Below are 144,179 nucleotides of genomic sequence, written 5' to 3' on the forward strand. Positions count from 1 at the left end.
CAGATACAATGCTGCGGTATCGATTCTGACATTGAAAGAAGATGCCTACGATTTCTTCTGTATTCTGTACCCTCAGATTCTACTATGTAAGATCTCAGCTTGGCAAATACACCTCTTACTTGATCAGTTCAATCAAATCCTTTTGCTGTTTGCATCCTCACAATCTCTTCTTCTTTCAATGGATGAAGAAAGCTGCTCATTTTATCATAGATGGACTTCCGGAATGAATCATCATTATCATCAGCCCCCTTTTTTCCTATTTTCCTACATGGAGTTGGGGTATCATGTTAACTGTTGCCAACTCTCTCAATTCAGTGCCACACTCCTGCCTTCTTCAACACACATGCCTGATTGTCACAGATCTTCTTTCACCCAATCCATCCACCTCTTTGCTGGATGTCCTTTCTTCCTCTTACCTTCTTCCTGTCTGTCCCAAATCTTCCTCACCAGATTGTCTTCTGCTTTTCTACACATGTGCCCAAACCATCATGATCTGTTCTCTTTGATCTTTTCTGCAATTGGAGCTACTTTGGCTTCTGCTCTTATGTCCTCAGTTCATCACCTGTCCTGCAGTGTGCATCCTAGCACCTTTCTCAGGCACTTCATTTCCATCACCTCTAGCTTCTTCAGTTGTTCTGCCTTTATTGCCCAGATTTCTGTATCATACAGTAGTACCTGTTGCACCACTGTCTTGTACACCTTTCTTTTCAGTTTTTTTGTCATTCTTCTGTCATGGACTTTACCTGATACTCTATGCCAGTTGGCTGCAGCCCCTCTGATTCTAGCTTTGACCTCTTCATTCAGACTACCCTTCTCCTCAACTACCCCTCACAGATACTTGAAGCTGTTTACCTGTTCCACTATCTTCCCTTATATCTCTATTCTCAGCTTCTTCTGATTTCTACAATTTGCTGTAATTACCACCATCTTATCTGTGCTTAGTTTCATCCCATGTACCTTCAAATTTGCATTCTATTCTCCTATCCTTTGCTGAAGTTCTAGCTCAGAGTCTGCCTGCACTGCCACATCATCTGCATACAGCAGCTTTGTTGATCCCTCCCCTCCAACCTGTTTGCTAATGTAGTCCATCACCAGTATGAACAGCAGTGGGCTCAAAGCTGAAGCCTGATGTACACCCACTCCCACTGAAACCCCTCTGTGAGGCTGAACACTGTGTGTACTTGAGTCATTGGGTCCTTGTACATAGCCTGCACTAATTCTACCAGTGATTCTGGGACTTCAAACCACCATAGTACTGCCCAGATCAGCTTTCTTGGGACCTCATCATATGCTTTCTCCAAGTCTAGGAATGCCCGGTTGGACTCTCTCCTCATCTCTAGCTTCCTCTGAAGTATCTGTCTCAATGCAAAGATCGGGTCACTGTGCTGCATCCTGATCTGAATCCAAACTGCTCATCTCCCATCTTGTAGTCTACTACTCTGCGTATCAATTTATCAATCACCCTCTCCAGAACGTTCATGCAATCTGATAGGAGTTTGATGCCTCTGTACTGCCCACAGTTGTGGATGTCCCCTTTGTTTTTGTACACTGGCATGAGTATGCTTATTTTCCAGTCATTTGGGATACACCTTTCTCTCCACACTGCTATTAGTACCCTCAGGAGCCATTTCTCCCCTATCTCACCCAGCATCCTTATCATATCTGCTGTGACCTCATCTGAACCTGCTGCTTTCCCTGCCTTCATCTTCCTTAGTGCTGTTCTTACTTCTTCTTGGGTGGGCTCCTCTTCTTCTCTCATCATAGGCTGTTTCTGGGGCAGTACAGCTTCTGTAGGGTTTTCTTCATTCAGAAGCTGCTGGAAATACTTCTTCCATCTGCCTTTGATGCCCTCTGGACTGGTGATCAGGTTGTTGCTGGCATCCCTTATGAAGGGTGTCTGACTATCTTCTTTATCTTTCTGTCTTTACCTTGCAACCGGATATAGTTTCTTTGTGCCCCTTACTGAGTCACTTTCCAGAAGTTGGTACAGTGCCTCTGATACCCTATTCTTTGCTATTGCAACTTATTTCTTAGATTCTTTGTTAGCCAACCAGTAGTCCTTCCTAGCCTGGTCAGTCTTTTCTGTCTCCCACTTCTTCCTGCACTCCTTTTTTTTTTGATGACTTCCTGGACTTTGGCATTCCACCACCAGCTTTCCTTATGTTCCTTATTTCCATACCTGGCTTGGCCACATAACTTTTCTGTAGTCCTAATACGTGCTGTTTTCAGGCACTGACATTCTTCTTCAATTCCACCTATTTCCTCTTCTTCTTGGGGTGCTAGAGTCCTGAGTAATTCATTGAACTGTTGTACTTTCTCTCCAGTCAACTTCCAGGTCTTCAGCCTGGTGTCCGTTGACCTTAAAGCCTTCTCTGACCACTGCTTGCAGCTGATTGTGGCAACTAATGGTTTATGCTGTGGGCTGACTGTTTCACTGGGGATGACTTTGCAATCATGGATTTTACCCCAATCCTTTTTCCTTACTAGGAGGAAGTCTACCAGAGTTGCATGTTGACTACTCTTGTATGTGATCTTGTGACTGTCTCTCTTTCTGAACCATGAGTTGTCTATTATCAAGCCATTTGCCAGACAAAAGTCTAGAATGGCTTCACCTTCATTATTCCTGTTGCCCTACCCATGTGGACACAGGCAGTCCTCATATCCTGTTCTGTCTGTCCCAATATGTGCATTCAAGTCACCCATTATCGACACCAATTAATGTTCTCCTGCTTTATCTAGTAGGTCCTGCAACTGTTGTCTGAATGCATTCTTTTCCTCACTATCACAACCCTGCTGTGGGGCATAGGCTGAGATTATGAATACTGCCCTATCATTACACTGAAGTCTGACTGCCATGAGTGTGTCATTATTTCTGATGATATCCCTTACTGCCTTCTGAAGCCTCTCTCTCTCACCACAATTCCTACATCATTTCTAGCCTGCCCTCCACCTGAGTAGAAGACTCTGTATCCCAAGCCAAGTGGCTTTGCTGCATTGCCCTTCCATCTCATCTCATGGATACATAGGATGTCCAGTCTCCTCCGCATCATCATGTCATCCACTACCAAGCTACATTCTGTCAGTGAACCTACATTAAGCATAGCAATTCTCAGTTCATGTTTGGCAGGTTGGTAGGTTTTACATCCAGCTTTCGCTCAACAGAGCTATCCCACGTAACCCAGGCTGGGCAACTAGACACTGGCCAGTCAGTAGCTTATTGACCCAGGGCTGCTGTGCTTTATGGTGGGCACACACTGGCCAGTAGGGGCACATATACCCCTCTCACCATTAGCAAGGGTCCCTGGCGTGGGTCAGAGTAGGCCGGGTCCTCAACCCACTTATCACCGGTAACTACCCATGCCCATTTTTGGCAACATTAATCAACATAACTGAATCACCCAGTGCCATATTTTACACTGTTGAGTGGCTAACTCTGGCATGGTGTGCAGTCTGTGATCCATCTTCTTCTATCTTGAGGATACTCTGCACCACAGTAGATGCCCAAAGCAGTTGGTCTGTACAACTCTGTGCATGGGAGGTGAACCTTAACCACTAAGCCATCTGGTCATTGTTAGCCATTCTGGAATGCATGTTTTTAAATAGTTGGGCTTTGATTGCTCTTCTGTTTTTAGAATTAAGCACCAACAAACTGGAACTGATAGGCAAGGTTGTTCTGTTTTGCTAGACAGAAGTCTTTGAGCAGGTGAGCCAAGTAAATTGCCATGAGGTATATTTCTGAGATTAAGCAAATTCAAGAAGACATCAGTATTGTCATGCTTTGACCTGTCTAGTAATTGATTTGCATTTTGTACTGCACATTCAGCTAGGCCATTTGAATGTGGCCACTCAGGACTGCTAGTAACATGGATAAAGTCCCACTCTTTTGCAAATGTCTGAAATAGCTAATTGGTAAACTGGGAACCATTGTCAGAAATAACTTTGTGCAGACTACCATGGACTGAGAAATGATATTTCAACTTAGTAATGATAGTACTGGATGATGTCCGCATGTATGACTTGGCAAAATTTTACACCGGATGCCCTTCCTGATGCAACCCTCCCCATTTATCCGGGCTTGGGACCGGCACAAAGAAATGCACTGGCTTGTGCATTGCTCTAGAGAGAAAAGGAATGAAGGTCAGCAGGACTAAGAAAGAATATATGTGTGTGAATGAGCGAGAGGATAGAGGAATGGTGAGGATGCAGGGAGTAGAGGTGGCTAAGGTGGATGAGTTTAAATACTTGGCCACAACAGTTCAGAGTAATGGTGAGTGTGGAAGAGAGGTGAAGATGAGAGTACAGGCAGGATGGAGTGGGTGGAGAAGAGTGTCAGGAGTGATTTGTGACAGACAAGTACCAGTAAGAGTGAAAGGGAAGGTCTACAAGAGGGTAGTGAGACCAGATATGTTATATGGATTGGAGACAGTGGCATTGACAAAAAGGCAGGAGTCAGAGCTGGACATGGCAGAGTTAAAGATGTTAAGATTTACACTGGGTGTGACGAGGGTGGACAGGATTAGGAATAAGTATATTAGAGGGTCAGCCTAGGTTGGAAGGTTTTGAGACAAAGCCAGAGAGGCAAGATTACATTGGTTTGGACATGTGCTGAGGAGGGATGCAGAGTATATTGGGAAAAAGATGCTAACGATGAAGCTGCCAGGTAACAGGAAAAGAGGAAGGCCTAAGATAAGGTTTATGGATGTGGTGAGAGAGGACATGCAGGTGGTTGGCATGACAGAGCAAGATGCAGAGGACAGGAAGAAATGGAAACAAATGATCCGCTGTGGCGACTCCTAATGGGAGCAGCCAAAAGAAGAAGAAGAATGACAGTACTGGATGATAGATTAGGTAGCAGATCAATCTCGCACCAATTTGAATAAGAGCCTACCAATGCTAAGCAATGTTGACCATTCCACTCGAATATGTCAGTGGCTACTGTTGATCAAGGTAGTTCAGGAATCTGATTTAGCTCTTTTTGCAAATGCGGTTTAGTACTATTGTATACTGAACAAGATGAAAGTACTTTATTGATATTTTTTGATAGAGAAAGCCAAAATGCTAGTCATTTCACCCTTCTTTTGGTAGCCTCAAAACCTGGGTGGCCACAATGTAAAATCTGGATATACTCATGTTGCAAGGAAGTAGGAGAACCTTTGAAAATGATACCATCTTCCACCAACATGTCATCTCTGTAAGGAAAAAGGTTGCACTTCTGTTGGCACACAAGATTGCTCTGATGGCCATCCAACATTGATGAAGTGGTTGAGCTTTTGCAAAATTGGATCAGTCTTTGTATGATCTCTTAGCTCATCAAGTTGTGTGGTAGAAAAATTATGCACTTCCATGACATCAAATTCAAAATTCTCTGCATCAAGCTTTTCTGTGGTATTTCTGGGCAATCTGGATAAGGTATCAGCCAGATAAAGAAGTTTGCCTTTTGCATAGACTATTTTGAAGTTGTACTTTTGTAATCTGAGCATCATCCTTTGTAGTATTGCTGGAGCTGTATGTATAGGCTTCTTTAAAATAGTGACTAGAAGTTGATGATCAGTTCCAATCTGGATAGCTCAGCCATAAATATAATCATGGAGCTTCGAACATGTGAACACAATTGCCAAAAGTTCCTTCTCAGTCTGAGCATATTGCATCTCAGTTTGGGTAAGAGTTTTAGATGCATAGGCTACTGGTTTGCCCTACTGAAGAATGACTGCACCAAGACCAAACTTTGAAGCATCACAGGAAAGAATCACTGGTTTGTTCATATCATAGTATCTTAATGCTGGTGGACTGGCAATTTTCTGTTTCAGGTCATCAAATGCTATCTGGTGGTATTCCAACCATGTCCAGGTAGCATTTTTGCATGTCAACTCTCATAAGGGCACTGATAATTCATTGAAGTTTGGTTTAAACTTGCCCAGATAGTTAACCAGACCAAGAAAATGCTGTAAGGCTTGAGCATTGTCTGGAGCTGGCATCTCAAGAATGGCTGTTTGTTTGGAAGGATCTGGTCATAACTATGAAATGGTAAATAAATGGCCAGCATAAGTAACTTCTGGTAGCCTGAATTTACATTTCAGAGGACTGAGCTTTTGATTCACTTCATGTGCTCTTTCCAGAACTTTCCTGAGGTTTCTGTCATGCTCTGCTTCACCATTGACTGCAACTAGTAAATCACCTACTATTATAGCACACAGGCAGCCTGAAAAAAAATTGCTCCATTAAATGTTGAAAGACTTCACTGGCAGAATTTATTCCAAAAGGTATTTTGAGAAATCTGTATCTACCAGATGGTGTACTGAATGTAGTCAGGAGTGAAAATTTGAGATCAAGCATTACTTGCCAAAATAAACTCTTCACATCTGAGACAGAAATAAATGTGGCATTTGGCATGAGGGTAGCAACTTCCTCAACTGCATAGGATGGTGGACTCTCTCTAATGCTTTGTTTAAGTCTCTTAGGTCAATAAATATTCTGATTTCATCTGAGCTTTTCTTATGAGCAACTACTATGGAAGACACCCATTCAGTTGGTTCTGTAACTGGACAAATCACACCTTGCTGTACCATTTTATCTAAATGGACTTTGATTCTTTTCTGCATATCTATCAGAACTCTTTTCATTGGACTAACCACTGGACTGACCTCTGGGTCTACTTTCATGGAGTACACAACTGGAAGTTTACCTAGCTTGTCTTCAAAAATAACAGCATACTCTGTGAAAGTAACATCGGTGAAACTGTAACTAAGACATGCTTTCATGATAGATTTCTTTGGTATAAGAAAACAGTTTCATTTTTAAACTGTCTCTGAGATCTAATAATGATTGTACAGGTCTCTGGCCACATAAAATTGCAAGCTGTAACTGTTCCCAGCTGAACAGCATGAATGTACTACTGAGCCTTCGGTTTGAATCTCTTCACCTCCATAAGCAACAAGCTTCACACAATTGGCCAAATTAAGTTGTTCACCAGCTCTTACTCTAGCAAATGTTTATGCTGGCATAACACTGTACTTTGAAACAGTGTCCACTTTGAGCTCTGTGAGCTTACCATTAATCAGAACAGTACAATACACTTCGTTTTTTGCCAACAAATCTACTGGATTAATCTTTTCACCAACCACTGATACACCATCAACAGAGAAAGTAGAATTGCAGCTTTCAATATGATCAACTTGCTTTTTAGAGTAACTTTTCTTAATACATGAAGAGTCTTGCTTGATTTACAAAGCTTTTGAAAGTGGTTCCACTTTTTTACACTTGTGGCATTGCTGACCAAATGCTAAGCACTTTTCCCTTTTAAACTCATGATTGGCAACACAATTACAACAGTTAACAATGAGACTTGACTTGGGTTTTGCTGACTCACTCTTATGCTGCACTGAGCATGTCCGTTTTACTCAGCTAGTCTTAGAACTTGCTGGAAAGGTATGGGCTCTCCCTGGAAATCCTGCAGGGGCTGCAACTGCCATGTGCTTAGGCCTGTTTCTGTTAGCCATGTGCTGCATGCTGTCTATGTTTGCTCCAGAGGCTGCCGAAACCATGCTCTTGTCACTTGCAAGCATATTTGTGTGCCTTCCTGTAAGCTCATCTATTTGACAAATCTCTATGGCTTTCCTGAACATTAAATTACTGTCTTGAAGCAAAATCTTTCTCACTACAGCATGATTAACACCACCCACAAGCCTGTCCTTTATCAGCTCATCTTTCAAATCACCAAATCTGCACATTTTAGCCTTGTTTCTCAAGTCAGTGATATAAGCTGCAAAAGTTTCTTCTGGCTTTTGGTCTCTTGTAATAAAATAAGTGCCTCATTAATGTAACATTTGTCTGGAGGTTACACATTTTTCTAAATTTACATATCAAGCACTCAGGGACCTCCCTCAATTCAGCTTGTACAACAATATAACGGTCTTCTCCTCCTGCATATACTGTTGGTGCATACACAAATGAATGCTCTTTTTCAATGGCTTCTGACCCCGCTAGATTAAGTAGAATAAATAATCTCATACATGCATCTTTATCAGAAAAGAGCTGCTTGTATGAAAATATCGTATTCCTGCTTAAATACTCTCCAATTCTCTGCAATATTATGATCAAACACAAGTGGACTGGGTCTGCGAAATGCCTCTGCCATGCCAACACACAGTAATAAAGACCCTTGGAATTATGTATGAACATACACACATATACATCAGAAATTTATGCCAGAAACAGTACAATAGACTCTTCAAAATAACTGCACTTTGCAAAATAAGTCTCCGTAGCACAAGAACACTTTGAAATCACTGTACTTTGTGAAACCACTCATCAGTGTAAGAAACACTTTTGAAATGACTGCACTTTGCAAATGAATTGTACACAGCACATGAAACTTCTTGAATTGACTGTACTCTGCGAAATAACTCTGTACAGGGTAAGAAACACTTCAAAATTACTGCACTTTGCAAATAAATTGTACTTTGCAAGCAGTAAACTCTCTGAAATAATTATACTCTAATAAAGCACACACTGCAAACACTTTGCACACTCTGAGATAATTTGAACAACACTAGTTATACTTTGAAAAGTTTTAGTCAATGCAAAATAAGCTCTTATCAAAAAACATGGTTGCTAACTAAAAAAATGCATTCACTTTGCTTTTCATATTTATTGTACTCGTTATCCTCGTTTGACTTTTATCATGCTCATTATACTTTTCTTGTGCTCGTTTTGCTTTTAACATGCTTGTTATGCAAATCAGAAGTAATTCTGGATGCTCTCATAAGTATTTTGAATAATTTTATCAAATATCATGGTTTTGAACATTTCGTTTAATCAATAATGTGTTTTGTGCTTTTTGTTTGATTAATAATAAGTTTTGTGGTTTGTGACTGCTTCATATTTTTTTCTTTACAAAGTAAATCATTTATGCAAGTTTTAATTACCTGAAATTTGTTTCTGACCTTTTTTCAATCATTTGAGCCTTTCTGACACGCTGTCCTTCAAACATGCTGCCTCTGGTACCATGTCCTTTAGATATCCTGCTTCTGACACCATGTCACTCATCCGGTCAGGATAAAACAGACAAACAGTTGTGGGTTCAGTTCATGCAGCTTTATTACATATAAACACATCAGAACTGAGGCTTCATAACTTAAACTTAAATAAACTTATAAACAGACTGACTACTGCACTCATACATGTTAACATTCTGGTTGTTCACTCAAAATGGCACTACTGCCTGAATGTGCTTTCTGTTTATACACATGTGCCTTCACTTTGAAATGCTTCCTAAAGTTACAACACACACACACTGTTCTACAGACAGGTAAACTCAAGTTCTTTGTGGCAGTCAACATCTCCAGCATGTATCTGGGTTTTAGCTTCTTTCTCTTTGTTATAGTACAGGAATACTGCAATAACTAATCTTCACCTACACTTTACTTATTCTCCACAGCTCCTGCTAGAATGTTTCCCACTATTTTGCAGAAACTGCTGTGATAAACTGCTTTAACATAAAACTATGCCATGTTTCCAAACAAAGGACATCAAAAACCCACCTTTCAGGCCGATTGTTGCGGCTACAGGGTACAAAACATACCCCTAGCTAAATTTTTGGAACTGAAGTTAAAAATTGTATGGACTGAAAAGGTGGAGATCCTCAAGGACTCTTGGGATTTCCTAAGGAGTGTCACAGACAATCTGTACCAAGATGATTTAATTTTTGCCACTTTGGACATACAGGACTTATTCAATGTTATACCCCACAAGCTAGGGCTAGATTGGTTTGAAGAGGCCCTGCGTAGTAGGGGGGATTTTGACGAGGATGCACTAACAGCCAGTTTGAACCTGATGGAGATGGTGCTTAAATACAACTTGTTTTTTTTTGAAGGTGAATTATTCAACCAGTCTAGTGGGATAGCCATGGGGGCATGTTGTGCCCCCACGTATGTGAATTTGGTTCTATCCACTTGGGAGGAAAGGTTTGTGTTTCACTCAGACTATGTCCAACATTGGAACTATTACAGATGTTATTTGGATGACATCTGTATTTTTTGGACCTGGACTGAGGAATTACTTTATGGGTTTATCAATTATTTAAATGCTACCATTGAATTTCTAAGGTTCACCCATAACATTTCTAGTGAAAAATTAGAGTATCTGCATGTGTTGTTTGAACAAATTCCTGAGGCAAGAAAATTTAAGTCTAATGTGTTCAGGAAAAGTACATTCTCTAACTCCTATTTAATTTTTACTAGTGCCCACCCTTTCAAGCAGAAAAAGTGGATTTTGAAGGGTCAACTAATTAGAGGTTGTAGAATGACCACCTCGGGCAGTGATTATGTGACAGAGAGCTTAAGGGTAAAAGACAAGTGTTTAGAGAGGAAATACCCTATTGAGCTGATAGAAGAAATTATGGATGAGGTCCAGCAGGAAAGAAGGAGAAGGTTTGCACCCATATCGGGTGTCCCTGAACACATTAGTACTGACAGGGACCCACACACTAATACAGAGACTAATTGGAGAAGTAACTTGGTTCTGAACTTTAACAGAGATGCACCCACAATTAAGAACATTATCACCAGTAGTTGAACAGGTTCAGGAACTATTCAGATTTAGACAAATTATTTAAGGACCCCCTTAGAATCACCTACAGGAAGGGTAGAAACATTAAGGAGTTGTAGGGTCGTAAAAAGAAATCTAAGAGACAAAGACAGGAAACTTTTAAGTGTGGCTCTTGCTCCCAATGTTCACACATCATACAGGGGGATTTAGTTTTTCTAAAACAGAGAAATGTAGAACTTAGGACTAATGCCTATTCAAACTGTGACACTATAGGGGTGATTTATATCTCTATTTTTAAAGAATGTGGAGCTTTCTACATTGGAAAGACCACAAGGAAGTTTAAAAGGCGTATTTACGAACATCTCAATGATATAAGGAAAAATGACAAAAACAATGCCCTGTATAAACACAGTTTAACTTGTAGCATGGCATATTTTGTTTTCTATGTGTTAGAAAACATAAACGTTGACCCTAGGGGCGGTCCTTGAGAAACAAGAATAGAATTCCCAGAGCTGTTCTAGCAGTTAAAATTGGAAGCGAACAAGCTTCCAGGTCTTAATGAACACATTTCTTTGGCTCCAGTGCTTAAGCTCCGATCTGCCAAACTTTGAATTTATTATGGGGGGGGGGGGTTTGGTTGTTTTTTAAACAGTTTTTTAAATAACTTTTTAAAAGGTTTTATGAGGTTTTGTGTGTTCACACACTTTATACATGTTACGTTTTATATTTAATTAGTTAAGACTATGGTTCTAATACTTCATACTGATTTTACAAAATGTTTATTTCTGCATGAATTTTTTTTTGGCATACAATGTTGGGACTAGCGAATGTTGTATTTGATTGACTAATTAATTTGCATTTAATTAAGTCATTAAACCAACTGGGATGGGTTTAAATAGAGCTAACTCTTCTGGTTTGGTATTATCTGATGAAGTCCTGTGTGGTAAGGACGAAAACGCGGTGACTTAGTTAAGCATTAATATTTTTTCTGCATTTATGTATTTGAATAAACTGGGCTACTTGCACGACATGGAGTGATTTTTGTACACCAGCCTTCCAGGTGCCTTGGTCTGCTTAGTTGGAAGTTTGGTACATTTTTGCAAGACACCTTTTTCCTCCTTGTGCTGTTTTCATTGCTAAAGGGGAAGTTTGTTATCTTAGATTGCGGTACAGTGCGGACAGGGGAATTTGCCCTTTCTCTACTGTAGTACCATCTTGAAGTTAGTATATATAATAAGTATTAAATATGAAGAAATGCAAATATGGATTTAAATACTTGGAACACTTTTCTGCACATGTTGTAATTTAATAGCACTGTATTTAACTAAAAGTAAGCTTTCCACTCTTTAAGAAAAATTTTTGGACAGTGGTTGAGATGAAAGCTTGGTGGCTCATAAACAAAGCTTTCAAGTCTTAGTTTTCATCTTTGTTCTCGCACAGAATTGTGAAACATTATATAGACCAAGAAACCTTGGTATGTTTGGAAAATAAGCCTCTGAGGAAGTGCAAAAATATAAACAACAAAACCAAGAGATTTTTAAAAAGTATAAAAAAGAAATATGGACATGGGAAAGAAAGAAAGATTTGATATTGTGCAATATTTATGCAAACTCAAAAGCCAAATTAATCAATACAAAAAAGGAAGCCCCAAAGATATTTGAAGAGAAATATAGGCAAAGACATCCAGATATGGGAAATTTCACAAAAAAGAAAATAATATTGCAAAGAGGGAATGTAGAAATTAGATTAGTAAAGTAGAAATTAAAAAATAGAGGTTGAAATTATGGAATGCCTGCAAAGAGAAGGAGTAGGTGTAGAAGGTCTAACACAGGTTATATCACAGCATGATGGAACAAGTCCCCAAAGTAAGGATAAACAGAAAGATCAGGAGATATCTGAAGGAGAAATATGAACATGGGAAAGAAAAAGAGGTTTAATATGGTGTAATATTTATGCAAAGGTGAAAGCAAAACTAATCAATACAAAAAAAGCAGCACCAAAGATATCTGAAGAGAAATACCGGCAAAGAAATCCAGACATGGAAAACTTTACAATATAATAATAAGAATTCAAACAGGAAAAGTAGAAAAGGAGATTAGTAATGAAGAAGTTAAGGAAATAGAAACTGAGGTTATTGAGTACCTACGAAGTGAAGGATTTAGTGTAGAAAATCAAATTCAGAAAGCACCACAGCAGGATAGAACAACAGACATCCAAATTAAGGAGAAACAAGTGGAATGGGAAGCAACTGGTCAGTTGCCATATGAATATATTTTTGAGACTTCCACAGATAACCAGTATAAATGTTCACTTGAAGCTGGACAGCAAGGAAAGGACAGGAAACTGTGGCAACTCCAGAGCAGACACTGTTGAGGAGTAATATGTCAGAGAGTCCCCATATGACACAGCAATGGATGACACAGGATGAAATTGAAGAGAATGTGCCACAGGAAGATGCTATAGCACTTTCTACAAAATGCCCATAGAAAATGGAGCACAAAAAATGTGCCCTCAGTTTAGAAGAAAATGCACTAAAAGAAGAGTTGCTTGATTTAATAGAGACAGATAGACATATTAAGATCAATGAAAAAATAGACTGAAGAAGGTCAATAAAACCAAAAAAAATCAGAAGTCTGAGAAAACAAATGAACACACTAATTAGGACTGTCCATAGAGATCAATGCAATATAATAGATGTAAACAGGATATATTACTGTTCAGCTAAATTAATAACAGATAAAATTCTACCACAAGAACATAAGGTAGTAAGGGAAAGGAAGGCTTGAAATTGAATATCATCATGGAAGTATTGAAGAGAGAAAACTATAAAGCAGCTAAGACAAAAAATGTCACTGTTAGAGGAGTATAGAAGAGGGAACAGATCAACAAAAATACTCAGAAAAATAGGTGTGACAAAAGCAATGTGCAATATTATAACGGATCAGGAGCTATCATGCACGATCGCAAATAATAAACTAAAAATATCAGCACAGGCAGAAAAACTTAGAAGATACACAGATAAATAGAAAGCAAAATTACAAAATAAGCAATTTATTGATGACCCCAAAAAGTTTTATAGACAATTGGGAAACAAGGTGAAAGGAATTGAAAGACCATCCAAAAAGAACTAGATACATTTTGGAGAAGTATTTATGGATATCCTGTAGAACATAACAAAGATGCTAAATGGATAGAAGAAGTAAAATAAAATATAAGAAGTTCAAAAGTACAGGATATGAAATGGGCTTAAGTAACAGCCAAAAAGAAAAGCCTCTAATTGGAAAACACCAGGCCCAGATGCCGTACTTAACTTCTGGTTAAAAGTATTAGCATCTTTGCATTAAGATTTAGCAATGAGTAAGAACTATTTATATGCACACCCTAAACAGACACCAACATAGGTAACAACAGGAAAAATAATGCTCCTACTTAAAAGTGAACCTGCACGCTACCCTCAAAAAGTATAGACCAATAACTTGCCTTCAACTGCTCGGAATTGATGCCGACAGAGTTTATAGTCACTTAGAAGAAAACTCAATCATGGCAATAGAACAAAAGGGCAATAAAAAACGTCATATGAAACAAAGGATCATCTGTTGCTAAATAAAGTAATAATGGAGAACTGTAAAAAGGGGAAGAATCTAAATATGGCATGGATTGCATGCAAAAAAACCCATTTGATAGTATCTCACATTCATGGATAAAAGAGTGCTTAAAAATATCTCACATTCATGGATAAAAGAGTGCTTAAAAATGTATAAGAAACATCCTACACTGATTGACTACATTACAGTCACCATGAAACAGTGGCAAACCACTTTGCAGTTAAGCCATGATAAAGGAAAATCATTATTTTAAGGATGAAAATCCAAAAGGGGATATTTCGTGGTGGCTCCCTGTCACCTCTGCTATTCTGCCTTGCCCTTAACCCATTAAACTGTCTACTTAACAGATTAGGCCATAGCTATAATTTGGCTCCAGGAAAACAACAAAGTGTAAAGACTTCTCATCTTCTCTTTGTCAATGATTTAAAACTGTATAGCTCATAAGATGAGGAATTGAAAGCACAACTGTAAGCAGTCAAAACTTTTTCAAATCATATAAGAATGTCATTTGGTCTTGATAAGTTTGCAAAAGCAACCTTTAAAGCAGGAAAACTGCAGCACCAAGAAAACGTTAGTCTGGGACAAGAATGGGATATAAAAGAACTAGAGCAAGAGGGAGTGTATAAATATTTGGGAACTGATGAAGGATCGACAATAAAACATGAACAAATGTGAATAAAACATAACAAGGAATATATTAGAAGACTTAAATTAATCCTGAAAACAGCGTTGACATCTAGGAACAAAATTCAAGCTATAAACCCGTTTGATCTTCCTGTCCTAACTAACAGTTTTGGAGTGATGGACTGGCTTTAAAATGTGTTGGATAGGTTAGATAGGAAAACAAGAAAGATGCTTCATGCACACCGAATGATTTATAAAAATCAGTGCATACCAAGATTCTCTTCCAATTTATATCAATAAATTAGTAGGGACTCTGCTATGCAGCTCTTATCAAAGCTCTTACCTGTCTTCATTAAAGTGTGTCAGTGCTCATGTGAATGCACATTGCTGCAGACATGCTACATGCAGTCTACTGAGCTTGTTTGGTCATGTGACCTGTATAACTCAATACTGGTCATTGTGTCCTGCAGGATTTTTGCCAGTGATGTCTCTGATAAGATCATAACTGCCACATAAAGTCTCTTGTAATACATTAATCAGCTTCAGGCTGCATTGTATTGCTTTTATCAAATAAAGTATAATACATCCAATACACTGAATTAGGAAAAACAAAACACATTTATTTATACATTAAGCATTTTCATCTCAAAAGAGAGACTTCATCAAAATACAAACACACCAATTATCCACATTTAAATATAAATTAAGACCAATGACATCACAAAACCTGCAATCATGTTAAAGAAACAAGGTCCTACTAAAATCCGAATATAAACCTTTAGAATATATCCATAATATACATTGATGCCATAAGGTTATTTAATTAATTCTTAATATGCATAAATACTGAAATTTAAAAACACTAGTATTGTCTAAAAAATGTTTTTTTTAAATTACATTCTATAACCTATTGGCTCTTTCTAATAACATAAGGGCTATTGACACACTGTCACTCAAGCCTGGTGGTAGCATAGCAGCTAATCTTAACTGCCACTGAATCTCCTTCTTTTTTAAAATATTTTTCCAGTTGCTCCCTCTTGGATTAATCTTTACAATATCTAGAATCCCAAACACATTTATCAAAATCTACACAAGTTGCTGCATGTTTATAAAGGGCATTGGTTAATTTTTTGTTTCTCATATCATTTAGATGTTCATATATCCTATTTTTCAACATACATTTGTTTTTTCCCATGTAGAAGTGCCCACTTGTTTTACACAATGCCAAGTATACCACTCTCATGGTACTACAATTTCCCTTTTTAAAAAATACTCTGCTCTTAATGTTGTTATTTAAAACCAAACTATTCTGGTTATTAATATATGAACAATAGGAACACATACCACAAGCCTGTATACCTTGCTTAACCACCATTTTGTTTTCTATCCTTTTTTCCAACAATTGTTTCATGTTAAGCCCCACTTTATTTACAAACCTAGGTCTTTCCCCCACTTTTTTAAAAATCTCCTGATTGGTCCTAAATATATTCCAATTTTTTCCAGTGCTTTTTTAACCTTATATGTGTTCACAGTATACCGCAAAGTACAAGCCTTACTAAATTTATTCTGTGTATGGTTAATCTGTATATTCTCACCATCTCGTACCAAATTTGAACTGGCCCCTAAAAGTGGTTTGTATTTGCTCCCCCATTTGTCATACACCTCTTTAAGGATCTGATTTAACAAGTCCTCCGGGTAACCCCTCTCTTGAAACATGTTGGAGATGTTAATAAATTCCTTGGCTAAATCTTCTTTACATGAAGTCATACGAGCTATTCTAATGGCCTATCCCTTCACAATGCTCTTCTTTTGCCCTAAAGCAGTATGCTCACCCGTATATGCCAATTTAGTACTTTTAGGGTGGGAGAGTCTACATGTTATTGGAAGCCCTTTTTGGGGGCATATTAATTTATACCTCAGATATTTGGATGATATTTTTATTCTCTGGAATGGTTTGAAACAGGAAATTCCACGATTTATACAGTACTTAAATTACAGCACTGAATTTCTTGAGTTTACATATCAATATGATAAGAAGGGGATTAACTATCTGGACACATTTATCACCAAGGAAGGGCAAAGCTTTAAGTCCCAAGTATATAGGAAGAATATTTTTTGTAATGCCTATTTACATTTTAAAAGTAATCATCCTTTAGGGCAAAAGAAGAGCATTATGAAGGGGCAGGCCATTAGAGTAGCTCGTATGACTTCATCTAAAGAAGATTTAGCCAAGGAATTTATTAACATCTCCAACATGTTTCAAGAGAGGAGTTACCCGGAGGACTTGTTAAATCAGATCCTTAAAGAGGCGTATGACAAATGGGGGAGCAAATACAAACCACTTTTAGGGGCCAGTTCAAATTTGGTACGAGATGGTGAGAATATACAGATTAACCATACACAGAATAATTTTAATAAGGCTTGTATTTTGCAATATAATGTGAACACATATAAGGTTAAAAAAGCACTGGAAAAAAATTGGAATATATTTAGGACCAATCAGGAGATTTTTAAAAAAGTGGGGAAAGACCTAGGTTTGTAAATAAAGTGGGGCTTAACATGAAACAATTGTTGGAAAAAAGGATAGAAAACAAAATGGTGGTTAAGCAAGGTACACAGGCTTGTTCATATATTAATAAGAAGAATAGTTTGGTTTTAAATAACAACATTAAGAGCAGAGTATTTTTTAAAAAGGGAAATTGTAGTGCCATGGGAGTGGTATACTTGGCATTGTGTGAAACAAGTGGGCACTTCTACGTGGGAAAAACCAAATGTATGTTGAAAAATAGGATATATGAACATTTAAATGATATGAGAAACAAAAAATTAACCAATGCCCTTTATAAACATGCAGCAACTTGTGTAGAGTTTGATAAATTTGTGTTTGGGATTCTAGATATTGTAAAGATTAATCCAAGAGGGGGGTGACTGGAAAAATATTTTAAAAAAGAAGGAGATTCAGTGGCAGTTAAGATTAGCTGCTATGCTACCACCAGGCTTGAGTGTCAGTGTGTCAATAGCCCCTATGTTATTAGAAAGAGCCAATAGGTTATAAAATGTAATTAAAAAAAACATTTTTTAGACAATACTAGTGTTTTTAAATTTCAGTATTTATGTATATTAAGAATTAATTAAATAGCCTTATGGCATCAATGTATATTATGGATATATTCTAAAGGTTTATATTCGGATTTTAGTAGGACCTTGTTTCTTTAACATGATTGCAGGTTTTGTGATGTCATTGGTCTTAATTTATATTTAAATGTGGATAACTGGTGTATTTGTATTCTGAAGTCTCTCTTTTGAGATGAAAGCGCTTAATGTATGAATAAACGTGTTTTGTTTTTCCTACTTCAGTGTAGCGGATGTATTATACTTTATTTGGTTTTAGTATTTCTACGGATTTATTTTTATTTTTATTTGTATTGCTTTTATGTTGCTGTGTAAGTGCTTTTCTGAATCCCAGGAACATATTCATACATATTTCTATTAAACATGAAGCAGTACAGTATGTACAATATATGCAATACTTACAATGTTTTTACAATAAGTAATTTAAGACAACTGAAATGAATTATTATTGCTTTGATGTTGGAGTTTATCTCTAAGATATGAAAAATATCCAAGAATGATTATCAAGGGTTGTTAAGACAGGATTACTTATTGTCTTCCTTTGTAAATTTCAGCTGCCCAGATTTTTGCAGAGTGTCTTGATTTTTGCCTGGTATTTTCCATGTGTTCCTCATAAAATGTGTGTTTTTCTGGCAAATCAATAAAGATTGAATTCACTACATAGGAACAGACAGTTGAGTTTCAGACTTCATATCCTTCAGAGAATGCATATTAACATACAATCTTTTAATCTGAAGTTGTTGTTTTAATTTCCTCTTCAACCTGTAGGTACTCGGATCTGGGAGGGATCTGACTCAGCCAGATTTCTAGCATCTCATCCCAGCTCCAAGCTCTTCCCCTACTGATAATGCCCCTGTCTGCCTCCTCCCTTCAGATCTCATTTTCAGCGCTAGCATAAGCATCGTAACCCTCTGCCCTGAACTTCTTTTAGGGTAAATGACTGAATTTTTTGTGAGTCTCTACTTTCCTTTTACTTAGATTTCTATCCTTTCTATCTTTGTTACCTTCCCCAACCCTTGTGCTGTTTGTGCCGGTAAAAAAAAAAAAATAATAACCCTTCTTTCTATCTTCTATCAGGAGTGTGCATGTGTGTGTGTGTGTGTGTGTGTGTGTGTGTGTGTGTGTGTGTGTGTGTGTGTGTGTGTGTGTGTGTGTGGGTTCTGGTTGGGATTATGTCTGAGAACCCTAAACTAGGTTTTTGTAAGTGCACAGAGTATGGTCATAAGCCCTCCCCAGCTGATGGCCACACTCTATGTGTGGTATGATTAGGGGTTTCCCATCTAAAAATGGTCCATCTGCACGGGCTTCAACCTCTGTGCATTGATGGACAGGAGGACCAAGCTAATCTTAAAAGGCCTTCTTCCCCATCCTACCACTGGGTTCCAGGCCTCCTCAACCCCGACTTCTTCTGCTACTTCTGTCTCTGCCCTGGCCTCTGGGACTCAACCTCCCACCAAGAGGTCCAGGGATGAGGACAAGCATAAATACATGGACAGGCCAAGGAAGTGGTCCCCTCATCGCTCATCCTCCACTGGATGCTGCCTTTCAGAGCAGAGCCTTCTGATCTGAGTCTTGGTGACTGGAGGTTCGGCTCTGACTCCCCTGTTGGTCCAAAGAGTGGCGAATCTTTCTGTAGTCCCCTCTCATATGGGTCATTCTCTATCTGCCTTTGACGTGGTGGAGGGGGCTCTCTTGATACCATCGAAACCCTTGATGGTCTCATCTTTGGAGTCTGCCCTGGATCCCTCTGTTTCTGGTATGGACTCTGCCATCCTGCTACCTCAGGGACAACCTACTGCATCTTCAACCCGGGGAGCAGCCAGACGTTTTTGAGTACTCCCCAGAAACTCCCCCAGAGGAGGTGCACCGAAAACATACATACAAAAGGAGGCACATTGACTCCCCACTGGAGTCCCTCATGGACGACACCAATTGGAGAAAGGGGAGGGTTCTCCCAGTCACCCCCCCCCCAGGATGTCTGCTTTGGAGAAATCATGGAGATCCTTCATCAGTGAGGGGGGGTGGTCTGCCCAGAAACCCAACTCAGATGAATCGGTGGTCCTGGAGACATTTGGAGCAGGACCTTCTACATCCTGGGTGTCCCCTCCCATGCATCCCCTGGTGGATCTAATTATATATCAGGCATGGAAGGAACCAGACATGGTGGAGCCAATCCCCAAACCCCCCAACAAGGTATTGAGTGCTCCCTCAGATAGGACCCACTGAACCAAGGGATCCCTGTAGATGCCATGGTAGTGTTAGTAGCAAATAAGAAGGCGCTTGCACAGGAAAGCTCCATGGTCCATCCACCAGACCGAGAGTCCAGGATGATGGATTGCTTTGAAAAGTGGGTGTACGCTTCAGCCATGTTTTCAGTACATGCACTGAATTATATGGCACATGTAATTATACTCCAGCAAGACCTTGTCAAGGAGATTGTTGGATCTACCCCAGGGTCCATGATGGCAGAGGTTTTCTCTTCTTGCATGGCCACCCTCATGTCAATTGCTAATACCTCTATGCAGCTTCTCTCTCATGCTACTAAGGGCACTGCTAAAGCTTCCGGGATAGTCGTTGCCATCAGGTATCACTCCTGGCTCTGACACTGTGCATTCTTGGAACCCTTTATGGCATCCTTTACTAACACTACATACAATGCTTCCACCCTCTTTGGAAAGTCAGTACGTGACACTCTTGTCCAAAGTGAGAAGGACTGGAAGACTTTTCCACCCCCCAATGAACCTTTTTGAGGAATCAGGGGTGCAAAGAAAATGCAGTTCCAAAAGTCTCAGAGCTACTTCCAGGATGCTTGGAACTTGCCTTCTCTTAGAGGCAGAGGGGATATTTGATAGATGCTGCCCCTGAGGCAGAGGGGGTCTGAGGAATCATGAGTCTCAAGACCCTTTCTCAGACAGACCCAAGCAGCAGCCCTGAAGGGTTGCCCGACATCTCAGCTCTGGAGGCAGTTGGGAGACTCCTCTCACTACACCCAATAGCCTGGGAGTCTATCACGGATGATCATTGGGTGTTGCAAATCATCTCCAGAGGCTATTCTATCCCTTTTAATCAATACTTGTTCTACCCAAACACCTCCCAGATGTTCCCCCTATGCAAAGGAAGGAAGCAGTACTAGAAATTGCAAAGCTGCTAGAAAAGAGAGTCATCCAACCCGTCCCCCCAGACCAGACTAGATTATGCATTTATTCCAGATTCTTTTTGGTGTCAAAGAAGATAGGGGGACTTAAGACCCATTCCGGATCTCTCCATCTTAAATCTGTCAGTTGACAAGACAAAATTCTACTTTTCAATCTATACTGCCCTTTCTGCAGGAGACCGATTGGATGTGCTTGGTCAACATTCAGGATGCATACTACCACATCAAAATGGACAGATGCTCTCGGAGGTTTCTTCACTTCCAGCTGCGGGCCAGTCATTACCAGTTCAGAGTGCCCCACTTTGGTCTCACCACAGCCTCCAGAGTGTTCACCAAAGTGATGGCAGGGGTAGCGGCTCACCTGAGACCATAGGGATTCCAGGTCTTCACCTACCTGAACAACTGGCTCCTTGCTGCCCCATCCAGGCATCAACTCTGCCAAGTGAGGAATTCCTTGCTTCACTTAGCCCACCAGTTGGGCATAGCCATCAATCTCAAAAATTGTTACTGGTTCTGGTTCAAGTGCTAGATTTCTTTGGAGCTTGGTTGGACATGATTCAAATCAAGGTCTTTCTAACCTCAGACAGAATCCAGTCTCTGAAACCACATGTCCACTGTATCCTTCAAGCTCAATCACCGACGGCGGAATTGATATTATGGGCATTAGGGTCCATGGCAGCCATGATTACTCTCTTACCCATGGTCTGGTTACACATGCGGGTGCTTCAATGGACCCTTGTGGTTCAATGGTCCATGTTAGATCTTCCATTCTCTCATGCTATTCGAGTATCTCAGGTGTGCAGGGACTCTCTTCTGTCATGTATTTATTCCCTAGATCTTCTTTGGGGTCACCCCTTTCTTCTGCTTCTCCCTTTGGCCACAGTGATGATGGACGCCTCCCTGTTCGGGTGGGGGGGCTAAGTTTGGGAAGGAAAGTCCAAGGTATGTGGTCCCCCTATGAGACTCAATTGCATATCAATGTCATGGAGATGAGGGCAGTGCTCCTAGCATTGCAAACTCTCCATGCCTATCTTCCTCTAGGGACAATTGCTATCCAGACAATATGTTGGTTGTCTTGTACATCAACAAGTAGAGAGGAACCAGGTCTTATACCCTGTGTCATGAAGCCATAAGAGTGTGGAAGTGCGTGCTCTCCACCAGTCATTTTCTGGTGGCAACACAAATTCTGGGGAGTTCCAACATTCTAGCCAACAGGCTCAGCAGGTCTATTCTGATGCCTTACAAGTGGTCTCTGAATCCTTCAGTAGTGAAACAGATCTTTCTCAAGTGGGGTCAGCCTTGCTGCAATCTCTTTGCCTCGCCTTCCAACGTGAAGTGCACTGAGTTTTTCACTTCTATCCCCCCTCAGGGGGAAGCTCCCAGAGATGCTCTGGTTCATGCTTGGCACTCCAGTCTTCTGTATGCTTATCCTCCTCTGCCTCCAATACCAAAATTCCTTCAGAAAGCTCACAGGCTGGGGAGCTCTGTCATTCTCATTGCCCCATTCTGGCCTCGCTAAGTATGGTTCCCCTCTCTGTGGTCTCATGTTGTGTGTCCTCCCTGGACATTAGATCCAATCTGGATCTCATCTCTCATCCTTCAGGGATTCCCCATCCAAACCTGGCCAGTCTGAAGCTCACTGCTTGGCTGCTCCACTTCCCATGATAGTCAGGACTCCCAGGTTATCCTCACCGGTCAAAAGGATTTTGGTTGTGGCTCAAAAATCTTCTACCAGGAAGGTTTATTCCAGTAAATGGAAACATTTTTCTATTTGGGCTTCTCAGCATGACTTAGGCCCCTTCACTGCTCTGGTTCAGGTGGTTTTAGAATTTTTAGCAAGTATTTTTCAGCAAGGTGCCAGTTCTTCCACAGTAAGGTCCAACTGGCAGCTATATCTAATTTTCATGTAGGCAACAATATGACTTCTCTAACTTTTTCTAAACTTTGTAAAGCCTTTTTGAAGGGCACCATTTTACTTTAGCCACTGGTTAAGGACTCAACGCCTCCTTGAGATGTCACACTAGTTTTGCAAGCTTTGGTCTCACCCTCCCTTTGAGCCTGCAGCCTCAGTGGACTTACAGCTTCTTTCCTGGAAGATGGCTTTCTTGGTCACTATTACATCTTCCAAAAGGGTTTCAGATCTTCAAGCTCTGTCGATCAAGCCTCCTTATTTGGTATTTCATAAGGACAGGGTGTCCTTGCGTAATAATCCATCCTTTCTTCCTAAAGTAGCTTTAGAAGCCAATATTAATCAAGTGATTAATCGCCCAGCTTTCTTTCCAAATTTTCAAAATAAGGGAGAATACAAATTCCATTTGTTGGATATGCACAGACAGTTAAATTTTTACCTGCATAGGACTAAGTCCTTTTGTAAGTCTGACCAACTTTTTATTACCTATTCTATGCCCTTTGTAGGGAAACAAATGTTGAAGGTCACTATTCCCCATTGGATTTCCCAGTGTATTACTCTGGCATATTTGACTAAAGATCTACCCCCCCCCCCAGGTCATGTAAAGGTGCATTCCACTAGATCTATGGCTACTTCAGCTTCCTTTTGATCCAGAGTGTCCTTAGATGACATTTGCTCTGTGGCTACTTGAGCTTCTTCACATATTTTCATATCGCATTACAAGTTGGACATTCTATCCAGGAACAGGGCATCCTTTGGCTCTGTCGTGCTCTGGAATATCCTTCCATGAAGGCCTCCCAGGTGTTTAGTAGCTGGGGACTCTGTCCCATAGGTTGAAGAGCAAATGAAGACAACAACTTCAGATAAAGAAGTTATGTAGTCAACATAACATTCCATCTGAGTTGTTGCTCTTCATTTGTCTTTAACCATCCCTTCCTCCTTCCCCCTGCCTTACGTAGGCTGTGTGGTGGTCTGGCCAGAAGAGGAATGGTCACCATATGGGTATGGCTTTGTTCTCCTCTGCTTGCTTAGGGAGATCCTTGTCATGGGATAAGATTTTGGATCAGATTTGGATGCTATGGTGGGCATCAGGCTTGATCTGAAGGGAGGAGGGAGACAGGGGCATTATGGGTAGGAGAGGAGCTTGGAGCTCAGATCAGATGCTGGAAATGCGGCTGAGTCAGATCTGTACTGCATCCAAGTACCCACAGGTTGAAGACAAATGAAGAGCAACAACTCAGATGGAACATTATGTTGAGTATGTAACTTCTTTTCCTAGCAATGATCTAAGTTTAAAAGAGCAATATTTAAAATTTCTCCCTAATTTAGGCCCTTTATCTCCTCATTATATTGGATTTGTCCAGATTTGTTGTGTAAAAAGATAGGGAAGTTGGCATAATGGTTTAGATATCTGCCTTAAAGATACAAGGTGCAGAGTTTGATTCTCACATGGGTTAATTATCTAGGCTTAAAATGGACCACAAGGGCAGTTAACCTAGCACTATCTAACAGTGGCCCCAACTTTAATATCTGCTGTTGCGATAAATATTCTTGAACAGAACAGGAATATGTTTTTCAGTGAGGGTCAGAGTAACAGTAAATCATAAAACATGGGTAGACACCAAAGCTGTATTATCATACCTAAGAGAGGAGGACTGTTTCAGGATGCCCCTGAGCACAGCAATGCCAAAACTCTCCCTGCCATGGGATGTATGAATGAATTCTAATATTTCTTGAAGTTATAGGCAGTAAACAATATTGCAGCTTCTAAAACACCTTATGCTGACACATCTTTACTATATACTACTGATGTGAATGCTGCCCTTGTGGGATGATTATTGGGTACATGTATTTTGAGTGAATGCCATTTGTCCAACTGATAGCTTGGAGTTGCTTTTTCTCTACTGGTGTACAATTGTCAAGTTAGTGTATACATTGGTGTGGAGGGGAGTACAGGGGGCCTATTCCTTGCAAAGGACAGCTTTAGCTTCTGTTGACTGAAAGTGACTTTCAGTGATATTCTTTCATTGATTTGTCCATTGGACATTAAAAATTCAATAAATAATTGTAATAATTATTAATCCTGAGCATTGACTATGTGATGAAGAATTTTATTTTAGTTGTCATGGCAAAATGCAATGAATATACCCAAAAACATGAAAGACTTTATTAATTAACTGACTTCCTTAATCTTTTAAAAGAAACAAATGAAGCTTTCTAAAATCATTAGTTCCTCTTGCATAGCATCTCAGTAGTCTTAACGCCCAGCAGATACAAGTCATTTCACAATTTTGAGAGCTTGCAAAGAACATCAACAACTGAAAGGATTAAGTCACAGCAATTATAGAAACTACTTTTTGGCATGGAATATGTTAAGGAGAAGACAGAGCATATCAGATATCTTAATACGCAGAATTATTATAAAGCGAATCCGTTAAATTTCAGGAAAGGTAATATAAAATGTGTAAATTGTTTAGCATGTAACTACATGCACCAAGATAGTTTATGACTAGCAAATCAGCAGGGGTTATTTATGCTCTTCAGTGTAAATGTATATATATATATATATATATATATATATATATATATATATATACATATATATGTGTGTGTGTGTGTGTGTGTGTGTGTGTGTGTAGGGGAAACTAAAAGAGAGGTAAAGAAGATGGTTTTGGAACATCTAGATGATAAAAGAAATGGTAGGACAGTACTTCAGTGGCTCATCATTTTACTTTAAAACATCATGAATTAAATGATATTTAATTTATGGTACTTTTGCAAAGTCCACCAGATTTTATGGTAGATTTAAAAATTGGATTACAACAGAAGGAAGTGTACTTATTTTAAAATATCAACCATATATTCTGAAGGGGTTAAATGCTGACATTACTTGCCCTTTAAGTTAATTTTGGAATTAGTTAAGTTAATTATGGAATGATATTAGTGCTTAATTGACTACCTATTTAAAGGCTGTGTAAGCTGATTTACTTTGTCCCCCTGGAAGGCAGAAGAGCTGAGGTGTCAAGAACTTTTAAGTTTGTTAAAGTAACAAATATGAAAGCCTTCAAAAACACAAATACATAATGTGTATGCAGACTCTCAACAATGAGTATTCACATTATGTGTGAGTAAAGCATTGGATCAGATTTATGTGCCATTTCTGTTAAAGTCTTGGAAAATTTTATTCATGCATTAAAGTTTTATATGACTCAATTTATATGTCTATTGTAATCAATCATAAAATCTCACCACCCATAACAATTTTCAAGGGTATTAGGAAGAGGTGCCTTTTGTCAGCCTATCTGTCATGTTATAACCAAATCCTTTTTTCAGCATTCTTCAGAATACCTCCTTGTCAGAAATTATATTTTAAATACTTCTATTAACAATCAGTCTTCATCTTTTGCAGATGATATTATTTTGTATTTTCAGAATTCTAAATAAATCTGTCAGTTACTTCAGGTTGTGGAAGAATATGGTCAAGATACAAACTATAAGTTAAATTCCAATAAAGCAACTCCTTTTCCCTGTCTGTATTGCACAGAGGGATAAATGCCTGACAATGTCCAAGACAACCCATGTTCAATTTAACAGTACAGGAGCTGGAGGGACCAGATCAGGGAGGATGGGAGCAAGTGGCTGATTCCAGCTTGCCCATCCTTGTTGAAAGAAGCAGCCATGTTTGCAGTTGCAGCATGAAAAGTCTAGTGATTCCCTTACTATATGCAGTGTGCTTCTTGGTCTGGAAACTGCACATCCATGGCAGCATTCATACACCTCCCTTAGGCACCTGTAGTAGAGCTTGCATGTAGGGATGGCTAGACCAGAATGGAAAAACTGCTCCCTGGCAGCAGTATAACACTGCACTAGAGTCTCCTGTCTCCTCACTGGCCATAGATGTAAGTCAGATGGAACCTGGATGAGGCTAAGGCAGATCTGATAGACATAGTGAATGAGGAGAGTTGGCTGCTTATAATCAGCAGCAGGAAGCCCAGGAATAAAAAGAAAATCATATCTTTTCCCCCTGAGTACTCAAAATGATATACTTAATTTACTGCTTGTGAATGTTGTTACTATATCAATTAATTAACTCAAATAACTTGGAGTTAAATTTAATGAAAAGGAAAAAGTTCTAGTTTAATTTATTAGTGACATTTATCATCATTAAGAAAATTTTCCTAGAGCATTCTGTTTTTGCAGTAGCTCTATATCTTTTATATCCAAGTGAATATATTAAATAACTAAATATGATTATCTGCATTTTTACCAGAACAAGAAGAAACCCATAATAAGTTTAACAATCTTTCAGACCAAAAAACAAAGGAGAATTCCTAACTTCAATATTTTTCTATCTGCACAGTTTCCAGTCTGCTAAAGTTGATATATACACACACACACACACACACACACACACACACATATATATATATATATATATATATATATATATATATATATATATATGTGGTCATTTTATCACTACTCATAACAATAACCCTCTCTGGATTTTGGCAGTGAGATCATTTGTCACAAACCATGGAATTACTCCTAAGACACATCCCTTTCTTGATAAAACATTCAGTGCCTTTACTAACTCCCTTTCATTTATGAAACTCTTTTTTCCATAAATGTTTTATTGCATTTAAATCAGTATGTAATCGCAGTATGCATTTAAGAAACTCTTAATTGCTGATGCTCAAAGATTTATAACCACAGCTGGGTTTCTCAAGGAATGTATGAAGATTAAATCCTTGGAAAACAATCCAAATGTCATTATAAATAATAAACTTCTCAGGTCTATATTGTTTTCTATGTTGAAACATAAAATTATGTCTCACATGATAATGAAGATTACATTAACATCATCTTCATAATTAATATATCTCTAGAATCTTAAAACAAGTTCCACTCCACAGATGAATCTAATCACAGTTGTTGTTTTAAAACCCCCAATTTCTGGATATTGATAATAGTAAATATTGTTATTCACATCATTATAATGTCTACAAAACTTATTGCAATTTTTTTATTTCTTAATTCAGTACTAAATGCATTAGACATTTCAGTAATATATTCTTTTAATTACTGGACATGCTTATTAAAAGAGATAAATGTAGTCCATAATTGGGAAAAAAATCTGGATGTGTGTATATACAATTTTACCTTTTTAATTAATCTGGAAACAATTTCTGCTTCTGCATTATGCCTGCCTGAATCCCCACATGTTTAATATAATTTACAAAAATGCCATGGTGGTGCAGCGGTAGCTTTGTCGCCTCACCGCAAGAGGTTCTCCTGTTCGATTCTTGGCTGGAGTGTCTTCTTTGTGGAGTCTGCATATCCTCCCTGTGGTTGAGTGGCATTCAAAAGACATGTGTGAATGGGTGTGCCTTTGTTGAAGACTGGGTGTCGGGCTGGCACCTTGGCACCATAAAAATCAACTGCCAAGCATTAGCCGAATGGAGTTCCACTGTGGCAACCCCCTAACTGGGAAAAGCCAAAAAAAAACAACATTCACCCAGCTGTACCGTTTCTAGGAAAAATGCAACTGTTGATACTATACATATATTTTGGACATGTAAATTTATTCAAGCACTTTGCTAATTCTTGTCCAGCAGACTGGTAAAATCAAAAATGCATACCATATGTGACTGGTATAACAATCTGTTAACAGATAACAAAGTTTAATATCTTTAGCATCTGCTTGGGTTAAATGCTTCCATTCCAAACATTGGACCATAATAAATAATACTTTTTTTTAAAAAAAATGGTTGTCACTTATGAAAGTCTCACTTTATTCCTGGGGCTTTTCATCTAATTGTCTTCAACTTGCCAACAAGTTTCCTTACCTCTGGTCTCAACTAAATATCATCTGTAGTTCTAATCACTAAGTGACAAATGGATGTTAATAACTAGTCATGATAATTGCAGGCATGTATGCATTGCCATATTCTTAAGATAAAGACTTCTTTTGAAAAAAGAAAAATTAAACAGAAAACTTTTCTTGAGGTCAGCCTAACAAATTCTACCTAATTAATACACACACACACACACACACATATATATATATATATATATATATATATATATATATATATATATATGAATTTTCTCTAAGTTAGTCTCTGTATATTTCTATATTTTTATATTTCTAACATTCATTTTTTGATGTGCATAAATCATTTCTATCTCAGTGTTTGGTCCATATGTTTTCTCTGTGTTGATAAAATTGTTAAGAGCAGTATCCCGACTGGTGTGAGTACAGCCCTCCTCTATATGGTGGTGGGGGGTAAAACTAAAGATCAGATATACTCACAGTGACTCCTCTAAACCGGAGCCATAATCGGAGTATAGCTATGGCAAGCAACTGGTTTAAAAAGCTTGGCTGGAACAACAATTCTGAAAAGATGAAAAATGTGCCTTTATTAACCATAACACAGAAAAAAAATCTTCTCTATTGGAGAGTCCCTCTGTGACTTAAAGCCATTTTCTTGGTCTGGTCTGGCCAGTGGTTCAGCTGATCTCTGCAGTGATGGATGTTTAGATTCCTGAGGTTCACTATCCTTTCTGTAGGTGTGGGAGTCCGCCTGTATCAAACCCTTATTTAACTGGTTAAGGGAAAAGAATCAGTTAAAGTGGAGTCAAAATAAACAGGAGCCCGAAGTTACACTTTTTCAAAGATCTTTATTATCTTCTTCCCAGGAATGCTCTCCAAGTGCTGCTAAGACAAGTACCATCCAAGCTTTTTAAACCAGTTGTTTGCCATAGCTACACTCCCAATACAGCTCCTGTTTAGAGGAGTTACTGTGAGTATTTCTGATCTTGTGTTGTTAAAATTAGAAAATGTTATTGAATAAAATGTACTTGGTAGAAAAAAATCAGTCTGAAGTCCCCATTGCATATTTGTTGAAAAAGATGACGTGCATCAAGATGTTCATATAGAGCTGGAAGAATGCTGCAGTCTTAAAAAAATAAAGTATATTTAAGTTAGGAAAGGAAAGTCATCAACAGATAAAAAGAAAATTCAAATGTCTAATACGTATCCCTATCATGGATATTCTACAGTAAAATGAATCCCTTCATTTTCTAAACCATGTTTCCTAGTGAGAGTCATAACAAACTGATCAAAGCATCCCAATGCAGATGGTGCAATAGTGCAATGGTTGTGTTGTTGCCTCACAGCAGGAGGTTCTCTGGTTTGATTCTTGATAGGGTGCCTTCTGTGTGGAGTCTGCTTGTCCTCTCTGCATTCATGTTGATTTCCTTTTGGTGCTCCGGTTTCCTCTCACATTACAAAGAGATGCATCTGGAGCTTTTCTCCACAGGCATCCATTGAAAATTGGCTTCATTCCAAGTCAGACCTTCGCAGTAAACAAATGATAAATAAATTTTACCTATCACCTGTTAAAGTCCCCACTTCCTCCTGCAGAATTGTCATGTGCTTCCACCAGGCTTTGTAATAATGTTTTTAGCATGCCCTGTCTCTTCCCTGCAACTTCTTTCAGGTGGGCCATGTCGGGTATACCTCCCAGGGAAGATTCCTGAGGACATCCACAGTAGGCATTCAAATCACTTCATATGAGTCATTTTTACCCAAAGTAAAGTGGATCAGCTCCAAGATCCTCCCAATTTTTTTAGCTTCTCACTCTCTTTGCAGCAACCAGTAAAGGAACTGCATATTCACTTCAGCTAAATGAACTGTATCCTTTTTACTAATATCCAAAGCTCATGTAACCTTCATCCTGTGTAATCAACTAATCAGCTTTCATTTCACCACCATAGTCCACTACAATATCTACACCAGTACTTTCACAAGAGTTCACATGCATTGGTCAGTTTCCTGATCACCTCTGTTCTTATTTGTGAACTAAACCCTAAGATACTTAATCTCTCGCAGATGGGGTAGATGCTCCCCTCTTACCTACAGAAAGTAATGACTCTTATTTCAGGAAAGAATGATAACTTCTTATTTGGAGGAGCACATTTTCATCCCAGTTGCTTCACACACAGCAGCAAGATACCCCAGTTTGTGCTGGAGATCCCAGCCACTTGACTCCACAATGACAACACTGCCTGCAAATATAAAAAGGGAGCCTTCATATCTCCAACTCACTTCTTTCCAGACCTCAACTCTGTACTGATATTCTATCTATGAAAATAATGAACAGGAGGACAGACAAGATTAATCATTAGTACAGTTCCTTGCCCACCCTAAATCTAATAAATTTTATGAGGAGATTGTGGACACAATTGTGTCTCTCCAAGTACAGATACCAAATGACACAAAGTAGAGGACCTTGTAACCCACAGAGCTGTAACACCTCCTGTAAGACATTCAGTGACACAGTGCTGCATACTTTTTTAAGTCTATAAAACAGACAACTTAGGCCTATAAAATACATGTACACTGTACTGGTGAACTCCCAAGACCTCTCCAATACACACACAAGAGCAAAACTTCGATCCATTTCTCCATGGTCAAAAGAGAAGGCTCCTCAATTAGTGCATCTTCTATCAGATCCCACGAAGAGTGATATGCCCCTTCTATACATGGAACATACCTTCCTGTCCCCTTGGTAGGTCATAGGAGTTATAAGGCAACTTAGCCATGAGGCCATTTTCACCTTACCAGTAACCACCCTTAGTGCTTATCTCCCTTTTCGAAGATGCACAGGTCAGTCATGCCTGGGGTAAAACTGTGAATACCCTCCCAGTTATCCAACTCCCTTTTAAAGACAGGCAATGTGTTACACTGCATAACTTGGGGAAGACGTTTGTTCCAGAGAAGGGATACAGTAGGTGCTGTGTGATAACTTTTTCCCTTCACCTCATCTTATTTTATTTTGGGAGTAAATTTAGATCACTGTCCCTAGTGTTAGTAAGACTGTTTCATTTTTAGATTTTTTTTGAGTTATAAGAATTCTTGGAATACTGGATCTGTTATGCCATATAGACAAGGTGCAGATAACCCCAAAAGAGTCTATATGATACTGAATATAGAAATATTATCTGCAGTCTCTCTTGTTAGCTTAGGTCTTTTAAGTGTTTGATATTTTTAGTTAAGAACCTCTGGAGATATACTTAATAAGGTTCAAAAGGGGACATAACTATGGGTACATAATGAGGAGTACGGGGAGATGCAGAAATATTTTGATCTAGGGAAAATGCATTTTGCTATGAGCAATGCAAGTTAAAATATTTTCTAACCACATCTGCAATATGATGGTCAAACAAGAGGGAGCCATTCACTGAAATACCCAGGTCTCACACTACCTTCCTATTTTGAAGTGGCATTTTTTTTGTACTATAAGCTGGAAGTAGGGGTTGCTTACCAAACAAAACACTGTGGTACTTTTTTAGTTTTATTTTATTTTTTATTTATTTTAAGCCCATTTTTGTGCACCAGCTATTAACAAATGTAAGCTGCTGTTAGAGTGTCTGTATATCAGAAGGGGACAAAGTGATCGTTCCCAGCTTTCAATTATCAATGAACTTTGTTAACCAGAGATCCTCATTTGATATATGGAGCTCTGAAAAGTATATATAAATAGCAGATGCCCCAACACAGATGCCTCGTGGACTTCACTGGTCACCTTCTTGGTGTTGGGGACTGCACCCCCTATTCTTATTGTGTGCATCTTATCCCTAATCCATTTGGCTATCCACCTAACCATGTATTTGTATGTGGTATGGTATTAAATGCCTTGGAGAGGTCTCATAATACGTTTGATATCATAGTTAATAAGGTAAATTATTATGTCTTCCTTGACATTGCATATAAGACTCATTGAACAAACATGTTGTTAATTCCTGAGGTAGTGATGGGGCCAACTCTGTGCAGTGGCATCACAACAGCTGTGCACAGCACTTGTAGGGCAAAGTCCATTGCTAGGTTCAGATTAAAGAGATTGAGGCATGGGTCCTCCTATGATAGTTTAGTGATACTAGTAGTCAAGTTGCTATGTTGACATGCCCCATGAATGAGGTTCTTCATCTTGGAGAGTATTTTCAGTACAGGTTCTTTTTTGATGAGTGGTGGTTGATTCCATCTGGGATAAGCAGGCTTGAAATAAATGTTTCTGGGGTGAAGTTAGCACCTGGGATAATCAGGTTTGAAATAAATCCTTCTGGGGTAAGGTTTGCACTTCAGTTATTTGCCAGTATGTTGGCAATGCCTACTGGACTGGAGTACATAGCATGGTTATGAATAAGCTCTAAGCAATGTTGATTGTTGTTTCTTATTTTCCTGAAATAATTAAAGAAGGATTTGTAGTTGTCTTTGGCTTTTGTAGTTAGCCTTGGTTCATGTGATGCCTATATTTTTCTAATGTAGTTTTTTACTTTCATAACTAGTATTTTGATATTCTCTTAATTGGGGTTGGGGGTCTTTCTTCTGGCATATAGATTACGGAGTTTCTTCCTTTTCTTATATAATTTATTTATGCTTTTGGGCCACTACACTGGTTTGCTTTTAAACTTCCCCATTCATTTGGATCTAGTTGGGACTGCCAAGTTAATATTCTTGTCCAGGTGGGAGAAGAGCTTGTAAGCATAACTCTATCCTGTATTAACACTTTGGGTTATACTTGAATTTGCAGACTTCATCATAAAATTGTAGATGATTTATACATTTGAAGTTCTTGAATTCTATATTTACTTCTGATTGTTTGGAGATTTTGATGGAGAAGCTTACTGTTTTGTGATTTGACTTGACCAGTGAGAAGGAATCCTTGGGCGTGGTACATAAACATACTAACTTTGGTAAGACAAGGCAAGTATGTTTTGTCCTCTAACAGGTTTCTTAGCAATGTGGTCCAAGCAGTTCTTATTTATATAATCTAAGACTTTTTGTGCATATCAACATTGGAGGTATAAGTCCCCCAGTTTATCATTCAGTAGTTAGAGTCACCAAGGATAATAGCATCCATACTTCTAGGGATTTCATCAAAAATATTTAAGAATTTGATATGATTTCCTTTGAACACAGAGAGGGTCCTATAGCATAAAAACAGGAAAGCAAAAACTGAGTCCAAAGGGCAACAACACAGCTGTACTGATATTCAAACCACGTTTAATACGATGTAAGCGCTTTCATTTTTAATCTTTAAAAACTTCTTCAGACATCATTTTAAAGAAGAAAAACAAAAGTGCTTACATCATATTAAATGTGATTTGAATATCAGTACGGCTGTGTTGTCCTTTGGACTCGGCTTTTGCTTTCTGTTTTTTATTTAGTTTTTATTTTGTGTTTTTTAGGGTCCTATAGCATGCTGTGATTTCATTGAAGACCTCATGTTGGGCTATTTAGTAGAATTTGACTCTCTAAAAACTCTACTTGTGGATCTCTAGGTTCTATCAAGAGGTAATGTGGTCTGAAACAACTATGGATATACCACCACAGTTTCCATCTGATCTGAATGAGTGGTCAGCACAAAACCCAGGTACCAAGGGAGTGCTCTCTAGGCTCTTAAACCAGGTAACAACACATACAGGGGTGTGCTCCAAATGCAGGAGGGCCTCAAGGTCCAGCAGGTTATTGTTTAGACTTCTAGAATTAAATAGATACACCTTGATGTGGTCCGGTGGTTGGTTTATTCTGAAAGTTAGGTTTGGAAGTCCATTAGCTGGACCCTTCCTAAAATAGGCAAAATGTGGTCAGCAAAAGCTTTCAACAGTATCCAGAAGCCTTAGAATGAAAGGTGCAAACCAACCTTGGTGAAGCAAGCTTGTTTGTCAAGCTTCTCATCCCATGCTGACACACACTGGATCCTCCTAAAATGACACCAGGTATTTAACCAGTTGTTAAAGCCAATCATCTTTTCTTTATACTTTAGCAGCATTCTTGGTGGTGAAAAGATTCCTCTCAGTACTAGGGTCTTCCATGCTTTTGCGAAATGATTAAAGAGCTCTGTCATCTCTCTGGATATCCCTCGTGATTTTGTGCACAAGGCCATTTACTCCAACATGGACCACCACCATGTTATATTTAACTGGCTTAAGGGTCCATAGGGTCCTTGAAATATCAGCAATACTGGCTCCTGAAAGATAATTCATTGTCACCCTAATTTTGTTGATTCTCATGACTGTGTAATTAGTTGTAATCAGTGTGCCCAACTATGGGGTCACAGATCACTAATATATTTCTGTTTGTGTTTGTTGATTGCTGCCAGCTGTGTTTTCACAAATCAGTGTGCTTGTTTTACCTGGGCCTTGCTCGTACTAGACTGCTGAGGCTTAGACAGAGATTTTTTAGCTGCCTCAACATATGATAATTATTAAGTGGTTATGTGTTCATGGGTGCATATGCTCACACGCTCATATGTGTATACTTGGCTAATGACCACCAGGGCCTTTATAAGCCTAGGCATGCAGTCCAACCCAATTGTCTCCCTATGTATCATGGGAGAGGTTATCATAGGAAGTTTCTAGAGGTTATTTGGAGGGTATGTTAGTTTGGGCATTAATGTCTGCCATTGTCTTTCAAAGACATGGGTGTCAGACCCAAGTTGAATTTTTGATTTCCCATCCATTGGTCAAAATTACCCTTAAATAGGGTTAGGGATGGACTCTGTTTCACATGGATGAGGAGCCTGTTCCAGAGCTTAGGGATGCTCTGAAACACATATCTGCCTCACCAATATGTCTTATTTATGTCACAAGCAAAAGTTAAATCTATGGATCTAGTGATTCTGGTGCTATTAATTTTACAGATGTGTAAAAGGTCCATCTGGCATAGATTGCCTCTGAGTAACTTGTAGGAGACAGAGTACAAAAGTAGAGCTTTAAGGTGATCTGTATAGGACAATGTGTTTATATCTAGGATTCTCCTTCTAAGGCTCTTTTGTGGGCATTCCAGCTCTTGCATGTGTCTGGTCAGGTACATGCTGAAGGGGGAATTATACTTATGATGGGTCTGATAAGGACTGAATAAAGTGGGACTATGACTTCCTTGGACCTGGATACCATGCCCTTACTTATAAGTTGGGCGACATTTTCTTACTACCTTGGCCACATTTTGGTCAATGTCTAGATTACTATCTACATTTGTTCCCAGATCCTTGATTACCAGGTCGACTCTTAGAGGTGTCTTATTGATAGAGTAGTTAGTCTGGGTGGCAGTATTCCCAAAAGGCACTATAATGCATTTCTTGGCATTGAGTTTTAGTCCATGACTTTGGCATCAGTCATTTGTCTATGTTAGACCCTTCTGTAAGATGTTTGTGTCATGGGGGAATCTATGCTAGCCCCCAATTCGCAGTCATCTGTAAACTTGGATAGTGAAACGCCCTTGACATTCGCCTTTACCTCCAATAAATAGATGTCAAATAACAGTAGTCCCAACACATAGACCTGAGGTACCTTGCTGGTGACCATTCTTTTAATGAACATGTTATCACCAGTCCTGACTTCCTAGGTCCTGCCTGTGAGCCAGCTGACAATCCAACAAATTATGTAAGGGTTTAAGTCCAGTTCAATGAGCTTGTCAACTATAACTGAGTTGGATATTGTATCAAATGCCATAGCTAGGTCCATGTAGGTGGTATGCACTATTTTCCCTTCATCCATTGCCTTGATGACCTTCTCAAAGAAGCCCATCAGGTTTTGTAGTCATGACTTTCCCTTGACAAAGACAAACTGGGTTATTTACATGATAATTTATTCCACTCCTTTGCATATTAGACTAGTAAGGCTAACAGGTCTGTAGTTTCTCTGGTCGCTTGATAGTCCAGCCTTGTGAAGTGAGATAACCCTTGCAGTCTTCCATTGTCATGGTACAAAGCCTGCTTTGAGGCTATAGTTGAAAAGTAACTCAAATGGTCCTGATTGGTCATGTTTTAAGTGCTGTTTAGGAGGCATCCTAGGATATTCCCAGGGTCTTTTAAGGCTGTGTTTTTGGCCTTAGCAAGCGCTGCCAGGACCTGCTCTCTGCTAATAGTTGGGAGGGTTATGCTAGTAGGTATTTCATGGGGGAAGACAAGGGGGGTAGTAAGGGGTGAAGTCTGAGCTGACTTTGTCAACTAGGAAATTCACTGTGTTGGTCTGCTTTTTAATTTCTCCAAGTCTTTTGGGTTTCTCTTACCATGATGGGAATGGACCCCATTCTGAAGTCAAAGTATGATTCAAGTTCATAAAATGAGTATTGTTTCAGTCTTTGACATTAGCCAGAAGTGCTCTTTGCAGCACCCACAGTGTGCCCAGTAATGATTCCTTCATATGGAGTGACATGTATCAGTAACTCATCTAAGTACAATTGTAAATTATTTTTTATAAGACCTGTTGCTCCTATTACTATTGTAACTGTCTACATATCACTTTTCCACATTGCCCTCATTTCTGCCTGCAAAGGCTGGTATTTTATGACTTATTGTCTCTCTGTACATAAGACACTGTAGTCAGTAGGTGTAGCAATTTCAGTAAGCAATGCTACTTTTGTTTTCTTTTCATGGACTACTTTATCTGTTTTTCTTGCATCTATTTTTTTAACTGTTGGTAATGGGTGATCCCATGTGATACAAACTGCATCATTTTCTATAATGCTTTGTGGCTCAAGTTTCCAGTGTTTTTCAGCTACTTTAATATTATAATGTTTACATAATTCCCAATGCAACAGTCTTGCCACATTATTATGCCTTTCAGTAAACAGTCCTTCTGCTATTAGTATGTCTCAACCAGCAACAAGGTGTGTGACTGTTTCCAGTTCAGTTTTACAAAACCTTCATTTGTCTGTTTCTTCCACATGTTCAATGGACTTTATAAACCAATGCATACACAGTCCACTATCTTGAGCCACCAATATTAACCTTTCATCTTTTGGTTTAAATTCACCTCTCCTTAACCTTTCCTGCATTCGTTCCTGATCAACATGAGGTTTTTCCAGAAGTTTTCTATACTTGCAACTATGTTTTTGCATTTTCCACATTTCTTACCTTCTCATCTGCTCCTTCACCTTATATTCTTTCTTTTGTTTTTTGGCACATTCAGTTGCTGACTGCCTTTTATCTACTTCTGGTTTGATTTCCATTACCACTTGACCCCGATATGTTTCTGCTAGGTTAAGCAGAGAAGTCACCTTAGATTTATTCTCCTAATGTTTCAAAACTTTTACAATGTTCGGGTCTTGTAAGGTCAGCAGATATGTATGCACTTTTTGTTTATTTTTAATTATTTGACATTTGTTTACCGGGAAAGTCCAAAGTGGGTCATAGAGAACCCATTTTCAGTGGAGGCCTGGGGAGAAATGTTCCATAAGACAGCAGTTTATGTGAGTAATATTAGACAAATGATTAGAGAAGTAGTGCAGACATAAGTGCTCACATAAAATTAATTAAATATTCAACATAACAGTAGCATGGATATTACAAATGGTTACAGACATAGTATATATAGTTGCAGTGTGTTTTTTTAGTTAGTCTGTGCTATTCACAGTGTTATGTATAGGTATGGGGTAGTCATCAGGAAGGTGTAAAGTAGAAGAGAAGGTTGTTTTAGAGAGAAAGGTGGGGGTGTAGGAGTAGGAAAAGGGAAAAAGACAGGATAGAATAAGAGGTAATAGGGTGTTAAAGTTAGGAGTAGCAGACGTGGGAGGTGGAGGTGTGATGAGGTGGTTTGATATATCAGCTTGGGGTTGAGCAAGAGCATATCCAGGATTTAGAGAGGTATTCCTAGAATTCCGGATCTATAAATGTAATCAGTTTAGAGGAGGCCCATACCTACTTCAGAACGGGGAATATATAGTCTTGGTATGCACTGATTTTTATAAATCATTTGATGAGCATGAAGCATCCTTCTTGTTTTCCTGTCAAACTGATCCAACACATTTTGGGGCTAGTCAGTCACTCCAAAACTGTAAGTTCGGACAGGAAGAGCAATTTGGTTTATAGCCTGGACTTTGTTCCTAGATGTCAGTGCTGTTTTCAGTATTAATTTTAGTCTTCTAAAATATTCCTTACTAAGTTTTATTCACATTTGTTCATGTTTTATTGTTGATCCTATACCAGTTCCCAAATATTTATATACTCGTTGTTGCACAAGTTCTTTTATATCACATTCCTGTCCAAAACTGATGTTTTCTTGCTGCTGCAGCTTTCCTTCTTTAAAGGTTACTTTTGCACATTTATCAAGACCAAATTGCATTCTTAAATCCTCTGAAAACATTTTGACAGCGTGCAGTTGTACTTTCAGTTCCTCATCTGATGAACTATACCATTTTAAATTGCCCACAAAAAGAAGATGAGAAGTCTTTATACTTTGTTGCTTTCTGGAGCCAAATTGTAGCCATGACCTAAACTGTTAAGCTTAATGGGTTAAGAGCAAGACAAAAGAGCAGCAGTGACAGAGAGTCACCCTGGAATATCCCCCTTTCAATTTTTTATTCCTGGAATAATAATTTGTCCTTTATCATGGCTTAACTGCAAAGTGGTTTGCCACTGTTTCATGGTCACTGTAATGTAATTGATCAGTGCAGGGTGTATCTTATACATTTTAAAACACATTTTATCCATGAGCCTGGGATACTGTCAAATACTTTTTAGTCTATACACACCATACTTAGATTCTTCCCCTTTTTACAGTTCTCCATTATGACTTAGATTCTTCCCCTTTTTACAGTTTTCCATTATGACTTTATTTAACAACAGATGGTCCTTTGTTCCATATGACTTTCTTTTGTTACCTTTTTGTTCTATTGTCATGATTGAGTTTTCTTCTAAATGAATATAAAATCTCTTGGCATCAATTTCAGTGTATAGTTTATATGTCGTCAGAAGGCAGGTTCTTGGTCTATAGTTTTTAGGATAGCTTGCAGGTTCACACTTACGTAGGAACACTTCCTGTTGTTAACCAGACTGGTGTCTGTTTGGGGTGCACATATAAATAGTTCTTACTCATGGCTACATCTTCATGTAAAGACGTTAATAGTTTTAGCCAGAAGTTAGATACTGCATCTGGGCCTGGGGTTTTCCAATATGGGGCTTTTATTGGTTATCTCTGCTCAGTGAGGTTGGCACCATTGACCACCAGTTCAGCTCACCGATGTGTGCTGCCTTTGAGGTTTCTGACATAGCTGACATAGCTGTAGAAGGCCTTGTGGTTGTCTTTAGCCTGTGATGCTATCCTGACTTTGTAATTGTCCTTGTCTTTGTTGGACTTAATTAGTCATCTTAGTTTAACATTTAGTTTAATTGGAGAGCTTCAATCAATATGGGAGCTATTCTTCCTGATTTTAGCCATGACTTTTTTTCCTTTTGTTATATACCCTATTAAAGTACGGTGATTGATGATCACACAATATATTTGGTTGTAAGAGTGAAGGCTTCAAATTTGGATAGGTATTTGCATCTGTTACAAATAGACTCTTAACAAGTTAAGAAAAAGATCATTATCTGTGAGCATCAGGCACTATGGCACTCAACCTTCGTCATTACCTAGAGGAAAACAGTTTTGGTACTTACTTTTCCCACTTGCTTAGAGAAAAACAGCTCTTTTACTCACTTTCCTCACTTATCTAGAGGAAAATAGTTTTTTATTCAGGCATGTCCAAGGGTCAGCTCCCAGTGTTCTCTCCTGTCTATCTGATGAACCTGGGCATCTTGGGGCAATGTAGAAATTGCCTCATGTACACAGACAACCCTCTCCTCCTACCACACAACACTACAACCTGTGAGAGATGCACTTATCTAGCCAAACTGGAGGTAAAGCTCTCTCCAACCAAGACTGAACTTGACAGTCATGAGGAGAAGGTAAACATTTGCACCACACCACACTCATCACATAGTCTCACTAAATCTACACCACCAAAATCCACACATAGTAACACAAAAACATCCGCAGAGGCTCTCAATAATAATCTGTCTAAGCAACAGAGACCTCCAAAGCAGAAACGCAAGCAACCTCCATCCCCCAACACAATCCAAATGACACATAGCCCACAGACTCAGTGTGCCACTCAACCACAGCCAATAAGGCAAAACAACGTACCCAACACACTAGTCATAGGTGACTCTATAGTTAGGCACACTGATGTCCCACTCACCAGGCTAAACAAGGAGAAGGTTACTGTCAGCTGCCTGTCGGGTGCCAGGATCCGCCACATAACCCACACACTCAGGTCACTCCACAACAAGTACAAATATGACTCTGTCATTGTCCATGTTGGTGTGAATGACCTGAGGCATACCTCCCTGGACTACATGAAAAGAGACATGGAAGAGCTCTCCGATCTTGTAGCCCAGGCAGGTATGACCCTAGCCCTGAGTAGCATTCTGCCATCGCCCAGGATGATACCGCAGTACAAGGACAAAATGATTGACTTCAACAATTGGCTAAGCTTCTGGTGTCATTCTAAGGGGATCCAGTATCTGTCTGCTTGAGATGACATGGTCGACAGACCATGATGCTTTGCCACAGATGGCCTGCACCTGTCGCCCCTTGGATTCCAGATACTGGCTAAGGCTCTTGCTGCCCCTATAGTGCCTTTTTAGGCAAGGTTCAAATGACAAATTCACCACTGTAAAAGGAACAGGCAAGCAAAAACTGAGGGTAATGCTACTCAATGCAAGAAGTCTAAATCTCAAAATGCACTCACTCGAGGCACTCCTTAAAATGGAGAACATCGATATCTGTGCAGTGACTGAAACCTGGTTCAAGGCTCCAGAAAGCACCCCTGCACTACCAGGCTATAACTCATTCCACACTTTTTAGCCATGTAACCTGGACCAAAACACCAAAGGCGGAGGTGTGTCCATATTCATTAAGGATATCCACACCTCCAGGCTAGTTGCTCAGCATAATGCATCCGAGGTTATCCAAGTGCAACTAACTCTGGGCAAAACTGCAATCCAAATTGTAGCTTGCTAAAGATCCCCCACCATGCCCCAGGATTCCCACTCCTCTTTTCTTGATGTACTGGAAAATATTAGGGTTCAACCAAACACCCTAATAATGGGCAACTTCAACTACCCCACCATTAACTGGGAAAACTACTCGTGTACCAACTCCTTAGCTCAACGCTTTCTGGAATTCATAAACTCCAATGTCCTGGATCAACTTATCCACATCCCCACAGGGGTAAAAATATCCTAGACCTAGTCATTACCAACATGAGTGACCAGTGTTCCACACTTGAAGTCAACTCCTTGTTGGTCCGATCCGACCATAAGCTAATCACCCTTGATATCCACATCCCGCCCCCCACCCCCCATTATGGAAACCATGGTAAAAAATGTCTCCAAAGCCACCTTCATGCATCTTAAGACAGAAGTGGTGAACTTCATGACACCCATGCAGACTGACAATACAGTTACAACTGCTGAATCCTACACAAATGTGCTCTATAAGCACTTATATGAGTGCATGGATCGTGCTATCCCAAACAGAAACAAGACGCTATCCTCCAAAAACAGGAAGCAAATCTGGTGGTCCCCTGCCATAAACAAACTGTACAACAGAAGGAAGAAACTGTTGCAAAAGTGAGTAAAATTCCATGAGTGGAGGAGCTCCCTGGTCAGCCTCAGTAAGAAGCTGAGATCCCTTATAAGATCCTCCAAAGCTAGCTATGAAAACAAAATCGCCATTGATTCTAAGGACAACCTCAAAGCATTCTATAGCCATGTCATGAATCTCGATGGCAACACCCAGATTTGCTCTGAGTTACAGTACAACAGCATGAAAATTACAGAACCAACTGATATTGCCAACATCCTGGCAGATAGGTTCAGTGCTAACTTTACCCCACCCCCCACACCCTAAAAGGCCCATATCTATACAGGAAGAATGCAGAGTCCCTGTAATCACAACAACACAGGTAAAAGCTGCACTCTCTAAAGCCAAAAACACAGCATCCATAGGACCGGACAACATCCTAGTCTGCGATTTACATGAACTTCAAAACAAACTGGCTCCCCACTTAAGCACCATGTTCAATAATAGCCGTGTATCAGGCTTTGTGCCCACTGAATGGTGCACAGCAACAGTCATCCCACTCCACAAAGGGGGAGCCACCACTGATCCCAGGAAATATCGACCAATTAGCCTGACGAGCCTGGTCTGCAAGGCCATGGAACGTATCATCATGGAACTCATAAACAAAGACATTGTTAACCTCCAAACTCTGGATCCCACCCAGTTTGGGTGCCTCCTGAACCTGATCAACATCTTTGAGGCAGTCACCAAAGCCGTAGATGAGGGTAAGGTGGTTCACACAGCCTATCTTGACCTCACCAAGGCTTTCGACACCATCCCCCATTCTGAAATTATAGCTAAACTCACTAAACTATATATAAATCCCTACGTCACAAGATGGCTTGCCAACTGGCTCACTGACAGAACCACACTGTAAAAGTTGCAGACTGCAAATCTGACTTCAAAGCAGTGACAAGTGGAGTACCACAGGGTTCTGTCCTGGGACATCTCCTGTTTGGTATCTACTTCTCTGAAGTACAGGCTAACACAGAAAGCCTCTGGCTAACAAAGTTCGCAGATGACTGCAAACTAGGAGCCATAGTCAAGTCCCCAAATGATGTGGACATCCTACAGAAGGGCCTCTCTGAGACAGATGCCTGGTATGAGAGTCATGGCCTCAAGCTCAATGCCAAAAAGTGCAGTGTCATCCCCTTTGGTAAAAACTCAGTACCCATGAACTACCACATAGGCAGCAATCTACTTAACACCGAATGTGTGATAAGAGACCTTGGGACACAGGTGGACAGTAGTCTCTCCTTTGATAGTCACATCGCCACAGTAGTTAGGAAGTCCTTCTATGTGGCACACCTCATCATAAAGGGTTCTCATCCAGGAAAAAAGAGGTCATTGTTCCCCTCTAATTGACACTCATTAGACCCATTATAGAGTACAACACCCCTTTTGGAATGTACCTCACAAGATATCTTTAGCAGCTGGGAAGGCCACAGAAGTATCTCACAAAGAGGATTACTGGCCTCAAACAAATGTCCTACACTGACCGTCTCAAAAAACTCCAGCTTTACTTCATAGCATATCGCCTACTCCGAGGTGATCTCTGCCTAACATATAAAGCTATGTCAAACCCAGAGCTGTTGGACATGCTACACCTAAAGAAATCCCAATCCCTCTGAGCTACACACTCTAGGGACCTAAACCTTGTCACCACAATAAACAAGACATGCTGGAGGGATAGATTCCTGTCCCAGAGTCTTCCCATACTCTGGAACAGGCTACCCATCTATGTTAAGCAAAGTTCTTCACTAACACTCTTCAAGAAAAATCTTAATGAGTGGATGAGAAATAGGAAATGCACCCCGGGGATCACTTCTGTGTCTCTGCTTGACAGTGGTACAGGAAAATAACTTTCTTGGGGGTGTAAGCCAGGGAATCTTGTTGGCTAGGCTTACGTAGGCCCTTGGGCCGATAGCCTAGTACCTACCTATGAACCTATGAACCTATGAACAACTCAACAATAGCCAGTGTTCTGATCAGATCTGGAGCATTTCTATTCATTCTTGCAGCCTTCCAGCTCAGAATAATTTAATTGTCACAGGGACCTTATTTACAGAGATGGGAATGATCCTTCCTTTTGCTTCTGGTACTGTCAATTCAAAGAAGGGCTTGTACACAGCTACAGGAGCTCCTGAAAGTTTCCTCTGTACCTCTTAACAATGTCCACATTTCAGGTCAGAATTTTTAAATCATTTCTGAGAACAAAATGAACAATGTTTCTGAATTACTGGCTGGTTTTCCTAATCTCTTTAAGAGCATCCAAACATGATTCATATGGACTCACCTATTCCTCTCAAAAGCCCAGCATTTACTTTTGTGACTTCCACAGTTTATGTCCTTCTGGCCCACTAGTATTTGTCTGTCTAATCTGGAGAACTCCTGCTAACACAATACTAAAATGACTCTTTCCTCACAGGTGGTATCTACCTGCAGTTGCCTGAATTTACACCATGACATGCACTGACTGCATTTCTGCCAAGCTCCTTGACAGCTCGACAACTAAGATAATGGACAAAGTCCTTGCAAATCAGAGGCAGTATTTGAAATCATTTCATACAAAACACCTTCTAGGCTTCCACAAGTACACTTTCACTCATTTTTTCCATTCCCCAGGTCAGTCTAGCTGCTGCTCTGGCCATCTGACCCAACCTTCTTCCAAGTGGTCAAGTACCAACTGGTTCACAACTCAGTGCCTAAATCTATATTTTTGTTTACATCTGTATCTATAGCAACATTGTATCTCTGTAATATATCAAAAGACGCGTGTATATGTGTGTGTGTGTGTGTGTGTGTGTGTGTGTGTGTGTGTGTGTGTGCGCGCACGTGTGTGTGTGTGTGTGTGTGTGTGTGTGTGTGTGTGTGTGTGTGTGTGTGTGTGTGTGTGTGTGTGTGTGTACGCGCATGCGTGTGTGTCTGAGTCTAGATTTCAGGTCAGACTCGAACTGCAGACAATATCTGTTGACAGACATGACAAATTTACAGAGAAAAAGCCATTGCTGAGGTATTCCTCATTTCCATATTCAGAGGTGGCTCCATGGCTCAGTGGTCTGCCAGCTGATAAGTCATGGTTCATATATGGATACATCATTTTTCCCAGCAGAGTTCTAAAGAAATATGGGAGAGAAAGCTAAAGGGTATTGTGTGTCTGATATAGTCATTCTTAGCTGATGGGACTTCATAACACTATCACCTCCTCCAATGATTTAAAGTGTTGCTAGCTTTGTTATTGTACTCCACAATAAATAAATAAATAAATACGCAAATAAAATAAAACACCAGAGATTATTATGAAGTAATTTGGAAAGCAGGTTTCTTTATGTTTATTTATTTGTTGTAAGAAACTTCCAACTGCTACAAGTCTGTTTTCAGTTAAGACCCAGGGAGAAAAAGCTTTAGCATACAACATATATAAAAACGATACAGACAGAATAACAGATTATCAAAGAAATATAACTTAACCATATCAACAGCATAGAAACAGACTATAAAATAGGAGAACTGACTATCATGTCAACAAAAGCATATCATAAAACATTCATGTATTTTGGTATGAAAGTGTGCACTTATGGATGTAATTTATGAAAAGTACAGTAGCAACAGGCAGAAAGTACATTAGTGGAAGGCAGTAGTAACTATCAATTAATTCAGGATAGGATTCATAATAATGATGTATGGAAAGGTGGAAGAAAAAAACTGCAAGCAGGAGAGGATGTTAAAGATGCAAGACCAAAAAAGGAAGCATGATTAGAACATGAGGTATGTCCTACCTAATCTAGTGGTGAGGGAGAAGGAAATACCAGGTGTGTCCAAGGCTGCCAGTCTACAAAGGATGAGTGCAGCTGTCAGCATGTAGAACAGAAAGGACATTACAAAACTGAGCCTCACCAAACCATGCTAGAATTTGAAATACTGACAGACAGAAATGTATAATCTGGATGTTCTCAAAGAAATAATGAAATCATCACTTATTCAGTAATATGGACGGAGGAATATGTTAAATATACCAACCAGACTACCCTTTAGATGGAAATGAGAGATGTGAAAGAGAGACCGGTTCACTGTGAGACTTTCTATTTTCTCCCAGACAGTGTAACGGTCCCCTGTCCACAGCCTCTTCTACATTGTTAAAATGGCATCTGTCAGTAAACCTCTTCACTTCTACACTGCAGCAACTCCCAAGAAATGCATGCTGGGCCTGCTGGAAAAATCAGTGATCTATGATACAGTGGGTTGCTATGCTTACTGCTAATATCTGATACTTCTGTCAGATAACAATAGCAGACGTCTGTTAATGATCTTATTATTCATTTAAAACTGTCATCACAAGTCAGTGCCTTATAAAATATTGTGCTGTAAAAGAAGTGAGGTAATTGTTTAGATCTACAGAATAAAATAGTTTTTAAGCAACTTAGGCACACATTGAAATCACTTTTGATTCAGATAATCATCTATCACTTTTTCTTCAGTCCTGGAGCAATGTTTTATAATAGTTAACCAATGTGAGGAAAACTAAAAAAACAGAAGAAACAGAAGTGTTACACTTATTAAATATTTTTCATATACAAACAATTTCCAAGCACTTTATTGAGTAATATTGCATTACATGTCACATGCTGCAGTCTATATATCTGAGCAGACATGGCACTCTCATACATTAATCAGAGTCCGACATACAAACATTGATAATATTGTACGACCATGTTGTAAAAGTGAAAGAACAGCAGCAAAGACTGGAGCAATATAGGGGTAAACTCAGCCTGAAGTATATGATAAATTCAACAAAGCAAAGGAATCAGGCTGAGAGACGTATCAAGCAATTAATTTAACAAACAACTGACTTCAGCAACTGACTTAGGCGTAGGGGTGGTAATATTAACAATGCATTGGAAACCAGGGAATATGAATGGATATTAAGGCTATGTGCTGACAGATTCCCAGGCATTAATGCTGCAGTTAGTATAAAACCAATTTTAATTAAAAAGCAAATGCAATATACAGTAAACTCTCAGTTAACCAGAACTCAAGCAACCAGCAAAAAAAAAAAAAAAAAATCGAAGAAATACAATACAGTTTTCATGTGTTGCGCTTTCTGTCCCCCCATAGAAACATACCTTATGTTTTCTGAGTTTTAGAGATTTAAAAAAGAAGATAGGAATAAATCTCCTCTCTCCCCAACCTGAGAACAAGTCAAACCAAACAAATAGCATAGAGTACAGTTTTAGTCAGGCCTGTTTTTAATAGCAACTCTCAAGCAACCAGAAACCACAATTATCCGGCATCTACCAATCCCCATGGATGCCAGTTAACCAAGAGTTTACTGTAGGCAGTGCATATATTTAGTTTTAGATTTTCATAAATGCCATTTTTATGAATGTATTTTAAATTGTGAATTTTATTATTCTTTTGTGTGGTTAAACTAAGTAACATTATTGGTGGGTTGTGTCATATGATTTCTCTGTTTTAAGTTTTTAATTGTAATTGATCGCATTAATTATTGATTATGCACTGAAGAAGGGCTATGCCCAAAAGCTTTGCATGCTGAAGTCAGTTGTTTATTAAATGAATTGCTTGAGACGTCTCTCAGCCTGAGTCTTTTGCTTTGTAAATGTGAAAGAACTTAGCTGATGTCAAGAGAATATTACAAAAACAATTTAAAAAATAACAGAACTCCGGAAATTCAAGCTTCATTCTTCACTACATTCCAGGCATTTTAATACTTCAGATGGTTGCCACAATTAATTATACATGATTCAACAATTACAGTGGTTCCTCAAAAATCAGAGATCATTCCTAGAACAATAGCTTCATTAACTGTCCCTCTGCACACATCACAATCAGTTGCCTCTCATGACTTTACTCTGCCTACTAAAGGCCTGTTAAGACATTTCATGATACAATGCACTTGTAGGCAAACAGATCTGAAGAAGGCATGAAGGAAACAACGGCAGAAATCACATACACAAATATTCAAAATAGGCCACACATATGTAATAAATATGTTTTAAATAATTCTGCATTCCTTGAAACAACGTTCTTTAAAAAATAATACTACATCTTTGAGTGTTTTGTTTTTAATTACTTGGAGATGTAAACTAAATCTAAAATTATTTCAAATTCTGATGCCCAAATGCTTTTGGATTTGTGCATTGATCTATACTCTAAGTCAAGATTAAGGGTACATATGTTTATGTGTGAAATATATGTAAACAATGCATATATGTTATTGAATTAACAACAATGAAGATATTTGTTTATAAAAAGACTGGAAGTAGATGAGGCTGTTTATTCAGTCTACCAGGTATCCTTACAAAGAGAGATACTATATTGCAGAAGTGCACCATAAACCACTATAGAATGATAAAGAGTTCCGTGTAAATGTACCACTACATTATAAACAGAACACTTAAGAAATAATAATGTATACATTGTTTCTCAGATCTGCTGTGGAATGACTTCCGTGCTTATATTTATGAAACTTGGAAGAGGGTATTGTAAGAGCAACTGTGAAAATATTTTAAAAAGTGGCTATAAAATGATGAACAGATAGAAAATATTCCTTCTGCTGTTGTTCCTTATGTGTTTTTTCTTCATGCAATAGTAAATGATCTAAGGCAAGAATGCCAAGTAAAACATTTGCTGCAACTGAAGTGTCTAAGACTTAAACTCCAACATCTTCAAGTAGCTTCTCTGGTCCAAAAATAGCATGCCTATGTATAACCTTGACTATACCATCCATAGCAGCCATGATTTTTACTAATTCAGAGTTTCAGGGGGTTAGAAGGAAGTTTGCCTGTGAATCATAACCACCTTGCCAATATCCACCCTTATAGTGCACCTCCTTCTTGCAAAAGGCCAAAGCAAATCAGGCCCAGGATGACTTTTCCAGTACCTATCTGTTTACCAAGGCTGTCCTTAAAAGAGGCAAAGGTATGATTGTATCTTATATGTAAAGGAAGATTCTGCCAGGGATGGAAGAAGAATCACATAATCCTGTCCCTGAAATCTGCCCTATTTATTTGTTGATGAAAATTCAAGTCCTTAGTTCAAATGTTTTCTGTAGGTATAGGAGATCAAAGAGGATTGGGCCCTTAGTAGCACAGAAAGTGAATATAAATCACCTTGTGATTCAGTGAGGGACACAGAATATAGGGACAGAGCTTCAAGCCTGACTTGGTAGCTGAAGGTCATTATCCTGGTGATCTTTTTAGCTATAAACCATCAGGGTTTTCTAGCTGTGTGATACATTTGGAAAGAAATATACCAAAAGGGCCATTATATTTTATAATTGGTATAATCAGGGAAAAGTATAGCGGAATGTCAACTTCTTTTGACATTTTAGTATCTGAAGACCTACAGACTCATGACTTCAGATAGTGACTTCTCCTTTTCTTTAAAATCTGATAAGTTATTTGAATTTGCCATCATATGTAGCAAGACAGAATTCTGAAAGGGTACCACACCTACATAAGTTAAACAATTATGAGCTCTCAGTACTAACATACTGGGGGTATAAGCACCTTATAAAACTTGTCCAACAACATCTGTGCTCTAATAAAAGGACCAGAAGATTTTATTTTAAAAATGATGTACTAGCAAAAACAGCAAGAAAAAGCAACTTATTAAGGTTTTAGCAGAAAATCAGTTTAATGATTATCATTGGCAAAGTGAAACGTCAAGTTATGCTCATTTTCATAAAGTAGGATGGTTTCATAAATTCATAGATTAGTACTAGGCTAACTGTCCTTGCAAGCCATTTTAAGCCTAGCCAATTATCCCATGTGAGATTCAAACCCTGTACTTTGTGTTTGTAAGGCAAACACCTTAACCATTAGGCCATCCTCCCAACCCCATCTCTTTTGGCGTTCTGAACAGCTTTTGTAAGTATTAATATAGATGTTGACTGTTCAAACCTGAACTCTGACCTACACTGGCCTCCATAAGCTACTGACACAGGCAACAAAAATTCAGCACAGATTACAAAGGTATATCTCCTGTTAGTATTTTGCAATCTATCTCAGTAAGAGGAGAGACCACCAAAGACATGTCTCTTGACTGAAAAAGAGGACCTTGAAAATATGCAGATTTTATGGTTGTTTCTCCAAACAGACCTGGTGCTCAGGCTCTGGTATTTCTTACAATAATTTAGGGATGAAAATGACTTGTGGACTCTAGTCAGTACTGAAGAAGGTGTCTATTTGAGTGTACAATTGAAGATATTGGAGAAATCTCAGAATCAATGAGTGATGATACCTTCTTATTGATTTGCTCTCTCCCTTCCTGAATTAACTTTAACTTCACAGACTTTGCAGGTTCATTTAGATAAGTATTTATCTCTTTAACAAAGATCTTTGTCTTTTCTTAGAAATAACGGTAACGTTTTTTGCTGATGAAGTTTAGTTGCCTGCTTGAACTTCTCACAATCTTCACCACTGTCAGCATTGTCATCTGTGCTAAGCTAGATGGTGCAATGAGTGCAGAAGTCTTCAGCTACTTTTCTATTGCATTCATATTTGCTTACACATTCTGCCACTGATGGAAACTGGAAGACAGCTAGACACTTTTCCATCAACAAACATGTAGTAGAGCGACTTCCTGTAAATCTAATAAATTTTACAGTTAAAGATCTCCACACATGCCTGGGAAATCTGAAACATTTGAAATGGCAAGAACTGAAAGAAGCATGCACCAATGTGGGATAAACAAGAGAGCCATGCTATATCAGTGCATTCTAGTGTGAAGTCCACCATTGGTACCTATAAGGAAGGAAGACTCATTCAGAATTTCCGGTTAAGAGGCGATCCATATAAGGTGTACATAACCCAAATGAAATGCTTTATATTTTCAGTGACTGTCCTCAAAGAAAAACATTCTTACTTTGACTTATCAAAAAAATAAGATTCAATTAAACTGTACCTTACTTAATTTTGCTTTAAAGCAAAAAAGCATATTTTATGTGGCTTAATGCTGCCTTTTTACAGCAGGAATCTACTTAAATGACTGAAAATTAAACAGAAATCTAGAGTAAGATTTAATGAGAATAGCATTATATCAGTGAACTGTAGAAGTTCAGAGCTGTGACAGGCTGAAATAAAATATGCATGCAGAATTTTGAGATACTGAGCATTCTTTCCTTTGTTAAGGAGACCTGATACTGTGCACATTTGGCACACTTTTTATTAGAAAAAAACACTTTTTATTAGGGTAGAATTCATTGAGAACTTGCATTTGGCACAGGTTCAAAAATTTCAAAGATTCAAACATTCAAAGTAAAATTTATGGTTATTTAGGACCACACACGTGTAATTTGTGTAGCCTAAACACAATTTTCATGCATCAGCTCCTTCTTGAGATTACAAACAGAAAGTAAAAGATCACATACAAGTAAGAGAATGAACACAACTAACATATACAATCCTACCCCCAGTACCCATACAAAAGAGCAGAAAAATGTCAACACTATAGGTATACCCTCCCCTAATTTATAACTGCCCCATTTAAATCAAAGACACATTGAAGATTGCGCTCAGAATGTGTCATTGAAAAATAGCGATGTAATGCAGATACATAAAGAGTGATTCATAGACTGGATCCATGGCAAACAGTGTGTGGCAGAATTCCACCAGCATAATCCTGATGCATATAATTAGTCCAGAGGAAAATGTCTTGGTATATGGCATATAAATGAGTTACATCACAGTAATGATGCATAAGAGCAATTCGAGCTCAGTATTGTTATTATGAATGTATAAATGGAAGCACCAATATGATGCTGATGTATAGGACAGAGTCAGAAATAGGCTTCCTGGTACACTGTATAATGTTCATATATATATATATATATATATATATATATATATATATATATATATATATATATATAGATATATATATATATATATATATATATATATATATATATATATATATGTATATACATATATATATATATATATATATATATATATATATGGCATTCAGAGACAAGGATGAATATATAGCACTGATTTCTTTTACACAATAGCACAGCACTTCACAAACCACACATGCACAAAATTGTAAAGGATGTGATTGAGAAAGAAAGGCTGGGGGAACATGGATGCATATCAGAATTTTGAGGAATGTAACTTCAAGTCTTGAAATTTTAAAAATGCGATGCCTCATTTGCTTCATCAAAGAAGATGGGACTTAAAGGTTGCATATTCAAAAGTAGGGAGTGGTGGGGTAAGACCATCACATGACAGACGTGCCATCTGCCCACAAAAAGTACATTAGGAATTATCATTTTTGACGTGTATTCATTCTTCATAATTTTACTAGAGATCCCTGGAAACCTACATGATTCAGAGATTTCTAAATACAAAGATGTGTTAAATGAGGTAAAGATGGTTAAACAGTGGCTTACTACTCCAAAAAAAGCTGGTGAAACTGCTACTTTAGTTTGCTGATTATAGTGAAATACAAGACGAACAGGTAAGATGTACAAGAAAAAGGGAGATTTTAACAAAGCAGCAAAAATGAATATGCCCCATATGTAATTAGCTTAGCATCTTAGCCAAGCTGTTACATGCTTTAGTGTATATGGCCATTATAAGGTACAAAACACCTTTATTGAAGACCCACTACCTCAGGGGGAGCACTGAACCAAATGAGCCTGTCAATACCTAAATAAATGTCATCATGCTTTGATGTAAATTGTCTGGGGGTTGGCATTGTGAATAACCAATGGCACATTTCAGGAACCAATTTTAAATGTTACTGAGGAAGTCCTAAAGCTGCTACGCACTTTTAAATTATGGTACTTGTGACATGGTGTGTTTGATGAGGGCAGAACTTCAGTGTGAACAGTGGCTGCTCTTATCAAAACACTCTGCTAAGATGACATTCAAAAAGTCTGCCCCATCTGATTTCAAAGCTGTCCTGTCAATCTGATTGTCATTTACCTTATATGTAAACTATAGGCCCTTGATTCAAAAGTAGAAGACATGATATTAATCTGTCAATGAGGAGAAAGCATTTCTGAAAAACAAACAACAACATTCTTCAGAAGCTCCTCAGTCTCCAGTAAAGACAGTCTGTTAATAGTTAAAATTCTATTCTGTTAACCAGGAGTATTCAGTCTGATTTATTATATTCTAGTCTGCAAGTCATGAGTCTGCTAACTATATACTACAGAAAGACTGTATAACAAAAAGAGTCTTAAAACTAAATCATAAGTTTTTTAAGCAATGTGTCACTTAGTATTACTGCAGGCAAGATTTCTACTACAAATTGCCAGGTGTTAAATATCTATATATTTTCAGCAACAAATTCTTATCATATATTGAAAAGTGTATCAGGCAAGCACAATTAGTTACAAGGAGTGGCAGCACCGTATTGTAAAATTCACGGGAAAAACAAATCTGAAGCTTCCTCAATGAAGTTATAGTTAGTATAATTAAAGTACAAAATTATAGTGCAAAAACTGACATTATGTTCTGACACATCAAATATATAAAAGAACTGAGGACAAAGAAAAGCAAGTGGGAGTCCAGGATTTGAAAGCTAAATACAAGTAATAAATATTCTTGAGGACTCAAAACCAAAAGCTGGAGGTAAAAGTTGAAGAGTTTGTTTTCATATTAGACCAAATGTGAATAAAAGAAGTTAGAACAAGCACATATTACAGAAAAAGATAACTACCTCACTGAATGGGTATCATCAGTAGTAACAACACCAGAAAAAAGATAATTGCCTGGTCTCTCTCTCTCTCTATAAATATATGTATATATATATATATATATATATATATATATATATATATATATAAATAGAGAGAGAGAGAGATAAATATAGACAGCTGGGATAGTGGGATAGATATACCCAGAATATACAGCTATAGATAGATAGATGGGAAAGATATACCTAGAACGGCACTATCATAATGTTTACAGGTCAGCATGGAGAGAGTCCAGAATGTACTTGGGGTGCGTTTTTTTTGTATTAGGGCTGGAACTGTGTGTGAGTTTTGCCATGTTAGGATAAATGTAAGGGTTAGATAAGAGATAAGCTTTAGTACTGTGAATGTTTGTTGCTGCATGTGTCTGTCTGTGTCTAAACCTGTCTTGTGTAGTGGTAGCGCTAAAGGTAGAGCTTTTTCTAAGGTGCAGGGTTAGTGTTTGACTTAGGGTTAGAATGCATTAATAAAGTGGTGCAAGGCAACATGCCCACCCCTACCCACTATACTGTTTGATAGTCTCTAACCATGCACCTTACCCTAGAAAAAAACATTTCTGTAATACTTTCACTATTCAGTCAAACCACGTCTTACGGTGTTGCCGTATTTTTTGTGTGTGTGTGTGTGTGTGTGTGTGTGTGTGTGTGTGTGTGTGTGTGTGTGTGTGTGTGTGTGTATGTGTGTGTGTGTGTGTGTGTGTATTTTTAGTGTAAATTGCTCAAAGAAGTAGAGCATTTGACTGTTTTCTGCTAATAACTTGTAGTTTTATTTTTTTTCTATATGTCAGTGTCTGTATTTTGATTTGTCTACATTTTGAAGTGTTACTACTTTTGTGTCAGTATTGTGAATGTCTACATTTTTAACTACAGTCTGTCTCTCACACACACACACACACACACACACACACACACACACACACACACACACACACACATACACACACAAACACTCACACACACTCACATATAATGTGTATGTGTATGGATTCCATTCAGAATGTCATCATACAGTAGCACTGACTTGCACAATCCCGAGACAACAACATCAGTCACTTACAGGACATAATGTACAGAACATCAAGAAGTACAATACTGAGAACACGTCATAGCAGGTAAGACACTAGTGCAGCTACATTGCACTGAAAACAAACTTACCAGAATAACATCAATTTCACCGGGGCAAGCCATCCCCCTGCACCCGTACATCTGCTGCTTGAGATTTATTTATTTATTTGCAGTTTGTTTGCCAGGATAGTTCATTGGGCCACAAGGAGCCTGCTTTCAATGGAATCCTGGGGAGAAAAGTTCCAGAAAAATATAAATATGTAGTACGCATTCCACATATACATTACAGATTATCTCATAAGAATAATAAGTAAATATGATAAGAAAAGGTTGACAATGATAGAATACATCAGTATAGTTCATTAAACAGGAATAAAAAACACTTTTTTTTTTTTTTTTTTTTTACAAAAGTAGCAGCATATGGTAGCTGTTAAGTAGTTGGTCAAATAGTTCAATAGAGCTGTAGAACTATAGGAGGCAGTGATGGTGTATTTAGTTCTAGGAGAGTAGGAAGTGGTATTAGAAGGATTAGGTAGGATAGGAACAGGAGCACTTCCATTGTAAAGTTAGGTGTGAGTTCAGCAAGGTTTTAAATGATGAAAGACTGCTGGTGATGCGGATAGGAGATGGTAGAGAATTCCAGAGGCGTGCAAGACAGAAGGACATTGGGTGATTCCCAGCTGGACGTGTGGGTTTGTGCAATTTAATTAATTTTTGTGAATTGGATCTTAAAAGTCATTCTGGTTCATGCATTTCAAAGGTAGTGGCTAGGGAGGGACAGAGAGAGGGGTTGTAAATGAGTTTGTGTGCTTGGATGAGTTTGATATAAGTGAGGAAGTTAGGTAGCTCAAGCCAGTTTAGTTGGTGAAGAGAATTACAATGGTGAGAAATGGCTCTTTGACCTGCTGCAAATTTTGATATCTTGTTATAACAGGAGGAGAGTTTTGTTTTGAGGGAGGATTGCAGGTTGGTGAAGATAGATACACCATATAGGAGAGATGGGATGAGATAAGTATTGGTTAATATGAGGCCGGTGAAAGGAGAGATATAACAAGTATGGTGGTATAGCGTACCAAGTTTTTTGTGGGGTGTTTGATATTTACTTGTAAATGTTTGTCAAATTTTAGTTGATCATCTATAAATAGTCCTAGTAGTTTAGTGCCAGAGACTATTTCTAGGGGAGTATTGTTTTTGCTGGTGATTATGAATGAGTGTTTATCTAGGGACAAGGTTTTGGAGGCGGTGAATAACATAAGTTTAGTTTTGGTTGCATTAAGAGCCAGATGGTTGTCTAGCACCCACTGCACAGTATAGGAGAAGGCACTTTGGGTAATCTTATTTAGAGTGAGGATAGAAGGGGAGGAGCAGATGGTAGAATCCTCGGCATATTGGATGAGGCTGGAGTTTGGAATGGCTTGGTAGAAGTCATTAATGAATATATTGAATGGTTAGGGGCCTAAAATGGAACATTGGGAGACACCTGTGGGAGTATTAAGGAAAGGTGAAGTGGCTTTATTCCATTTGACTGCTTGTTGTCTGGTTGTGAGGTAGCTGGAGAACCACTTGGTACAGGAAGAGCATAGGTTTAGTTTGGAGAGTTTATTAAGAAGCAGGTTGTGGGAAATAGTGTCAAATGCTTTAAAGAGGTCGAGGAGAAGGGTGGACATGAAATGGCTGGAATCATGGGCTTTGTTAATTGTTTCAAGGAAGGAGAGGAGGGCAGTGGAGGTGCAATGACTGGATCTAAATCCATGCTGTGTGGGGGTAAGAAGCTGGCTGTTGATGAGATAAGGTAAGAGTTGTTGGTGGATACATTTTTCAAGAAGCTTAGAAATAGGGGATAAGATAGCAATAGGGCAGAAGTTTGGAATGTCATTATTATTGCCTCCTTTATGTAGAGGAATAATAAAGGCTTTCTTCCAGGGCTGGGGGACCTGGCTTTCTGAGATAGACCAATTAATTAGTATGCTGATAGGGAGAGCAATGGTGTCTGTGGCAACTTTTTGGAAGTAGGAGGGAATTTCATCAGGGGCATTGGAACCAGGTTTTAGTTTTAGGAGATGTTTGCATAGAAGAAGAAGATTGCACAATCGCTTTGAAAAGTGCATACTCCCCTACCCTGGGAAAGCTGTCCTCTCAAATGCATTTGTTGTCTATAATTGTTATTCAGCAGGAATAGTGTGTTACCTGCTGTAAGACACACTCAGTATTGTAGGTCTCAATGTTATACAGATTTGCTCACTTGTTAGATCAACATTGTGGTCTCAACACTGAGCAAGTTGACATTATAGTACATCAGTATTCTGAAGGGCATCCATATGTATACATATATACAGATATATATATATATATATATATATATATATATATATATATATATATATATATATATATATATGGTTCTACCTCATTTAGACGACACGCTGGAACATTGACATGGAAATCGCGAGCCCCAGAAGATCGACAGTCCAGAAGACCGACGCGATGGGCCCCAGAAGATCGACAGTTCAGAAGACCGACCCGACGGATGAAAGCACCGACGTCGAGGATGCCGACATGGGAAAAGGCTGTGTAAGTATGCGATAGTGATGGACGTTAGGGTGCAAGTAAGGTAAGTGTGGATATTGACGGTCTGTGGGGATAGGGGTGGGTTAAGTGAGTTAGGGTTAGGGAGCGGGTCAGGTAAGTGTGCGGTAGTGATTGTGTTTGGGTTAGGGGTGGGATAAGTGAGTTAGGGTTAGGGAGCGGGTCAGGTAAGTGTGCGGTAGTGATTGTGTTTGGGTTAGGGGTGGGATAAGTGAGTTAGGGTTAGGGAGCGGGTCAGGTAAGTGTGCAGTAGTGACGGACCTTAGGGTTAGGGTTTGGGTTAGGGTTGTAGGTAGTTGTGTATGTGAGGTTTAGTGTGGGTTTGTAGGGATTTTGGTGTGCTTGTGTTGTGTATGTGGTTTTTGGATGGGGAATGTGTTTTGTTTGTTGATTGTTGTGATTGTGGTGTGTGCAGTGTATGAGGTTTCGTGTTTGTGTACCGTCGGTTATTTCGTTGTTGGGCATGTGGGGTTTCGTGTTTTTGTACTGTCGGTTATGTGGTTTCGGTGATTGCGTTGTCGGTGTTTTGGGGTTTGGTTTATATTAGGTAGAACCATATATATATATATATATATATATATATATATATATATATATATATATATATATATACATATAGAGAGAGAGAGACATACAATAGTTTGCTTCATACAAGACATAAATGGAGTCATAATATTTAGTAAGGCAAGTAAGTAGTATTTAGTAATCACCAGCAAGTACTTAACATGAACAGCAGAAATTTAACTAGCTTTACAACCATCCAGTTTTTAAAAGATAGATTTATATTTGGAATAATTTTACCAGAAGAATTGTTCTAGGGCATAAGGCAGATATTATATTCTTGCAAGAAACAGAATGATTAGAGAGAGAAGGATATACAAATTATGGCTTCAAAGATTATATGAGTTTAATAAATTCCTCTTAAGAAAAAGATGAGAGGAAGCAAACTATTATGGCAAAGGTTATTATGCTTAAACATTTATTTTTTTATATATTGAAACCATGGGAACATTTGCCATGCCAACTACTGAGTATTAAAATGGATTTATTATGCCAGAAAGGATATACTTGATAGCAAGACTTGAAGTTAAGTTTGCAAAATATGTAATAATGTAATGGGTGTCTTAATTCTGAGCAGTGATTTTAATTTAATCTTATGTAAGAAAAAATATCCTAGTGATAGAAGAGATCTTAGACTATCAGCTTCTGCTAAGGCTGAAGAACTGAATATCATTAATGAAACTAAAAGATTTAGCTAATTTTGTAGAATAAGATTATTTACTTTTTAATATTCTTTTGGGAGTCAAACATCAGCTGGTAAACTCTATATTTCTTATGATTAGCTTGTTAAACTGATATGGTTCATATTATTCATTGTCCTTTGATCATAACATTCTTAAAAAACTGTCTGTGAATTACAAAATAAGGGTAATAGCAACTAAAAGAATCCATTCATACTTGGTGAGCCTTAAAAATAAAGAGTGATTCAGTAAAGAATTATATAATTATCATAAAGTTAATTACAACAGAGAAGTAAATAAAATTATATTTTGGGACTGTCATAAATCATATTTATTTGGTAGCTTTCATTGTTATTACAGTAGAAAAATAAAGAAATGGAGCAGCAATTCAGTTAAAATACAATTATACATAACTCTGGATAAATTAAAAGTCTAAAATGGAGAGTATATCTTTTTACATGCTATCCATGTTCTGAATAACCACTATAAATTAATTCTAAACCACAAAAGAGCAATAACCTTGGAAAAATGAAACTAGAGTCACATGCATTATATCCAAATGGCCTACATAGATAAGCAAATGGATCTAAAATATTGACAAGAACAAATCAAATAAATTTTATTAAGATATTTTTTTCTCTACCACCTAATATGCATCTTACAACTATGTACAATTTTACAATTTGTGTTGATACGTAAATAATTTATCTGGCTTTCTCTTCCACCTAATGTGCATCCTATAACTATGTATAATTTTATGATTTATCTTTAATTTGATTATATATGTTCAACTACTTTCTGTCTTTTATTATAACTTCTGGAGCTTTTCTCCCTGGGCCTCTACTAAAAGATGGGTTTCTGACCCAGATGGACTTTCCTGATCACCAGATGTCAGTCAATAAATAAATAAATATTAGGAAGTAACAGAAATGTGACTGATACAGAAGATATGATGGTGGCATTTAAAAACATTATGAAAAAATTTAAGATAAGGGAGCTTTATGTGAAAAAGGATTAACATAATTTATGAATATGAGCATAACAAATAAACCTTCAAAAGAGAATATCAACAATATTTTAAACCTTACATGTAATCTAGAATGAAACACATTAAACAATAAAGGCAAATAATGCACCAGGTATGAATGTATTTAAGCCTTTAAGCATATTAGTTTTCCAAAATCAATATTATTAAAGGAAATAATAATTACTTAAATTTTATCCCATATATGTAAAATTGTTTTATCATATATATCAGTTATTTGAAATGCTTTGGTAGATGTTTTAAATCAAAGTAATGCCTAAACCTAACTGATATAGATAAATGTAGAATATTATGTTCAACCAGAAGTAAACAATCATCACTACTTTGGAAAATCTTTACTTAGAAATGAATGCACAGAGACTTCCATAATCCGCCCAGCACCTAGAAAATCTGTAAAAAAATATAATATTCACTGTTGTGCAATTGGTAATAAATTTTCTGTTATTCCAATGTACTAAAAGAATGTTTGACAAATTTCCAATTGTTTGCATAAGCATTGTGGTCAGACAAATTCCAGTTACCTAAACATTTAATATTGCTTAATGCTCCAATTCTTTTCTGTTTTAATAAAGGCCAGTTGCCTCTTCTTTCATATCTCTTAGCAGTTGTCTATACAACAATAACTAAGAAACGAAAAAACGTACTGTAATTTGTGAGTTCTTAAATTTAACCACTGTTTTAAATGATATTGGTACTACTAAGACAAGCATGATTTGCTTTTCCAGTAACTTGGCATAAATTATCTTTCCTACTGTAGAAATATTAAGCTAATACTCAATGAGTATATTAGCTGTTTTAGTAATAGGAGTTAATTTTTATAAGTAGTTTATTTAAAATGTTAAATTTACAGAAATTACATGGTGCACATTATATATACTGTAAATTGTTGAGTTAAGTTTTTGATTGGTTAAAGTATGTAAATTGCCTGATTGTAACTGAGTTATGAGCTCATAGTAAAATTCAATTTTTTTCAATATAACTGTTGGCTGTGTGACTAGATTACAGCTCCTGAAATATGACATACTTTATATGCTTTATTTAATTATAAAACCCTCAGTAAAGCAAAAAAAAAAAAACCTCTCCCAAAATACAGTTTAGCAAATATTATGGTTAATAACTTTAGTCAGAAACCTTAGTGAAGACACCGTATATTGGGAAAGGTACAACTTGATAATGATAACCATTTAAATTAAATATTTAAAAGATTAGAAGAAAGTTACAATAGTAAATAATGAAAGTGTGAGTTTAAGGAGAGTAAGTTAGATTTTTTATTGTTGCATATATTTGCAGCCAAACTAAATTACCAGATCCTTTAAAGGTAGAAGCTTTATTAAACTAGGTCTAGCAGTTTTTTTTTTTTTTTAGAAATATGTTATCATATCTTTAGATGAAGATATAAGACATAAGAAACTGAAATATATAATTTATATATATATATATATATATATATATATATATATATATATATATATATATACACATACACACACACACACACACACACACACACACACACACACACACACACACACACACATACACACACACACACACACACACACACACACACACACACACACACACACACACGTATGTATCTAGCCAGCTATCCTTCCATCAACAACCCCTTTTTCCCATTTTTACACATGGGGGTCAGAGTGTCACTTTAACAGTGACAATCATCAACATCCAAGGATCACACTGCTCGGTGGCTAGCCCTACTTTGGCTGTTCTTATATACTGCACATTCACATGCACACTCACACCTATGGCCAATTTAGTGTCCAGTCTATTTACTGCATATCTTTGGAATGTGAGAGGAAGCCAGAGCACCCAGTGGAAACTCAAATGAACACAGGAAGAACATGCAGACTCCATATTTATATTTATACACAGACATAGATAAGTAGATAGATAGATAGGCAGATAATGCAAATAAATAAAAGGGTATCATAAAGCTAGATAATCAACATGTATTTTATATCTGAATGCACTGATTTATGCCCTGTAGTTATATAAAGATTAATGCAAAAATGGGGAGAATGGCATTATCTGAGCTCTGAGCGTGATGTAACGTCAGGGTTATGAAGCCAGAGGGGGCACAAATTGAATAGAAAGGTAATGATTCTGAAATGGAAGACCAAGCTCCATAGAGCTTCCATAGAAGGAAGTTATGGACTGAGTTGTACCAAGTAAAACAGCTATCATTTATAAGGCATAGGACAACTAAACAGCTATGATAGAAGTAGATGTAGTTGTATGCCATTCACTGCAAACCTTGGACAGACTAGCCAGTTCATCAGGCTTTTTCTGCTTTCTTAGTTATATATGTATAAATGTGTGAAAACTGGAAAGGAAGGAGTTAAAAAGGAGCACATGAGGGAAAGGGGGAACAGGCCTGTCAGCTGATATTGATGTAATTTAGAATAAAATACCAGATATTTTGTTTCACAGAGAGGGTGGGGATGCAGATATATTGTTGGAGTATGGCTCAGAAGAGGGTTAAAGAATGTTTGTAACATAAGGCAATAGGGTCAGATAGTTTTGTCAGAGAGGTAACTGCAAAGGAAGGGAGCTATGGCATTTACACGGACTTGAAATACCGCACATCTTCTATCATCATATTTATATGTCACTGCCTTAGTGCAGCATTTTGTCTGAATATTAAATCTACTCACCTGCATGTTATATAGATGGGTGTTGAATGGAGAGATTTAACTGTGACAATCCATTTTTTTAGCTCACTATATGGAGAACAATGAGAGAAAATAATTACTGAGCTGTAAAATCACAGCTGAAAAATAAAGCACTGCAAACTATCAAATAATTCAGATTCCTACAGCAAAAGGTAAGGACAAGTTCACTACAGAATATGCTTCCAATTTGTTTTTCTTATTGAGTCCAACCTTATAGTTACAAAACCACATGACAAGCATTTGTATAAAATTTGGCAGTTCTATCATTTAATAGTCTTGTTAAATAGCTAATGAAGCATTAAACATTTTAAAATTTGTATTTACTTTAATCATCTCTTTGTTGCCATTATGTATGAAAACTAATAAAATGTCTGTAATAGGTACATAAGAAAAATCACCGATTCATTTTATAATGAAAGCATCAGGTTCAAAACGGGCACGGAAGTTATTATATATTCACTTGATGAATAAAACACTACTAATACTGTCAGCTATTAAAATGGTATGGTGGCCAAGTTTCTGCCTACAGTAAAGCTTACTTTACTTTTCAGATAAAACATTTTGTGTCAATCACATGAGGTTGCTTAGTCACCACATTGGTATAGTCATTAGAGCTCAGTTTTGTTTCCTGATTTTGCTGCAGATGAGTTGCCTGAAGAATACTTTCTAATATGTACTGACTATATGCGGTTATCTTCGGTCTGTATACAGATGCCAGTAGTAATTCCACTGCTTTACCCATTTCTGTCCAAAGTTATACTATTACTATCAATGGTTGTATTACATCATTGCTTTCAACTTTTTTCCCTGCATAGCATGCTACAGTTTCGTCCCACATCCCAAATGCATGCTGTAAGTTAAATGCTGACCTTCCAAACTGCCCATAGGACTTGGTGCCACATGGGAATAAACGTGACCAGCCAGTGTTAGATTGACACCCTGTTTGAGATTAGCTCACAGCCTTGTACTCATTGAGTGCCAGAAGACTGTCAACCCAATGACCCTAAACTAGAACTAACTAAGTTACCAGAGACACAATGAATGACTGAATGAATAAATGAACTTTACAATTTTCTCCAGAATTAATTAATTTTAAAATACACATAGGTACAGATTAACAGTACATTGTAACATAGAAGACTGTGGGGGTATTTGTTTCAATTTTCTGAATGCCTTGCAGACAAAAGAACCATTAATTATCAAAGTAACTTTTCATTTGTGGACTTGGCCTTGAATAGAAAATTGCAAATCTAGAAATATTTTCAAACTGAATAAATAACAGAGACTAAACTGAGAAACAAAATAAATATTTTATTCATTAATATTGAAGGATTTAAAATCTTAAAGATGAATATGTTCTGCATTTGGGGACTGTAGCAAAAATTGTGATGGAATGTTATGCAATTTAAATATTTTTTATATTTTTTTTCAAAAAAGATGTTGATTAAATACAAAGAATAACTTTTTAATGTTACATTTGTAATTCTGAAAAAACAAATCACAAAAATATGATAACATTAAATGAAATTTGTGAGGACATTTGAGTAATGCATGTGGAAATGCAAAACAAAATATGGTACCTGTAAGAAAGAAGGCATTTTTGGTCTGGATATGAAGGGCAAAGGAATATGAGAAAGAGTTGGAAACTATATAAAATGTAAATAAAGGGAATGAATGTTATCAATTAATGAAAAAATAAAAAATGTATTTCGAAAAACATGAGATAGCACAAGGGGAAAAGGTCAAATAAAAATAGACTTTCAAGCACCTCTGTATTAGAAAGCAGGGTTAGTTTGTTAATATATTACAGAAATAGACTTAAGTGGTTTAGTACAGGAAAAGACAGTGGTGAAATGGAAGATGACAAATGAAGCAACTATAGGATAAAGGGTTAGCAAAAAAGAAAAAAATTAGGTGTACTACCGCAAATGCTACCAGTATAAAACAGTGCTAAAGAAAAAAAGAAAATATTGAAATAGTTGCAATATTTAACATGTGACTTACTATTATGCTAAGATATAACATGTTTTATGGGTAGTCCGCAAAAAGCCAAGAAATCCCTGCAACTGGAACAGAAATCCAAGCAAATAACTTTTATGGGTAGAAGAACATGAAATTTGTGAGGATGCAGGAAGGCTTATCCTATATAACAATAGTTCTTTTTCAGCTATTCTGTTGCTTTAGATGAAATTTTCAGTCAGTGTAATTTCATTAGTGGAACAGCTTTAAATGTTCTGTTGATTTGATTTTTAACAATATATTTAATATGTGTACACATATTACTTACCTGGGAAAAAAGTTGTGGTTCAGCATTCAAAGTTTCCTTATTTTCATCTCGGCATTGTAGTCTTCCGTCTTATTGAATTTCGGTGTTTAAAAGTAGATCCATAGATAGATAGATAGATAGATAAATAGATATAGATAGATATATACACACAAAAACTCTCTTTTCGCTTGTTTTTCAGCGTACAAGCTGCTTTGTGTGTAAGACAACTTTCCGTGCAAAATCACATTGCAGCAATGTCAGAAAGTTGCCCTTACCTGCTGTTGTGCGATCTTGGAGTTGGTATATATAATTAGTGGGGAGGGGGCAGAGTGGCTTGCCCCTTGCAAAAAATATTATTTTTGTTTTTTTGTTCTCTTTGATGATTTTAGATTTGCTTGAAAATGATCACTTTTTTGTTAATTCTTTGAAGAGCTGAATATCTGATGATAACTTCATAGGCTCATATGTAAGTTCTAGACTAGTTACATTTTGGACCAATAGGATCATCCCATGTATAATGAAGGTACCCATACATGGGATAAAGCATGCATATAAATTTAAAATTTATAAACATTTATATATGATATAATCACATATTTATATATATATATATATATATATATATATATATATATATATATATATATATATAGAATCACTACTTAATACCGAAACCACACAATCCCAAAGCCCACAATACCGAGACTAAAATCTCTAAACCACACATTACCGACATTTTAAGTGTGAAATTTAAAATCGCGAAAGTACTACATACATACAGCACACACACAAACATATACACAGCCTCCCCCATAACCAAACAAACCACCCTATACTAAAGATAAGCAGGGCGGCTTTGCCCCCTGCACCCCCCCATGTGGGGGCTGTGCCCCCCACACCCCCCGACTTTAATATTCCAACTCCAAGATCGCACAGACATACACACAAGGCAAACTCACACCCACACATTATAGCCCCACACACACACACACACACACACACACACACACACACACTAAAGCCCCTCACAAACACACTTACACACACATACTTACCTGAACCACAACACCAGAAGCACTAACTCAAAATCCCTTACCATCGGGATTTTGAATTTCGCGCTTCTGGTCTTTCGGTAATGTGCGATTTCGGCTACATGGTCTCGAGCTTTTGAAATTCGAGATTTCAAAAGTTCGAGATTTAGTAGTGTTCCTATATATATATATATATATATATATATATATATATATATATATATATATATATATATATATATATATATATGTATATATATAAATATATATATATATATATATATATATATATATATATATATATACATATATATATATATATATATCTGTATATACCATATATATATATATATATATATATATATATAGGTCTAGGACACATGCTCGACTAGCATATGTCCGAATCACAAGACATTGAACACACATACATGAAAGCGCTTAACATTGAAAAGCGCTTCCGTGTATGTGTAGTTCAAAAAAAATATATACGTTTCTGCTACCCGCACTATAGTCCGATCTACGAAACAGGCACACAAACACGGAAGCACTAGTCGATGTTAAGCGCTTTCTTGTATGTGTGTTTGATATTTTGTGATTCGGACATATGCTAGTCGAGCATGTGTCCGGATCCCATATATATATATATATATATATATATATATATATATATATATATATGTATATATATGTATATATCTGTGTGTGTGTGTGTGTGTGTGTGTGTGTGTGTGTGTGTGTGTGTGTGTGTGTGTGTGTGTGTGTGTGTGTGTGTGCATGTGTGTGTGCACATGTATGTGTAAGCAAAAAACCCTCAAATGCACACATGCCCAAATGCACAAAATACCAATGGCATAAATATCAAATGTACCAAATATAACTATACAAAATATAGTAATAGCAAATAACAAAAAAGTATTTCTACATCCCATGGCAGGTAAACTTCCCACAGCCCAAAAACTTAAATCTACTAGCCCATGGCCATGCAAACTGAAAGAAGATGATGTCTGCCTGTGAACTCAAATTACTACCAGCACTAAACTCTGCACCAGCAATGATTTCCACAATTAAACTCCCTCTACTCACAATGATACACAGCTCAGCCAGCAATAAACTCTGCACTAGCAATGATTTCCACAATTAAACTCCCTCTACTCACACTGATACACAGCTCAGCCAGCCCTAAACTCTGCACCAGCAATGATTTCCACAATTAAGCTCTCTCTACTCACACTGATACACAGCTCAGCCAGCAGTAAAGTCTGCACCAGCAATGATTTCCACAATTAAACTCCCTCTACTCACACTGATACACACCTCAGCCAGCACTAAACTCTGCACCAGCAATGATTTCCACAATTAAGCTCTCTCTACTCACACTGATACACAGCTCAGCCAGCACTAAACTCTGCACCGGCAATGATTTCCACAATTAAACTCCCTCTACTCACACTGATACACAGCTCAGCCAGCACTAAACTCTGCACCAGCAATGATTTCCACAATTAAACTCCCTCTACTCACAATGATACACAGCTCAGCCAGCAATAAACTCTGCACCAGCAATGATTTTCACAATTAAGCTCTCTCTACTCACACTGATACACAGCTCAGCCAGCAGTAAAGTCTGCACCAGCAATGATTTCCACAATTAAACTCCCTCTACTCACACTGATACACAGCTCAGCACAATCACAGTAAACAACCTATCAACCAGCCACAATACTGTGAACACACAACTATCTGACTTCAATAAATACAGTTAATGTATGGGATAGGAATATAACACACACAGTACAAACACATCAATATTTTCACTACTCAACATTTCCAACACAAGCATATGGGAAAGCACATCTTTCAATTGTATACATTTTTTGCAGAATGTCCAGATTTTTACCTCACTAAATAATATTAAATAATGACAGACTTTGTGTTTCAGACTTTATATCATTCTGAAAATACATAATAATGCAAAACGTTTTATTCTAGCAACTTTCTAAGTTTATAGGAGCAATATTTAAATTCTGTCCCTGTGTTTGAGCCTTTGTGCCTCCAGTCTTTCTTTGTCCAGATTTCTTGCACTGAGGGGTTGAGAAGTAAAAGGGAAAAAAGTGTGAGACATGCAGAATTAATTTATATGCACCAGTAAAGGTGAAAGATAGTGTGTGCGTGTGTGTGTGTGTGTGTGTGTGTGTGTGTGTGTGTGTGTGTGTGTGTGTGTGTGCGTGTGTATGTGTGTCTGGAGAAGCAATACAATGTAATCAGCAAAAGAACAAGAACGCAGAGTAAATATTAAATGATGTATTAGCCAAGAGAGAGAGAGGATGCTGTACAATGTCTAGAGCTGTGCAGGCCAGTTCTGTAGGAGAGCGGGATTGTAAAGAGCTTCATTCTCCCTTTTATAGACTACCAGATGAAAAATCTAGATCAGCAAAAAGAAACTTAGACAGAAAGTTACAGATAACAAGTAGGCAAAAATTCAACAGTTCTCTCACTTCATAAGAACAGACCATCAACTGGTCCTGGAAACTACAGATTCATTCGTCTCACTAGTCTAATCTGCAAACCGTTGGAGGGACCTCCACCAAGAGACCAGTCACCAGCAGAGTACCTAAGGGCTTAGCTCTGGGCCAGCTCCTGCTAAGGCATCTATTTCTCTGAGGTCAAGGTTAATGTGTTAATGTCAAGGTCATCTGGCTCACCAAGTTTGCAGAGAACTGAAACTTGAGAGCTATTCCCCCATGACTTTGATATCTTGCAAGAGGGTCTAAAACAGATGCATGACTGGTGTCAATGCCATAGATTAAAACTCAATGCCATGAGGTGCATTATAGTGCCCTTTGGGAAAAAGTTCATCCAGTTTAATTACTCCATCGATAAGGCACCCCCATAAGAGCTGACCCAGAAATTAAGTATCCAGGAACATAACATACGCATACAGTAATTTGGCCTTTGACCAACACATAGCCAAAGAAGTAAAAAAATCATTCTGTCTCACAATTTATAAGTAGGAGTAAGGCACCCAGGTCCAAGGAACTTATAGTCCCATTTTACTCAGCCCTTAACAGACCCATCATTGAGTACAATGACCCCTTTGGCATGTATCTGTCCAGTCATATGCAACAGCTGGAATGTCCACTGAGGATCCTCACCAAGAGAATCCAGGGGATTAACATATTGTCCTATACAGACTGCCTTAAAGCCCTTTTTCTACACTTACTCATGACATTCTCATTTGTATTTAAATAAACTTCTTTTAATTTTTCCTTCAGTTCTAATAAAGTCTTTTTGAGGAAATCACTTGACTACACTTGAAGAAGCATGAAAAATAAACACTGAAGTGGAATGGTGCTGTTTTTCAGTGGTGTTTTGTATTTTCATTTTATGTTTTATAGACAAATAAGAAAACTGAGCTCTACTTTAATTACTAATCATTTTAAGTTTTGTCCCTGATTATTGAAGTAACAGGTTCAGAGCTATGTGTACTAGTAAGGGAGTCAAGGTCACACATACAAGGGTGCAGGAAAATGAGTCTGGAACTCTCCTCTGAGGGAAAAACATTGACTGAATCTATAATTACATGGAAACTGGGTGTGTAGTGGATATCAAGATGATACCAAATTAGGTTTCAATGCTAAAATGGAAAATGATGTATTAGATAGTGGAGGGCTAACAAAGTCATCTCCTTTCAGCTTATCCCAGTTAGTGGAACAACGGTCCAGTGAGTGAAAACAGTCAACTACTGATTTTTATTTTTGGAAGTTAGTATTTTATGCATTTTATGCATTATATATATATATATATATATATATATATATATATATATATATATATATATATATATATATATATATATAAAATGTTCTGTTTAAAGGGATTCACTTCAGAATCTCGAAATACTGAAATCCCGAATTTTAGTCTCTCGAGACCATGTAGCCAAAAATCCATAAAGAAAACTCCAGAAGTGCAAAAAAATTTAAAATCGTGACTTCTGTACAAAACATACCACACACACATACACAAATACAAGCAACTACCTGACATACAAGTTGAGCCCCCCACACACCCCCTACTTAAATATACTAACTCCGAGGTTGCACTACACAGATAAACACACAAAAACACCACTACACAAGCTACAGTCCCCTCGCACACACACATCACACTAACAAAACACATGGACGCACACTAAAGCCCCTACCCAAAACCCGTAAAACACAAATACTTACCTACATCTCCAACCATCCACTCACACACCGCAATACCAGAACCACTAATTCAAAATCTCGGATCTTCGGGATTTTGAATTTCGCGCTTCTGGGGTTTTGGTGTTCTGCACTTTCGCCTTTCTGGTCTCGGGCTACTGAAACTCTGGATTTCAGTAGTTCGAGATTCTGACGGGAACCCGTTTAAAGATATTCCAATTAGGCATAGTCCATACGCTGTCTTCATGTTTTTGTGGGTTATACCCGGGTGATCTGTGGGGGCTTCATTTTTCTACCAAACCAAAGACATGATATAGTTAAAGCAGTGATATCTAGGTTCCCTTTAGATGTGAAAGTGTGTGTATATGTGTGGGTGTATGTATGAGTGAATGTGTGCGTGTGTGTGTGCGTGTGTGTGTGTGTGTGTGTGTGTGTGTGTGTGTGTGTGTGTGTGTGTGTGTGTGTGTGTGTGTGTGTGTGTGTGGCACAAACATCCTGTATAGAATGGCATCCTGTCCTGAAGTCAAAATTACCCTTGGTACTCTTCCACATACCCACCCTTATTCATTAAAAAAAGTGAAACTACGTGCTTTTACATGCTAGCTGAATCTAGTCAGCTTTTGCTTCAGTACAATCCTGGCTGCTATGTAAAAAAATTATAAGAATTATGTTTCATTGTTCTGTCAGTTCTAAAAAGATAATAAATTTGTTTTATGAGGTTCTCAAGCCTATTTTGTAATGTGTTAGATGACATCCAATTTACACCTGTTGGCTTGTCTTTCTTTGTACTTCTGAAATATCTGTGGACAGATGCCAGCAGGTACCTGAGTTTAAATGCCTGCTTATAAAATAGTTTCCATAACAATAATAAAACAATTTAAAGATGCATGTATTATGTGATAAAACTGTCACTTTAATCTTTTGATTTTCTATCCAGTACTGGTATTTTGTTTCATTCTGTAAAAACAGACATCAGTGGAATTTAAAGGAACTAAAACAACAACTGCTTGAGGCCTTGACAGGAAGGTGACGTGTGTGTGTGTGGGGGGGGGGGGGTGACTCCTTCACTTAGGACTCAGGTTTATCAAAGGATTGCTACGACTGTAAATTAAGACTAATGAGAATCTCACAGAATTATGGAACTGAACCAAATGATAATGTGGAACAACAGGGAAAACTTACTTCATGGAATACCAACAGCTGAAATAAATTATTAAACAGTAAATTTGTCTGACTGAAGAATTATGAGACAGCACTTACCATTTTCAGGTAATTCAGATGTGCAGCAAGTGTAAAACACGTAGAAAATAGAAGGAATTATCAAGGACAATATGGGAATACTAGAGCAGAAGGAATTCAGGGAAATTATTAATAGATTTTTGAATGACTGTGTAGGCATAAGAATAATAAAAAATTAATGGATAAGGTAGTGGATTTCTTTAAGAAAAAAATCTAAATTAAAACTATATTAAGGAAAGAATACAATAATCATATTCAAAGAATATAAATATTTAATGAGGAGGCATTATCATGAGACTTTACAAAAGAATGTTCAAGAACAAATGTTCTGTCTCAAGAAAGGAAGAGAACACATCCTTTACTTCATGAGGAAAAGAGAAAGCCAAAACAGCATGCGGTACTAAGGTAATGGAGTGCGAGTAACTGTAAAAACATTGCAATATATTGGAAGGTGTGTAGATGAGTCGTAGTAACAGAGATTTCAAGAAGGATAAGATGAGAATAATGTATAACAAGATTAAGAACAAGAAAATTAAAAAAGACTAAGGAAATACCAGCTCTAATAAAGAAAGTGAAGATGGAAAATCTACCTGGGAAAGAATGTATGGGATATGTGTTTTGAAAAACAAGGATAGAGAACAGATGAAGGAAGGACAAAGAAGGTATTTAATAAATGAATATTTGTGGAGAGGATAAAAGTTGTATGAAGGAGATATTGCATTTATTTTATAATGAGAGATGAAACAGATTTGAGGAACTAGAGGCCAAAAACTTTTTTGAAACAGGCTGTGAGTCTTAAAGTAGAATAATATATGACACATTTGTTTTCAAATATGGTGATTAAGTGGTCAAAAAAGCAGGCAGATTTGGAAAACTTAAAGCCACGGGGAAGATGTGGTGAGTAAGAGAGGTAAGAGAAAAGAAGTGTTAATCGGTATTTGACTACAAACACATACAATACCAAGGATCACAGAGTTTTATAGGTATTAAGATACTGAACTGAGGAGGAATACATGAGAGAGAGTTATAAATATGAAGTTTTCTGGAATTAGACATATGGTTAATTGATGTTTAGAAGAATTGTCTGTATGTATCAAAGTGGATAAAACAAGGACTCCATTCAAGTCCTTTTTCATTGCAATTTGCATGAATAAAATAATTAAAAATTTTGACAAGACAGAATATGGGGAAATTGGTGATATATAAAAGATGAAAAATGTCTGAAATACATATGCGTGTGATGTGCTGTTAAGAGCTACAGACAGAAAAAAATAGGGGAATAAAGCTGTAATTGCACCTGACCAACGTTCTGCAGTAGGTTTGAGAATTATTCAGCAATACCATAAAGAGTTTAGGAAGAAAGCATACCTGTCAACTGTCCCTGATTTTCTGGGTCGTCCCTGATTTTGACTCAAATTTTAGCTTTGTCCCTTTTAATCCCTCCTAAAACTAGTGACATTTGAAGGAAAGGTGGTGAATTAAACTTAATGAATAATGACAATAATTAAGAGTTATAAACTTCTTTTACTTCAGAAAATGTGTATTAATGCATATGCTCTGATTCTATCAATGTTTCAAGTTAATAGCACTAATATTTAAAAAGTGTCCCTGATTGTCCCTGATTTTTTCTTGACTTATCCCTGATTCTATTGAAATTTGTCCCCGATTGGTTGAGAGGTCTGGAAGAAAGGAATGAAAGAAGTTAAGAAAGACTATATTAAGGTGTCAGAGCTGAGGCACAGACCTATTAGTACACATGTATACAGGGGCATAACTCTGGTCAAAAAATTATAAACGATAAAAGATGTATTATTATACTTGTATACTCATGCAATGGAATGTAGTGTTTCCAAATGATTTAGAAAAAATAATAATAGTTTTTTTTTTTTTTATGAGTATTATGGGGGACTAGGCCGTATGCAACTAGCAAGGATTCTATATCGAGAAAAAAAGCACTGTAATCTTATGACAATGCAGCTGCTGGTGTGCTTTTTCTTCTTTATTAATTGTATGTCTATGAACAATGTTAAAAGAAGTGAATTATAACGCAACAGGAAAATGGGTAAAAGAGAAATGCAAAGAAATATGGGAAACATAAATGTTACAGGTGACAGAGTAAGAAAACAAGACTGGAATGCAAGTATCCATTAATTGTACAAAACAACTATTAGACAGAAGTGAAAATGTGAGGCTGAGTGGAAAATAAAGATCGAAAAGGTATGATTATATAGTGCAAAGACATTGCATGAGAGACAAAACAGTTTAGGGAATGAAATAAGAAAGGCAATCAATAAAAGGAGATGTAAGGCAAAAAGTAAACCTTTTTTAGATGTTCTCAATTGAAATTGTTCATGCAGAGTCAGATGAAATATAAAATGATAAGTGATATAATAGGAAGCACAGACAGGCTGAACTATGGCAGCTATGGCAGAGAGTGATGCAGAGGAGCTGAACAATATTGAGTCGCAGAGAATTCATTTGCATTGAGTAAATATGTGTAGGAGTAAAAAAGTGTAGGAGATTGCTATATAATAAATTGAATAAAGGAGACATCATTCGTGATTTGGTGAAAAATATTCCGGCATATAGAAATATTTAGTGGAAATGATTATATAATGATTCATTGTTAAGTGGTAGATATTTGTAGGATTTGTTTCTTGTGAATGAACAATTATTTGGGTAAAATGAAAAGATATGCAAATGTTTTTGATATATAATATATAGTATATATAATTTATTATTATGTTCATGTTATTAATTTTTTATGTTAATATGTTATTTTAAATAAGATGCCCCTGCTCTTTACATTAAGTGCAGTAAAGCCTTTTGCATCCACCAAAGCTATGACTGCACAGGCAGATGGGACCTTGGTTTAATATCTCATCCGATGGATGGGACTTCTGAAGTACTCCAAACCCTATGCCCCCTGACACCATACTGCTGTTCAGTAATGGAATCTGAATCCAGTAAGCTGGTCTGAGGATAGAACCTGAGGTCTTTTGCCTCTGGCACTCTTCAAAGAGGTCAGAAGGAAATCAGAATAATAATATACTAATGTCACAGCACATACTAACTGGCCTAAGTGTGTCAATAACAATCAAGCTGGCTGTGGGTCACTTTGTCATATCTATCAGATGAAACCATAGCACTCAACTGCTTACTTCCAGAATCAGGACAAATCCTGAAATAATAAGGGACAATCAGGGTCACTTTTAATAGACTAATACTGTTAACTAAAGAGAAGGTTTCTGAATATGAGAGTGTGAATTAGCATGCATTATCTAAAGTAAAAGAAGTCTGTAATTCTAATTACTGTCATTACTTGTTAAGTATAATACACTATCTTTTCACCCTAAATCACCAGCTTTAGAAGGAATTAGCAGGGACAGAGCTAAATTGTGAGCGAAAATCAGGGATGCCCCTGAAAAATAAGGACAGCTGAGAGGTATAGATAAAGCAGCTTACTAAAACAAGGTAAGTACGATCTGTGCAGATTTTTATTATCACACTTTGTCTCCACAAGTCCTTTATCCTGCATTAAATGGTTTATCATTAATGACACAAACTAGTAAGAACAATAACAGAAAGCACAACTGTAACGGAGGCTGCGCTTACCTTTTAGGGTATTAAAATGCTCACCTTGAAAGACTGGTTCACATATACAATGAAGACACATGACTTTATTCATAAAGCTGTCTAACAGCCCTACAATAATTTTAACCTTCACACTTTTAACAAAAGCTTAAGTAACAGATCAAAAGAAATGCCTAGGGCTGTGTAGTCTTGTAAAGTAATAAGGTATGATAGTCTGTAGGGTAGTGCAGTATAATGGCTGCATACATGATCATAACAAAAGTCCTACATACAGCCATGGTGCAGTGTACCACACTATCCTCAAGATAAAGTCTAAAGTGCTTATAAAGATACCCATCTGAAAGGGTTATCTTAAAAGTCATGCTTTACAGATTCAGCCACCTGTTTAGTTTATGCAACTTCCCTTGGTTGTTTCAGTCAGTAGTCTTTTAAATAAACTGACACATCCATAATAAAGCAGAATCATGCAGTTTCAGAGTGTTCTGAAGTGACGGTAAAGCAATATGTTTACATTTTCTTTTAAGTGGCCTGGCATCAGAACTAAATATTGTTTGGCCCTGCTGTCACTTTATTTTAAAGGAAACCTGGCAACCTGGAGAAGTAGAGAGATGTACAGCACTGAGAAACAGCAGCTGCCAAGTACGGAAGAAGTGTGGCATATGGTCCAAAGGAAAGCAAACAAATATTCAGCACAATATGTTCATTCTAGTGCCTTTGTAAGTTAAATGTTCTGACAAGAAAACTATGCCCTTTTGGAGATATCATATTTATATAACATGGCCAATAACCAAGAGGATTGTGAGAGGTGGTTAGAAATACAGATGATTGCAATCAAGCAGGTATGAAGCAATGTATTATCCAAATAAAAGAACAAGAGAGGAAACATCAACAGTAAGGTGAGAAGGTTGGTAGGTGGGTTCTTTATAGTGACCAAAAAAGAAGCAAATAATGTAAGAAAACAGTGATGGCATCTGCTAGGATGTACAGTGAACCATATAATCAGCACAACAGCACAAAAAAGCCAATATGTTGGCACAGAAGGATCAGTACCACATGTAACACTAGCGACCAATATTCAATTAGGGCACAGCTACCAGGAGTTTGAGGAGGTGAATTTACCTGTCCTCCACTACAGAAAGCTTTTGTGTGCTAGTGGAGCCTGAAAAGACCAATGAGACATAACAATTATGAAGACTTTTTATGTGTAGATATGCTGCTAATGTAGGTAGAGTTAATTGCTGGTCTTGTGGGTAAAGGACAACTGCACCTTAAACAAATCATTTCCTTTTCCAGATGTATTTTCCTCCCTGAAAAATGAACTATGTACTGCCACATATAGAAAAGCAATACTCGGCTGTTTCTTAAGCTCTGTGGTGTTTCTGTACACTAGTCATTATCTTCCTCAGTGTACAATAGGTTGGGTATGGATACATTTTCACAATACTTTCTGCAGCATGCAGTAATAGATGGAGGAGCAGGAAGGCACAGCTAAACAGCAGAAATAAACAATGGCATGGCACTGTATTTATGGATACCAGTCCAAAGCATATCTTTGTATGGCACTGTATTTATGGACACCAGTCCAAGGCACATCTTTTTATGGCACTGTATTTATGGACACCAGTCCAAGGCACATCTTTTTATGGCACTGTATTTATGGACACCAGTCCAAGGCATATCTTTTTATGGCACTGTACTTATGGACACCAGGTCAAGGCACATCTTTTTATGGCACTGTATTTATGGACACCAGTCCAAGGCACATCTTTTTATGACACTGTACTTATGGACACCAGTCCAAGGTACATCTTTTTATGACACTGTACTTATGGACACCAGTCCAAGGCACATCTTTTTATGGCACTGTACTTATGGACACCAGGTCAAGGCACATCTTTTTATGGCACTGTACTTATGGACATCAGGCCAAGGCACATCTTTTTATGGCACTGTACTTATGGACACCAGTCCAAGGCACATCTTTTTATGGCACTATATTTATGGACACCAGTCCAAGGTACATCTTTTTATGGCACTGTATTTATGGACACCATTAAAAGGCACATCTTTTTATGGCACTGTACTTATGGACACCAGTCCAAGGCACATCTTTTTATGGCACTGTACGTATGGACACCAGTCCAAGGCACATCTTTTTATGGCACTGTACTTATGGACACCAGTCCAAGGCACATCTTTTTATGGCACTGTACTTATGGACCCTGTTTGTTTCTTACACTTCATAGCCAGTGTAGCTGATACTAGCCAAAATCTCATAGTACTGAGCAAAAGAGTAATAAAAATGAGTGTGTATAAGACAATACATTTTCAGAATAACTGCAGTGCCCATTGCTTTTCTTTTTCTAATTCTTAACTGGCACATTGGGTGTATACAGACAACAGGAGAAAGAAAATGATAACAGTGGTAGTTAAGTATCAGTCATTCCGAAACAATGCATCTATAAGCTTTATAAATTACATGACAAGCAACCCTATTACAAGGAAATGCAAGAGCTTCAATGAACAATGTATATTGTACATACAGACAAATCCAGTTTTGAAGATCTATGACCAAGCATCAATGGAAACAGTATAGCATTCATTAATAATGAGTAAAAATTCTGCAATAATAAAGTAAAAGGATTTCTTCAGTAAAATCAGAGGGGTGCTTCACCTGTGAACAATCAAAACAGTTTTGCTAGACGAAACACCCATTGCTCACAAATAGCCAATAAAATGCTGACCTATACAATTCTTGGACAGCGCAAAAATGCTTGTTTTGTTGAGGGGGCTGATATGTGTATGTATAATATATATATATATATATATATATATATATATATATATATATATATATATATATATATATCGACAGTAGAAAAAGACAGAAGTTCTCCAAAACAGCACATAGTGGTCTCACATAATATACAATCTTACTGTCTCATACAATCCTACGTATAAGGATAAGGACACTAAGGACACTAGGATTTTTTGCAAGCACTTGAGTCCCAAACAATTGAAGATTATTGTCTCAAAGCCAGGAACTTAAGTGTCTTTTAGCTGGGGCAGGCTGTTGTTCATCTCAACCTTGAACTTGAATATGAGTTACGATTCGCAGCATACCTGAATACATTATTCAGGTTTGACTGAAGTAAGTCCATGAGACGTGAGAAGGAGTGGGAGGGGCTGGGAGTGTACATTAGGCCAAAAGGGAAATGGAGGGATGATTTTATGGTAAGGGAGCAGGAGGGTGGATTGTAGGGTTAGGGCAAGCAAGGAGTTTTAGGCTTAGGGTTCGAGAATGGGATTTTAGTTTTAGTGAACAGGAAGGGAGACTTAGGGCTATGGAGCAAGACGGAAGTCTTTGGGGTTAGAGATAAGGAGGTGTTTTTTTGTTTAACGGAGAGAAAATGGAGTTTTAAGGATTAGAGTTCCAGAATGGGATTTTAGTTTTAGTGAGTATGGGTCAGAAGAGGGTTAAAGAATGTTTGTAACACGAGACAATAGTGCCAGATAGTTTTGTCAGAGAGGTAATTGCAAAGGAAGGGTGCTATGGTATTTCCACAGACTTGAAAGGCCGCGCATCTTCTGTCATCATATTTATATGTCAGTGTCTTAGTGCAGCATTTTGTCCGAATAGTAAAACTACTCACCTGCATATTATGTAGATGGGTGCTGAGTGGAGAATTTAACTTTGACAAACCATTTATGCCTCACTATATGGAGAACAATGAGAGAAAATAATTACTGAGCTGCAAAATCAAGGCTGAAAAATAAAGCACTGCAAACTATCAAGTAATTCAGATTCCTACAGTCAAAAGTAAAGCCATGTTAACTACAGAATACGCTTCCAATGTGTTTTTCTTACTGAGCCCAACGTTATCATTACAAAACCACATGACAAGCATTTCTATAAAACTGTGCAGTTCTATCATTTTAATAGTCTTGTTAAACAGCTAATGAAGCATTAAACATTTTGAAATTTTTATTTACTTTAATCATCTCTTTGTTGCCATTATGTATGAAAACTAATAAAATGTCTGTAATAGGTACATAAGGAAAATCATTTTATAATGAAAGCATCAGGTTCAAAACGGGCACGGAAGTTATTATATATTCACTTGATGAATAACACACTAATAATACTGTCAGCTATTAAAATGGTATGGTGGCCAAGTTTCTACCTACAGTAAAGCTTACTTTACTTTTCAGATAAAACATTTCATGTCAATCACATGAGGTTGCTTAGTCACCACATTGGCATAGTCATTAGAACTCAGTTTGTTTCCTGATTTTGTTGCAGATGAGTTGACTGATGAATACTTTCTAATACGTACTGACTATATGCTGTTATACTCCGTCAATAAAACAATAAGACTTATATAAAACATATAACTTCACAAACTTTCCCTGAGTCTTTTCATTAGTATAAGTTTTAGGCTGACTGCATTATTCAATCCTGGTTTGCAGTCAGCTTGCAACCTAATTATCCACTCATATTCCTTTATTTCTAAAGTGTTATTCATATCACCACCCCTACTATCCATTATTACAATATCTATCATCCTAAACTTAAAATGGTGTTTTTGATCATTTTCTATCAAATGTTTACTTAAAGCATTCGTATTGACAGTCCTCCTAATCTCTGATCTGTGTTCTACTATTCGTTCTCTAAGTCTCCTATTGGTCTTTCCCACATAAAATGATGGATAAGCCACACATGTGGCTAGGTAGACCACCTGAGCTGTGTTACAGGTTGCGGAGCTGTTAAATACAAATTGCCTACCTGTTGTGGGGTATTTAAAAATATTTGTTTCATCATATATAAAATTGCAGCAACTACTATTTAGACATTTTATAGTCCCTATTTTCTTAATATAACACTCTTTCTTTACTTCTTTAAAATCCTTGTAACATACTTTTCTTTTCAAGGATTCAGAATTCATATAAGCAAAGGAGGTTTTCTCACCTATTATATTCTTAATTTCTGGCATAGCCATCAATATTATCCAATGCTTTTCTATTATTTATCTTACATCTTTTGTATTAACATTAAAAGTAGTAACATATCTGACAATATTGTCTTTTTCTTTTATTGGATATATTTTGTGTGCCACATTTGGTCCAAATATAGGTGTATATTTACTCTGTCTTCGCCTAACCACCTCTTCATAAACTTCTTTTAAAATTTCAGCCAAATAGCCATTTTCCATAAACTCTTGCATCATGTTCTTAATCTGCATATCAAACTTTCTTTCTTCAGTATTCAATCTACTCGCTCTAATTAGCTGTGCATTCAGAATACCTTTGAAAGTATGAGGCGCATGCATAATATGCCAACTGACGCATCTATTAACATGCACATCCTTCCTATGGATAGTGGTTTCTATCTTTCCTTCCTTTTTATATAATTCCATATCCAAAAACACCATATTTTCACTTGAAGCTGACATTTTAAGCTCTAAAAAGTTTGTGGTTGAATTCAGATATCCCATATATTCATTTAACTCTTGTATATTACCAGTCCAAACCAAAAAACAATCATCCACAAATCTTTGATAAAAAGAAACCCTGTTATTCAAGTTGTTATATTGACTACAAATGTACTGTTTTTCCCAATCATATAATACTAAATTAGCGTACATGTTTGTTACGGGGTGCCCATCGCTACCCCAGCTAACTGCAAGTAGGGTTCATTATCAAAAATAAAAATATTCTTTGTCAGCACAAGCTCCAATAGAGTGCAGATATTCTCTTTCTGTCTACCTTGTAGCTTTATCTCTGTGTTTGAAAAATTGCTTATGGTTTCCACCCCATAGGCATTAGGTATTACTGTGAACAGAGATGTGATGTCTAATGTTACAAACAAAAAGTCTTCACCTATATGTTCTACATACCATTCATATAGTTTGAACAAAAAATCATTTGTAGCTTTCAGTATACTAGAACCTCTGCAAATATTGACCCAAAAATGTTTGTAGATATTTAGAAATTGGTTCCGTCATCTATCCACCTCCTGAGACTATTGGTCTCAGTGGGGGATTCTCTAAGGATTTATGAATTTTTGGAATCCTATATATCTGAAGGATGCTTGGACAGGGAACCATAAAGTAGTTAAAAGGTTCTGTTTGTAATATCATTAGATAATTGCAGGTCGTATATAGCCATATTAATATCAGACACAAGCTTTTTAACATCACTAAATGTTATCGTCCTGAATGTTGCCATATCTTGTAATAAAGATTAAAATGATTCTGAATACTTAACTTTATCCATTATTACTATTGCACCCCCCCCCCCTTTGTCGGCTTGTTTAACAATCACTTTATCGTCTTTGCTCAAAGTTTCCAAAGCCCTGTGTTCATCAAAGGTTAACTTATACACTTTCTTATTTTTAGGTCTAGAATAAAAATCTCTTAATTCATTCTCTTCCACATTCATAAATGCTGTTAATATAGGGCAAACAACCAGGAAAAAATTACTAAGCCTGTTACACATCAATGTCTCAGCAGTCTCATTCTTAATAATTAATTTCAGACTGACATTTCGAATAAATAATTTTAAATCAGTAATAGCTTTTACAACATCATCTGCAGAGTTAGGTGTATACTTAAGTCCTTTACTCAAAAGCATTAGCTGTGCTTCAGTCAAAGTAGCTCTAGACAAATTCACAGTACCTTTATTTATTGCAGCTACCGATGAGCTGCTTTGCTGTGGAGTACAGGGCTGCTGTTCTTCCTTTTCACTCCTTTTACTGTCTCCTGCATTTGGCATTGTAGCGAATGCCCTCGCAGTGGGGTGCTCTGCTGTATGACCACCTTCTCTGGAAGTTTTAATTGAAAAGGAAAAAAAGGAGTTATACCCTGTTGTGAGGTTTTATTCTCATTCGCAAATAACTGCTGGCCAGTCTGTTGTTCCTTGATTGCTTTTGAAAGAACTTTCGGGTGAACAGTTGCATCTCCAATGGCCTCTTCTGAGCTTATCAATGTAGGTTCACTCCTATTAGGCACGTCGGATGGTTTCAAGGGTGTCAGCGGATTGGAGGTTGCAGATGGCTGTATTTGTATAAATCCATTATGACTGGATGATGGCCATTCTGCTGCTAAGGGGATTTCAGAAGTATCTAGATCACCTAACTAACTTTTTGCCTTTACATTTACATTTTTATTATTGTCAGTCTTCGGCCAAGAAAATATATGGCCATATTTAAAATCATTAACGTCCCACTGCAACTAAGGTTTCTTTTTTGTTTCTAATTTAATATCTATCAGATGTAGTCAGTCCAATACATTCTGAGGTTTGCTGAGTTAGGGAAATATGGCATATTCAGAATCTCCTTCTCAATTTTTATTATATCTTCTTCAAGTTGTTTTTCCACAGGTTCAAAGTAATTATTTAAGAGATGCATATAATCTGCACTCAACTTCAAATTCAATTGTTGCCACTGTCTAAGAAGTTTGGGATACTTGTCGGCATATGAGGGCATTTTAAGTATTCTAAGCCCTTGTGGAACAATACCCAGCTCCAAATAAGCTTGAAAGCTTAACCGCTGCCATTGAAGCTGCTTGTAGTTTGCACCTTCTTTTCCAGAGTGTTCAAAGTTTTTTCATACACTTCTATTACCTGGTCAGTGGTTCCCAAAGAAGCACATGAATTAAAAACTAACTGCAACAGTGGATTAGCTTCTTTTAATAGAAGTCCTTTCACAGAACCATTCAGTACATTATTTCCATTCATTACGCCGGCTGGTAGAAACTCTCTCTTATAAATATTGACGTTTATTGTATTGACTCTAATTCCACAATAAAGCAAAGGCCAATACTATAATAAAAGAATCCAAAATGTCACAAAATGTGCAAAAATATGCCAAGACAAGTGAAGTTTATTGCTGTGAAGCTTTTGGGTTAACCACCCTTCATCAGTGCTGTTACCCACAGTCTGTATACAGATGGCAGTGACAATGTCACTGTTTTACCCATTTATGTCCAAAGTTATACTATGACTATAAATGGTTGTATTACATCATTGCTTTGAACTTTTTTTCCCTGAATAGCATGCTACAATTTCCTCCCATATATCAAATGTATGCTGTAGATTAAATGCTGAACTTCCAAACTGTCCATAGGAGTTGGTACCACATGCAAGTGAATGTGATCGTCCAGTGTTGGATTGACACCTTGTTTGGGAATAGGTCACAGCCTTGTAGTCATTGAGTGCCAGAAGACTGTCAACCAAATGACCCTGAACTACAGTTAACTAAGTTATCAGAGAAAGAATGAATGATTGAATGAATAAATGAACTTTACAATTTTCTCCAGAATTAATTAATCTTATAATACACATAGATACAGATTAAGAGTACATTGTAACATAAAAGACTGTGGGGGGATTTGTTTCAATTTTCTGAATGCCTTGCAGAGAAAAGAACCATTAATTATTGAAGTGGACTTGGCCTTGAATAGAAAATTGCAAATGCAGAAATATTTTCAAACTGAATAAATAACAGAGACTAAACTAAGAGACAAAATGAACATTTTATGTGTTAATATACTAAAGGATTTAAAAACTTAAAGATGAATATGTACTGCAGATGGGGAATGTGACAAAATTGTGATGGAATGTTATGCAATTTAAATTTGTAATTCTGAAGAAAATATCACGAAAATATGACAAAATTTAATGAAATGTGTGTGGAGATGTGAGCAATTCACTTGGAAATGCAGACCAAAATATGGTACCTGTAAGAAAGAAGGCCTTTTTGGTCTGAATATGAAGGGAAAAAAATATGAGAAAGAGTTGGAAACTATATAAAATGTAAATAAAGAGAATGAATGGAATGAAGTAATGAAAAAAAAGAATTTAGAAATACATGAGATAGCACAAGGGGAAGGGGTCGAATGAAAGTAGACGTTCAAGTACCTTCTGATTTAGAAATCAGGTTTAGTCTGTTAATATATTACATAAATAGACTTAAGTGGTTTAGTACAGAGAAAGACAGTAGTGAGATGGAAGATGAAACACGAAACAACTATAGAAAAAAAACGGTTATCAAAAAATGAAAAATAGATGAGGTGTACTACTGCAAATGCTACCAGTATAAAACAGTGCCAAAGAAAAAAGAAAATATTGAAATAGTTGAAATATTTAAAATGTGACTTACTGTTATGCTACGATATAACAATTGTATACGTAGAAGGTTTGGGGGATGCAGGAAGGCTTACCCTGTGCAGAAAATCTTCTTTTTCACTTCTTCGGTTGCTATAGATGAAATCACCAGTCAGTGTAATTTCAGTAGTGGAACACATTTAAATGTTATGTTGTTTTGATTTTTAGAGATATATTTAATATGTGTACAAATAGATATATACGTGTGTGTGTGTGTGTGTGTGTGTGTGTGTGTGTGTGTGTGTGTGTGTGTGTGTATGTATATGTATATATATATATATATATATATATATATATATATATATATATATATATATATATATATATATGTGTGTGTGTATATATCTGAATTCACTTCAGAAGCTCGAAATACTGAAATCTCGAATTTCAGTATCTCAAACCCAAAAAGTGGAATCCACAAAACAACAAAAACGAAAAACTGCGAAATTCAAAACCTCGAATACAGGATGTTTTGAATTTCACAGTTTTACTACACACATACACACACACACACACACACACACACACACACACACACACACACACACACACACACACACACTATCCACCACAAAAACACAAACAATCACTCTACTACATGAAAGCAGGGGACAACCCCCCCTGCACCCCCCACACACCCCCATTTAAATATTCTCACTCCGAGGTAGCACTACATACAAACACACACAAAACACCACCACAGAAGCTACTTTCTCTTAGCACACACATCACAGCAACAAAACACACAGACACACACCACAGCCCCTACCCAAACCCCTTAACACACACACACACACACACACACACACACACACACACACACACACACACACACACACACACACACACACACACACACACACACACACACTTACCTGAATACATAACCATAGCGGAACTTTAGAAGCACGAAATTCAAAACCTCCGGTACATGAGGTTTTGAATTTTGCACTTCTAAACTTTCGCTGTTCTGTGGATTCGGCTTCTTGGGATCGAAATACATAAATTCAAGATTTCAGTATTTCGAGCTTCTGAACTGAACCCATATATCTATCAATATATATATATATATATATATATATATATATATATATAAACTTAAAAATTAGAAGCATTTATAAATGATATAATCATATATATATATATATATATATATGTGTGTGTGTGTGTGTGTGTGTGTGTGTGTGTGTGTGTGTGTGTGTGTGTGCATGTGTATGTGTGTCTGGAGAAGTAATACAATGTAATCAGCAAAAGAACAAGAACGCAGAGTAAATATTAAATGATTTATTAGCCAAGAGAGAGAGAGGATGATGTACAATGCCAGTTCTGTTGGAGAGTGGGATTCTAATGAGCTTCATTCTCCCTTTTATAGTCTACCAGATGAAAAACCTAGATCAGCAAATAGAAACTTAGAGAGAAAGTTACAGATAACATAAGAACAGACCATCAACTGGTCCTGGAAACTACAGATTCATTAGTCTCACTAGTCTAATCTGCAAATCCATGGAGCCACCTCCACCAACAGACCAGTCACCAGCAAAGAACCTCAAGGTTTAGTGCTGGGTCAGCTCCTGCTAAGGCATCTACTTCTCTGAGGTCAAGGTTAATGTGTTAATGTCAGGGTAATCTGGCTCACCAAATTTGCAGAGAACTGTAAATTGAGAGCTATTCCCCCATGACTTTGACATCTTTGCAAGAGGGTCTAAAACAGATAAATGACTGGTGGCAATGCCATAGATTAAAAGTCAATGCCATGAGGTGCATTATAGTGCCCTTTGGGAAAAAGTTCATCCAGTTTAATTACTCCATCGATAAGGCACCCCCCTAAGAGCTGACCCAGAAATTAAGGATCCAGGAACATAACATAAGCATACAGTAATTTGGCCTTTGACCAACATATAGCCAAAGTAGTAAGAAAATCATTCTGTCTCACAATTTATAAGTAGGGGTATGGCACCCAGGTCCAAGGAACTTATAGTACCATTTTACTCAGTCCTTAACAGACCCATCATTGAGTACAATGACCCCTTCAGCATTTAGCTGTCCAGGCATATGCAACAGCTGGAATGTCCACTGAAGATCCTCACCAAGAGAATCCAGGGGATTAACATATTGTCCTATGCAGGCTGCCTTAAAGCCCTTTTTCTACACTTACTCATGACATTCTCATTTGTGTTTAAATCGACTTCTTTTAAAATTTCCTTCAGTTCTAATGAAGTCTTTTTGGTGAAAGCACTTGATTTCACTTGAAGCATAGAAAATAAATACTGAAGTGGAATGGTGATGTGTTTTAGTGGTGTTTTGTATTTTCATTTTATGATTTATAAACAACTAAGAAGAATGATCTCTCCTTTAGTTACTAATCATTTTAAATGTTGTCCCTGATTATTGAAATAACAGGTTTAGAGCTATGTGTACCAGTAAAGGAGTCAAGGTCACACATACAAGAGAGCAGGAAAATGAGGCTGAAACTCTCCTTTCAGGGGTAAATTTTGACTGAATCTATAATTACATGGAAAATGGGTGTGTAAGTGGATATCAGGATGGTGCCAAATTAGAGTTCAATGTTAAAATGGAAAATGATGGGTGCTGTCATCAATTTCTCTAGTGATGTGGACATCCTCCAAGAGGGTCTCACCCAAACAAATAACTGGTACCAGAAACCATGGCCTCAAACTGAATATCATAACAAGCATAATTATCCCCTTTTGGAAGAATGATGCCACCACAAATTATCAAATTAATAACAAGGTCCTAAGCAAGGAATCGGTCAAGAGTCTTGAGCACCAAGGTTGATAGAAAACTGACTTTTGACCACCATATTGCCTCCATTGTTTGGAAAGCTTTCTACATGGCCCACCTCATTATTAAGGGTATCTCATCCAGGGACAAGGATGTCATAACATCCCTGTATTCTTCCCTTATAAGACCTATTATTGAGTACAATGCCCCTTTCGGCATATACCTCATAAAGCACATGCCGTGGCTAGGAAGAGCACAGAGGTTCCTCACCAGGAGAATCCAAGGCCTCAAACATCTAGTCTGCACAGATAGGCTAAAAGCTGTGTCCCTCTACTCAGTCTTCTACAGACTCCTCAGAGGTAACTTCTGTCTGTCATACAAAGCAATTTCAGACCCTGCTCTGATGGGACTGCTGCATATCTGCAAATCAAGCTCCACTTGAGGAACCCACATGCGAGAACTCAACCTGGTCTGTGACATCAGTAGGATTTGTTGGCGGGACAGATTTGTGTCACATAGACTCCCCCTTCTGTAGAATAAACTCTCTCTCCATGTCAAGCAGAGTACCTCATTAACTCTTTCTAAGCACTACCTGGATAACTGGATGGGGAAAAGAAAATACACCCTGGGATTCTACCTGTGTCCCTGCTGTATCGGGGCATCGGATGCTGAGTTGTTGGAACATAGGCTAAATTCTTGACTAGGCTTGTAAGGGTTTCAAGGCCAATAGTCTAGTAACGTCCTATGATCCTATGATCCTATGGTGAATTAGATAGGGGTGATCTGTGGGGCCTTCATTTTTCTAGCATACCAAAAACATGATATAGTTAAAGTGGTGATATCTAGGTTGCCTTCAGATGTGAAAGTGTATGTTTGGGTGTTTGGGTATGTATCTGTGTATGAGAGTGTGTGTGTGTGTGTGTGTGTGTGTGTGTGTGTGTGTGTGTGTGTGTGTGTGTGTGTGTGTGTCTGTGTGTGTGTGTGTCTGTGTGTGTGCGTGCGCTAACATCCTGTATAGAATGGCATCCTGTCCTGAAGTCAAAATTACCCTTGGTACTCTTCCACATATCCACCCTAATTCATGAAAAAAGTGAAACTATGTGCCTTTATATGCTAGTTGATTCTAGTCAGTTCTTGTTTCAGTACAATCCTGGCTGCTATATAAAAAATAATTTATGAGAATTCTGTTTAACAAAATATATTTTTGTCAGTTCTAAAAACAGAATAAATTTGTTTTATGAGGTTACCTATTTTGTAATGGGTTAGATAACATCCAGTTTACACCTGTTGGCTTGTCTTTCTTTATACTTCTGAAATATCCCTGGACAGATGCCAGAAAAATTATAAGGTACTTGACTTAAAATAAAGTAGTTTTCCATGACAATAATAAAACAATTTAAAGATGCATGTATTAAGTGATAAAACTCTCATTTTAATCTTTTGATTTTCTATCCTGTATGAGCATTTTGTTTATTTCTGTAAAAGCAGACATCAGTGGAATTTAAAGGGACTAGATCCACAGTGGTAGAGAAGTATGTTAAGGGTACAAATACTTTTCAACTTAAATGTTGAGGCATTGGCAAGAAGGTGCAATGTGGGGGTGGGGGGTGATAGGGACTCCTTTACTTAGGACTCAGGTTCATCAAAGAATTGCTATGACTGTAAAGTAAGACTGAAGAAGAGAATCTCACAGAATTATAGACCTGAACCAAATGATAATGTGCAACAAGAGGGAAAACTTTTTTCATGGAATATCAACAACTGAAATAAATTATTAAACAGTAAATGTGTATGACTGAAGAATTACGAGACAGCACTTACCATTTTCAGGTAATTAAGATGTGCAGTAAGTGTAAAAAGGTAGAAAACAGAAAAAGGATTTGTCTAGCACAATATGGAAATACTTGAACAGAAGGAATATATATATATATATATATATATATATATATATATATATATATATATATATATTAAGGAAAGAATACAATAATCAGATTCAAACAATATAAATATTTAATGAAGAGGCATTATCATGAGACTTTACAAAAGAATGTTCAAGAACAAACCTGGGTGAAAGAATTGAAGTTACTCGAAGTCTTGAGTAAGCCATTATCTGATGTGTATAAAAAACAGTATTCTATCTCAAGAAAGGAAGAGAATGCATCGTTTACTTCATGAGGAAAAGAGAAAGCCAAAACAGTATACGGTACTAAGGTAATGGAGCGCGAGTAACTGTAAAAACATTGCAATATATTGGAAGGTGTGTAGATGAGTCGTAGTAACAGAGATTTCAAGAAGGATAAGATGAGAATAATGTATAACAAGATTAAGAACAAGAAAATTAAAAAAAAAATGCTAAGGAAATACCAGCTCTAATAAAGAAAGTGAAGATGGAAAATCTACCTGGGAAAGAATGTATGGGATATGTGTTTTGAAAAACAAGGATAGAGAACAGATGAAGGAAGGTCAAAAAAGGTGTTTAATAAATGAATATTTGTGGAAAGGGTAAAAGTTGTTTGAAGAAGCTGTTAAATGTATTTTAAAATGAGGGATGAGATAGATTTGAGAAAATAGAGGCCACAAACCTTTTTTAAAACAGGCTGTGAGTCTTAAAGTAGAATAATATATGACACATTTGTTTTTAAATATGGTGATTAAGTGGTCAAAAAAGCAAGTAGATTTGGAAAACTTAAAGCCACGGGGAAGATGTGGTGAGTAAGAGAGGTTATAGAGGATGCAGGTAAGAGAAAAGAAGTGTTAATAGGTATTTGACTACAAACACATACAATACCAAGGATCACAGAGTTTTATAGGTATTAAAAGATACTGAAATGAGGAAGAATACATGAGAGAGAGTTATAAATATTTGCATGAAGTTTTCTGGAATTAGACCTATGGTTAATTGATGTTTAGAAGAATTATCGGTATGTATCAAAGGGGATAAAACAAGGACTCCATTCATATCCTTTTTCATTGCAATTTGCATGAATAAAATAATTAAAAATTTTGATAAGACAGAATATGGGGACATTGGTGATATATAAAATATGAAAAATGTCTGAAATACATATGCGTGTGATGTGCTGTTAAGAGCTACAGACATATAAAATAGGGGAATGAAGTTGTAATTGTACCTGACCAGTGTTCTACATTAGGTTCGAGAATTATTCAGCAGTAACATAAAGAGTTTTGGAAGAAAGGAATGAAAGAAGTTAAGGAAGAATATATTAAGGTGTCAGAGCTGAGGCACAGACCTATTAGTACACATGTATACAGGGGCATAACTCTGGTCAAAAAATTATAAACGATAAAAGATGTATTATTATACTTGTATACTCATGCAATGGGATGTAGTGTTTAGAAAAGATAATAATAGTTTTTTTTTTTTAAGAGTATTATAGGGGACTAGGCTGTATGCAACTAGCAAGGATGCTATATCGAGAAGAAAAGCACTGTAATCTTATTACAATGCAGCCGGTGGTGTGCTTTTTCTTCTTTATTAATTGTATGTCTATGAACAATGTTAAAAGAAATGAATTATAACGCAACAGGAAAATGGGTAAAAGAGAAATGCAAAGAAATATGGGAAACATAAATGTTGCAGGTGACAGAGTAAGAAAACTAGACTGGAATGCAAGTATCCATTAATTGTACAAAACAACTATTAGACAGAAGTGAAAATGAGAGGCTGAGTGGAAAATAAAGATGGAAAGGGTATGATTATATAGTGCAAAGACATTGCATGAGAGACAAAACAGTTTAGGGAATGAAATAGGAAAGGCAATCAATAAAAGGAGATGTAAGGCAAAAAGTAAACCTTTTTTAGATGTTCTCAATTGAAATTGTTCATGCAGAGTCAGATGAAATATAAAATGATAAGTGATATAATAAGAAGCACAGAGAGGCTGAATTATGTCAGTGTGTTTTTCATGACTGTGAAAGGCTAAGAGAGTGATGCAGAGAAGCTGAAAAATATTGAGTCACAGATAATTCATTCCCATTTAGTAAATATAAAAATGCATGAAATTATTATTGAGAGATTTGTAGTGAGTGTAGGAGATTGCTATATAATAAGAAATTGAATAAAAGAGACGTCATTCGTGATTTGGTGAAAAATATTCCAGCATACAGAAATATTTAGTGGAAATGGTTATATAACGATTCATTGTTAAGTGGTAGATATTAGTAGGATTATTTTCTTATGAATGAACAAGATTTGTTAATAACTTGGGGAAAATGAAAAGATAAGCAAATGTTTTTGATACATAATCTATAATATATAACATTTATTATTATGTTCATGTTAATGATTTTTTATGTTAATATGTTATTTTAAATAAGATGCCCTGCTCTTTACATTAAGTGCAGAAGAGCCTTTGGCATCCATCAAAGCTATGACTGCACAGGCAGATGGGACCTTGGTTTAATATCTCATCCGAAGGATGGGACTTCTGAAGTACTCCAAACCCTATGCCCCCTGACACCATACTGCAGTTCAGTATAGGAACCTGAATCCAGTAAGCTAGTCTGAGGATAGAACCTGAGGTCTTTCGATCTTCTTGGCATTAAAGACAAATGCACTGAACAACTGACACTCTTCAAAAGAAGAAAGAAGGAAAATCAGAATAATAAAATACTGTTACACGTTTATCTAGGATTTTAATGTATTTGTTACAGCACGTACTAGCGGGCCTCGCTGTGTGAATAACAATTCACGTAGCTATGTGTCACTTTATTTGTCATATTTATCGAATGAAATGACTTAGTATAACAAAGTAAGTACAGTTTGTGCAGATTTTTATTATCACACTTTGTCTGCCACAAGTCCTTTATCCTGCATTAAATGATTTATCATTAATGACACAAAATAGTAAGAACAATAACAGAAAGCACAACTGTAACGGAGGCTGCGCTTACCTTTTAGGGTATTAAAACACTCACCTTGAAAGACTGGTTCACATATACAATGAAGACACATGACTTTATTCATAAAGCTGTCTAACAGCCCTACAATAATTTTAACCTTCACACTTTTAACAAAAGCTTATGTAACAGATCAAAAGAAATGCCTAGGGCTGTGTAGTCCTGTAAAGTAATAAGGTATGATAGTCTGTAGGGTAGTGCAGTATAATGGCTGCATACATGATCATAACAAAAGTCCTACATACAGCCATGGTGCAGTGTACCACACTATCCTCAAGACAAAGCCTAAAGTGCTTATAAAGATACCCATCTGAGAACAAGAATCCTACATACATCCATGGTGCAGTGTACCACACTATCCTCAAGACAAAGCCTAAAGTGCTTATAAAGATACCCATCTGAGAACAAGAATCCTACATACATCCATGGTACAGTGTACCGCACTATCCTCAAGATAAAGCCTAAAGAGCTTATAAAGATACCCATCTGAGAACAAGAATCCTACATACATCCATGGTACAGTGTACCGCACTATCCTCAAGACAAAGCCTAAAGTGCTTATAAAGATACCCATCTGAGAACAAGAATCCTACATACATCCATGGTACAGTGTACCGCACTATCCTCAAGACAAAGCCTAAAGTGCTTATAAAGATACCCATCTGAGAACAAGAATACTACATACATCCATGGTACAGTGTACCGCACTATCCTCAAGATAAAGCCTAAAGTGCTTATAAAGTTACCCATCTGAAAGGGTTATCTTAAAAGTCATGTTTTACAGATTCAGCCACCTGTTAAGTTTATGCAACTTCCCTTAGTTGTTTCAGTCAGTAGTCTTATAAATCAGCTGACACCTCCGTAGTAAAGCAGAATCGTCCAGTTTCAAAGTGATCTGAAGTAACTGTGATGCAATATGTTTACCTTTTCTTTTAAATGCCCTGATATCAGAACTAAATATTGTCTGCTGTCTCTTTACTTTAAAGGAAACCTGACAACACATGGGAGAAGTAGAGAGATGTACACCACTGAGAAAGAACAGCTGCCTAGTATGGAATAAGTGTGGCGTATGGTCCATAGGAAAGCCAACAAATATTCAGCACAATATGTTCATTCTAGTGTCTTTTAAGTTAAATGTTCTGAAAAGAAAACTATGCCTTTTTGGAGATATCATATTTATATAACATGGCCAATAACCAAGAGGATTGTGAGAGGTGGTTAGAAATACAGATGATTACCGTCAAGCAGGTATGAAGCAATGTGTTATCCAAATAAAAGAACAAGAGAGGAAACATCAACAGTAAGGTGAGAAGGTTGGTAGGTGGGTTCTTTATAGTGACCAAAAAAAAGCAAATAATGTAGGAAAATAGCGATGGCATCTGCTAGGATGTACAGTGAACCATATAATCAGCACAACAGCACAAAAAAGCCAAGATGTTGGCACAAAAGGATCAGTACCACATGTAACACTAGCAACCAATATTCAATTAGGGCACAGCTACCAGGAGTTTGAGGAGGTGAATTTAGCTGTCCTCCACTAAGGAAAGCTTTTTTGTGCTAGTGGAGCCTGATACGACCAATGAGACATGACAATTATGAAGACTTTTTATTTGTTGATATACTGCTAATGTAGGTACGTTAATTGCTGGTCTTGTGGGTAAAGGACAACTGCACCTTAAAAAAATAATTTCCTTTTCCAGATGTATTTTCCTCCCTAAAAAATGAACTATGTACTGCCACATATAAAAAAGCATTAGTCAGCTGTTTCTTAATTTCTGTGGTGTTTCTGTATACTAGTCATTATCTTCCTCAGTGTACGATAGGTTGGGTATGGATACATTTTCACAATACTTTCTGAAGCAGGCAGTAATAGATGGAGGAGCAGGAAGGCACAGCTAAAGAGCAGAAATAAACAATGGCATGGCACTGTATTTATGGACACCAGTCCAAGGCACATCTTTTTATGGCACTGTATTTATGGACATCAGTCCAAGCCACATCTTTTTATGACACTGTACTTATGGACACCAGTCCAAGGCACATCTTTTTATGGCACTGTACTTATGGACACCAGTCCAAGGCACATCTTTTTATGGCACTGTACTTATGGACACCAGTCCAAGGCACATCTTTTTATGGCACTGTACTTATGGACACCAGTCCAAGGCACATCTTTTTATGGCACTGTACTTATGGACACCAGTCCAAGGCACATCTTTTATGGCACTGTACTTATGGACACCAGTCCAAGGCACATCTTTTTATGGCACTGTACTTATGGACACCAGTCCAAGGCACATCTTTTTATGGCACTGTACTAATGGACACCAGTCCAAGGTGCATCTTTATATGGCACTGTATTTATGGACACCAGTCTAAGGCACATCTTTTTATGGCACTGTACTTATGGACACCAGTCCAAGGCACATCTTTTTATGGCACTGTACTTATGGACACCAGTCCAAGGCACATCTTTTTATGGCGCTGTATTTATGGACACCAGTCCAAGGCACATCTTTTTATGGCACTGTACGTATGGACACCAGTCCAAGGCACGTCTTCTTATGGCACTGTACTTATGGACACCAGTCCAAGGCACATCTTTTTATGGCACTGTATTTATGGACACTAGTTCAAGGCACATATTTTTATTTGTTTCCCTGTTTGTTTCTTACACTTTATAGCCAGTGTAGCTGATACTAGCCAAAATCTCATAGTACTGAGCAAAAGAGTAATAAAAATGAGTGTGTATAAGACGATACCTTTTCAGAATAACTGCAGTGCCCATTGCTTTTCTTTTTCTAATTCTTAACTGCACATTGGGTGTATACAGACAACAGGAGAAAGAAAATGATAACAGTGGTAGTTAAGTATTAATCATTCAGAAACAATGCATCTATAAGCTTTATAAATTACATGACAAGCAACCCTAATACAAGGAAATGCAACAGCTTTAATAAACAATGCATATTTTACATACAGACAAATCCAGTTTTGAAGATCTATGACCAAGCATCAATGGAAACAGTATAGCATTCATTAATAATGAGTAATAAAATCTGCAATAATAAAGTAAATGGATTTCTTCAGTGAAATCAGAGGGGTGCTTCACCTGTGAACAATCAAAACATTTTTGCTAGACGAAACACCCATTGCTCACAAATAGCCAATAAAATGCTGACCTATACAATTCTTGGACAGTGCAAAAATGCTTGTTTTGTTGGGGGGGGCTGATATGTGTATGTGCATGTATAATATATATATATATATATATATATATATGGATCTACCTGACAACACCGACGCACTACAACACCGACAACGAAATCATCGACATCACATAACTGAAAGTTCACAAACACGAAACCTCACATGCCCGACACACCACAATCCTGACAACCAACAAACAAAACAAATCCCCTGTCCAAAAAGCACACACACAACACAAGCACACCAAAATCCTTACAAACCCACACTAAACCTTACATACACAACTATCTATAACCTTAACCCAAACCCTAACCCTAAGGTCCGTCATTCTCGCACACTCACCTAACACACGCCCTAACCCTAACTCACTTAACCTGCCCCAACCCTAAAGACTGTCACTATCGCACACTTATCTAACCCGCGCCCTAACCCTAACTCACTTAACCTGCCCCTAACCCTAAAGACTGTCACTATCACACACTCACCTAACATGCGCCCTAACCCTAACTCACTTAACCTGCCCCTAACCCTAAAGACTGTCACTATCGCGCACTCACCTAACCCGCGCCCTAACCCTAACTCACTTAAACCACCCCTATCCCTAGAGTCCATCAATATCGCACACTTACCTTACTCGCACCCTAACCCTAACGTCCGTCACTACCGCATACTTACACAGCCTTTTCACATGTCAGTGTTCTCAGTGTCAGGTTTTCATCCATCGGTCATCTCAGTTTTTGATCTTCTGGTGTCGGTGTTCTCATCGTCGGCGTTGTCAGCTTTCGGTGTTGTCAGGTAGACCCATATATATATATATATATATATATATAGATATAGATATATATATATATATATATATATATATATATATATATATATATATATACGTCTCTCAACAGTAGAAAAAGACAGAAGTTCTCCAGAACAGCACATAGTGGTCTCACTTAATATACAATCTTACTGTCTCATACAATCCTATGTATAAGGAGAAGGACACTAGGATTTTCTGCAAGCACTTGAGTCCCAAACAATTGATGATTATTGTCTCAAAGCCAGAAACACAAGTGTCTTTTAGTTCAGGCAAACTCCTGTTCACCTCATCCTTGAACTTGAATAAGAGATAAGATTTGCAGTGTAACTGAATACATTATTCAAGTCTGAATGAGGTAAGTGCATGAGACATGTGAAGGAGTGGGCTGGGAGAGTAGATTAGGCCAATAGGGAAATGGAGGGTTTAAGAATGGGATTTTACTTTTAGTGAACAGGAAGGGAAACTTAGGGTCTTAGGGGTTAGGGATCAGGAGGTGTTTTTGGTTTATGGAGAGGAAAATTAATTTTAAGGATTAGAGTTCGAGAATGGTATTTTAGTTTTAATGAGATGGAAGGGAGTTTTAGACTTAGGGAACAAGAGGGGAGTCTTAGGGGTTAGGGATCAGGAGGTGTGTTTTTGGTGTATGGAGAGGAAAGGGAGTTTTAAGGGTTAGAGAGTGAGAAGTGTGTTTTAGGGTTAGCATTAAGGTCCTAGCAGGGCTCTGTAGTTACATACCTGTGAAGAAAGGTCAGACTTAGAGAAAGTGAAATGTTTTCCCTCTACCTGTCTACAGTATTCATCTGAAAAACAACAACATAGTTGACGTGTGCCTTTATTTCAAAAGCATTTCCTCAAAACTCACTTGAAAAAATAGTAACCTGAAAAATGATGAACACAAAATCAAACAAATCATAGTAAAATCAACAAGGCAATGGTTACTGATTTTCTTTCTACCTTTTTTATTAAAACAAACTGTGATAACAGATTATTAAACAGAACAAAAAACACTTCCTGTTTTAAATAACAGCAAAGACCGTGAACTCTTGAGATCCCCTCACAAAAGCAGGCTGTAATAAGTGTAGGTCTCTTAGGACTGAAGGATAGCAGGCAATTTTTATACTTATAATACATACATACATACATACATACATACATACATCTCTCTACCTCTCTCTCTCTCTCTCTCTCTCTATATATATATATATATATATATATATATATATATTTACATCTGTATCTATATGGTAATACTCAATAGGCTGTTAGACCACAATGTCAACAACAGCAAGAAAGTAGAGCACTAAAGATTGGCACATGCAAAAGGCCTACAGTTGTGTGAGGTAAACAGTCCTCAAGTTAGGGAATATTGCCTTTCCCCAGGGATTATGCAATCTCAGAATTAGTATATATAATTAGCAGGGTGTGTGGGGTTTGCAGTGGGGCTTGCCCTCCTGTAAAAAATTATTTTTGTTTTTATTTTTTGTTGGTTGCAGGCGGTTTAGCTTTTACTCATGCATGAGTAGTTAACTATTTGCAGTTGATTGTAAGCATTGTGGTTTGCTGACCTAATGAGGCAGATCCATATATATATATATATATATATATATATATATATATATATATATATAGATAGAGAGAAAGATATATATATATATATATATATATATATATATATATATATATATATGTATATATATATATATGGGTTCCTATCAGTTGATCGAACTGTCATTACAGCGACACTCACCTCTTCGACACGAAAAGATCGACTCTTCATATCATCGAAATGTCAGGTAAGCGATCCTCCCCCTCGCAGGACCCATGGTAGCACTTGTGGCTATATTGCGAAGTAAATCCTGGCGTTGTCTAGGGAAATTGTAGGTAGTGGCGTGAACCATGCAGCGTTGTAGCAGAAAAACAAGTGCTCCCATGGGCCCTGCGAGGGGAGGACCACTTACCTGACATTTCGATGATATGAAGAGTCGATCTTTTCGTGTCGAAGAGGTGAGTGTCGCTGTAATGACAGTTCGATCAACTGATAGGAACCCATATATATATATATATATATATATATATATATATATATATATATATATATATATATATATATATATATATATGTGTATATATATGTATGTATATATATATATATAGATAGATAGATAGATAGATTTAACACCACATTTGCACAACCTCAGAGTTGGTTCATATAATTAACAGGTGGCATGGATGGAGTTGGTTTCGTATATGGTTTTGTTGATATTCTGTGTTTAGATATTTTTTTAACGCACAAATTCTTGCATTGACACAGCCTTACAAGCTACATTTCAGAGTCTATAAAATGTAATAAAACCAGGCCAACTTGCCCTTTCGTGCTTCTAATCAAATTTACTACAGGAGGCTTATATTTCCACTGCACAGGCTCTTTTGTTTTCATTACTCCTAATAATACACCTTCACATGTCTCTCATATTATCGATATATAGATGGATCTCCCTGCTGTAATTCATTTTAAAAAGTTTTGGCTACAGAGGATTTATTAGTTTGAGTTTATTTGATGAAAAGGAAGGGATGTGTTTCTGCCCAAGTATAACTTGAGAACAAACAGAACGTGTTTCTGTCTAGTGAAGTCTGGAAACTTTGAGAGTTTGCATGATTTTTCAAGAGAACTTCAGAGGGAGAAGAAACTATTGCTGGCTTAAAAGGGGAAGAATGTAGTCATACTACTGTGAGACATATGCTGCAGTGAAAACCTGAGTTGTAAAGTGGGACTGTTCCTTTCTGAAATTTGCTCCAACCAGAAAGTTTAAAGACTTTACATTCTTGACTTCAGCAGCCAGTCTAAAAACTGCAAATATTGTGATTTTGTGTTATGTTCGGACTTTTTATATAATTTGCAACTGTATGCAAATGTCAAACAAGAAGTACCTGGTTTAGTTATCAGACCGCACAGATTGACTGATTTAAGAGTGATGTCACTTTCTGCTTTGTTTCCAGAAGATTATCTGTTTAATAAAGTCATTTTTGCTTCTCAATCTTAAAAATGCCAGTGATTTTGTTGACAAATAATGAAACTTTCACAGTATCCTTCACTTTTACACCATATCCTCACTTTATTTCTTATTATATTTCAGTCTGATTACGTCTTTGCTTACATCTACCCATTTCCTCTATTTTTTAACTAGTCTAGTCATTTTTTTCTTTCACTGCACACATCCAAATCATTTGACAAATTCGGATCTGTTTCTCTTAAATGCTTGTCCTCTGCTTTATTTCTTATACTAGAAACTACTCTGTCTCTTACTAATGAATGATGTAGCCCACCAAATTCAATGTTTTATCTTAATCCTTTAGCTCAGTACAATGAGCCTCTACAATAGAGCCTTGTGCCTTTGTAAAGAGCAAAAAGTGAATAAATGGCAAACTCTCACAGACAGAATAATTGCTGATCTGATGTTTTGCTGATGTTGTTTTGCTGTTTATCAAGAAAAGCAAAGTGTTAAATACCTTTAAGGCTTCTTCTCCAGCAACGTACCTTTATTGGCCTATAGCACAGCTTTCAGCTAAATTTCCTTAAAGGGTGAATTAATAGCAGTTACAGTATAACCATTTTCCACAGAAAATTCTACTTCTGTCCTGTCAAACACCTAATTCTGCAGGAGATTTAGCTGACTTTGATAATTTTACTTAGGCCCCTCAACTCACATTATATTGTTTGACCTCTTGAGTCTGTTAAACCTGCTAGGACCTTTTGAATGTTTTACTTTTGCAGTGAATTGCATGAACAAGTTCTGCCTGGTTCCTTTAACTCTAATAATCTGGTTTGGGTCTCTTGTTTTAACTCTTCCTACTAATGGACTAACTTTTATAATCATGTGAGGGCTTCTACCTTAATCCAGTTGGACTCCTCCCTTTATTAATCCTGTAGCGTGAGTTTGTTAATACTGTGAAGGCCTCTGAATCTGTCAATTTTTGGAGGCCCATTACTTTTTTTAATTGTGCTATGGTTGTGCAGACTCTGTTAATTCTGCTATGGGGGAGGGGTGACTTTTTTAAATTCTGATGGGAGGGGCTTGTGCATTTGATCTGAGAGTTCACTAATGTAAAAGAAAGCTTGACTCTCTCTGAGTCAGAAACAATAACAAAATGAATTTAGTTAGTGAATTAATTGTGACTGATACAGTTACTGTTTTATTTTGTTTGAGTAATTTTTTATAATGCATTGTATTGCAATTTAATATGAGGTTGGTAAGGTCAATAATTTTTATTGAATGACCTTTTACTGCACTAAACCAGGATAGTATGTTCCCACTTTAAATCATAATTTGGCTTATGTTTATACAACTTTGGGGGGAGAAAGGGCTAATACACTGCATGTTAATTGTAACTTTCTCAACAATGTTGGTAATATATTTTTGTTTGTACAATATAAATGTGAAAAGAAAAATCAAACCAAGCCAGCTTCTGGGTTAGGAGCCTCTACAGATTCAATGTAGTAATTCGCAGACAAACAGAATGAGGCTCGCCACAGCACAAAGTAAAATTAGAACACAATTTATTGACTGCAGTAACCAAAGTAAGCACTTTCACGTTTTACAACACTTCATCAGACTTTTACAACTGCTAGCAACTCCAACCACACTTAAATAGTAACATAATACACCCTCTATTCAATTAATCAATCAAATCATAAAAGCCATTCACATTCTAAAAGCAACAGGCACACAATCACAACATCAAATACATGCTCTCCTCACATATATTAAAAAACATATTACAAATATAAATATGACAATATAACAAAACATATATATATATATATATATATATATATATATATGCAAAAAAATATATAAAAAGAGAACAGCAGCTCATATGTGTATATAAAATTGCTCACAACTTAATGAGCGTAGGGGCGTGCTGCTAAGAATGGTTTTAAGGTTACTTTCTCATTTAATCCATGCCCCCTACAACTTTGCAACCTTATTATCCATCTGTTTTCACATTCAGTGTAGTTCTTTATATCTCTCAACCTATTTGTTACCCCAATCAATTCTAAAACACTGAACTTAAATTTGTGTGCCATCCCTTTATCTAAAACATGCCGGGCTAAGGCATTGTGTTCATCTTCTCTGTTTATTGCATAGATATGCTCTCTAACCCGTTCCCTAAGACTCCTATTCGTTTTACCTACATAAAAACATAAACAACTTTGGCAGACGGCTATATATATCAAATTCCTTGATTTACAGTCAGCGTAGAAATTGAAATTATATTTGTAGTTCGTATCTGGATGTACAAAATAATCACTTCCCGACATATACACACAGTGATTACAGCTTTACACAAATTTAAGTTCAGTGTAGCGAGCTTCATTCTGTTTGTCTACGAATTACTACATTGAATCTGAAGAGGCTCCTAACCTGGAGCTGGTTTGGTTTGATTTTTCTGTTTTGTGTTTTCTGAACGGCTTTGGGACATGGCTACAAGGAGAGAGATGATTACTACATCACAGAGTGCAGTGGAAATGGAAGTATGACTACGATATGGGGAGCTGTGGCTATGGCTGAAAACCTGCTCCTTAAATTCACTACAGATGATTTTGTGAATGATGGAAGTAACTCAGTAAATCTACAAAGGAACATTGATGTTATCCAGCTCACTCGGAAGCTGGAGAACACTTTACAAAAATTACGAACAATACAGTGGCAGAGGCTACATATAGAAGCATGTCTTTTGTTCAAAATAATACCCAGAGGTTTAAGAGTGCTAAAGATGCCCACATTTGGCACTACTTACCCTGGATTATTAACCAAATGGCAGAAATTAAACATGGAAACCAGCTATGGATACATCAAACTATTGAAAGAACAGTATCAAGAAATTGAAACTGGGTTGATGCAGGAAATAATGGCGATAGCGAATGATGTAGGGAAGTTAGTCAGTATGGAAGAAAAAGAAATGCTTGTTACAGATACTATGTTGTGAATAGCCACTCTTGATAATAAACAATTGTCAGACAAGAAAGGGAAACTAGATCGAGACCTTCGGGACTTTCAGAGAGGGCAAGTCTTTTCTTGGCCGAGAGACAATGGTATGAACTCTGTACATAACAATCAAGATGTGAATCCTATGCAGAGTAATTGTAACATTCAAAACAGTAATAAAAGGGATTTGAGCTCTGGTTTTGTTCGCCTGAATCCCGTGAATACATGCACGCCCTCAACAATGACGTCAGTGAATACGTCTCCGCCTACGGAAACTACGTCAAATGATGCTGCCACTCAGGTAAACAACGAGGTCCTGGCTACAGGAGAGGGTCCCTCTGGTGAGGCTACGAAAGCTTTGTACTCTTCAATGGCAGGTGCAGTCAGGAAGAACTTTGGTAGTGATTCTAATAATAAATTGGATACGCTCGATGTAATAACAGTGAGCAACAGTCCGTTTCCTTCTTTTCCTTCACCCATTCGGCAGATGACCGAGACCAGCTGGTCGCCGCATGGGCAAGCAGGCAAGAGGAAAATGACAGAGGACAGACACGAATTTCAGAAAAAGGTACTGAAACCAATACCAAAAACTTAGTGATACATTTATTACAATATTACCTGACTGATAATGAAAGGTCTTTATTAAATCATGGCCTTTGTTTTATACCCTTGAAATCAGTAGATATTACTGACATTATACTAGACAGGAAAATGTTTATTCGAACAGTTAGTTTAAATCTAATGTTTGGTAATATGAGAACAGGGAATAGGAATGTTTTTTCTAAACCTTCTGTTTTTACACCACAGGGACATCCTCTTTTAGAGACCTTTGAAAAAGCCTGTGAGCGTGATTTGTTTGAATTATATAAAAGCAGTAAATCTGAATTTTACAATTTAACCTATGATGAATTTCAATCAATAAGGAAGCTACAAGATAATAAAGCGATAGTTATCAGGCAGGTTGATAAGGGTGGCGCTGTTGTGGTGTTAGACACTGAAATGTATGCAACTGGTATGAGAAATATGTTGGGTGTGTTTGGGACTTATCAAACACTGAATGGAGCCATGCTAAATAAATTGATCAAGAATGTGCAATCTGAGCTATACAATATGCTTTTATGTCACACAACTGATGGTGATTTATTTAAGTATTTATTAGTTGAGAATCCCCTAATTCCCACCATAAGAGGACTTCCTAAGGTGCATAAAACCTATAATAATCCACCCATGAGACCGATAGTCTTGGGTGGTGGTTGGTTGACCGAACCGGCTTCTATATTTATTGAGAAGCAACTTCGACCAGTAGTAAATGAGACTATCTCCATATTGAGGGATACACAAGATTTTTTGGAAAGGTATGGAGACTATATTTTGAACAATAAGGAGGCACACACATATTTATTGGTCACATTAGATGTGGCGTCTCTTTTCACCTCAATTCCAAATAATACAGGAATGGTGTTCCTGAGATTATTTTTAATTGAGAAGGGGATATCCACTAGCTCCATCATTAAGATTTTAGCTCTACTTGATGTGGTATTAAATAACAATGTGTTTCTATATGACAATATTTATTATTTACAGAAAAAAGGTGCTGTGATGGGTACCCCATGTGCCAGCTCTTATACCAACCTAGTGTTGGCATATTGGGAAAGCACATATGTCCTGTCAAATGTCATATTAAACAGACATATAAAATTCTATAAACGTTTTGTGGACAATGTGTTTTTGACGTGGAGAGGCACAGAAATGGAGTTGAATGACTTCATTAAATATATTAATGGTACCACAGATTTTTTGAGATTTGAACAGAAATATTCTTATGAGAAGATGGAATTCTTGGATGTGAAGGTGATAAAGATAAATGGGGAGATACATTCTGAGATATACAGGAAACCATGTTGGAAAAACAGTATGCTACATAGGAATAGTATGCATCCTCAGCATATATATCATAATATAGTGAAAGGACAGGCTTTGAGAATGTAACGCCTTACTACAAGTGATGATAGTTAACAATAAGAAACAAGAGATGTTAGTGAACAATTTAATGTCAAGAGGTTATAATAAATATGAAATTGAATCTGTCTATCAAATAAATGATTCAATAAGGAAAGGAAAAGGGAGACCATATTTATATAGGAATAGTGGGAATGTTAATAAAAATAGAAATCAGCAAAATAATGAGAATAGAGTAGTGATTCCCTATACAAACATGAATAAAGGAATCAGAGGAATAATAGAAAAGAACTGGGGGATACTTACTACAGATGAGAAGATAATCCAAATAGTGGGCCAAAGACCGCGTTTCTCATATAAGAATACGAAGTCGCTTAAGAGGTTGGTATGTTATGAAGATAGCAACAATAAAAGCACACCCGTGGAATCAAATAGACAGGGGACACTACCTTGTAGAAGCTGTAATCACTGTGTATATGTTGGGAAGCGATTATTTTGTACATCCAGATACGAACTACAAATATGATTTCAATTTCTACGCTGACTGTAAATCAAGGAATTTGATATATATATAGCCATCTGCCAAAGTTGTTTATGTTTTTATGTAGGTAAAATGAATAGGAGTCTTAGGGAATGGGTTAGAGAGCATATCTATGCAATAAACAGAGAAGATGAACACAATGCCTTAGCCCGGCATGTTTTAGATAAAGGGATGGCACACAAATTTAAGTTCAGTGTTTTAGAATTGATTGGGATAACAAATAGGTTGGGAGATATAAAGAACTACACTGAGGAATGTGAAAACAGATGAATAATAAGGTTACAAATTTGTAGGGGACATGGATTAAATGAGAAAGTAACCTTAAAACCATTCTTAGCAGCACGCCCCTATGCTCATTAAGTTGTGAGCAATTTTATATACACATATGTGAGGAGAGTATTTGATGTTGTGATTGTGTGCCTGTTGCTTTTAGAATGTGAATGACTTTTATGATTTGATTGATTCATTGAATAGAGGGTGTATTATGTTACTATTTAAGTGTGGTTGGAGTTGCTAGCAGTTGTAAAAGTCTGATGAAGCGTTGTAAAACGTGAAAGCGCTTACTTTGGTTACTGCAGTCAATAAATTGTGCTCTAATTTTACTTTGTGCTGTGGCGAGCCTCATTCTGTTTGTGTATGAATTACAATATAAATGTGGCTTGAATAATATTTTCAATATAAAGTGCATGGCAGCTTGCTTACACTGAGTTTATATGTATATAGGGAACTGATACTGTATAGTAGTGTCTAAAACATTAGCTCATCTTGAGGATGCATGATTGTGTAGATTATTAGATGTAAAGTGTTAGTCATTACCAGGGAATGAAGTATGTAACTAGTACTTGTGTAAGCAATGTTTTGAGCAAACCTTGGGATTGTTATATGGATCTTATTAGTACAAGGGTGGGGTAAGAATTATGATGGTATGAATTGGTTTCCGTAGCACTGGTAACCTTGGTGTGGGACAGAAGTATGAAATGACAATGCAAACAGATGTCAGTCTTTGTGTGTTACCTTACAAAGAGGCATGCAAATGTGTCACCAAAAGTAAGGAAGATTTGTGAACTTTGGCTCTAGATGACTGTCACTTTTAAAGTGACACCCTGACTCCATGTGCAAAAATGTGGGAAAAAGGGGATGTTGTGGATGGATGGATGGATGGATGGATGGATGAAGTGAGGAAAGGAAAGGACAAGGTAACTGGAAGAAAAAGACAGGAAGGCTAAGTTTTGTTGGAAAGGAACAGGAAGGGATGCTAGATCAGATGAAAACGGAGACAGAGCTATTGTGGATATTGTGCTAAAGGTGCAGGTCAAAAAACTATAGAATCTACCAGTGTGGTCCCTTCTAATGAGCCCCTAGATCATAACTTTTCGGACAATCATAATGTATAGAAGTACATGAACAGCAGCAACTCTTTAACCCCAGATGATCTGCAAGCAAACTGTTAACATTTAAACAATATACTTTGAACTATGACCTTTCTAACACTTTATTGAATTATCACTTGTGATATAGGCAAATTTACAATTATACAAAAGTAATCAAACTGTATTAAATTAACATTAACAAACATTATACTTCACATATATTGTTATATATCATATAACCTAAACAACATTACACAAATTATTCAATTCCTGCCCCTTTTTAAAACAAGAAACATGTTTATTAAAGCATCAGTTACAACATAAGCAATCATACATTTATATAAATGAAAATGAAATACGACACAATCCTATTTGCAAGCATTTTACTAATATCAAATTGTTTCTGCTTTCTATATCTTGCAGTGATCTTAAAAGGTGCTCCTGTATATTAAATGGACTACACATGCAAATCTTCCTTTACTGTAGCAGCTTTCATTGCTTTACTCCTGTGTGCCTCATTCCAGCTAAACAAAAGTATACATATATTTTCATTGCTTATACTTACTTCTTCACTTACTTCCTTACTTCTGTCAAATTGTCTTGCCTGACTTTCTCTCTAAATGTACTAATTATAGAAAATAAGCCTATTTCTCTCACTTCATATTGCAATTCCTGTTTGTATTACAGTAACTTACCTTTGATTTCTATAGAAACTGTCTAAAATTTCTATAAATATTAAATGATTGTCATATAACTTGTATCAATTCTTAACCAGTATTTTTATTATGTGTAATTTGTGATAATTATTTAAACTGCAGATGTTTTTGTTTTATTTTAGATTGTAAAATTATTGTTCTTAAAATGTTCTGTAATAATTTGGAGCTTTTTTCTCCCTGGGGCTCCACTGTAAGTGGGCTTCTACCTAGTCAGACTTTTCTGGCAATCAAATGCCAATAAATAAATAAATATACAGGAACAAATACAAAAAATACTTCCAGTGCAAATGCTCAGTAAAGAGCATTTATAAAGCAGTATATATGTTTTTCAAATAGCGCCCACTGCATCTCTTTCTGACTGCGGTACAGAATTGCACTACCATCCTCCTTTAAATCAATCATATTTATTAAAAAATAAAATTTTGCAGTCTAGTGACAGCAAATGTTTTTTATTTTCTATATATATATATATATATATATATATATATATATATATATATTTTTTTTTTTTTTTTTTTTTTTTTTGTATATATTCATAGGTTACAATGATATAAACTTGTAAAACAGTATGTCAGTTACATGTAGTAGTACATGCAAAGGTACAGTTATCCAGTCTGTACAACCATATACAATGCCTAATGATGGCAAGAATGTTACAGATAAAGCTCAGTGCATTACATTGATTAGGAATCAGAATGGTGATTAGAAATGCATAGATTAGAAAGGTAAAATGGAAAGTATTGACTGAAGAAGGGTAGTACACTTGCATATATCCACAATAACAGACAGAGTTTTATAACAGGGTTTTGGATATTTAAAACGTAAAGCAATGTCATTCTGAGATGCAAAAGGTTATCTCCTGATGGGAAAAAGTACACTAGTCAGGCAGACAAACCCAAGCTAGGAAGACAACAGAACTGCGGACAGCGGGAAATAAGTCTATTTCCTTTTAATGAAGCTAATCAGCAAAATAGTAGAATATGATCAGATAGGGAGGTAGAGAATCAGAAAAACCAGCAGGCAGGTAGTGAGGGCAGAGGGAAGCTTAGACTCTTACAGGAAGAAGCTCAAATACCTATTTAGTCTGGCCTTTGTCCCATCATTATTTTTAGCATTGTCCAGAATACGTGAACAAAGAAGTTTTGAGGCAGAAGTTATTGCAGGTGTTCATAGTCCATCCTGAGAAAGCAGCATAGCTGAAACAGGAATACCAACTGCTTAAAAGGACTGAGCAGCAGTTTCAAGTGTTCAATGGTAAAGAATTAGTAACAGACACAAGCTCTGCGGAAGTATTAATCATTTACAGCAGAAGAGCAGCATCACTTAAGCAGCCCCACCGTGCCTTACAATGAGCAGCACAGACATGCATCTTAAACTCAATCACTACCACCCCTCCCACCGTGCCTTACAATGAGCAGCACAGACATGCATCTTAAACTCAATCACTACAACCCCTCCCACCGTGCCTTACAATGAGCAGCACAGACATGCATCTTAAACTCAATCACTACCTCCCCTCCCACCGTGCCTTACAATGAGCAGCACAGACATGCATCTTAAACTCAATCACTACCTCCCCTCCCACCGTGCCTTACAATGAGCAGCACAGACATGCATCTTAAACTCAATCACTACCTCCCCTCCCACCGTGCCTTACAATGAGCAGCACAGACATGCATCTTAAACTCAATCACTACCTCCCCTCCCACCGTGCCTTACAATGAGCAGCACAGACATGCATCTTAAACTCAATCACTACCACCCCTCCCACCGTGCCTTACAATGAGCAGCACAAACATGCATCTTAAACTCAATCACTACAACCCCTCCCACCGTGCCTTACAATGAGCAGCACAGACATGCATCTTAAATTCAATCACTACAACCCCTCCCACCGTGCCATACAATGAGCAGCACAGACATGCATCTTAAATTCAATCACTACAACCCCTCCCACTGTGCCTTACAATGAGCAGCACAGACATGCATCTTAAATTCAATCACTACAACCCCTCCCACCGTGCCTTACAATGAGCAGCACAGACATGCATCTTAAACTCAGTCACTACCACCCCTCCCACCGTGCCTTACAATGAGCAGCACAGACATGCATCTTAAACTCAATCACTACAACCCCTCCCACTGTGCCTTACAATGAGCAGCACAGACATGCATCTTAAACTCAATCACTACCTCCCCTCCCACTGTGCCTTACAATGAGCAGCACAGACATGCATCTTAAACTCAATCACTACCTCCCCTCCCACCGTGCCTTACAATGAGCAGCACAGACATGCATCTTAAACTCAATCACTACCACCCCTCCCACCGTGCCTTACAATGAGCAGCACAGACATGCATCTTAAACTCAATCACTACCTCCCCTCCCACCGTGCCTTACAATGAGCAGCACAGACATGCATCTTAAACTCAATCACTACCTCCCCTCCCACCGTGCCTTACAATGAGCAGCACAGACATGCATCTTAAACTCAATCACTACCTCCCCTCCCACCGTGCCTTACAATGAGCAACACAGACATGCATCTTAAACTCAATCACTACCACCCCTCCCACCGTGCCTTACAATGAGCAGCACAGACATGCATCTTAAACTCAATCACTACCTCCCCTCCCACCGTGCCTTACAATGAGCAGCACAGACATGCATCTTAAACTCAATCACTACCTCCCCTCCCACCGTGCCTTACAATGAGCAACACAGACATGCATCTTAAACTCAATCACTACCACCCCTCCCACCGTTCCTTACAATGAACAACACAGACATGCATCTTAAACTCAATCACTACAACCCCTCCCACTGTGCCTTTCAATGAGCAGCACAGACATGCATCTTAAACTCAATCACTACCTCCCCTCCCACCGTGCCTTACAATGAGCAACACAGACATGCATCTTAAACTCAGTCACTACAACCCCTCCCACTGTGCCTTACAATGAGCAGCACAGACAGCCATCTTAAACTCAATCACTACAACCCCTCCCACTGTGCCTTACAATGAGCAGCACAGACATGCATCTTAAACTCAATCACTACAACCCCTCCCACCGTGCCTTACAATGAGCAGCACAGACATGCATCTTAAACTCAATCACTACCACCCCTCCCACCGTGCCTTACAATGAACAACACAGACATGCATCTTAAACTCAATCACTACCTCCCCTCCCACCGTGCCTTACAATGAGCAGCACAGACATGCATCTTAAACTCAATCACTACAACCCCTCCCACCGTGCCTTACAATGAGCAGCACAGACATGCATCTTAAATTCAATCACTACAACCCCTCCCACCGTGCCTTACAATGAGCAGCACAGACATGCATCTTAAACTCAATCACTACCACCCCTCCCACTGTGCCTTACAATGAGCAGCACAGATATGCATCTTAAACTCAATCACTACAACCCCTCCCACTGTGCCTTACAATGAGCAGCACAGACATGCATCTTAAACTCAATCACTACATCCCCTCCCACTGTGCCTTACAATGAGCAGCACAGACATGCATCTTAAACTCAATCACTACAACCCCTCCCACTGTGCCTTACAATGAACAGCACAGACATGCATCTTAAACTCAATCACTACTACCCCTCCCACTGTGCCTTACAGTGAACAACACAGACAGGCATCTTATCCTCGATCACTACCACCCCTTCCACTTGCCTTACAGTGAACAACACAGACATGCATCCTAACCTTGAGCGCTACCACCCCTCCCACTTGCCTTACAGTGAACAACACAGACATGCATCCTAACCTCCATTGCTACCACCCCTCACACTTGCCTTACAATAACAACACACACATGCATCTTATCCTCAATCACTAATACCCCTTCCACTTGCCTTACAATAACAGCACACACATGCATCTTATCCTCAATCACTACCACCCCTCCCACCTTGCCTTACAATGAACAATGCAGACATGCATCTTATCCTCGATCACTACCAACCCTCCCCCTTGCCTTACAATGAACAACACAGACATGCATCTTATCTTCAATCACTACCACCCTTCCCACCATGCCTTACAATGAACAACGCAGACATGCATCTTATCCTCGATCACTACCAACCCCCTTAAGATGCATGTCTGTGCTGCTCATTGTAAGGCACGGTGGAAGGGGTGGTAGTGATTTAGTTTAAGATGCATGTCTGTGCTGCTCATTGTAAGGCACAGTGGGAGGGGTTGCCTTACAATGAACAACACAGACATGCATCTTATCTTCAATCACTACCACCCTTCCCACCATGCCTTACAATGAACAACGCAGACATGATCTTACCCTTCTCCAGTGATCAGTACCACCCCTTCCACCATGTCTTACAATGAACAATACAGACATGCATCTTATCCTCGATCACTATCACCCCCCCACTGTGCCTTACAATGAACAACGCAGACATGATCTTACCCTTCTCCAGTGATCAGTACCACCCCTTCCACCATGTCTTACAATGAACAACACAGACATGCCTCTTATCCTTCTCCAGTGATCAGTAACACCCCCCCACCATGCCTTAGAATGAACAATGCAGACATGCATCTTATCCTCAATCACTACCACCCCTCCCTTTCTGCCTTACAATGAACAACACAGACATGGATCTTAGTTTCACAGTCAGTTTGTTGCTAAAATCTCTTTATATCTCCTATCTCTGCTCCTTTATAACTCTTTGATGTCTCTTTTCTTTCGGTTTAAGGTCAGCAATCACGAACCATAGTCAATTCTTGATTCTAAAGTGGAATACAATACTCCCTAACTGAAAACGAACAGCATTAAGTAGGAATGGATGTCCCTAGGATACTTTTCTTTGCAGATAGCCAAGAGGCTGTAGTAAAGAGTATGAAAAGTGATTAGTACAATTTTCTGATGTATTAATCATTGTTAGCTGTTTGTTACTGTAGTGGAGTGCACACCCATGAGGGCACTTACTCTGCCTTCTCAACTTTTTTCTTTATTGTGTCTCCCTCTAACAGCCTACTTGCTTGCTGAGACCATTGCTAGAAACAATATAGAGATGGTCTCGGACCTGGTGCAACTCTAGTAGCAGCAGAAATAGTAAAAACAGCTTAACCCAGTAATAAACTTCATGTACTGATTAGGATGTCTATAGAAAGCTATTTTGGCCCTTAAAATATAGGTTTCTAGAACAAACCATACTAGCTGCAGTGTGAATACACAGAATCTAGTACAACAAGTAATAAATAAAAGGCAATCTATATTGTGAAGCAATTATTTTTACAAATACCTGGAACTGAAATTTTAAAAGCATATACTAATTAACAGGTAGGTTTTCTTGCAGTTGCTCATCTGCTGGGGCTCTTCCTGCTCCATTCACCCTTGCTCCACTCAGGTTGTCTGCGCTCCCCTACCCTACTCCCATTTAATCCCTACATTTATAGTTAGCCAGTAAACATGGCCCCTTCCAAATTAATGAATCACAACTCGCCTTTCAAACCAAGCACTAAACTCTATATTACACAATATCTCACCCAATCACAGTGCCACTCTTTGTTGATCCTCCCAGTAGGAGAGACTCACAATTTTAAAACTATCCCATTTCCCTCTCTTGCAGACACCTCTCTACTCTATCTTTTCTTTTAAGTTAAAATGTTACTTCAACACATATCACTCCTGTGCTTACTCATCACAGCTTACCATGCCACCTCCTATAACAAACATCACATCACTAGCATGTACTTTCCAACTAACCCAATCACCACCCCACCCAACTCCAGCCTCGCTTGTATGTTATATCTCCCCATGTCTATAGTAGCTCCAACATAGAACTCTTTTCACTCAAATACACTAATTTGCTTTTAAAACAATATTTACTTTGTACATTTACTAGACTTCTACCCAAAATTACACATGTACCTCTTTCTAAAAGGAATCACCTTAAACTATGTGGGGACATACACCCCAATCCAGGCCCCCAAACTCAATATCTGACAACATCAGCATTCTAACACACAGTAGCTCTGACCTACTAATCTTAAATATGAACCTAAGAAGCATCCTAAATAAAGTTCATGAATTTCACATAGTCCTTAGCTCTTACTCTCCAGATATTGTTATTATAAATGAAACATGACTCAAACTACACATAAAAGGCATCAAAATACTAACCCAAGGATACAACATACACATACATGACAGAGCATACAAGCATGGTGGTGGTACTGCCATAGTATATAAGGACACACACAAATTGGAATACTTAATGCACCTCCAACTAAACTCCAAAAAGCACATTATAATAATAGCTATTTATATCTTTCCAGGTAATAACCCCCCCCCCCATTATTGGAAACCTTCTCAACTGGTCTGCCTCCACCATTAATCAGGAAACTATTATAACAGGAGACTTCAACCTGGATTGGTCTACCTGCTCCTCAGACAACCCTACCAGCTTTATTACCCTCTATGTTTTCTCTCAAATAGTACTGTCCCCCACCAGAATTGATGAACATAGCAAGACGTAGTCAGTTTTGGACTGGATACTAACAAACAGGCCCTCTCTTGGTCACATTGTTGGCTGACTCCCTGACAATCTAGCGACCATGATCCCACCTACCTAATTATACACAAGATTAACCCTCAAAAAACACCATATTTATACACAATCACAACAAAAGAAATTTCTCCCTTGAAACCTTCAATTTACTTCTACAGCATTGCTACTGGACTTCCTCTGAAATACCTTCATCTTGACTCGCAGTTGAATACTTCATCACTACTGTGCTGGATATTCTAAATAGTCAAGAACCCCTTAGGAGGATCCATGTCAAAACAAGTGTCTACCATGGCTAACCAAGGACACCAGGCAATTCCTGAAGCAGAAAGACAGAGCCTGGTCTCAACACCAAGTGACCAAAAACCAACCCTCCTTAATCTCCTATCACCAATTAAGAAACGGAGCTAAAAAAATCCAAAATGACAAAAAGGCTTATTACACCACAGTCCAACAAAATCACCAAAACAATCCCCCAAAATTTTGAGGAGCCATAAAACAACTCCTTAATCCTGGTCAATCTTCAACTCCAATTCCTACAACTATAAATACCACAGATAGTATATAATCACAATTTAAGCAACATTTTATGAATTCAGTACTATCCCTAGTAAAAAATTGGCAGCCATACCCCATCAATAATCCTATCTGATTCTGAACCTAACCCAAATTATTTTTCTATCAGGCCGATACAAACCAGTGCAATCAAAAAACTTCTACTCAACTAAATCTGACTACCTTTGTTGTTGACCTACTCCCTAATGAATTCCTCAGCCTGACAGCAGGTGCCATCAGTTATCTTGCCTCTCTTCTAATAATCCAATCTATCTCAGAACAATACATCCCCAAACTCTGAAATATTTCCTATATCATCCCTCTGAACAAAGGTGGCTCCTCCACTGACTTGTCAAATTATAGATCAATTGCTATACTCCCACCACTAGCCAAAATCCTTGAAAAAGGCATGCATGCACAACTACTTGACTGTCTAATAAGTAATAATCTGCTTTCTAATACCCAACATGGTTTTAGACCTAAACACAGTACCACAACCACATTAATAAGTTTTATCCATACCATCAATGACCACAGAAACAATGGTCAACTTGTATCTTCCATTTTTCTTGACAAGTCCAGGGCTATCTACATGGTATACCACTAAAAACTATTCAATGGTTCAATTCTCGGCTGGGGTGCCTTCTGTGCAGAGTCTGAATTTCCTCCCTGTGGTTGTGTGGGTTTCCTCTGGATGCCCTGGTTTCCTTTCACATCCCAAAGAAATGCTATAGGTGTATTGGACACACAAAATTGGCCCTAGGTGTGAATGTGTGCATGTATCTGCCTTCTGTGGAAGGTTGGGCACCGGGCTAGCAACTCAGCACCATAAAATTCCACTGCCAATCATTTTATGGACCATTTTTCCACTGTGGTGACCCCATAACCGGGAAAAGCCAAAAGAAGAAGAAGAAAAAGAAGATCACACTAAAAACTACTCAACTTAAATCTCTCCCAACGTGCTCTAGCCTGGATTCATGGATATTTAATAGGTCACCAACTAGCAGTCAAGTGGCAAAATGACCTCTCTACCATGCTGCCTGTCTCAGTTGGGGTGCCACAAGGGTCTATACTTGCCCCACTGTTTTTATCCATCTTCATCAACAAGCTGTGCTCTGCCACTCATCTAGCCATCATAGAATAATATACTGATGACTCCACCCTCATCTGTTCAGCTCCTTCCCTTCCATAACTCATAACAAGAACCAAACATCCTTCAGTTATATAGAAAACTATCTCTCAGAATACCAGCTCATACTCAATTCAAATAAAAAAAAATAATGCATTTCTTAAATCTTAAAACAAACAGCCACCTCCCCCCTTTTGCTATGTTCTTCTCCAACAAAACCAAAACTGAACCTGTTGACCACACCAAACTCCTTGGAGTAACAATTGATCACTGCCTAAAATATGATAGCACTTACCATCAATAAAGTCCATATTAAGCTTGGCACACTTTACACCTCCAAACCATACCTTACAAATCTCACCTGACACTTCATAGCCGGAAACACTTCCAGCCTCCTATACTTCTCCCCCATTTTCACAAATCTCAGAAAAACTGACATAAACAAATTAGAGATGTGTTATAATAAAATAGCAAAAAATAAACCACCCATACAGAACTCATCACTGCTGTCCTGTACACACAATAAATTGGCTTAAATTACCCAGTCTACTATCCTTGAGCCAATTAACCATTGCCCACTCCCTCATCTATCAACCTGACAAGTGCCCTGCACTCAAATATTTAATTCAACCATACTCCAGAACTCTGAGGTCCTCAGACAAGCTACTACTAAAAGTCACGAAGTCCAACAATAGCTTTGGGCATTCTCTCTTCTCCAATCATATATCCAAAAAATGGAATTCAATTCCACAGGACATATGAAACACCTCTAATAATCCCAGATTCATGACACATCTTGGGATCACCTTTCCAATAACTGGATATGCTCCTATACTACTCCAGGCTGACCTTACATTACTTTCTGTTAACTCTCTATTAATTGTCTATTACTTCTCATTTCTCTCCATTAGCACACTAAACCTTTTCGAACCATACCCACACTCTGCTCATTTTACTCTATTTCTCTCTCTTCCTTCATCCAACTGCAGGTATTACTAGTTTCCTGGAATAATGTCAATCTAGCTGAGACAAGTTTTTTTAAAATAATTGTAAGAATGACCTGCTATTGCTATTAATAACTCTATTTTTTATGTAGTACATATATGTAATTGTATACAGAACACTGTTCTTTGTTACATTGTCTCCTTTGCTATAGACATGTTGTACTGTCTGTTTGTCCTATGTACCTCTGTTTTTGCTCTATTGTTTTATACATCTATTTATTATTACTTCATATTAGTCAACATTTATCTCTGTAATAATTTTATTGCAGTGGAGCTTTTCAACCGCAGGCCTCCATTGAAAAAGGGCCTCTAGCCCAGTCAGATATCCCAATAAACAAATGTAAAAATAAATAAATAAATAAAAAATCCTTCTCCGGACATGCAGACATGCATCTTATCCTCAATCACTACCACCCCTCCCACTGTGCCTTGTAATGAACAACACAGACATGCATCATATCCTTCTCCAGTGATCACTACCACTTCCCTCACTTCCTCATCCTTAAGCATCTTATAGCATTGTCTGAGAGGTCACAGCTCCATTTCAAGTCCTCTAAGTGGAAGGAGATGCAAGTGGGGCAAGAGTTTGGCCGTACAAATTTAACAATCTGTTTGCTACAGTAGAAATCAAAGTCCTTTTTTTCTCTTTAATTGTAAGAGCTGAAGGGACCTGGAACTGGTTGTTGGAATGTACCAATCAACTTCCTATAGTAAAAACCAAGGTCCTTGTTTTTATTTATTTATTGATTGATTGCTCTTCACTTGTAGAGCTGAGAGGTGGGATCTTATATCTAGGACCAGTACATGATGCTAGATGAGCCAGCTAGAGCTGTGACCCCCAAGTAAAGGAAAATATTAGGAATTTGACAATAAAAAAAACTATTAGATCTACTATGGTAACCCATGAATTCAGGTGGCATCTGAATCCATGGACAATTACAAAGTCTTCTTTAGTTATGCTAGAAGACTAAGAAACATCACACAACAACGTACAGAATTCATACTAAATGGCAAAATCTGCTCAGACATGGTGGACATTGCCAATATACTAGCAAATACATTTAGTGCAAATTTCACTCCTGAGATGGCTATCCAAAGCCCTATGATGCCAATTTCTTTCAAGCCCCCCATTATCACAAAGGAACATGTATTAAAAGTACTGTCCATGACTAAGAATACAACCAGACAGCATACCTGGCTATTTCTTAAATAGTACTAAACATGCCTGATGAAACACTGATGACAGGCCATGTAGGATGGAACTGATGCCATAACACTAAATCTTATCAGGATGACCCGTATGTGTGGTAATAATAAAATACTACTGAACGTATGATGCATTATAGGTCATGACATGTTAAAACAGTACCCTAATTTACTGTGATATGGACACATTAGATATTTATCTCTATGTAAAGCTGTGTCCGGCATTTTCTGCATTACTTCCAGCACACAGAAAACCTCATACATGCATACACACATGCAGATACATACACACGAGCACACACACACACACACACACACACACACACACACACACACACACACACACACACACACACACACACACACACACACACACACACACACACACACACACACACACACACACACACACACACACACACACAATAATAAATTAAGTGAGGTCCTTCTATTTGAAAATAGAAATGCAGAAAACTTGATCTTCTTTACTGGGTTCCTCTTTTGATAATTTATAAAAATAAGAGTTCTATAACATCTGAATCCAAAGTGGACAGAGATCCATTTGTCCTCTTGCTTTGGAATGGTTTCTAACAAGCACATTGCAAGCCAGATAAGAAAACAAGTTATTAGCACAAATGGCTTTGTGTCTTTTAGATAGCATTTTCCTCTAAGTAGGTTGGCGTGAAAATAATCCCTCTTTCTACATGCATGATATATATGGTTTCTACTTCAAGTAGCATTTATTTAGGTTTTCATTTATTTGTACTGAGACAAGAAAGCCTGTTAAATTTCTGAGGGCCAGAATTGTGATCCTTGGAGCAGCGAGACAGCAGGTGTAAACATGCAGTATGGTCACTACGTTCAAGGCTGGGAACTCTCATACGTTTCCTTCTGTCTGAGATTAGGTGATCTCAAAGTCAGTGTATATAAGCAGAAAAATGTTTGGGGAGCCAATCCCTCATGTCAGGGTGCAGTGGGATTATAGAATGCTTTGGCTTTAGCTGTACTTATTTTGCAACTGGATTATTTTTCAAAGATGCAGGATTCCCAAAGATCCCAGTCTTGGTTTAGAGACTCCTACCCGCTCACCTAGTGCATATTCAACTGCTCCGTGCAGCTTCTTTTGTACTTTTATCTTTATAGTTATAAAGATAATTCTGCTTTATGACTGCTGTTTGTTCTTTTATTATTATTATCATCATGATGTGCTACATATTCTTATATGCTACATGTTAACTGATTTCATTATAGTTAAAGTTGCTCTTTTTAAATGTTATATATTAACATTTGTATTTGTAAGGTTTTGCTTGAATTGTGTCTACAACTGTAACATTTCAGGTGTATATGACTGTTTGCCCTTAGTGTAATACTTAATAAATGCATTTTACAAAAAAGGAATGTTGCTTTTGCAAAGATAAATAAGCAGTAGGTGAACTTGCTGTTTTTCATCTTGAGCATCACCTTGCTATCCCTGTTAATGTAATCTCTTCAAAGAACTTTAATGCAAGATGTATGAACATTTCAAACAGGGTGTCCCGTTCTTTGTCTGGTACTGCTTCAACAGTATCGATGCCTCTTATAATTACAATAATACTGGACATGGCTGTTTTCATTGCCTTTTCTGGGTATGTTATTATTAGTTCCTGCCCAGTACAATATCCACTGTTTGCAAAGCTATCCATTCACAAAAATTCTGACTCCTCTCCAAGCACAGACTGTACATGTGAATTTGTAGAACATACGTGCATTTGCATCATGGCTTTTTTGCTCTAATGTCATTCAGAACTTACACCGAAATTTGAAGTTCCACTAAGGAAGGCTTCTATACATTACATCTGTGGGCATATGTGCCCATTTAAGACATAAGGTTTATGTTTAGGTAACGTCTGGTTGTTGATAAAAAACCCAAATGACACTTTAAACCTCTCAGCTTATCTGCTCAAGAATACTATACAAAGCAAAAATTAACAGGAGTACATAAATCCAAAGTCAAGGATAATTCTGAAATATTACTCAAATTCTCTTAAAGACTTAACAGAACAGCAGTTTTTACATGGAAGTATGGACTACTGTTATTGACTGACTGTAATCCTTAATGCTTTTCCAAAAATCTAAAATTTACAAGAAACAGGGCAAAAATATGAAACAAAATCATAGGCATTCTGCAAAATCAGGGAAAGCAAGTATTTGTTTTCTTCCACATTCGTCTTCCAAATATAAATTACAGTGTACTAGTTAACTCGTTGTTTGAATGCAGCACTACAACTTGTTCAGCAGTGTTGATAATACAGTGCAGAAACTGTTTACTATCATATATAAGAATTCACTGCATTTGAATGTTCCGATGTCCAAACAACATATTCGAAAATCAGAACACCGAACACAGTAAATTCCAAACTAAGCATTTCTGTAAAGTCGAATGTTGAACATGTCGACTTCACTGAAATGCTCACATCTACTTAGCATTAAAACACACTGTGCTGTGTGCTGTGCCCCCACATCCCCTAGTTATATATATATATATATATATATATATATATATATATATATATATATATATATCTATATATATATATATATATATATATATATATATATATATATATACAAACTCCGAGATCGCACTATAGTGAAGTAAAGGGTACATTTCCCGATCCCCACTTTAGTGTGATCTGCATCACAATGTCGAACCTTGTAATAGCAAATGTTCACTATTGCAAGGTTCGACATTGTGGTGTTCGGATTTTCAGATATGCAAATTAGGTTTTGCACATATGTCAATTACACAAAGTGCAATAGACTATGTGAGAGTAAACCGCAGAAACATATAAATTCCAACACTGCAATGCAATAATCTATTCAGTAAGCATAAATAAATATTACAACATAACACATACAGGGAAGTCCTACTATAAGCATAAAAAGACTGTAACAAAATAACATTACACTTCATCTTGAAGTATCTTAACAATGCACTTGGCATTTTACAGAAGCCATGCAGAAGGTATTTAGTTTAATCATAGCTAATGCATGCACATACATATGATTATGTACAGGCAGTCTCATGTACACACACACACACACACACACACACACACACAAAATCACACACACATAGCAAATTTGAACCTTTGGTGTCATCCGGTTGATGCCATCATTTCAGATACCTCACCTTTCCTCGAAGATGTAGACATTTAGTGCACTTGGAGATAATGGTGTTCTGTCTTTACTTGAGTTATCTGCCCTTATCTATCAGTGTATATATATATATATATATATATATATATATATATATATATATACATATATATATATATATATATATATATATATATACATTAAGACTGTGGTGCCTTATCTTCTATGACTAAATACTCAATGGACTAGGCTACAACGCCACAACTGTTCCCACCTTATGTGACTGTGTGAAGGGCAAATTGCTATAAATAACTTAATCAGTGTGCTTAGACGTTGGCAGTTAATCATACAATTATATGATGATGATAATAATAATAATAATAATAATAACAACAGATTATTATTCCAGTTCTCTAACTGTGCAATACTAATTTATTTATTGGAGGTAAGTACTGTCTTGTATTATTCCCAGTCATGTACTAGTGCTAAGAAAGATCTTTCTAATACTTGCAGCTCAAAAAAGTCAACAGTACCTATAAGCCAAATCATCTGAAACAAAAACATAAAGAGGCCAGATATGATGCACTCCCAGCTGAAGCAACAGCAGCTATCAGCCAAGATGTATTCTGTCCAAGTGCTTCTCCCATCTCCTGGCCCAGGTGCTTACCTCCATTGGGACTGAAAGTGTTAACTCCTCTCTTCCTACCAGGTGTTGATGGTGTCCCATTTTCCTACCATCCTGATCCAGTCATTAATCAATGGTCGGATTTAGGAGGAGATTCATCATTTCCTGACAGCATCAACCCTGTGATTAATGAAGCAGGGAGCAGAGATTCTCTCCGGGCCACATTCTGCCGACTTGTTAGCACTTCCTGTGGGAAAGTGAAAAAGTGATTAGCTCTGCAAAAAGAATGAAGAAAAAAATTAACACCAAACTATTGTCTAGATAATGAGTTGATGTTTAAAAATGAACCTAAAGAAGTGTGCATCTTTTTATGACTCATACAGAACAGAAATCATGCTGCTTCTGTTCATTTTACAAGATTTAGTTCCTTAACAGTTATAGTGTGTTTTGCTTAAACCACATTTTTGGTTAAAAGGAAAATGAATGATAATGCCATCCTGCTGGCTGGCAGTCCATATTCAGTCATCCTGCCTGCTGGCAGTCCATGATCAATATATTCAGCTCTAATACTGCAAAGATTGTTGATTTTTTTCTCTTCAGCAGATGGCGAATGGTAATGCCAAAATGAAGAATGACTGAATACACAAAAACACATACACTTGCATAAACATATGGCCTACAGGCTTGGGAATGAAACAAATTTAAACACTTCTAATTTTAGTTTGAGTGATGCCAATGGTTCTGTTCTGGACAACAGTCTGTGCTCTGCTATTGCAACCAAAAACACATTGTTCCAAGAACAGCTTTACAAGAAATTCAGTGTGTATACCTGCCAAGAAAGTAAAGTACAGTGTAAGTGTAATCATTGTACAAAAGGCTATGCACCACACTTACAACATCATTATTATCAGGGGTATAAACCAGACCACCATCATTTTGTACTATTATGTAAGGCTTCAGAGTAGACATTTTAGCATTTTACACTATTATGCAAGGTTATTGAGCAGACATCTAAGATAGATTTTGCACCTTTATAAAAGGCTGCAAACCAGATGTTAAACATTCTGCACTGTTATGCAAGGCTTCAGGCTAGGCCTATAATGTTTTGCACTATTATGCAAAACTATGGATCAGACTTTTAACATTTTGCACTGTTATGCAAGGATAAAGACCGGACTTGTAACAATGTGGAACGTTATAATCCGCATCCCGCAAAACACTTATTCTTGTGGTCTTTCATAGTTGTCAACATGCATAAATAAGAAGTGAATTTTATGTAGCAGTAGAATGAAGTACAAGAGCCATTCATGTAATAAACGAATAACAGGAATGCTGTTCCTGTATATTCCTGCTTACATCCATCTCTGCATAGAACAGAAGTAGCCTACAGTGCCAAACAGCAGCACATCTGCATATTTTGCTTGGTACTTCATTGCAGGCCAGTGAAATATCTTCCTCAGTGATATCATTCCTTTACTTACTTTATTCTTCCTCACAACATTTCTTGCATACTTGTCCACATTCATTGATTGCAATTAATGACAAATATATCCAATGTAGTTCAGATATATGTGTATACCCACGTAACACAAGTGTTTGCTGGAACGTAAATATTTTGCAAGAGTAGAAGTCATGATTTTTGCCACTCTAATAAGAAATGGTTGACAATCTCTGTTATTTTAGGAGGGTACCCAGCTTATTTGTAAGTGATCTGCCTGATTGAAGCCTGACTGATAGGAAGCAGGTGTGTCTTCTTAATCTGAACAATAATTTCATGAACAGCATGTACACATTAGGTGAATGCTCAAAAAAACAGGTAGCAAACTGCTTGTATCTATTTAACTCATGAAAAAATATTTGTAGGTTGACTACATCTTCCTAAAAAAGTAAATAAAACAAGTCAGATCCACTCAATTGATTATCACGGAAAATACAAGTGAATCTAAATATGAAATACTCCCCAAAATATATCTGTATAAACCTCCAGATTAGGAAATCCAACAGCAAAACAAAAATGTAAATTAATATTCATATACAAATAAAAGAATATCTTTTCCTCTTACTAAAACAGAAAAACAATAAAGTAATCCACCATGCACAAACCTAAACTATACCCTAGCATCTAACAGCCAATCATGCAACCAACTAACCAACTACACAGTACACCATCCATCCCCTACCTAAATCTAACTCAAAATACATAAAGCTGGGGAACTTGGTTTGTGAATTATGGCTGCACCCTTCTTCGTGCAACTAATTCCCAGAAATCCATATCCATCTCTCTCTGTCTATATATTTATATATATATATATATATATATATATATATATATATATATATATATACACACACATACACACATACACACCCTTAAAAGGGTTTATCAGTATATGGATTAATTGTACCCAGAATTTTGCTGCTCTACATAATTTCTTTAATGTTACTAAGCTCTTTCTGAATGCTTAAAACAGTACTAAAAAGCACATTTCTCGCGGTAAGTATTGAGTCATATTCATCTGTACAAAATTATATTTCATTCTTTTCCTTATGGAGGGCACATTCGGCTCATGTCCATTAACAATGACATGAAACAGTATTTTAACCCTTTCTATTGCGACCTATTTTTTAGTGGAAGCTGCTGAGTTTATTATTGTTACCACTCATCAAGAAACATACTTTGTAAACCTATAGTACGGTGAGTTCTATTTGTTAAACATCAGACTTCACATATCTATCTCCTTGTCTCTCTGCCTATCTGTCTATCCCATCTGTCTCTAGCACTACCTGTCTAAATCTGTAACCCCACATTTTTATAGATATATATATATATATATATATATATATATATATATATATATATATATATAAATTTCTCTAGGTGGTAATTCTCGTTGGATCATTCTTAATTTTGTTGTACAGCTGCAATCCACATTAAAGCAACCTACAGCCAAAATGACAGGCCAGCTTAAAATGGTCTAACCAAAAAAAAAAACTTGCTTTAATTTTATTCAGCTTTTTCGCATGACTTTTCTCTAGTGCATCTAAGCTGTTTTTAAATACTAACATGGTTTTAGAAATTGCTCACTGTGGCTCAGATTCTTTTACACAAAACTGTACTTTCTTTTGCTACCTACAGGAGGCATCATTAGCCCATCTTATTAACCCGCACATGCAGATTGTCTTTTAACACATTTTTCTGTTAGACTGAGTTCTACTGGAAACTATGGACTGTTGTGTTTTATGCATACCTCTCAACGTCTTACAGCAAGAAATGTGGACAAAGCCATAAACAATGGGGAAATAAAAGACCCAAAATAAGAACAATTTCGAAATATTGCTATTACAAACAGGAAGTTAATAGAATAACAGGTTTTATAATTAACATGACTTGTTTGAATTGAAGGGTATGAAGTCTGAAACTTAAATGTCTGTCATTATTTTCTGAGTTTAGTCTTTAATGACTTGCTAATAATTTGCCAGAAAACCACACTTTTACAAAACATGGACCAAAAATATGAGGCAAAAATCTGGACATTCTGTGGAAATCTGTTGTGAGGGATGGTTTTATGCCCTTCTCCATCATCATGAAAAGTGTTCCCTAAACCTAAAATAAAAGTTATTTAATTTATCATAACAGACCCCATACATATACGTACATGATATATATTTATGTATATAAACACACACACACACACACACACACACACACACACACACACACACACACACACACACACACAGTAGGAGCTTTAAATCAGATAAGCTTATTTTTGGTGCTATTGCAGTCCATGTTAAAACAAGCTGGAGCAAAAACATTAAATGGACCTAAAACTTTCTAAGTAAAAAAAAAAAAAAAACACCACCACAAATAAAGAAATGAATAAAATACAGGTTGTCCAAAATCTGTAAGTACAAGCAGTATAAATATATGAGGATTACAGTCACTCCTTCCCTCTTATACATACCCACTCTTGAAAAAGCACTTACTACAAATATTAGATTCTGCGGTGGTGCAACGGTGGCATTGTTATCTCACAGCAAGAGGTTCTCCCATTCAATTCTCGGCTTGGGTTGGGAGTGCCTTCTGTGTGGAGTCTGCATGTCCTCCCCGCGGTCGAGTGGGCGTTCGAAAGACATGGGTTGAATGGGCGTGCCTTCATTCAAGGTTGGGCATCGGGCTGGCAACTCGACACCATAAAAGCTAACTGCCAATCATTAGCAGACCGGAGTTCCGCTGTGGCGACCCCTAACTGGGAAAATCAGAAAGACAAACAACAACAACAAATATTAGATTATAAATATGAAACTATGAATATGTAGCCTGTAATACTCATCTGACAAAACAATTTTCTAATTAGTTTATATGGTGTTAAGGTCACTCACACTTGCAAGGTGACTTTAGAAGTTTTGATGCCCAGGTTTAATGGAAAATCAGTAGTATTAGTAGAACAAAAAATGAGGTAGGTATGAATTAATAGACAACTAGAGCTTCTTTTACCATCTTTTCTGTTTAAATTTCTACTGAGAACATGCTAGTAAAGTAACACCACCTCTTTCCAGTTATGACTTATGATCACACTCTAATGAAGCCATTATCTTAACATACCCTAGAATATAGCCCATGCCTGTAATCAAAAATTATTTGTACTATGCTCAAGAAATGAACACTCTGTACCCCAACTCATAAGTCATTCACAGACTTTAAGCAATTATAACAACACTTCACTGCCAGTTCAAATGTTTCATTACAGACTCCTCAATCACCTGATAATGTCTCTACCACTAAGCCCCCTTTTTAGAAGACATATCCAGTCACTTCCACTCCCTGTTTGTTCTCTAAGCTCTGAATGAACTACTGATTTTTAAAAATCAAACACTGATCATTAGCCATTTCTAACATCCCTTTACCTAGCAAGTTCATCACTTGCTCACTCTAGCTACTACTGACACTTTTGAAATTTGTTTGGTTTCACTCAGAGTAAATCTCAACAGGTAAACTCTCTAATTATAATCAGCACACTCTGTAACATCTTGCCTCTTGGACTCTGTAACTGTGCATGTAAATTATCTAAATTCACTAGCTAAAATAAATACATTGTGATGGATCTTTTCTCATAGGGCCTCCACTGAAAATAAACTTTGTCCAGTCAGACTTTCCCAGTGAATAAAAGCAAACAAATAATAAATCAACAATGTTTTTGTTTGGGTATCATACTTAAGGTATACACCCGGACTATGTCTTAAAAAGGTAATTCTGGATCAGTACTCTATGCCAGTCAATGTTAATTAAATAATAATAAATGAATAAATTAATACAAATAAAAAAGCAGGCAATCAGCACTGAGCAATGAAACAGAAGCTTCAGCAGCCTAACTGATTTATCCAGAGTTGAGATAGGAATATAGTGAATCTGGTGAACAATTTCATTGCAGTAGCAAGCTGCTGTCCCGCTAGTACTGACAGTTTTTAGTGTTAGACTGTGTATATTGAGTCATACTAGTTAAGGTTCTTCAACTGATTTTTTTTTTTTGACGTTAGGGAAGATTTAAACAATGTACAGAATTAGCCCATGCAAAGCAGAAAAACATGAAGCAACTAGTTCTCTTGAGTAAAAAAAAAAAAAAAAAGAAAGAAAGAAAAGGGAAAAATCAGTGCAAGTGCCTGAAGTGACAGCACTTAATCCCACTGTCGTTGCCCAGTACGAGTCACGTGGATTGCATATCACAGCTATGGGCACCCCGTTATTCATCATAGTCACCATGTCCTCCTTTCAGTTTTAAATGTTACATCAGCTGAAGGTCACAAAGGAGCTGCCAAGAAAGCCTTATCTTTCGACAGTCTCAGCAGGCTATGTTTCTAACTGCATGTGGTAGCTGCATTTTCCACAGTCAACAGAAAGGATCAGTTTTCCCTCACTTCTTTTACAGAAACTAAAATACATAATGTTACAATAACTGCATGCAGCTCTGTGCTAGTTCACATGATTTTTCTTGTGTCATTCAAGCTGTTTCTGAAAAGACAGACATAGACGTAGACATCAGTAGAACAGTAACATATACAACGGCTCAAATTCTTCTATACAAAATTGTATTTCTTTCTCATCCCTGTGGAGGGCACCATTGGCCGATAATGTCTCATTTTTAATTGTAACCTATGGAGTTTTTCTTCTTTTCTTGCATTCAAATTTTCATCACTTGCAGTAGATTGTTTTTCAAATGCATACTGTTTACCTATGGCAAAGTTCTAGCCTAGATAGAATCTGCGTAGAACCCTTATCAAAAAAGAAAATCTGTTAAATATACTAGAAAAGATTATAAATTATATAAAATACAGTAAATATTTATGAAAGGGCAGTAGTGTTCCTAAATACTCCATTAGTACCTTATAATATTCAGGCAACCTGATCAGAAAACAAAAATAAATACATAAATAAAAGTGGTGCTGTAGCTCAGCATGTAAATGCAGTGCTTTAGAGCTTATATGTAATGAAGGCTGTGGGTTCTAAACAGTGCTGATGTTTTTGGATTTGAGCTAGGTTCCTTAATGGTCTCCTGGACTACCTATGTAACTCATTGCATTTTCTCTTGCCATAAACTTTGTGGTATACAAATGGATTGTTTTTCAGTCATGAAGTAAAAGTGATAATCATCTTCATCATCGTTAATGCTTTTCCCCATTTTATAAATATAATAAATAAATAATAAGGATGATACATGAGCTATCGCCAGATGTTTTGATTCAGTGCCACTCACTTACTTTCTGCCATGTTTTACAACTTGAATAAAAAAACTTGCCGTGTCCACCAAAGATGAAACCATACAGGACTTTTATTATATAAACATAAGATAAGATATATATAATAAAAGTCCTGTATGGTTTCAGCTTTGGTGGACGCTTGGTAAGTTTTTTTATTCACTTTTGCTTTTATCTCACTGAATGACCTTTGCTTGTTTTGGGTATTCTTTTTTATATGTTTTTACAACTTAGAGTACCATTGTAAGTATAATAATGCAAGTGTCTGTATTTTATTAGTTTGCTGTAAATGCCCACCATTACACTGAGGCTCAGGCAAATGTTTTGGGCAGCAGTTCTGTGCCATTTCTCCTAAGATCTTTGAATGTCAGACAATTATAGTTGGAAAAGAGGAGGGTAGTGCTCCTTTAAGAGTACAGAGGTGGTGTAAGGAGAAGGCCACGATTTTTCTGGACATGCTCCATAAACATTCCAGCATAGGTTATTGCAGAAGGACTGTAGCAGGTGACAGTATAAGGCCGATGCCTGGAATAGTTTATCCAAGGCTATCACCCATGCTACTAGCATCCCAAATACAGGGTAATAATTCTGTCACCACTACAATAACAGGCGTCTATGCAAGGATGATCTTCTTTGCCAATGAAAAGTTGAAGTTAAGGTGCATTCACCACCACAGTACTGCAAGTGTACTATCTTTAAGCTAAACATATAACTTGTTGCTGTATTCCACTATTCAGTTTCTCATATTGCTGTTTATGTCTCCAGCCCCTGCAGAAATCAAAAAGAATAGGAGATGCACAGCAGCATACTAGAGCACCTACCAGAGAGTCAGAGTGAGTATTCATGCTGTCATGAAAAATGTCTCTGTCTGCATTGTAACAGTTGCTGCCATTAAAAATAATTCCGTATACATTTTATACAGTAGTTCCACATCTGTCAGTCCTGACATAGCTCAGGAGTAGTAGTAAGTGTAATGTTAGAAGTATGCTTCTACATGCCTCCTCCTGTAGAAGTCGACAAGTGGATCATCATGTTAAGTCAATGCTTACTGAGATTGTTAGGATGGCTATAGGTTCAATTTCCTCAACCGCCCAAAAAATGTTTTGTTGTCATGGCAAAATATGTTTGTCGGCCCACTAATATCAATGCATGAATGCAAGGTCCATATATGTAATCTACATAACAAACAGTAGTTTGCTGGACATTTTACATATACAATACATATTTATGTCCCTTGTCTGTCATCTATATTTCTCAACTGTCCAGATTTTTACTTCATAATTTTGGTTTGTTCTTCATAAAATTTCAGTTTTTTGGCAAATCATTGAGGACTGAAGTCACTAAATAATGACATACATTTGAGTTTCAGACTTCATATCCTTCTGAAAATGCATGCTAAAACAAAACCTGTTATAAGAACAATATTTAAAATCTGTCCCTATTTTGAGACATTTGTTCCCCCATTATTTTTGGCTTTGTCCAAATTTCATGCACTAAGAAGTTGAAAGGCATGCTGTCATCTGCACTGGACCTATTTATTGTGTGAGCAGCATGTTTATTTTATATTTGTAAAGTTTTACTTTGCCCAAATCTCAAATAGCATCAATGCCCACAATCACAGATGTGCTGTTTTGATAAATAGCTCTTGCAGTTGGCATGATCTTATGTCAGACTGCATGTGAGGATGGCTTTTGGTTTATCCCCCGTATGTTACAATAATATAAATAGGTTTGATATCGTGCCTATATAAATCCTACTACTAAAAGTTTGTTATGCTTCACTGTATACATAAGAATGCAATATTCATTGTGTTTGTATTTCTCTTCTCCCACTTCTTTGTAGCTATCCTCTCTCTTTCGTGCATTTGTTTGGTTTATTTATTTTATTGTTATAGGTTCATAGGTTGGTGCTAGGCTATCAACCCTAGGGCCTATACAAGCCTAGCCATAACAATTTCCTGGCTATTTCTTCCCACACTATTTACTTCCCTGGAGCCCTGTCTAGCAGGATGACTGAGGTGATCCCCAGGGTGAATTTCCTTTCTCCCATCCAATCGTCAAGGTTCCTTTTGAAGAGGGCCAAAGAGGCACTCTGCTTGACATGTATTGGCAATCTATTCCAGAGTCTGGGGAGTATCTGGGTCAGGAACCTATCCCTCCAGCATGTTTTGTTTATTGTGATGACAAGGTTTAAATCCCTGGAGAGTGCGGTTCTGAGGGATTGGGATTTCTTTAAGTGTAGCATGTCCAACAGCTCTGGGTTTGACATGGCCTTGTATGTTAAGCAGAGATCACCTCTGAGTAGACGATATGCAACAGAGTTTAGCTGGAGTTTTTTAAGGTGGTCAGCGTAGGGCATCTGCTTTAGGCGTGTGATTCTTTTAGTAAGGTATTTCTGCGGCCTTTCCAGTTGTTGCAAATGTCTTGAGAGGTTATTGTTTTTCTCCACTTCCATGACTATTACATACAGCCGCACAGCAACCTGCATCTCTTCCACTGGCAAGGCTTGTTGCCTGCCACGTGTGGTAGAAGTAGAGCCACTGCCAACAGCACCACCAGGGGCACCCAGTATATCTGGGTTCAAGTCTGTCACAGTTGCCTCTCAAACCTTGTGCCGTACTTGCACCAGCTGGTGATACTTTTTTCTCCTGTGGGGGGAGCTAATAAAAAGGAAGCAAGATGCACGCATCTGCTACATGGAGACCATACTCCAGTTACTTGTTGAGTTGCATACCTGACCTGCGGTGACTCCACCTTTGAGCAGTACCCAGTGCTAACAGTTTCCAGAGTGATAATAATCTGTCACAGGGTCTAAGCTTTCAAACACTGCATTTTCACACACCTGATCTTATCCCCCCCAACCAGGTGTCCCCTTCCTTTTGTGCCTATGCCCACCCTTGTATGTTGTACAGTCCTCCCCTTACCTTTGTCTTCCCTCTGTTTCTCTGATATCTCCTTCACCATTGTGTTCCCTCTCCCTTGTTGGGTTACCACACCCTGTCAGTCAAAAAAGGGCATGTATAACACAAAAAAATACTCTGACCAACACCTGTTAACTTCCTAGACATTTGACTAATGTACACGATTTTTTCTTAATGCTTGATGAGCTCATCATAAAAAGTGTAATTCTCTGACAGATCATTGAAGAATGAAGTCATTAAGTACAACTATTGTTCAAACTCCCCACAATTATTTAGTTGAAAAGTATGTTCCTTTCCCACCTCCATTTTGCTCATTCCTTATTTGCTCACTTTGTGTTATATCCTCTGCTTTTTACACTTTTCATCTTTTATCTATACTCCCATTTCTAATCTTTAATCTGGTCAAGAAATATATAAACCCCACACATATGCCCAAAATGGCTTATATAAAAAAATCAGCTTTCAGTGGTCAGACATTGCACAATGGATTGAAGACAGCAATGTTGATACACGTGTATAACCAATAAGATATGGCACTCCTTGCCCTGTGGTATAACTGTAGTCCAGTCCTTGTCACACTCTACAGATCTTGCCATCAGTCATGCAAATAAGCTGAGCACCAATGGCAGTCTCCATTCAAATATGAAATAAGGTAAAACTAATGGCTCAGTTTACTCGTGAATTGATTTTTACAATATCAATGTAATGGTTAGAGATTTCTAACCCACAGAAGGTTGTATATTGTTTTACAATGTTTGGTTTGCAGTCTGTAAACATGTTCCACTCCCCTTAAAAGTGTATTTTTGACACCTTCAGTCTGTGTGCTTTTGTGGCTCCCCTTGTTAATGTACTAGTATAGAGTATATCAATGAGAAAGGCATGAGTCCGATCCCTTGAGGCCTACGTTTCTTCCTTTCTTTTCTTGCTATAGGCTCAAATCCCTTGAGGCCTGTCTTTCTTTTCTTGCTATCAATCTGCAAATGTTTTATAACAGTTTTTATTCTTGCTGCATCTGTGGCTCACTTTGCTAATGCACCAGTACAGAGAATATAAATGAGAAAGGCATAGGTTCATATCCCTTGACACCTATCTTTTTTTTCTTGCTATCAGTCTGAATGATTTATACACCTTTTACTCTGACTGCTTCTGTGGCTCCCCTTGTTAGGAAACTGAGGTTAAACCCAAAAGATATTATCTTAGCTCTTAGATTAAGAAGAATGTTTCTAATCCTCCTCTCAGCAGGAGGAAGAAGACACCTTGCAGAAGTTTTTTTTTAAGTTTATTCAAGCCAGTTAAGTGAGCTGATGGACCAGCAACTGATATGATCAGTATAAGAACACTTGTCCATCTACTCCCTCTCTATCTCTCTTACTGTAATTGAAACTATAGCCTTGTGGGTAAGTAACAAGCAGCAAAAATGGTGCATCTTGCAAAATGGGTCTCATTCTCTCAGTTTCTATTGCAGAATACCAGTTCACTGTACCAAGCATAAAGCTGAGCTCAGATAAAAAGTGAACAGGTGCTAATACTGACAGGCTGCATATGTGAATGAATGTTCCAAATGCATAACACAAAGGAAGGTGCAATACACTAACAAAAGGAGCAAAAACAATGCTAGGATGCAGTCAGGATTATGGTAAACAGAAGAACAAGAATTTATTTATTTATTTATTTATTTACATTTGTAGACAGTGAGTGACTGACTGGACGTAGGTCCATTTTCAGCAGAGGCCCAGGGAGAAAAGCACCACAGTTAAAATATACAGACAGTAGTTACATTGGATTTACATAGCAATTAACAATTTGATCAACATAGCAATTAACAATTACAAACATTGTTACAGATGAAGAACATAGTACATAGGTTCATAGGTTCATAGGTAGATACTAGGCTATCTGCCCTAGGGCATTTATAAGCCTAGCCAGAGTGCATTTGGCTTCCGCCTCCCTATTAGATTAGCCTACTGTGCCTCTGTAAAGTAGGTCACAGAAGGTACAACCTTAGTTTACTGTGCCTCTGTCTAGCAGGGACACAGAAGAGATCCCAGGGGTGAATTTGTGATTTCCCATCCACACGTCCAGATTTCGCTTGAAGAGGGTTAGCAAGGGGCTATGTCTAACATGAACTGGGATTCTATTCCAGAGTGAGGGCAGCCTCTGGGAAATAAATCTGTCCCTCCAGCATGTCCTATTTATTTTTGTGCTGAGGTTTAGGTCCCTGGAGCATGTAGCTCTAAGGGACTTGGATTTTTTGAGGTGGAGCATGTCCATTAATTCTGGGTTTGACATGGCTTAGTACGTCAGGCATAGATCGCCTCTGAGTAGGCAGTAAGCAACTAGGTAGAGCTGGATTTTCTTTAGTCGAGCTGTATAGGACATCTGTTTATAGCCCATGATCCTCTTGGTGAGGTACTTTTGGGGTCTCTCCAGTTGCTGCAGGTGTCGGGTAAGGTACATCCCAAAAGGGGCATTGTATTCAATTATGGGATTGATGAGTGATGAGTAGAGGGGCACAATGACCTCTCTTGATCTAGATGCGAACCCTTTCGTGATAAGGTGGGCTATATAGAAGGTCTTTCTAACCACTTTGGCAATGTGATTATCAAAGGAGAGATTACTATCTACGTTGGTCCCCAAATCTCTAATTACTTCTTCCGTACTTAATGGATTACCACCTATGTGGTAATTTGTGGGCACCTTGTTTTTCCCAAAGGGGATGACTATGCACTTTTTAGCATTTAGCTTGAGGCCGTGGCTCTGGCAACAAGCATCCGTCTCTGTGAGACCCTTTTGGAGATTCGATTATGGTCCCCAGTTTGCAGTCATCTGCGAACTTTGTCAACCATAATCCCCCCTGTGTTAGCCTGAACCTCAGAGAAGTATATACCAAACAAGAGAGGTCCCAGTACTGAGCCCTGTGGGATGCCACTTGTAACTGATTTGGATTCAGACATGGCCCCTGCGATTCTGACCATGTGAGTTCTATCTCTGAGCCAATTTGCAACCCATCTTGTGATATAGGGGTTGATATTTAAGCTGGTAAGCTTATTTATGATGCCCAAGTGGGGTATTGTGTCGAAGGCTTTTGCGAGGTCCAGGTAGGCTGTGTGGACTGCCTTGCCCTCATCTATGGCTTTGGTAACTGTTTCAAAGAAATTAAATAGGTTTAAGAGGCAAGATCTGCCCTTAACAAAACCGAATTGGGTAGGGTCCAGTGTCTGGAGGCTCCTAATGTCTTTGTTTATGAGTTCCATGATAATACGCTCCATAGCTTTACAGACCAGACTAGTCAGGCTTATGGGGCGATAGTTTCTGGGGTCCGTTGTGGCACCACCTTTGTGAAGTGGGACCACTGTAGCTGTATGCCATTCTTTGGGTACATATCCTGTAGTAAGGCTAAGTTTGAACAGTGACTTAATGTGAGGGTTCAGTTCTTCTTGGAGCTCGTGTAAGACACAGCTTGGGACACCGTCCGGTCCCATAGATGCTGTTTTTTTTGCTTTGGAGAGGGCAGCTTTCACCTGTGCATCTGTGATGTCTGGGAGGTTACATTCAGTTGGGATAGGCATTTGCTCCTTTAAGGGGGAAGGGGGGGAGAAGTTTGCACTGAATCTGCCTGCCAGGATGTTGGCTATGTCTGTAGGTTCGGTATATTTTGTACTGTTATGCAACAATTCAGAGCATATCTGGGAGTTTCTGCCCATGTTCCTGACATAACTAAAGAAGGCCTTGTGATTATCTTTAGTGTCTAGGGCAATTTTTCTTTCGAAGCTGGCCTTTGATGATTTTATGAGGGATCGAAGTTTCTTGCTAATACTGATCAGAGATGCCTTCCCTTTCTGGGATTTTGCTCTGTCATGTAGTAGCTTCCTCCTTCTGTTGTTTAGCTTATTTATGGCCGGGGTCCACCAGACCAGTCTCCTGTTTTTGGAGGAGTGAATCTTGGTTTTATTTGGGATAGCACAATCCATGCATTCCTGCAGGTGCTCATAGAATGCATTTGCAAAGGATTCTGCGGATTGGGCTGTATTATCCTCTGGCCCAGGGGCTTTGAAGGATTCCACCTCAGTCTTGAGAAGTGCAAAGTTGGCTTTTGAGAAATTCTTTACAGTGATTTCCTTGGCTGGGGGTGGGGACGGGATATGGACGTCCAGGGAAATTTGTTTATGATCTGATCTTACCAATGAGGGGTTTACCTCTGGTGTAGAACATAGAGTCCCCATATTGGTGATGACCAGGTCCAATATGTTGTTCCCTCTTGTGGGGGTGGTGACCAGTTGTTCCAGAGTTTATAAATTCAAGGAACTATTGGGCGAGGGTGTTTGGGCTTGAGTAGTTTTCCCAGTCAATGTTTGGGTAGTTGAAGTCACCCAATAACATAGTGTTTGGAGAGACCTTCATATTCTCCAGTGTTCTCAGCAATGCCAAGTGGGGTTCCTGTAATAGGGAGGGTGTTCTGTAGCAGGCTACAAACTGAAAGGCAGTTTTGCCCACTGTTAGTTGCACATGGATGGTTTCCGATGCTTCATGCAGTGCCACTAACCTGGAGGTGTAGGTATCTCTGATAAATATAGATACTCCCCCTCTTTTTGAGCTTCGGTCCGAGTTTTGGGGCCGAAACGCATGGTATGAGTTATAACCTGGTAGTGCTGGGGTGCTCTCAGGAGCCTTGAACCAGGTTTCTGTTACTGCACAGACATCGATTTTCTCCATACTGAGGAGAGCCTCGAGTGCGTGCATCTTGAGGTTTAGACTTCTGGCATTGAGTAGCATTACCTTTAGTTTTTTTATCCTTGGGTTGTCTATGGAGGTGGGTTTGTCCTTTGAGCCTTGCCTAAAAAAGGCACTATGGGGGTGGCAAAAGCCTTGGCCAGTATACAAAAGCCTAAGGGTGACAGGTGCAAGCTGTCCCTAGCGAAGCAACGTGGCTTGTTGAGCATGTCATCCCAGGCTGACAGACACTGGATCCCCTTTGAATGACACCAATACTTTAGCCAATTGTTGAAACTGATCAATTTGTCTTTATACTGTGGCATCATTCTTGGTGAGGGCAAGATGCTACTCAAGGTCAGGGTCATACCAGCCTGGGTTACATGGTCAGAGAGCTCCTCTATGTCTCTTTTCATGTAGTCCAGGGAGGTACGTTTCAGGTCATTCACACCAGCATGGACAATGACGGAGTCATACTTGTACTTGCTTTGGAGTGACCTGAGTGCTTGCATTATGTGGCGGATCCTGGCACCCAACAGGCAGCTTACAGTGACCTTCTCCTTGTTCAGAAGACAACTAGAATCTTTATCATCTGTGAAGTACATAACAGGCATTAACAATTCCTACAATAAGAAGTTCCTGCAGTATAATAAGTAGTTTGGCTTATGAGCATCCAAGCTTTCTATAATCAAGGTAGTTAGTGGGGTGGAAAGAAAGGTAGTGGGTGGATGGGGTGGGTGATATTAGAGTGGGAGTTGCAAGGGCATAGCCAGCATGTTTTTAGGTGCGTTTTTAGTAAAGTTTTGAAGTGGGTGCATGATGGTATGGAGGTAATTGTGGGTGGGAGGCAGTTCCATAATTTGGCTATGGTGCAAGAGAATAGTGCTTCACCAGCAGAGTTAGTGGCTTTAGTGATCTGCAAGTGATTTTTGTTGCTGGATCTTAGTGGTCTGGTGGTGCGATAGGGTTGGAGTAGATTCTGGAGGGATGGGACTTTTTGTGGATGGTTTACTAGTTTGTGGGTGAGTGTGAGTTGATACCATGAAAGGAGGTGATGGAGTTCAAGCCAGCACAGTTCAGCAAGTGAGAGACAGTAGTGACTACAGTAGGATGCCCCTGTGGTGAATTTGGCAATTTCATTGTAGCAGGTCTTTAGCTTGTTTAGATCGCATTGCCTTAGGTTGCTATATATTGGAGAGGCATAAAGTAGGGAGGAGATAAGGTGGGAATTTGCTACTGAAATCTTTGCTGCTTTGGTGAGAAGTTGCTTATTTCTGTATAATGCTCCTAGTTTTTTGTGGACTTTTTTATGGTCATGGATAGGTGAATGTCAAATTTTAGTTTATTGTCTGTTTCCACTCCTAGCAATTTGTTGTGTTCTGTTGGGTGTATAGTGGTATTGTCTTTTGCTGTGATGTTAAAGTGAGAGTTGTTTTCAGTATGTTTGGTGGGTTGGAAAATGAGTAGTTTAGTTTTGTTTGGGTTGAGTATTAATTGGGTATTGGATAACCAAGTTTCAACAGAGGAAAAGGCTTCCTGTGTGACTTTTTGCAGTTTGGCTAGGGACTGGGCTGAGCAGATGATGGTTGAGTTATCTGCATATTGTATGAGTGTGCCATGTTTTGTGGCAGAGGCTAGATTATTTGTGAAAATAGAGAAGAGTAGGGGTCCAAGGATGGATCCTTGGGGAACCCCTATAGAGATGGGTAGTTGGGGAGATATGTCATTCTGCCATACAACGGATTGTTGGCAGTTAGACATTTAACTCTGAAACCAGTTGGTGACTGATTGAGAGAAGGATAGGTTATTGAGGACAGAGATGAGTTGTTTGTGTGGGACCATGTCAAATGCTTTATATAGGTCTAGGAAAGTAGCAGAGGAGAGATAGCCATTGTTTTTATGCTGAAGGATAGTGTTAGTAAAGGAGAGTAAGGCAGTGGTGGTGCTATGGTTTGGTTGGAAACCATGCTGAGTATTGGAAAGGAGGTTGTTAGTAAGGAGGTAGTCTGAGACCTGAGAGTGAATGCATCTCTCTAGTATTTTGGAGAGTGGAGAGAGAATAGCTATGGGGCGGTAATTGGTTAGTTCTGTGGAGGGACCTCCTTTGTGGAGGGGAATTATATGTGATACTTTCCATAGTGTGGGAATGTAACTTTCTGACAGAGATTGGTTAATCAAGATGGATACTGGGTAGGCCAGAGCATCAGCTGCGATTTGTAGGTATTCACGTGCGAGGTTGTCTGCTGCTAAAGTTTAGTTAAGAGCTTTTTTCATGTTGGAGGTAGGAACAGGAGAAAAAGAGAAGACAGTTGGGAGATTACTAGTTGTAGGTGTGGGTTGGAGGGGAGGGGGTTGTGTTGTCTAGCTAGTGATAGTATGGTTTGTGTGAAGTTTGTGTTGAATGAGGTAGCAATATTTTCGGAGGAGTGAGGGATGTTAGGAGGAGGGAGTACTGACTTTACCTGGGCGGAGGATGGAGTTTATGGAGGACCATAATTGTTTGGGGTTGTGTTGGGAGGAGTCTAGGGCACACTGTTAGTATTGGTCTTAGGATCAAGAGATTACTCAGATTTCTTAGATTAAAAGGGATGGACAATCTGTTATCACTGTTAAAACAGACAGATTGTAAAAGTGACCAAAGTGCATGCTTTTATTTATTTATTTTTTTTCAAAATAAATTTTATTAGTAGAATTTTTTAAACACACTGCAAATATTTAATAACCAAGGATATATAATACAAAAACAAGTTAACAAGAACAATGGTAAAGTGAAATAAAGTAAAAAGGAAAACTATGTACACTATTTATACCACATCACAAAGAAATGCAAATTAAATAGTAAAAATATTAATTCTAGCATGAGTACAAACATTTAATATACCAAACTGAATGATAAATACGCCTGTCTTGATCAATTAGGCTAAAAACAAAAAGAAAAAAAAATATGCATCCTACAAGGTATGATTCTGGTTAGACAGCAGATAAGACCAGATGATATAACAGTGCACTGAAAATGACCTGATAGAATCTGCAGTAAATATTCACTATGGTCAAGGATCTACTTCAATCTGAAATACCTTACCATCACATCTTACTACCTGGTTAAGATTCCAGTTTAACTGTCCTTAAAACTACAGCTATTTGGATCCAGACATTAACTTGGGCATATCCTAGGTCAGTCCATCCATTCATCCATTTACTCATCCATCCATCCATGCTTATAAGTCACATCCATCACATCCAGTTCCTATAGTAACCCCCTTGAACAGCCACTGCTACCCACAGAAATGGATGTGGATTGTCAGGCCCCACTTCTCTATCACACACACACACGTGCACACACACACACACACACACACACACGCGCGCGCGCGCGCACACGCACACATGCACACACGCACACACACACACATATGTACATTTATGGACTATTTAGATTCACTAATCCACATATTGCTTGCTGCCTGCCTCTTGAACGTGAAGGAACCACAGGTCAGTAATGTTTGCTAAAGGGCAGCTAGAATTACGAAAGCAGTATCACAGTAGCATCTCTAAGGCACTAGGCTGGTGGTATGTCTTACTGGGCTAAGATAACAAACTGTAAATGAATGACAGCCATTTAAACAGACTTTAATTCTGACACCCTTAGCATGTAACTCACAACAAGTTGCTTCACCAGGCCGGAGACCTCTGGTTCTCATGAAAGCGACACTTGTGTCTAGTGGACATTGCTGAAAAACAGAAGACAAATGGCAATATGTTTCAAAGAATGAAGATGTTACAGAACTTGATATATAACAGTATCTGCATTTTGGTGATACCAAAGAGAGTGATAAGGGATTATTTATATTACCACCCAACGATATGAGTTAAATGGACAGAATGACACATGCAGCCTGTTATGCATTTCTCATGCCATGTTGAACTTCTCTTGAGTTTTCAGTACCTCCATTTCCTCAGATATAGTGCTGTATATTATTATACTGAGACATCTATATATGTATTTTCAAATTAATGTTTAGGTGTTGTTTTCTACTTCATTTTCTGAATAGGGTTGCCTCCCCGGATGATGATTTTTTGATTCACTTAATCTATCTGAAAAGTTGCCAGCATGTTTGAACCTCTCTGTCTTTTCCTGAAGGATAAGTAAAGATTTTTAACGAAGTAACATTGCTTAAGCTGCAGATGTCTGTTAGAACTCTGTATGGTAAACTGAAGTTAACAAGGTAGGGAACTAAGTGTTTGAAAATAAACTTTATAAAGAGTTTTTCTAAGTTACTCTCTTCATAGACCTACTATATTATTTTTGTGTTTTTGGTTTTCCTTTTTGAAAGGGCCTTCTAACTCTTCTGTTATTATAATGCCATTTTGTTCTGTGACACTGATATGGATGAAGTTACATAGCTTTAGATCTATACATATCATCACTATGACGACTGAGTCATCCCTCATGGAAATGTCCGCATATCTATCCAGAGCATTTGACTTGGTTGATCATTTCTCTTAAAACAATGTGTCTTGGACAGCCACCTGAAATATTTATATGGTTCCAAAGTTACCTGAAATGATAGATCTTTATAATTAAAATCTAAGCTCTTCTCTGCAGACATTTGACTGGTAGTTCAGGTGTATACTGCAGCTTAGTCTTGGCTTCTTACTCTGTCATACTTCATTAATTAATTTTTCATGGATGCTACTGGTATCTTTGTTATCTTATCTGATGTCTTTATTATCTCTTGCATTTATACCACATCCCAACAAATTATAGCTGATGTAAGGCTTATGTCAGTACCACAGATGGAATAAGAATAAACTATTCATTCTAATTTCTCGATGACTAAATCCATAATTGGTGCCTTGCTAAATGAAGCTGAAACCTTTGGGAAGAAGGCCTTCAGGTCACTACTACTTCTCAAGCTGTTGGCTATTTACCAGAAGGTGCTGCTTATGGCTGAAGATCAGTTCATTATGCTTATCAAGTAAACAAACAGAACAAACAACAAAGCAGCTGGGACTATGGAATCAAAAATCACTGTTGTATAATTATTTCATGGCAACAAGCGTGTGATGTCATCATCATCTCTAGTCAGTAAATACTAATGCCTGATGTCATTGATTAGCAAATGGCACCTTCATAACATCGCAGCCCAGTTAGTTGACTCTAAAAATGGTGAGACGAAAATGTTGTAACTGCAGAAGCATGAAGTCCCGGAATGTCATTTTTCCTCTCCAGGAAAGTAACCACTTGTCCACCAATGAAAAAAACACTACAGTAACAAATTACAGCTATCTTAAATATACCGACTCTGAGATTGCACTACAGTGGAGAAAGGGCAAAGTTCACCATGAAAGGGAATTTTATAGATAGATAGATAGATAGATAGATAGATAGATAGATAGATAGATAGATAGATAGATATACATATTAAGAGAGAGACGGACAGCTTAGATCATTTAATCAGAAGGCAAATAGCTTTAAGATTGTGTATTTATAACTTTTATGTAAGTAATGTCTATAAAGTAAGAATGTGCTAGTTTTTCAATCACTGAACTGCACACAACAAAAAGTTATAGCACTTCTCCAGGTCATAACAACTCTAGTAACAAATTTCTATGAGAAAATGCACACACACAAGTAGATATACAGGCCATACACACACACACACACACACACACACACACACACACACACACACACACACACACACACACACACACACTGGTTTACCTACAACTGATAAACCCACTAGAAAAACTACATTTTTTCAGAGGTGATTTCAAAGCAATGTCTAGTTACAGTTGGACAGCGGTCAACTGGAAATGGAAGTAATCAAACACAGAACTAATGGATAAACGTCTTTAGTCGGTCATAACTTACTAGTCTGCTAAACAGCAAGACCATTTTAATATTAAGAGTCTTAAACAGAAATGAAAAGATCTTAAATAATTTTAGTAAATGTACAACTAGAAAGAACTTTACAGCAGACTTAGCCTAAAATTGCTTGCCAGGCTGAGTGTATGTCAAGATATGTAAACAGTTAAGAAAATGGATTCATAGTTATGATTTTTCAAATAAAAACCTACATATTGGCCTTAAAGACTAAACAAAAGAACTTTTGCAGGAGGTCAAGATCTGCCCATAACCCCAGTGTCACACTGCAGACAGGATAAGGGGAGAATCTCCTGGTTTAATGCACGTAAGTCTTGCATTAATAGGGACCAAACTAACACTATCACTACCCACATCTACAGAGGCAATACAAATGAATGTTGATCTCACATAAGAACAACTGCATGCATACACAACACATATTGTACTGCGCTGTATCCCATAACCATGTACACTGTACGCTGTACACAGTGCACACATGACAGATCTCAGAAACGGGTATCCCTCATTACATATAACAGATATGAGTTGCAAAATTAGTAATGACATTTTTTTATGTATATATTTGAAATACTGACTCCTACTACATATTAAATTAAACCCTCACCGCTCAACTGATGACTGTATATTTGTACCTTAATGGTTTGTTATAGCTCAAGACAACCTTAATACAACTCTTGATTCAAGAATGGCTGGAGAAAGCTCCTGTCTGCAATGCAGCTGAGCTAGAATTTTAGCTAACGAGCTAACGGACAGTTAGATGGAGGTTCTGGGATTGCAGGCCAGCTTTCTAGTGGATTAGTGAAGGGGCACAAATAGATGCTTATCAAGGTACATGCTCCCCCCATGAATGGGAATGTATTCAGTGCAAGGAAAAGGAGAGATGGGCATGAGAAAAAATATCTTAGCAATTTCTCAAGTGCATCCATCAGAACACTTAGTAATGACACTTCTGGCTAAATATTCACACTCAGAAATCCACAGTGCAGTAAAAAATAATACACAAATCAGGAAAAAGAATGCAAACCATTCATAAGCATCACAGCATGTAATTATCATTTTGCAAATTTCTATATCAATCAGTGACAGGCTGCATGTATAATAATTGATTATGGAGTCAGATATGTATCTGAACTAAATGAATCCATCCTTTTAGAAAACAGTAAATGACGATATACATAACAAATTAGGAGACTAATGTGTGTGCAAACATTGTACAGAAAGAAACTCATGACTAACAGCATTAGTATGAAAAGTACAATGAACTGTAACAGCCATCCTAGTATAGAATAATTACAGGGTTGCAAGAAATTTTGTAAAACATGGCATAAACTGAGTTGGCATATTTGTGTGGTCAAACTGCCAAAGTTTGTTCATACATTTCACTGCAAAATGAATTACATCCAAGGTTAAAAGCATATTTTCTGCACCTGCTGCACAAAAAGACTGCCAAAACAGTGAGGTATTGTCAGGCAATACATTTTCTGGGTTTTCCATCTGCTGTTTGCATCTGGGGGTTTTTGGCCCTTAAAATATAAAGCCATGAAGCCATACATAAAAGGTAGTAGCGAAGCACAGTCTGCAGAATACAGTGGATTGTCTTATTAGTTTCTCAGTCTAACAAAGGGAAAATGTAAGGAAGGCTGACATTTGCAATTTATGCAGATGCTCCATGGGGTGCCCAAGGTGGGGGTGCTTTCTGAAACAAAATCTCAGATATGTCTGGCACTCTTACGTCTTTGTACTGCTTCATTTGATCAGACTGTCAAACACAGCTCTTAAAAAAAACTAGACATCTGACAGCTTTTCTTTCATGGGTATAGCAGACTTGGGAACCTAAGAAATTTGCTGTTTAAACAAACCACTAAGAAAAAACATACTGCTCTTTTATGAAAATTGATCAAAAACAAGCCCTTCTGGGAACACTTTCTATTCTTTAATATAATTAATTGATGCAAGATGACCTAGCTGAACAGACATATCTTTTGTTTTATTATGTTCGTGTCTTTATTTATTTCTAGTGACATTTGCTATGTTAGAGATTAAGCGTGAGTGATAACTTTGAGTAACTTTGAGTTGTAGACATCAAGGCAGAGTGACCATCATGTACAAATCTCCCATCTGCAATGGAAAATAGTATCCCATGCATTGACAGTTCCCTGGCATCTGTAAGAGGTCAACAGCGAGAACAGGAAGAAGTCAATAAAGACAAAGGACAGCGGTATGATAAATGCCATTCATACTAGCAGCATGTCTTGAAACTGCTCCATTACTCCTAGCCATTAGCCCGTAGATAGCTGACAAGAAAGATGTGTCATCCATTAATATACATTGCTCACAAGTCTCTGAATAAACAGCAATCACAATCATTGTCACCTCTTGGATCATAACAATACTGGGTAATTATGAAGTACGGGGAACATGTGCAAATAATTTACAGATGTTTTCCCACAGACTCATTAACTATGTTTATTTTGTGGCAGTATTTCAAGGGAGTAATGGCAGTATAGTTCAATACCCCTACAGCCTACCATGACAATTTTATTAACTGTGTTTATTTCCTGGAAGTATTTCATGGAGTAATGGCAGTATAGTTTCATACCTCTACACCCCAACCTGACAGTATCATTAACTATGTTTATTTCATTGCAATATTTCAAGAGAGTAATGGCAATATAGTTTGATGCCCCCCCCATACCCCACCGTGACAATTTCAATGTTCAGAAAGTGGTAACCATTTATACTGGCACAGAACACTGTTCTTTGAAAATACACATTCCAAGCACAGGTACACTTACTGAACTAGTTAGGCAATTGCTTTGTTTGACCCACTTCACAAGCACAGATTTCCTAACAAAGAAGTTGAAACTAAGAAGCAAGTATAAAAAAAATACTTATTTACCAATGCACTGAAATATAAATAGATAACATAACCTGTCCTTAGGTAGTATGACATCTGATCAATAGCCACCCATTTATTAATATTAAAGGGTGTGAAATGCTCATTGTTCATTGGATGTCACTGGAAGGGTAAGTACTTCATTCCCCAATATGTTGCAACCTCTATATTAAATAAAAGGGGTGATGAAAAAGCATCCTGCATAGGGGCAGGGGTGAAAGGCTTTTGTGTCACAGAAAATGTATACAGTAC

At 37.6% G+C, this 144,179-nt stretch overlaps 1 long non-coding RNA gene across 1 annotated transcript; it reads right to left on the minus strand.

Moving 5' to 3' along the window:
• Positions 1–45,732: 45,732 nt before the first annotated feature.
• On the minus strand, positions 45,733–120,998 carry LOC122788122. The gene is made up of 4 exons (XR_006362613.1): positions 120,798–120,998; positions 62,767–62,832; positions 55,307–55,443; positions 45,733–46,278 (listed from the first exon to the last, which is right to left on the minus strand). It is a non-coding gene; the product is annotated as an uncharacterized LOC122788122 (long non-coding RNA).
• Positions 120,999–144,179: the final 23,181 nt, after the last annotated feature.

Source organism: Protopterus annectens, chromosome 13.part0 (assembly GCF_019279795.1).
Source record: "Protopterus annectens isolate FY-2018-M chromosome 13.part0, PAN1.0, whole genome shotgun sequence".
NCBI classification, from domain to species: Eukaryota; Metazoa; Chordata; order Ceratodontiformes; family Protopteridae; genus Protopterus; species Protopterus annectens.